This window comes from Camellia sinensis, chromosome 9, assembly GCF_055761805.1.
Source record: "Camellia sinensis isolate YWXY chromosome 9, ASM5576180v1, whole genome shotgun sequence".
Taxonomy (NCBI): Eukaryota; Viridiplantae; Streptophyta; class Magnoliopsida; order Ericales; family Theaceae; genus Camellia; species Camellia sinensis.
The window spans coordinates 32,011,050-32,155,228 of NC_138969.1; the positions used below are offsets into that span (position 1 = coordinate 32,011,050).

The following is a 144,179-nucleotide window of genomic DNA, read 5'->3' on the forward strand; positions in this document are numbered from 1 at the left end:
CATATCCCAGTGTTTCAAAACGAAAGAGAAACATAGGGACGTATCCCAGTGTTTCGAAACGAAGGAGCAACATAGGGACGTATCCCAGTGTTTCAGTGTGGTTCAAGCACCGGAACGTATTCCAAATGCTCTTAACCAAAGAGGGAGAAACATAGGGACGTATCCCGGTGTTTCGAAAAGAGAGAGAAACATAGGGACGTATCCCAGTATTTCAGAATGGTTTAAGCATTGGAACGTATTCCGAATGCTCTTAACCAAGGAGAGAGAAACATAGGGACGTATCCCAGTGTTTTGGAATGAGAAGAGGAAACATAGGGACGTATCCCGGTGTTTCAGAAAGAAGGAAAAACATAGGGACGTATCCCGGTGTTTCGGAAAGAATGAGAAACATAGGGACGTGTCCCGGTGTTTCGGAAAGGAATAAGCATTGGAACGTATTCCAAATGCTCTTAACCAAAGGGGGAGAAACATAGGGACATATCCCAGTGTTTTGGAATGAGAAGAGGAAACATAGGGACGTATCCCGGTATTTTGAAAAGGTGTAAAAGGGTGTGCATAACAATGCGATTGAAACGTGCATAACAATGTAAGTGGAAAGTGCGTGACTACGCAAGTGAAGAGGTGCATGACAATGCAAACAGGTGCACAAGGCAGTGCGATGTAAATTAAAGGCACAAAACAGTGCGATGCAATGCACTAACAAGTACAGGTAAGGTGCGCAAGAAAGCGCAAACAATACAATGCACTAACAAGTGCAGGTAAGGTGCGCAAGAGAAATGCGATAAAATGCATTTTCTATGCAAGTATGGGGGCATTAATCATGTACTTTGGTGCCTCCGATTTACCTCTCAGAGGACTTGGCAACATGCTTAGCTCAAAAGGGGACACCCTGTCTATATTGGCAAGAGATAACATCTGCAGTTGCTTTAATTGTGATTCTGACTTGAAACAGGCTTAAGCTTGGGGTTGAGATACACTCATACTCCAGAGAAATGGTGAGACCTAAGAAGGTGCACCTGGAATGCAGTCTCGGATTTTCGCTGAAGTTGAAACGCACTAAGATGCTCCAAATTTTCCTTATTTTCTTTTGCTTTGCAGTCTGGAACCCACATAGCTTCAGATAGGTCCTTGTTTTACTGTTCACACTTATTGGGGGTGGACCCTGCAGTTTTATGAAAGAACAAATACTGTTTTGCACAAATGTGGAGAATGGCACAGCATTCTGAGCGCAAGATGATTTTTGGAATTGAGAAATGAGTTCTTAACCGGGTATTGAGCCGACGACTGGCCACAGCCAAAACGGCTCAACAAAGGAAAAATAAAGGTAAACAACCTAAACACATCGAGTAACACTTGAAACGACGCCAAACAAGATTTGAGACAAACAAAACAAAAGACACGACATACAGACGTGCACAGGGAGCCTGTTTCTTTGGGTATTGTTTCCCATCCTTTCTAATTTGTGATTCTCACATCAATCGGCCCTCAAGCTCTGTTTTTCTGAAAAAGCCATTTTCCTCACTTTTTCTCTCAGTGCACATCTCTCTATTCTTTAATCTCTTATTTTTCATCCCTCCCCAAGGTGGTTGATGAATAAACAGGAAGTTGCGGGTTCTTGCCCCTAGCATTCTGCTAGATTCTCTTCTTCTGCTCACAACAGTGAACTTTCTCCTACAGAGGGGTTGCGCTACAACTGGACGTGTAGCAAATCTACAGCTGGCATTGGTTGACGATGCTCTGTTGGGGAGTTTGGACGTGATCAGATCTGTCCAGATTAGGGAATGGAATATCTTGATCCGCTCCAATTCGTGCTTCGCACTTAGCTTGATATCTCACTGATTGGAGGATGAGAGAGCCTTCAGCCCTTTGTTGTTAGCTTCAGTTGTGCCCTTTCTGGCGAATACGGTGCCCTTTCCGGCAAGTAGAGTGCCCTTTCTGGCAAGTGCATTGACAACGAGGAAAAGACAGGAAGCCTGACTCAACTGTGCCCCTAGTTCATCATTTTTACCATTTTTGTTTTTGCTTTCTACTAAAACAATTTTGACCAATATGAGAGTTAGATTAACATACTTGTTCGATTTTTTATTTGAAAATCATGCAAGTTAGGTTATGAGCACTGAAAATTTTCCCTTTTTGGGTCCAAGAAATGGTCCAGTTTTGGAAAAGATAGAATAATTTTTTAGAGATCAGTCAACCTCAGTAAAAATTCTCAAAAATTATTTTTGCAAACAGCCACTGCTCAACGAGCACGGAACTTACTCTTGAGATGCACAACCTCAGATCCCAAGAAAAATTGCCCTTTGTTTGAGGAGAGCTGGATGGCAACGGAAAGTTGCCCCTTGTTTGAATAGCACCGCAGCGCATTGTAATCAGTCTTCACAGTGAAGGTCACAACCAAACTCTCGGATACAGATAAGGCAAAGATTATCAAAACCATTACATGGACACAATTGATTTGGAAGTGTTTGTTGCTGGACTTCAGAACGAAGTTGTCTATGTATCCCAAAGATGGGAATCAAGCCTTACGTAGTTCGGGGTTAAGGTACACTCGGGTATTTAACCTCTCCTTTTGCGCTCTAACTTTTGCCAAGGCCGCCCTTCTGGGTTTTCAACCTTGCGAGCTCTGTTTTTCTTTTCTTTTCAATTCTTTTCATTTTTTTTCATCTTTTCTTTTCTTTTTTCCTTTTCTTTTTTCATTTTTTCTTCATTCTTTTCATTTTTTCTCTTTTTCTCTTTTTTTTCTCTTCTCCTTTTTTTTTCTTGCTCTAACTTTTGCCTGGGTCGCCCTTCCGGGTTTTCGGCCTAGCGAGCCTTTCAAGGGTAAAAGTGTAGCTTTGTCCATGTCAAATGATTTTGAGATCCCGAAGTCATCTGAATCCAGGAGAATGGCTGTTGTTCGCTAACGATGCAGGAGTCCATCCAATGGGGGGTTGAATTTGCCCCTAGTGTTGTGGATCTAAACTCAATTTTTCTTCAGCAATACTTTCTTCTTTCCTCCCTCTGGGATTTGGCATTCTTGCCGACCTTCTTTGATTTGTGGAATGGTCCATCTTCGGCTCTTCGAGCACATTTGAAATTCTTTGCCCCTAGTTCCAGGGGTGCTTCTGATCTAGCTTTGCAAGCTTCTTTTGATGACATCTGGTCTTCTTGATCTGACTTTCTTGCCTCTTGTTCGAGGGCTGCTTTGAATCTGGCCACACAGGCCTCACGTTGTAGTTGACCATTGAACATTCTGAATTTAAGTCCAAGGTTTACCAATGAGGGGTTGAGTCTTGAGACTGAGAGCGATCCTAGGCTACACAATCTCAAGAGCGATTCCACACAGGTCTTCGCAGGATCGGGCAAAACATTTTTTTTGAAATCTTTTAAGAAAGCGACAAATCGCTCGTGCTGAAGATAGTGCGGAACCAATCTGGATCAAGCCAGGATCCTTCTCAGTACTCACGTTAACAAGCATGATTTCAATCATTAAGGGCTTAGCATGCCTCTCTTTCTCTCAAATGATCAAATTTTTGCAAATCCCGAGAAATTCCTTCCTTTTCGTTTTCATCGCAGTGTTAGAAAAAGTTTTAAAAAACTTAGGTCAATGCAATGATTTCAAGGCACAGAAAAGTAGGAGAAAAGCACTGCCATTTCATTTGAAACTTCTGGCACAACTGGCACAAGGTAGAAGCGAACACAAGAATGTGGAAAACCACTACTGTTCATTCAAATCTGTTGGCACAACTAGCTCCCTGGCAGAAACAGACTCAAAAGAAAACAAAAAGACAAACACAAAACAAAATAGTGATGCTCGAGGTAACACCCCCGGAATCACCTGACTCTAACAAAACAGAACTGACTCGATACAGTAAGACAGACCCTAACTGACTCAGTAAGAAAAGACTGACTCTGTACAAAACAACAAGACTGACCCAATACCCAAATCAGAAAGCACAAAAACTAGCATTCGTAAAATTCTCAAAACAGTGCATGCCATACGCCACATCCGGAGTAAACTGAGCGCCGCCCGCAGGTGGTTCATCCCTCGATCACATCACATTATCCCCCACAAGTTCACTGATCAAGTGCCGATAGACTTTGCAGGACCTGGTGCGGGGATGACCCTGTTGTCAATCAAATTTTGTATCTCGTGGCGGAGACGGACGCAACTGTCGGTGTCATGACCGGTTTGTTGATGAAAAGCACAGTACTTAGTCGGGTCATGCTTTGGAGAGAGAGGATCGGGTAGAGGTCGTTGTTCCAAGGTTTCAGATGTCCTTTCCTGAGTAGGACCCCTAGGGCTTTAGACAAAGGCATATAGAGTGGGGTGAAAACCCTCTTGCCTCGGGGTAGATAGTCTGATGTTCAGGGGTTTGAAATGGATGTACCAACAAAGGGGGTGGCTGCTCTTGGTGTGGTGATGGTGACCATGCCCACTTCAGAAGATCTTGCAGTTGCATCACCGCTGGTGGTTGCACTTGAATTGTGGAAAAACGCCCTCCTAGGCTACTCCTTCTCCTGGTCAATAAGGCCCTGCTTCATAGCGTCCTCGATCTGTACTCCCATCTCATGCAAATCTGAAAAGGTAGGGATGGGGAGCACGATCATTTTCTGCATTAGTTTGGGCTGGAGGTTGCCTACAACCATCTGTATTTGATCCTTATCCGTTGGCCTAATGGTCATCATTATGGCCTTGGCCCTCCAGCGGGCCACGAATTCTGAGAAGCTCTTTTTTGGCTCTTGGCGGGTGACTTCAAGATCACGAGTTGTGACCTCAATCTGTGTGTTGTAGGAATATTGATCACTGAAGGCCTTAGCCATCTCTCCCCAATTCTGTTTCACAGAGTTCTCCAATTTTGCATACCAGATTGCAGCTATCCCAGACAGGGTCCGGCCAAACAATGATAGCTTCTGTAATCTGGTGAGGCCCATCGGCCTTAGTATGTCCGAAAACAGCCGCAAATGCACCATGGGATCCCTAGATCCATCAAAGCGGTCGATGTGCGGCATCTTAAATCTGTCCGGCAGCATCACAGCTGAGTCTGTTTACCCATCTTCAATGTCAGGAATGGAGTGGGCCCCTTGAGACTTCTTGAACAATTTCTCAAGCTTGCTCACTTTCAATGTTGTGGGGTCCGTCTCGACATCAAAAGGGGGGTCTGGTAGGTTGGTGGGTGTTTTAGATAACTAGGGTAGAACCGGGGGCAGAGCTGGCCCTGTCGAAATGTTCGTATCTTCCTGGACATTAGCTGTCTCCTCGAGTGTTGGAACTCCTGGTGGAGGAAGAGCCTGGTGTGAAGTAGATACTCCAGTTTGCTGCTCTAACCTGGCAATTGTCTCTGCCTGTTGGGCTATGACCACAGCCTGTTGCTTGGCGAATTCTGCTTGACGGACAGCGTCTTGCTGCATAGCTTTCATACTATCCTGGAGTTGGCGCACCATCTCTTCCATTCCCGCCATACTGCCCTGATCTAACTGATCTATCGATATATCTGTCTCTATGGTAAAAGCAGATATCTCAACCCAACCGCACAAAGGTGAGATGGATAATGACTGTTGATCCGAAGACTGTTGAACTGATTATCTGTGCCTGACTGGCCTTTTTACCCTGCCTCTGGCAAAGGAATACTGATTGCCCTTGAACCGAATCTCTGACCTGACAAAGTCTATCAGCACAAGTTCGATGAACCTCGGGGGATATCGGAGCCTTCTGAAGCTATGGTTCCAGGACTACCTAGCAAAAGGGAAAACAGAGAGCATCTTAGCCTAATTTCACCGTAACCCATATGAGCAAAGTTGAATGACTGTGCCCCCCTACAGAATTTTGCCCAAAATTCTGTCTGTAAACTGATACCCTCAGGTTAAACTGATTCCCCAAGTACTGATAGTGATGCCCACAGGCCTGTTACTCAAACTTGCAAACTGTTATACGCATTCCCTATAGAGATACACTCTAAAAGCACATAGCAAATAAATGAGAGCCAAAACACTCGTATGTTGGGGTAGGGTTTCCCTGTCCTATTTTGTCAAGAGTTAGGGTTTCACTACGGACGCAGCGGTTTCAAACAACCTATGATCGGGTAAGCAACCTGTCCTAGCTTGGAATGGTCACTATGGATTTCGATATGCACTAGGTCGAATGGTCAAAAGGGGTGCCCCAGTAAAACTGGGGTTTGTGTTCTCATACTGTCAGAGCCCATAACCGGTCAGCCTTATAGTCAAGCCTTGACAAGACAAGCCTCCGGTAAACCATTCAGGAATGGCAGATGGCAAACACGGTGTCCTAGGCGCACCAATGCACATGCAATGCAAAGAAACACATAAGTGAATCAAAACAGGATATCACGAGTTCGAGTCAAGCTCTCTAAGTCTCCAGCAAAGTCGCCAGAAACTGTAGACGTCCTCGAACGCCCCGGGAGGATGAGTCCCGTTCTGTTCGTTTGTGGGTCACTACAGTTTGGACTCAAATTGTCACTATTCTAAATCTGAACTAAAGAGTCCAAATCTGACAAATCGTTTTGGAAAACAAATTTTTGTAAAGAAGTGCCAAACGTGGACTGCTTTGCCAGATACAGAGTCGCCACCTAAATACTTTTATAGGGGGATTTAGGAAACCCTGACTCGTTTGCCTAAGGCCACGTGTCTGTCATCACCAAAGTTGCCTTGACTCGGGAACTTGAGGACGATTGGGGAAGGTCAGCTATGAGCACCCCCGCTAGCCCGATCAAAGATCGGCCTCTACTGACCATGATATCTAGTTTTGAAAACATTATGCGTTCTTATTCCGGTTATTAGCCTAGATTTACTACGTGATGCGCACATCAAACAAGTATAGACTAAGTCACCTAAATTGGAACAAAACATATCATGTTTGTTTACTTGAAAATGGTTTGATGGTGCTAACCGCAAGTAGGCTAAGACATGAATTTTGCCACCCTCAAGTGGGCTTAGAAAATATAATTTTGCCACTCTCAAGTGGGCTTAAAACTCATATTCAATGCGTTGTTCCAATTTAAGTAACTCAACTTTCACCCACAGGCATTCAGGCAGTTATATCACGTAAGCACATAGCCACATGGCAAGCATGTTGTCATGTTAATATTCACATACATGCAAGATGCTAAAACATAAACACTCACAGTGTACTCCAAGCCAAAATGATCCTAGTTCATGCTAAAATGGCTAATGCATCACATACAGAATGTCACTAGAATAGGCTCGGCTAATCTATGGATGGCATGTAAAATGCACAAATAACATGTATTCAAGTTAGATTTGAGATACTATGCAATTGGTATGATGCGCCGAGCCCAGTGCATGCAATACAAATGAATGGATGCACGCATACATAGCATAAGGATGCTAATTGAAATATGTCCTAACACTAACCATTAAAAGTAGGTAAGTAAAAGGGAGAAAGAAGTGGGGATTAGAAGACATGAAGTGGGGATTGGAAGACATGCATCACACACACGCACGCTTATTACAAATTCGCCATCGCTCGGAGGGACCGAAAAAATAATACAATTTAATTAACCTACAAGCTAATTAAATAATTTACAGACCACCTAATTAATTAACAAATCAATTAAGCTAAGGAAAGCAGTAAAAGGCCTCAAGAAGAGGGATGCACGCATGCTCGGATTGACTTCGCCCGGAAATCTAATGCCATGCCATTGTTGCCTCTGTTTACACTGTTTTGCACTTCTGAAAACTGCACAAGTCTCCAGGATGCTTCTGAACCACCTTTTGAGCATTGTGGAAGGTCACCGGCCAAGGGTAAAGGCCATCGGCCATCCATCGACCATGGATATTGATATCGGCCACAAATTTTTGGTCGATCGGCACTGTAGATGGCCGACCGGCCATATCTTCCTGCAGAAACCTGTTTTGACAGCAGCAGAGGATAGACAAGGCATGGCAAAGTATTTCAAAGCAAATGTTTGCACAACCACACTCCATATCATGTTTAAGACTCAAGGGAGTATGGTGCTCGACCCTCGGACCACCAATCGCGCATTTCCATGCATGATGGCCCAAGAGGCCAAGTTGTGCATTTTGATTTCAAATGACATGCATACCAAATAAACACATAAAGCCCAACCTCTATCATACTCAATTCAAGAGGCAAAGCATACATGCTCTATGCAATGCAACCTAGGCATGGAGGCTAAGTATGCAACATGAACATGAGGGCAAGTATGCAAGTTAGCAAACATGCAAAGTGTACTCTTAACCATGCACACATGCAAGGCATATAACATGTTAGGCAACTTAGCAAGAAATGCATGCCAAATGTAACACCATTTAAACATGCAACAAACTGTCATGAGCCAAGTACCTAAGCATACAAACATGCATGCAAACATGGTTGAATACCTAAGCATATAGAAGCAACTTTCAAGCACACTTAAAAGGGGCAAGCATTGGCACATAGCATACATGATAAGCTTTGAAAAACATGTAGAAGATGATGCCAAATCAACCTACCAATGCAAGCAAAGCATGCATCCAGGCCCAAGTACTTAAACTATGATCATATGACACATGAAGCAAATGATCAACGTGAATCAAAATAGTCCCAAATAATGCCAAATTAAGCCCCAAAAACCACTTAGATGGCATCTAAATGATCTAATCCTAGAGGCATACACAATAGCACAAACATGGAGCATGAAACACCAACCTTATAAAGCATTAAAGGGGCATCAAATGCAAGCATACAAGCATACCACAAGGACTGAAATGACATGACAAGTGGTTCTCAACCACTGAAATGATGCAAGGATAGCATGCTAGAGGGTCCGATACTTAAGGCCTACAATGGGATTACATGGTAGCTATACAAAGAAAAGCATAGATGACCCAAATGACCAAAAATAGTCCTCAAGCACATCAAAACAAGCATAAAAGTTTCACAAAGCTAAGCCAAAAACATGCTAGAAACAAGGCTCAAAGCATAAAGCATGTTAAGGTAAATCATGGCATTACAAGACAAGTATGCAAAGCAAGCATGGTGTGTCTCAACCAAGTAAAAAACAGTGCTATATTGTGGCAAAATAAGCACAAATAACACTTAAGACATGGCCAACATGAACTCAAGAATGGTGCTCACACATAAGGCTAAAATGGCACATTTTGAAGACAACAAGAAGAGGTGATGGCCCTCTCCTTCTTAGGACCTTAAGACACCATCCTCACCACTGAAATCCCTCAAGATTTCAGTGGTGAGGAGGCCCAAACAAGGTGGTCCCGAAGCTCACCAAAAATAGCACAAAATGGGGCCAAACAAGGCCTAAGAGGGGGTAAACGATCCCAAACACCAAAGTGATCTGAAACAAACTTCAAAAGTAGCTTAAAATAAGACTTTTTTCAGTTTGTGACAAAGCCCAAATATACATGCAAGTAAGGCTAAAAGTGTGCGCAAAAACGGGGAATAAAGAAGGTAAGAAGTGTTACCCTTGAAGACCAGCAAGAACCAGCAGCCTTTAGACCCCAAAATGCAACCCTCAACCTCTGAAAACAAGCTCCAAAAACCTCCAAGTGATGATGGAAGTGTGTGGCTATGAAGTGGTGTGCAATAGGCCAAGAACAAGACCCTTTTGAACCCTCTAACACACCCAAATGTAGAGAGAGAGGGAGATATAGAGAGAGAGTGATATATATATCTTATATATCAGATTTTTTTCCAACCCTTGAAATGGGAGGAGAGGCCCTCTATTTATAGAGCAAGGCAAAAGGCCTAAGCTTCTTAGAGAAGCTAAGGCAAAAGGGTTAAAGGGGGCAAGCTTCTAGGAGAAGCTAGACAAAAGGGCCAAGCTTCTTGGAGAAGCTAGGCAAAAGGGCCAAGCTTCTTGGAGAAGCTAGACCAAGGGTTCAAGAGGTTCAAGCTTCCTCAAGAAGCTAAAACCAAGGGTTCAAATGGTTCAAGCTTCCTCAAGAAGCTAGAACCAAGGGTTCAAAAGGTTCAAGTTTCCTCAAGAAAAGGTCTCGGCCAGAAAAAGTGGCCGATTAACCAAGATCAGTGGCCGACAGACCCAACATAATGTCGATCGACCATCAATTGTGCCGACCGGCCATCACCAATGGCCGGTGGCAAGGAAACAAGGCCGGTGGCCTCAAGCCATGACCGGTGAGGTGTGGGGATGGCCTACAAGCTATTTCTCACTCTCAGAAGCAAAATAACAAGTGTTTGATGTAAAACCAAACACAAAACAAACAAGTTGAGAGGTCTTGAGGTAAGGCGCGTAGCCGAAACCTCCGAGAACTCAAGACGAACACAAACAAGGGTAATCATCGAGTGTTAAAATGATGACGTCCAAGTCTTAAGGACGGTCAAAAATGGGGTGTCTACATGATCCACTCCAAACATCTCGTAATCACTCTAACCTTAGTTTGTTGAAAAGTTATTGGATTGTTGATATCCTCTTCAAATTGAACTACCTCCCCCCAATAACTACCTATGCTGCAAACTGTCGTGATGCTCCATAAATTAATGGGAATGCCAAAATAGTTCAACCAGACGTACCTCTCTTGCTCTAAAAATTGGCCTCTTTCCCATTCATTGATGGATTCACACCACTGCTTTCCCTATCCATGCAACTTTCTCTTCCCTTCCTGCATGTGCTGTGCAGTGGGAAAAGTTAATAGAACTAATTTGCCACCCCCCTCTCTTGCAACTACATCCCTCATGCCTCTACTTCTCAATTCCTCTCTGAAATCGATGAAGGCTAAGAAACTACTCTGCTGAACTACTAAACTTTCACACCTCCACCCATTACCTTCCTCATAAGCTTTTAGCACCACCCTTTCTCTGTCTCTGGCATCATCACTTAGTAATGCCTCTGCATAGGATTTCTGGACTCCCTTACCTTTCCACTTCTTTGAGTGCAACCACCGATTCTCTACTCGACCTCCATCTCCTCTGCTCAGCGTCTTGGGCTTCTGCTACCCCACTATCTGAGGCTTTTGATACCCTGCACACTTAACCCTCAGTGCCTTGTTCCCACACCACAAGCTATCTGCCTTCTGTATCGTCACCCGTGCAGCCACCTCACAGTCGTATCTTACAAACCCAAATCTGGATTTTGAAGCTTTTCTCCTCTTACCAGGGATAAACACATCTTTGACTAGACCAAACTTTCGAAAAAGATTAAACAAGCCTTTAGAATCCATTGAGTCAGGGATGTTATCCACGAAAATGGTGATCAAGACTCCCTCCTTGGAATCTCCATGTTGGCTTCCCACTTTTCTCCTGCGTATCACTGGGTTCCAGCCCCCCCGATCCATTTGCACTTAGTCTTAATTGATAAAGATGAATTGAAGAATTCAAGTTTCAATAAATTCAAACCAAATCAAACCCTCAGAATTATGGCTATAGACAAGCCTAAAATCTCTCTCTCTCTCTCTCTCTCTCTCTCTCTCTCTCTCTCTCTCTCTCTCTCTTCATATAATGAAATTTAAGCACTCGTTGTTTCATATAATGAAATTTAAGCAAAAACTTCACATCACACAGTAGTACTAAACAATCACTCAGGGAAAAGCTTTAATTTATTTGAATACAAGGTTTTCACAATCCATATAGGTGGCTTAGGTAGTTGATAGTTGTGAATTGGTTTGGACATCATCTTCTTCATTTTGAATCCTCATGATATCAATACAAGACTTTCCCTAGAGTTCACGAGCAAGGAAAGCTTTGAAGTAATCGGTAACATTGGCTCGCCGGAATATTGCCGGAGTTTGAGAAGTGATGAGGCTAGGAGCCGAACCCATATCTAGTTCCAGATTTGCACCGAGAAATGTGGCAATGGACAGTCTCTCTTTCTCTAAGTTAATTGTTTCTCTATGCTCTATGCTCTATGCTCTATGCCCTTTTATATTCCATTTGTCACCATCTGCCAAAAACCATGTAAGTCAAAATGGCAATCAGCTTGTTTGGTTCCATTTTTCCAAAAACAGTTTTCAGAAAATTCTACTTTATTATTTTTCATGTTTTTTTTTGTTTTTACTGAATTTTTTTAATATTTTATGCATTTTTTTTACTTTTTAGACACACCTAACATAAATACACCTAAAAAGTAAAAAAAAAAAATTGTAAAAAAAAATCTTTTAAAAATTCACTAAATACCAAAAATACAAAAAAAAAATACAAGAACTTAGTACATTTTTTGTATTTTTATGTATTTATTAATTTTTTTAAATATTTTTTCACAAATTTTTTACTTTTTGAATACATCTAAGTAAGGTGCATCTAAAAAAGTAAAAAAATGTTTAAAATTTTAAAAATAATCACTAAAAACAAAAAAAATACGAAAATCAAAAAATTCAATTTTCAAAAAACTTAATCCAAAAAACTCAAACCAAACGCACTGAATAGATTTCCTACTGCCTAGTTGTGGCCATGATAAACTGGCCAATAATCTTCTATCTGATATTTCAAAACACTCACTACAACTACTGAATCATTAGAAATTTAGAGATATGATAATTTAATGAATGTGGATGGTTTGGAACAATAGAACAAAAAGATTTGAAAAAAAAATTAATGGTAAAAAATGTTAGATAAGAATATTTATGCAATATAAAAAGCTAATTGAAGAATTTTAAAAAATAAAATAAAAGTTATTCTATATATAACATAAAATTATGCATAATATATGAGATTTTAATTAATAATTTCAAAAAGTTTAGGGGCATGGCCACCCTAACCTCCTCCCTCGTGGGGATGAGGGAGGGGTAACGTAGAAGATGGATGGTTGATTATATGATTTATACGAATGGTACTATGGTGTATATCCCTTAAAATGTTTCTTAAGTATTTATATATATATATATATATATATATATTACATATATATATATATATATATATATATTTAAAGTTACGATAATTTGTAATTCAGAAATAAAATTAGGCATTTTTTTGTTAGAAAATATTTAGATAAAAAAATGTGTAATATTATTATAAAAGTACATAACATTATCTTAAAATGCACAACTACAATTATGAACTATAACCTAGCATAACTCTATCAAAAAAGTTCTTTATAATTACCACAAGAATACGTAATATATATTACAAAAATATATAACATGTACATATGGTATATATATTTTGAGAGTGTGTAACATAAAGTTTCTCAATTTATGTTGTCTAAATTACAGAAATTATCTTTTTACCTGAATAGACATGTCCAATTAGACTAGGGGGTGTTTGGAAAGTAGGTTAGAGGCTAAAATAGTCAATAAAAACAAAATAAGTTAAAATAATCAATAAGAAAAACGTCACATTTAAACCATAATTATTTTATTTTTTTCTCCCATAATCATCAAATCAACTACAAAAACAAGACAACTAACTTTCCAAACACACATTTTTTAGCTAGACTAAAATAGTAAAAAAAACCAACTAAAATAGCCAACTTTCCAAACGAGGCCTATATGAACTGAAATCCGAAACTCTAGAAACTAAAAGGATGAAATAGATGATTTAAAGATAAAAGTGAGATTAAGCGTTTTTATGAAGCATAGTTGGAAAACAATATTACCTCTAGCATGTCTCCAATGTTAACAAAGAAAGCATTTGGAAGAGGTTTAATAGGAATCCACATTCCATCTTTCTTTTTTTGATCGGCAAAAAAAAGGGACTTTATTGATGGAATAAACAAGTACAAAGTACAAAGCGAATTACATCAATAAAGAAAAAGGAGGTGCAAAAGCATCATAATGGGCTAAATCATCCTAACGAGGTTGGCACCATCTAGCTCATCTTATCATTTGCTAGCACCCCCAGAGTTAGTGAGAGACCAACGAGAAGAGACCACCTATCACGACAACAACAGCACAAACCAATGCAAACATTCATCAAAGACAGACAAACAGCACAAACATCCATTCATCAAAACAGACCAACCAACACAAAATCCCCAAAACAGCAACCAGAGGCAGAACATTAGCATATACTGAAGCAATTGTTGATGTTATGAATGCTGAATCAACTAACTCCACTACTAAGACTACTATTGATAAAGCAGATGTTGCTACAGAGGTTGCAATGACCATAACTAATAATTAATACCCTTAGCATCCTCTGCTGTTTTGTGATGGTCTCTTCTGTTATGGCCTTTAGTCATACATAGGTGAGGGTAACACCAGGGCCCATTAGCAGAAAACCTCCAGACAACTCCACACTAGCTTAGCCACCATTTCTAAGGCAAAATAAGACCTTGCCATGCATTTGTTTAGTAATTGTATGAATATGAGAAGAGATATCACGCTGCAGTTCCCAAAACACTTCAATTGATTTGTCATGTATTTGATCAATCCTAGCATTTTCACCAACTAAATTAACTCTCATCTGCAGCAGCATACACACACTAGCTTGTCTTCACCAGCATTGCAAATTGACACTGAGAAACAAAACAGAACAGACCAGTAGCATTGCAAAAAAGAATTTAACACATAGCAGTCCACAGCTGAGTAGAGCATACTAACAAAAATAAAGCCTAAAACAGACCAAAGCAAAAGACTGAAGCAACCTGACAGACTAAAACAGAATAATAGAGCCTGAGCCAAAGAAGCAGAATCTAAAGCAACACTGAAATTATTAGTCTTATGAATTCCACTTACAAAATTCTATCCAAGGTGCTTGCTAATAGGTTAAAAAAAGTGCTTCCTGTTGTTATAGATGCTGCTCAATCTGCATTTCTAGGGGGTAGGAACATCCTAGATGGTGTACTAATAGCTAATGAGATGGTGGATTAGTAGGAAAAATCAAAAAGAAAGGGCCTGATTTTAAAGTCGAATTTCCAAAAAGCATATGACACAGTCAATTGGAACTATCTCCTCCAAATGCTATCAAATTTTGGGTTTGTTGATAAGTGGGTGAAGTGGATTCACACCTATATTTCCTCAGCAAGAATCTCTATGTTGGTTAATGGTTCACCCACACCTGAATTCTGCCCCCAAAAAGGGCCTAGGCAAGGTGATCCATTATCACCTTTTCTTTTTAATGTGGTGGCTGAGGGTTTGAACCTACTTCTTGCAAGAGCAAAAGAGCTGGGCTTGATCAAAGGAGTAATCATTGGGTCAAATTCCATCAACATCTCCCATCTCTAATTCACGGATGACACAATTATTTTCTGTGAAGTTGAGTTGTTTGAAGTGCTAACTGTCAAGAGAATACTTAGATGCTTTGAGATCATTTCTGGGCTGAAGATCAACTTTCATAAGAGTGGGGTTTGTGGAGTAGGGTTGTCAGAGGAGTGTGTGAAAAATTTTGCCTCAAGGTTGAACTGTTCATATCAGAAGCTTCCATTGAAGTACCTTGGTTTGCCATTAGGGGCAAACCCATCTAGGAGGGCCACATGGAAGCCTGTGGTGGACAATTTCAAGAAGAAACTGTCAGGGTGGAAGAGGAGGATGCTGTCTTTTGCTGGCAAAGTAACACCAATCAAATATGTCCTTTCCTTCTTACCTGTATACTACATGTCTCTCTTTAGGCTACCTAGAGGTGTGGCAAAAGAACTAGACAAGATTCAAGCAACCTTTCTGTAGGGTGATTCAGATGTAAGAAGGAAAGTTCATTTAGTAAAATGGAAGGATTTAACCATGGATAAGAAGCAATGTGGGCTGGGAATAAGACACCTAAGTTTATTGAGTAATTGCCTTCTTGCTAAGTGGTGGTGGAGGTTTCGGAAGAAAGACAGTTCATTATGGAAGCAAGTCATATGCAACAAGTATAAGCCAGAAGGGGGTAGATGGTTTCCATCCCATGTGGAGGCGACAAATATTTCAAGAGTATGGAGTGACATTATATTTGTTGGTGATTCTAATAGCAGCTTGTTCAATTATTATTTGGGAAATGTTGAAATCAAGATTGGTAATGGGGGAAATAATTAGTTTCTGGGCTGATATTTGGATGGGAACCATGTGCTTGAAGTCCCAATTCCCTAGACTTTACTTTTTATCAGAGGATAGAGGTATCACTTTGAAATTGCAGTGGACTACGATTAGACAGCACAATAATTGGGATCTCAACTTCAAACGACCTTTATTACCATGGGAGGAAGATGAACTACAGTGATTAAGGGACATTCCATCTTTCTTGATCTGCAACCCTTCCATTTCATTGATCTGAAGGAGGATGGCGAGTCTGACCGCGTCCGAATAAGGGGTCAGTCCGATGACAAGCTCCAATTGAAGGCATGGAGGATAATAGTTCATCCTCATGGATTGCATCCCTTCCTCAAATAACTCCCTCATTTCTTCACCTTTCATATTTGGTGCTTTTGCCATAAACTCAAGTAATTTCATGGCAAGGTTTTTAAGTTCTGCTGAATATGCTTCTATGCAATCTCTGCATGGTATGAGACAAGTGTTTACTAATGATCTTTTATAATCCATAGAAGATAATTTATCAAAAAAAAAAAAAAAAAAGGAGAAAAACGGTTTTTTTGGGCTTATTTAGCTTGATTTATTTTCATCTTTAGTAATTTCTTTTCAAAACTATGTCAAATATTTTTTATTTTTGATTCGTCTTCAGTAGATAACACTACAATAAATTAAGATTTTAGAGATAAAATTTTAGGGACAAAACAATTTTTAGGGACGAAATAATTTTGTTGCCAAAAGTGTTATTATTATAATTTTAGCGACAAAATATGATATTTAGTAGTTAGTTATTATCTTTTTGGGATCAAATTTTTTGTTTCAAAAAATAATATTTTTGGGAGCAAATTATTTTGTCGTACATGTATTAGTGATCTTTTTTAAATTCTATTGCTAAAAGTCTTTTTTTTTTTTTAAAGACTTTTCAAGATTATGTTTTAGTGATTATACTCATGACGACAGAAAGTATTTTTACAACAAAATTTCACTTTTAGAGATAAAAAGTTTAGTTTCTGAAACTCTTATACGTTATTTTTCTTGATGAAATTTTGATTACTTTTCCAAATAAAGTGTTTTTAGTTAGAGAGATTCATTTGAGAGCAAAAATTATTATATGAGTCAGGAAAACAACGTAGTTGTGTCCCCAGTCATTGGTATTTTCTTATATCATTTTCTTGTTTGTAGGGTCATATACTTCATAAGGTTCTTGCTATTGGTTGAGCACTCTGTCAATATAAAATTTTCAGAACACATGATAATTACTCGAGTGAGTGAGAGAGAATGAGAGAGAGACCTTAAGGGAAGAGGGAGTTTGGTAAATAAATGAGGTTATCTCAAGTGAGTTGGAAGGGTGACCATGTTAAAGAGGTCAGCCCAATCAAGCTTCTGTTCCTCGAACCTAACAAAGGCTTGTCCAAATCCTTCTATATCCTCTGGTTGTTGCCAAAGCTTGTCCTTCTCTTCTATTGGCAGATTGAAGAAATCTCGAATCTCCAATTTCACCTTCTCTACCAATGAAGAGCTCACTCCATGATCCATCAGCTGCAATTTTATTATACAGTAAATAACAAATATACCTCTTGAGATTTACTTAAAATACGAATTGTCCCTTGTGATTTGGAAAATTACAAATACTTTCCTTTCAGAATTTTTTATTTAACAGAATTAATTGAAAAAGTGAAATTTCTAACTCTTCATCTATACAATAATAAAATTATCTGAATTATTAATTAAAATAAAATTTTAACATTATTAAAAACTGTTAATTAACTTGATGATTTATTAATAAAAGGACTTATTTGTTATGAAATTAGAAACCTTAGGGGGCATAATGTATTTTTCAAAATCATTGGGGGGTAATTTGTAATTTAAGTAAACCGCAAGGAGTATGTTTGTAATTTACCCTTTATTATAGTACCAGATTAACAACAAATATGTGAAGAATTTATATTAAATTGGATAATTGTAATCCGATACAAATATAAGAAGAATTTAATTGTTTAAAAAACAAAAAAGTTTTATTATTAAAATCATGCTTGTTGTTTTTGATAGAAAACTTTGCGGAACATAAACTAAAAACCATTAAGGATTCAATTCCATACATGAAAGCTATATGAATTTCTAATATACAAAATAAGTGAATACATACCTTAATCCATGATAGTATGAAATCCTCTTTTAAGAAAGAGAAATCTTGAATGGAAGATCTTGATCTTTAAGTTCTTGACTTGTCTAAGATCTTCAAACCACTTCTCTCTCTCTAGGCGATGGGAGCCTTCATGTGGTGACAACTTAAGTTTTTGATGGAGAGTATGGTTTGGGACCTTACACTATTTATACTAATATTCTTCCCATCAAAGAACCATTCATTCAATGAATTTCATTAAATAGATTAATATATCTTATACATTCATGATACATAATGCATCTTTTATATTTAATGAATTCATTAGATAAGACTAATGTATCTTACATATTCATAATAGATACAATGTGCATCTCTAAGATTCATTCATAATGAATCCATCACATTCAATGTGCATCTCTAAGATTCATTCATAGTGAATTCATCACATTCAATGTGCATTAGCATTAGTCTTCTATACATTGTATATATATAGGTGCATTTATCAATAATTAGTCACCATCTAATTGATGTACATGTATCTTACTTAATGAGATGAATCTTGTATAATTATGCATAAGTCACATTAAGCCATATTTAGGAAAAATTCTTACAATCTCCCACTTGGCTTGCATGATTATATTACGTCACTAGATTATCATAATATGGCCAACGTTCTCTCACTAGAAGATTGCACCACCACCATTAGATTCTGTTCAATGAAATTATTAGCACTAAATCATTGTAGTCAGTGATTTACACATTGATCAAGACTGTACAATGGTTATAGTGTTAATATTTTCCATCAACATGAATAAGTGAATCTTAAAACACAGAGATGACATTAGCAACATAATGGTGATTAATGCTAATTCATCTATAACAGTCCCGTTGTTTACATCTTCTTCTAAATTGTGCACAAGTATGAAGAATGAAAACAACAAACATAATCATTATTAACAGAAGATGATTATAACATAACATTTATCACGAACATAATACACTCATTGCAAATCTAAACATGATAAACTTTCTACTAAACCCATGCGCGCAACATGTTCTTGAAAGAGCTTAGGCGTGAGACCTTTAGTTAAAAGATCTGCTAACATGAGTGTAGTACCAATATGAGATATGAAAACAGTCTGATTCAGAACCCTTTCTTTAACAACTAGATACTTGATATGAATATGCTTTGATCCTCCTGAAGTTTTGTTATTATTGGAGAACCGCACAGCAGCATCATTATCACAGTAAATCTGTAAGGGCTTCGAAATTGAATCGACAAGTTTTAATCCAGATATGAAATTCTTTAGCCATACTACATGACATGTGGCTTCATAACATGCTATGAATTCTGCCTCCATAGTAGAAGAAGCTGTCAGAGTCTGCTTATGACTCTTCCATGAAATGGGTCCATTAGCAAGCATAAAAATGTACCCAGAAGTGGACTTTCGAGTGTCTTTACATCCAGCAAAATCAGCATCTGAATAACCAACCACTTCAAGGCTGTCTGTTCTTTGATAAGTGAGCATGTAATCCTTAGTGCCTTGTAAATATCGCAACACTTTCTTAACTGCTTTCCAATGATCAAGTTCGGGATTACTTTGGTATCGACCCAGCATACCAACTACAAATGCTATGTCAGGACGTGTACAAACTTGAGCATACATAATGCTCCCAACTGCAGAGGCATAAGGAATTTCTTTCATTTGTTCCCTTTCTAAATTATTTTTGGGACACTGAAATTCACTAAATTTATCACCCTTAACTATAGGGGCAACACTACTTGAACAGTTCTGCATGTTGTACCTTTTAAGAACCTTTTCGATATAGGCTCTTTGGGACAATCCTAAAATACCACGAGACCTATCTCGGTGAATTTCTATCCCAATGACAAAAGAGGCTTCACCAAGATCTTTCATTTCAAAATTTCTCGTAAGGAATTTCTTTGTCTCATGTATCATTCCCAAATTATTGCTAGCAAGAAATATATCATCAACATACAAAACTATAATGCAGATATTGCTCCCACTGATTTTAAGGTAGACACATTGATCAACCACATTATCCTTAAAATCAAATTTGGTGAGAACTTCATGAAATTTAAGATACCATTGTCGAGATGCCTGCTTTAGACCATATATGGACTTCTTAAGCCTACAAACCATATTTTCCTTGCTTTCATCCTGAAAACCTTCAGGTTGGTCCATGTAGACCACTTCATGCAAGTCACCATTCAAAAAGGTTGTTTTAACGTCCATTTGATGTAACTCTAAATCATAATGAGCTACTAAGGCCATGACTATTCTCAAGGAATCTTTATTTGAAACAGGAGAATAAGTTTCCTTATAGTCTATCCCTTCTTTTTGAGTGTGTCCTTTAGCAACTAATCTGGCCTTGTATCGTTCGACATTGCCTTTAGGATCACGCTTGGTTTTAAAAACCCATTTGCATCCAACAGTTTTGGCTCCCTTAGGCAATTTTACAAGATCCCAGACATTGTTGTCTTTCATGGATTTTAACTCATCTTTCATGGCATTTAACCATTGAGTTGCATTTCCATTTTTCATGGCTTGGGCATAAGAAACAGGATCGTTCTCCAAGCCTATATCACACTCATTTAGGTAAACCTCATAGTCATCTGATATGGCAGGTTTCTTTTCTCTTTGTGATTTGCGTAAAGGTTGTTCTGCAACTGGGACAACTTCTTTTTCAATGTGAGAAATCTCTTGTGTACCAATAGGTTCAGGTACAACATTTTCTTGGATAATCGTGGAAGGTGTAAAATCACAATTTTCCTCCGAAGAAATATTTTTGAGATTCATACTCCCACTAATGTTTTCATCCTCTAAGAACATGGCATTTCTAGTTTCAACAATTCTAGTGCTATGAGTGGGACAATAGAATCTAAAACCCTTTGATCTCTCAGGATATCCAATGAAAAAACAACTTATAGTCCTAGGGTCTAATTTCTTTATTTGGGGTTGAAAATTTTTGCTTCAGCAGGACAACCCCATACATGTAAATAATTCAAATTAGGTTTCCTACCAACCCACAACTCATAAGGAGTTACAGGAACAGCCTTACTAGGAACCCTATTAAGAACATGTACAGCAGTTTTTAAAGCTTCACCCCACAAGTAATCTGGCAAAGAAGAGTTACTCATCATGCTTCTCATCATGTCCAAAAGAGTACGGTTTCGTCGCTCAGCTACACCATTTTGCTCAGGTGTACCAGGCATTGTGTAGTTAGCAACAATACCATTCTCAGCCAAAAATAAAGCAAAAGCACTTGGATTTTGACCCGACTCAGTGAATCTACCATAATATTCACCACCTCTATCAGATCTTACACTTTTAATTCGTCTGCCAAGTTGATTTTCAACTTCAGCTTTATAGAGTTTGAACATATCCAGTGCTTCTGATTTTTCACGAATAAGATACACATAAGTATACCTAGAAAAGTCATCAATAAAAGTAATAAAATATTTATGTCCAGAAATAGTTGGAACAGTAAAAGGACTACATATATCAGTATGAATTGTGTCTAATAATTCAGTAGTCCTAGTAGCACCCTTTTTCTTTGTCTTTGTGTATTTTCCTTTAATGCAATTCACACAAGTACTAAAATCAGAAAAATCAAGTGAACTTAAAATTCCATCTTTAATAAGACGTTCCATCCTTTCTCTTGATATGTGGCCCAAGCACTTATGCCACAACATGGATGAATTTTCATTCACTCACTTTCTCTTTTTATTTACCAAGTCATTTACATTAAAGGATAAAAGAGATTATGCATAAGTGGAATCTAAATTCAATGAATAAAGATTACCATATAAAGTACCAGAACCAATCATATGAGAATTGTGAAATAAAGAGACTCTATTATTTCCAAACTTAAATTCATAACCATAGGAATCAAGTTGTGAAACAGAAATTAGGTTTCTAGTAAAAACAAGAACATAAACTATGTTTACTAAATCTAAAATGAAACCAGAGTCTAAAATTAAACGGAGGGTGCCAATAGCCTCAGCATCCACTTCTATTCCATTCCCAACCGTAATGGTTCGTTCTCCTTTATTTAATTTCCGACTTGTAAGGTATCCCTGCAAGGAATTTGTTATGTGAATACTTGCACCAGTGTCAATCCACCAAGAATTTGGTGGAACATCTACCAAAAGGGATTCATAAGACACAAAACATTGAGTGTTACCTTTCTTGTCCAACCAACTTTTAAAACATGGACAATCCTTTCTTATGTGACCTTTCTTTCGACAGAAATGGCATCGAATCTTATTTTCTTCATTAGCCTTGTGAGTTTCATCATTTGCATTCTTCTTCTTAATTTTGCCTTTCTTGAAAATCTTTTTGGTTGGACCCAAAGTGGTAAGGTGAGCCATATCAGGCTTTTCAGCTTTAAGCCTCTCTTCTTCTTGAACACACATGGCAATTAACTCGCTCATCTTCCACTTATCTTTCTGCGTATTATAATTGATCTTAAAAGGACCAAATTGCGCAGGAAGAGAAGTCATAATGAAATGAACAAGAAAACCTTCAGAAATTTCCATGTCCATTCCCTTTAATTGAGAGGCCATGTCATTCATCTTTAAGATATGTTCACGAACACCACTCAAACCATCATATTTCATTGTCATCATTTTAATCATGAGAGTACTAGCAAGGGATTTGGAAGTTCCAATGAATTGTTCTTCAATAGATTTCATATAGCTCACTGCACTTTCAGAAACAGGAATTGCTCCTTGAATTGCAGGCGTAATTGAGCCTTTCATTATCATTAGACTTAAGCGATTAGAGCGTTCCCATTTTTTATATAAAGCCATGTGTTCCTTAGAACTTGTATCATTAGGCTTTGTAGGAGCTGGCTCTCTTAATGCATAGTCTAAATCCATAATTCCCAAAACAATTCCAATTTGTTCCTTCTATTTCTTAAAATTAGTTCCACTCAAAGCTTCAATACCAGACAAGTAACTATTAATGGAAGTAGGATTCAATGCTGCAAACACATAATATCCATTACATAATATAATCAAGAAAACTACTTTTCACATCTCATAAAAATAACACCACAAGTTAAATATATCTAACTATAAAACATAATTAGTTAGATACGAAATCAAGTTATCCTTCCGTTGGGCCGAATAACAATATATTTTAACAATTCATAAAAGTAAATGAGATGACTAATAAAAATAAACAACATAAAATAAAATAAAACAATCATTAAGACCATAACGAGTTTATCACCGTTGGGCAGAAAAACTCAATATCTCTTATTTTATTTTATTAACTAAAGCACGAGAGAAGTTTATCACCATTGGGCAGAAAAACTTATTGCTATATTTATTATATTAGTCATCTCGGTTGTTCAAACATACATAGTGTTGAACCTCCGTTGGGCTGATCAACAATGTTTCAACTTATAAGGTGTGTAACAAAACATTATAAGTGCATAAAACATTATCTTAATTACCACATGTTCAATAATTTTCAATTTTTATTTTAATATCAATAGAATAAAAGATTGGCCAAAAATAAAATAAAATTGGACAAGTGTAAATCAAGGTTTTGCACTTGTTACACCAAACATCATTATAAAATGAAATTCATACTTATGCGTTTCATGCATCAGAATTGAGAACCTGGCTCTGATACCAATTGATAGAAAACTTTGCGGAACATAAACTAAAAACCATTAAGGATTCAATTCCATACATGAAAGCTATATGAATTCCTAATATACAAAATAAGTGAATACATACCTTAATCCATGATAGTATGAAATCCTCTTTTAAGAAAGAGAAATCTTGAATGGAAGATCTTGATCTTTAAGTTCTTGACTTGTCTAAGATCTTCAAACCACTTCTCTCTCTCTAAGCGATGGGAGCCTTCATGTGGTGACAACTTAAGTTTTTGATGGAGAGTATGGTTTGGGACCTTACACTATTTATACTAATATTCTTCCCATCAAAGAACCATTCATTCAATGAATTTCATTAAATAGATTAATGTATCTTATACATTCATGATACATAATGCATCTTTTATATTTAATGAATTCATTAGATAAGACTAATGTATCTTACATATTCATAATAGATACAATGTGCATCTCTAAAATTCATTCATAATGAATCCATCACATTCAATGTGCATCTCTAAGATTCATTCATAGTAAATTCATCACATTCAATGTGCATTAGCATTAGTCTTCTATATATTGTATATATATAGGTGCATTCATCAATAATTAGTCACCATCTAATTGATGTATATGTATCTTACTTAATGAGATGAATCTAGTATAATTATGCATAAGTCACATTAAGCCATATTTAGGAAAAATTCTTACAGTTTTTTTTTATTTTTAAATAAATGTAATCTTATCGATGTTTGATTGATTTGATTTTTTTATAGATGATCTTTTCGACTTGACTATAAAATAAATAATTTAAATTATGAAAATAGACTCAAAATTGGCCCATTTGATGACCCATCACAATAGTCTGAATCTTGCCTAGGGAAATTGAAAATCAGTGAGATAATGAAAAAATATTTGCATTTTTTATGGTGATGCAAATTTCCTTCCTTCGTGTGTTTGGTGTAAATCCTTTATGTGTGTTAGAATTGCCCTAGAAAAAATTTCATCTATAATGCACTAACTTTTTCAGTGTCCCAGTTCTTCAATTTTTCCATCTTGTCCTTTTGTGTGATGGGTTGACTTCATAAAAGAGCAATGTTGGGATCCAAAAAAAATTATTAAAAATTTTACATAATACTCACATAAGTGTGACACACTCATGTGACTATTATATAGATTTTTTGATAATTTTTTTAAAATTTCTAATATTTTTGTTTATGAAATGTTTGTTCAATATTCTTCTCGAATTCCAAAAGCTATTCTCTTTTCATTCATTCATTTCATTAATTAATAAATAAATAAATAAGTTTACAAGTTATAAATTAGAATTCATTCATAATAACATGACCAAAAAAAATTAAATTTCACATAATTAAATTTGTGATAAATTAAAATTTAATATATTAAATGTTGATAGATATACAACTGAGCACGTAGCCTAGAAGAGCCTTCAAGCTCAACTCAGTTTTGTACATATGGCCCACTATGTGCGATCCACTATTGCTGACTAGCCCATATTAGAGTTTCTTTTCTCTACTCATATATTCTGTTCTATAGGTATGTTGATTGGAGGTGTTTGCTGGGTGGAGTACATGGTTTGTTCCTGGAGGTGAGGATGGGATATCTTCAGCTGGTTGCTGTTGCTGCTGTTTTCTCTTTTCTTTTTTTTTTTGGTTGCTGCTGTTTCTCTGTCTCTCTTCTGCGTTGGTATACAAACCTGCCTGAGTGAGCTAGCTTTTGTTTGTGTATCTTACTTGGTGCCAATCTAGTTGGGATTAGGTGCTCAATTTGCTTTTGCTCTTGGCTCTTCCTTTATTGATGTATGGCCATATGTATTCATGTTGATTATCATCAATAAAGTTCTTTTTTTTTTTTTTTTTTTTTTTGCTGACCAAAAAAAAATTCTGTTCTATAAAAAAGAGTACTGTTTGAATCTTCAAAGGACCTTTAGATGACACCACACCAGTGTCGCTAAAGACTCACCTATTCTTCTGCAGAATCAGCAGATCAGCTCAGGACGTTATAGATTTAACCTTCATCAAATGTCATGATATTGACATCAGATCTGTATAAGTTTGTCGTGGCCACTGCTGGAGTCTCTCTGAGCATAACAAGGCTGATATGGCTCAAGTATATCCCTCCTAAGGTCCAGGCCTTTGGTTGGTTTGCATGGAAAAAGAGATTGAAGACCAAGGAGTTCTTACTGAAGCTGGGTGTGATTAACCAAGGTGTATCTACAGCTTGTGTATTCTGTGGTAGTGAGGGTGAATCAGTGAATCATGTACTACTTTGGTGTCCCTTTGTGTGGAAGATTTGGGCTGAAATGCTAAATTGGTGGGATGTTCAAGCTGTTATTCCAGGCTCTGTGGAGAGCCTCCTCCTGTGGTGGGCTGGAGGGAAGTGGAGGAAGATAGAAAAGAAGATTTGGAGAGCAATACCATTGGTGGTGATGTGGTCAATCTGGAAGTGCAGAAACGAGTGTCTGTTTAGAGCAACCATCCCAAATCTGAAGGACATCTGTGATTTAATAAAGCACAGGATTGCTTTTTGGGTAAAACCACATCTTTCAGATTTACATTATTCAGTGCATGATTTTGTCTTCAATTTGAGGCAGGTTAGAGAGTGTGTGGGGGGTCCAAAGTAGTTCTGTGAAAGCATTACAGCTCTAGTGCTGGGTCTGCTAGGTGATTACTGAATTCTATCTGTGGTTCTGGCCTGTGGTTCTGCCCTGCTGGTCTGCAGCAGTAGTGCCTCAATGCAACAGCTGCTTCTTTATGCTGCTCAGGTCTGCTTCGCTGGGTTGCCTGATGCTGGAAAGGCTCTTGCTGGTTTGCTTGATTGCTGCGGGTGGTTTTGCCCTTGAATAGGCTCTATCTGGTGTGTTGCTGGTCTGCACTAGGACTTATCTGTTGCTGGTTTGCTTGATGCACTAGGCTCTATCTGTGGTGCTGCAGTGCATCTCTGTGGGTGCTGGGTCTGCTAGATGATTGCTGTGCAAAGGTTGAGTCTGGGATGGTTTGCTTTTGGTTTTGTTCAGTATAGTGCAGTGTTAGCCTTGTTGTTTGCAATGCTTTGTGCTGCCTTGTTTCTGCTGCAGTTTTGCCCCTTGCTTTGTTGTTTGTTTTCCTTTTTCTCTCTTGTTGGTCTCTCACCAACTGGAGGATTGAGCTTCATTTAGCTCTTAGCTCCTCTTTATTGATGTTTCCCATTGTACCATGTACGTGCTTCATCAATAAAGTTTTCTTTGCCGATCAAAAAAATATATATATATATATTGCAAGTAAATTAAAAAAAAAAAATTAAAATATTTTCATCCATATAGATAAAGAAGGTACCAGAAAGAAACCCCAATCCTTGCATGAATGGTGAAGTTTCTCAAGCTCTGACGAGTTCGCCAAATTATCTCCACAAAGAAGCCTCTGCATGCTGATTACCGGGACTTCCGGTAAACAAGTAGTATTATCAACTGATATTGTTACGGACAAGTGGGCTCGATCACTCTGGGGACGCACGTACCGAGGTGGCACTGTGGTGTGTGGTTCCTTGGCCAATTCTTGAACAGAAGGCACCTTTAGTGAACCCCCTAGTGTTTTCAACTTTGGAGTTGGATCCATGGCTATCTGAAAAGAAATGAATATAGTATAGAACACTTGTGCACACCTTTATATCACATATGCTGAGATATTTATGAGAAATGTTAGAGATCATGAAAATTTTGTCATGAAAATGATCATGAAAATTTTGTGACCCTTAGATTACCTTGATTAGTGTGTGGTGCTTTATTGTAAGTGTAATCCAAAGGTCACAAATCTTTCATGACTATTTTCATGAAAGACTTTTCATGATACCTAACATTGCTGGATATTTATATACAAGAAGAGTAACCATGCATATCATATCCCTATAATACAATCAAGCTTTACCATTACAGCAAGTAACCATATTGTCTTTGTGCACTAAATCAAAGCCACAAATCATGTAAGGTTGACTTGATTACAATTGATATATCATTATAAAAATAAATAAATTGAGAGATAATTAGGGGAAAAAAATTCAGTTAAAAAGAAATTGATAGAGGCAATCACGAAAACGGTATTAGTTTTAGTTTGCAAAAAAACAACTCTAGGATTAAATAAAGAAAGAGTTTGAGGGGAATTAGTGGGTGTTTGGAAAGTGAGTTTTTATACAGATTTTTTTAGTTATAGGATATTATTGGAGAAATTTTTTTTTGTGTTTAGGAAGATAGTTGAGTTTTTTTGTGATTGGATGTGATATTTGTGAGAGAAAAAGTGAAATAATTATAAGGTTGGATGTGATATTTTGTTTAGATTTTTTTTTTATTTTATTTTACAAAAAATTTGTCTTTTTGTGAAAAAAAAAAAAAAAAAAAAAAAAAAAAAAAAAAAAAAACCTAGTTCAAGACTTCCCAAACACTTTAGATCATCCATAATAAAAAAATAAAAAGATAAATTGAGAGAGAGAATTGGGTGAAAAGAAATTTTTACTTATAATTTACTGGCAGTTAACCCATGCCTTGGACGGGATATCAAAATTTTAATAACATATTTTTTATAAAAACAATATAGATGGTGTAGGGACATAATTTTTGAACGACGACACGTAACTGAGGTGTTACTGAAATGCTGGCCGGGGTGCCACGTGCCCTGGTCATAATGCCGAGATGATCTCGGCTAGGCCGAGGTTATCTGCGAGAATATCGGAATTCGGAATAAGCGGATAAAGGACAAAAGTCTTAGAATGAGAGAGGATTTCAGTTTGGATAAAGATAAGACTCTTAGAGAGTTTATCCAAATCCTACTGGAAGTCCAAAATTAGCAGTAATCCTAAGTCTATTGAAGCTAGGCTTCTATTGGGACTAGGTTTGTATTGACTATAAAAGAGAAGCACCCTCATGGGTCTAAGGTATGCTTTTTATGCTCTGAATAGTGAGTTAAGCACTTTTGCTATCTTTGAGAGATAACTGACTTGATCGTCGGAGTGTCCCGGTGGACGAGTCACTGCCGGAATCTCTTTTTTCTATGACAGGTTGTTCGGGTTTAATCTATTATGTCGGTATTCTCCAGCTGAGTGATTGATTAGCAGTGTGGTCGGAAATTGACACACACAGATAGTTAGACTTTTACATGCAAATTATGAAAGTAAAAATGATTGAGACCAACAATGTAAGTCTCACAAATTTACTACAATAATATGCAGATGATGTATCAAATTTTAATTTACCACAAACTCAACCATTTAACGTTCAACTCCCTTGCTAGAGTTGAAAATTTAGGCAAACTCAACCCATACAACTCAAGCAAAGCTTAAAATTTTTTAAGGATTGGGTATCATATATTTTTAATTTTGTGAAGGCCTGGAAATTTGAATTAAATTTGGATGAACATTGGCAGATATATCAAACAATCAAAGCAAATCCAGAACTAAAATTATATATATTAGAGTTGGGAAAGCATCCATTTGACCCACTAAAATCGAATGGCCCTAGCCAATTTACCATAGAAGGAACAATTTCAATGGTATGAGTGGTTGAATGCCGATATATTTTTCTTAATCTGCCTAAGTTCAGATGAATGGCAGATGAGAGGCCACACGACCCAACCCAATCCATTCCGTCAACACCTGTAAGAAAATGATGTTATACTTTTATGTTTTGAGTGTTAAAAAATATATTTTATTTAGTAATTATATTTGCTATTTATGAAAGTCAGGCTTTTAATTTTATTATAAAAAAGAAGAATAAAAAACTTTGGGAGGCTCAAAATAGTAAAGAATTACTAAAAAATAGTTCGAAAAAAATGCCCAAAATAGTAAATTCTAAACCGCCAAACCAATTATCATTCATCGGCCAACCTGCTCAATCCGCATTAGCTACTAAGCAGACGGATGCAAGTTGATTTTTCTTAATCCATCTAAGTTTGGATAGATGGCATATGAGAGGTCACATGATCCAAACCTATCCATAGACAGCCCTTGTATATATCAATCTATATAATTAATGGGGTATTTATTTAAGGTCCTTAATATTAAAATTTTATATGATAAATGACATGCAGCATTTTCATAGTAGTTGGAGTCCTCCAACATTTTCATAGAAAATTTCATAACAAAGAAATTTCAGCTCGTCACAGAGTTGAGGGACCTTAATTAATAAGAAAAAAAAAACATATTGGACCTCTCTTACTACCAAATATTGGAGATGAATATTTCACTAATTTTTCCTTTAATTTTCTAATTATCTTTTAAAAATATAAAAAAAAATTAATTAAAAATTCAATATTATTGAGCAAAATGCTATTGGTGAAGTTTATCCATTATGATTTTTTTTTTTAAATGTTTAAAAAATGCACTTTTAGAAAGGAATAATCGAATAAGTAAATATTAGAAAATTTTAATTTTATAATGACTTAAAATAATTTAAATATAATTTTTAGAAATTATTTTTAATTTAAAAATTGCAATAAAATATTTAAATAGAATAAAAATAAAATTCTCACAAAAGAAAAGAATCTTAATGAGAAAAAAATGTAAAAAGAAAGTTCATAATAGTATTCTTATTCGATTTGAAAATAATTCTAGATAAATAATAAATTATCACATGTAGCATAAAAATGTTATGGATCATAACAATTTACTCCAAAAATGAGTGTATGTAGTTTAAAATTAGTGAGATATGGGCTATATTGTAGACTATTTATTTTTTTTGATAAATTTTATGAATTTTTTGTATCTCTAGTATTAATGTTGGAAAAATAAAATTAGGCAAGTTGATAAGAGTCGCTGTAGTTTTCGTTTTGGAAAAAGAGAAATGTCTCAGACTTCTAATTCAAGAGCACTAATAGCTCTAATGTTGGAATGGGTCTCACATGATGGGATGTTGTGTTCTCGTGTTCTTTTCTTTTTTTTCTTTTTTTCTTTTTTTTGATTTTCTAGCTCATTCGGTTTAGTGGTGCAAATTTAGAGGTCCCAATCACTGCTGTTGGAAAAATAAAACCGGACAAGTTGCTAGAGTGTTGGTAAGAGTCTTTGCCCTCATTTGGCATATTGGTTGGGTTGGCTTTCGATGGTGCTACATATACCAATTAGTATGTTAATTAATGTATCAACACTAGTTATGATATTATTATTGACCCCACTCATTATATAAATTATAAATATTAAAAATATCTTAAATTATGTCACATTATCAACTGGTACACTTGTTAGAGCATCCACAATTGACGTGTTAGTGATTGTGCTAGTGTCAGTGGCCAAATTTTAGCTAGCTACAGTAACGTTTGGATCTCACAATGAAGTGTAAGTAGTGTGTTAGTGAATTTTGTTAATGTCAGTTGTTAACTTCTTTGTTAACTGTGGCTAGCTTTTAGCCACAGAGAGAGAAAGGGAGAAGGAGACGTGGAAAAGTGCCTTGGGGTCATCCGACCGGTTATCCGGCCAGTCATTCCCCCGGATATCCTGACCCTTCACAAAAAAAAAATAAATAAAAATAAAAAAAAATTTGCCTTTCACCGGTCAACTGGCCGGTTGACCCACAGGACGACTTGCCCATTCTGCTGTCTTCATCCTACACCTTAACACATATTATTTATACTATTTTGTTTATTATATATATATATACACTTCACACATATCTTAACACACACCTTAACACATCCATTGCATCACCACTCACTTTCTAAAATTAACAAACTCTTAACATATCTTAACACATATTTTTGGGTACTGCTTTTATCACTTTTTGTTATATAACACACATTTTAATAAACAATTTTAACTATCACATTGTGGATGTCCTTAATACACTAATTGGTACATATAGTATTATTCTTGGCTTTTTGACTAAAATAATCATAAAAAGATAAAATAGACTAAAAAGTCAATAAAATAAAATATCACATCTAAACTATAATCATTTCATTTTTTTTTTTTATAAAAGTTAAAATAGACAAAAAAATCCAACTCAAATGAGACTTTTTAATCTTAGAAAATAGCTAAAAAGTTTTTAAAAAAAAACTAAAAAAATCAAAAAGTTAACATATTTCTCAAAGGAATCCCTTGTAGTTTTCATTTTGGAAAAATAAAACCAGACAAATTGATAAGAATGTTTTTTTTTTTTTTTTTTTTTTGTTATAAGAAAATCCTCCCTACCCTCCCACAAGTTCAAGGCAGCGCCCCTTACAGAGATCACCAGAGTGTCCTGTTAGTCATTCCGAGTGAGGAGACTATAACCTGAGAACTTGCCCCGACCTCCTAAGACAAACTCTGCTTAAGTCAGGACTCGCACAGCAGGAGAGCAATGAACTCACACTAAGTACTGATTAGATAATTTGAAATCTAAGCTCTAACTAACTGTACTTCGATCAAGAAATTAACTCAATGAATAAAAATTAAACTTAATAACTTTGAAACTTAAACCTTAAAATTTAACTACAATGCCACCCACCCTTAAGTTGATAAGAATGTTTTTTTTTTTTTTTTGTTACAGGGAAATCCTCTCACTCTCCCGCAGGTCCAAGGCAGCGCCCTGAGGAGATCACCAGGGTGTCCTGTTGTCCGTTCCGAGTAAGAGACTATAATCTGGAAGCTTGTCCCGACCTCCTAAGGCAAGCTCCGCTTAAGTCAAGACTCGCACAGCGGGGGAGAATTAAACCCACACCAAGTAGCTGATAAGGCATCCTTGAGGTCAACCTTAACCAACTGTGCTACGCCCAGGAGATTGGCCCAAAGGGGAGTTGAACCCAGGACCTAGGGGCTTAAACCCCAAGCCCTTACCAAGTTGCCACTCACCCCAGGGTTAGTTGATAAGAATGTTGTTAAAAAGTCCTAGTAGTTTTCGTTTTGGAAAAGTAAATCCAGACAAATTGGTAAGAGTGTTGATAAGAGTCTTTGGTCCCATTTGTTTTGGGTGAAAGAGAGGATATTGGGATTGCTAATACCAAGGTATTAGTAATAGCCTTGTTTGTTTTGGGAGAAGGCCTTGGGACTATTAGTCTTTTGGTATTACTAATACTTTTGGAGAGGGGATTGGTAAGGAGGAGGTAGAGATGGTATTAGAAAAATAGTGAGGGGATTAGAAATTTTTTTATTTTTTTTATTTTTTATATATGAGAATTTTTTTTTTAAATATAATTTTTAATTTTTTATATTTTTTTATTTGTTTTATTATTTTATATAAAAATAATTTAATAATTCCTCACTACTAATCCCCTCACTATTAATCCCCTCCATTCTATCTCTGGAAACAAACGGGCCTTTGTGACAAATTAGCTTTCTTTGTAGTTTTCGTCTCGGAAATATAAATCTAGACAAGTTGATTGGAGTCTTTGTAGTTTTCGTCGACTTGTCAAAGTCAATCTTTTCAATTCTAAAGTGTGTATATATAGAAAAAGAAAAACATAAATCTCAAATAATTTATCAAAAACTTTTATTTTATTTTATTTTTTTGATAAAAGCCCCTACCACATTTGACGTGGCATGACACGTATGTAATTTCTAAGACCATCTCTAACGGTGTATTAAATTATGTATTAAATTTGAAATTTGATGAAAAAGTGAATTTTTCAAGCTCCAATAGTTTTACTAATTTGATATCAAAATGAGAATAGAACAAACATTTCATTAAACTGAGGACAAGTTCTGTATATCAGTATTTCACTGTGCTTGACCGTTGGGGTGAGCCAACCGGTCAGCCAATTGGATGTCCAGCTGGTTGACCCACCGGTCGACTGGTTCCCTTTTAAATAGGTAGGTTCAAACCGGTCAAAAGGATTCAAACAGGTAAAAATAAAAATAAAAATTTAGCCTTACCGATCGACCCTTCCCTTTTGATACACGGTTGGAGCAAGCTATATCAGATTGAGAAAATTGACTTTATTTTTACTCAAATTTAATAAAAAATTTGATTCACCGTTAGAGATGCTCTAACCCACCATTTCAAAATTTCTCAAGTACTATTGAAACTCATGTCAGGCGTAGACGGTCAATTCTACCAATTAGAATTGGTGTAGATTCTCATTTCAATGCCAATTAAGGGTTAGTTTGACATGTTTAAAAAAAGTCAAAAAGTCACTATTCTATTTAAGTTATATTATCTTATTTAAGTCATATCACCTCTTTAATACATCACTTCAAACCTAACCCAAACCTAACCCATATTTTATAGAAAATCAAAAAGTATACTTATTTAGATCATCCCAAACAACCCCTTAGGCTGGTTTGCGATACCTAAAAAAATTCAAAAAGCCAAAAAGTTACTAAAAAAGTTATCATTATTTACCAAAAATATACAATAAAAAAAATAATTTTACACACAAATTATTACAACTCAATCTGAACCGTCCCACAGACTGTTGCTGAGTTGCTAAAATGATTTGGAAAAATTGCATAGGCAGGGTGCATAAACAACACAGCGTTGTTCGGCTCGTGGGGGCCCATCATAGTCCCATTTTGATAATTTGAACCGTTCAATATGTAGAACTCGTCGAATACTATATGTCTGTAAAAAATCACATTGATCAAATATCGTTAACTACATAATTAAATCAGTTTTGTATAAAAAAAATGGATGGTGTAATAGTTAATAGTTGAAAAAAATAATCCGATCAGATATCTATCAATATCTAATCAACGTGATTTTTTACAGGCATATAGTACTCGACGAGTTTTACACATTGAACGGTTTAGGTTATCAAAAAGGGAACCATGATGGCCCCATGGACCAAACAGTACCGTCTAATGCAATGCCTAAAAAGTAGGCAATTATTTCTTATCATCAATTCGATCCCCACGGTATGGCCTACTGCCTACTGTCCTTATCTTCTCCTATGCACCAATTTATATAATTTTTTAATACACATTTTTCGTAAAAAATCAAAAAATTAATCCAAACAACTATCTTTTTTCCTCAACTTTTTAGTCTAAAAAGTCAAAAAGTACACTTATTTAGGACATCTCAAATAACCCCTAAGTAGACTATTTGATTACATAAATTTATATCACTATATTTTTTTATTTATTTTAAAAAAATATTAAAATATTGCATCAAATTAAAGTTTTAAAATAAAATTTTACAAATAAAATTATTTTTTACGGATAAAATTTTTTGTTTAAAAAAATATCATTATTGTATTTTTAGTAACAAAATTAGATATTTGGTAATGATTTATTATTCTTTTTTAGACTAAATTATCGTTTAGCAAAAACTTTTTTAGTTAACTTTTTTAAATTACTTGTTTTAGCTTAGGACTAAAAAGTTCGTTTAAGTTGGCTTTTTTAATTTTTTTTACTTTTGTAAAAGAAAAAATAAAATGATGATGGTTTAAATGTGACATTTTATCTTGACTTATTTAACTTATTTTGTCTTTTGTTTTTTTTTAATCCCAACTAGATAGCCAACCAAAACCTAAATTTGTCTCAAAAAATAAACTTTTAAAGACCAAATTATTTTGTTGCTAAAAGTTTTTTTTTTTTTGAAAGAAACTTTTCAGAATAATCGTTTAGCGGCCATCCATGACGATAAGAATTGGTATCCAAATATTTTTTTACTTCTGGAGCAAAAGAATATGATTCTTAAAACTCTTATTTGTTGTATATGATTATCAATATCTTCTTAATAAAAGAGGTAGAATTAAATTTTTGAACAAATTATAAATAGACCCTATGAGATTTACTTAAAACATTGCCTCACGTAATTCTAAAAATTTCATCCCACACCTTCAAATTTCTAATTGTATAACAAATGAACAATTTTATTAATAAATCATCAACTCAATTAATAATTTTTAATAATGTCAGAAATATATTTCAATTAATAGTTTAAATAATTCTGTTATTGTATAGAATAGTTGTTATGAATTTTATTTTTTCTGTTAATTTTGTTAAATAAGAAATTCTGATAAGGAAGTATTTGTAATTTTCAGCACCATAACAAGCATTCTATATTTTAAGCAAACCTCATAAAATGTATATGTAATTTACACTACATGTTTTTAGAGACTGAAATAGCTTAAGGGTGCGTTTGGCAATAAACTATTATAGTCAAATAGTTTTTAAAAAATAAAAAAAGTCTATTAAAAAGTTAAAAAGTCATATGAAATGTCAAAAAAAATTCAATCTTCCAAAATTTGAGTATTGTAAGAAAAATAAATTCTAAATTTTTAATTTTATCGATTTAAAACTTAATCTTTTAACTTGTTTTCAAATTAAACCATTCATTTGCTTTCGTTAAATAAAATTAATAAAAAAAAATTTAGTCATTAAATTCAATAAAAAAACAAATATTAAATATTTTTCGTACAACTACATTGAATATAATGACTAAAATATTATGTTTTCTTCAATTTTATTTAACAAAAATAAATAAATAATGTAAATTAAAAATAAATTAAAAAATTATGATTTAAATTAATAAAATTAAAATTTTAAGATTTATTTTATTATAACACTCAAATCTTATATTTTTTCTTATAATTTTCTTAATAACACTCAAATCTTATATTTTTTCTTATAATTTTCTTAATTAAATTATTTTTTAAATATTTTTAGAAAACAAATACAACTACCAAAAAGAGAATCTGAACTTGTGCGCAGGTTCCAATGATAACAACTTGCTAAAGATAATCACGTGAGAGCATTTGCATCAGACTTATTAAATTTGAGTCAAATTATAATTAAAATTTTACTTTTCTATTTTAATTAGTATTTTTTTTATATACACACTCTATCCGCCTCTTTATTTTAAAATTTAATTTTATAAAATATTTATTTTTATTAGGTGATCAACCAAGTGACCACTTGGAGAAAATTGCCTATTTTTGAGATATATTGGGTGGTCGATCGGGTGGATGAGCCGGTGGTCAATCACTTAGGCCTCATTTGTTTCACTGGATATAAAATGGAGGATATAATATGATATAGGATTTAGTCAGGATATATAATAAATAGGATATAGGTATTAGATAGTATATCTTCCAAGTCATGTTTGTTGACTTGATATATAAGATTGGATATATGTTATGCATGTTTGTTTTACAAAATATATTGTGGGACATAACAAGTAATTTTCAAGATTGCCCTCATAATATTATATTATATTAAATTAAATTAAATAATATTATATTATATTAAATTCAAAATTTATATTAAATTATATTATATTAAATTCAATTCAATAATATTATATTAAATTAAATTAAATTAAATAATATTATATTATATTAAATTAAATTCAATAATATTTATATTAAATTAAATTCAATAATTATATTTTATTAAATTCAAAATTTATATTAAATTCAAAATTTGTGTTAAATTATATTATATTAAATTAAATTAAATATTAAATAATATTATATTATATTATATTCAATAATATTTATATTATATTAAATTCAATAATATTAAATTCAATTCAATAATTATATTATATTAAATTCAAAAAAATATATTAAATTATATTATGTTAGATAGACAAAAGGGTAAATTGGACTTTTTACATTATATCTCAACCAAGGGGATATGATATAATGGGGGGGGTGGTATTGTATATCCTCCACTTTTGGGGGATATACAATCCCACTGGATATTATATCCCCTTCAAAAAAAAATTACAAACATGTGATATATGAACCCCACCGGATATAATATCCAATCCCAATCTTTATATCCCTCAATCAAACAGGACCTTAGTGAAAATTGTCCAGTTTCTTCATTTATTGGATGGTCGACCATTTAGTGAAATTTTTTATAGAATAAATAATAAAATAATATATAACTTATGAACAGTACATCACTACATCAAGTGATGTACTATAGCAATGTCAAAATTTATTTTTGTTATGGCTAGCCTAACGCAAGGGTTCTTTTGGATCTTGACTAGCTAATATAGGCCCTGTTTGGTGTAGCTGTTAAAACAACTTATAGATTATGGCTTAACAGATTATAGATTATGACTTTAATCAGAAGTTGTTAATCTGTTTGGTGTAGCTGTTGGATTATAAATTTAAGTTGCTGAGTAGTGTTTGTTAAATAAGTTGTGAAATAGCTTTTTCAATTAATTTTTATTTTTTGTTTGTCTACATTTCTCATAAAAAATAATAATAATAATCTATAGTCCATTTGAGTCTTTTTCTAATTTTAAAAAAATAAAAAATAAAAAAATTTAAGAGTATAACTATAAATTAACATGTCCACCGCAGAAGCTGATAATCAGAAGTAAGGGGTGAGCAGCTTTTCAGAATCAGCTTTTTTGAGTTAAAATAAGCTGTTAGAATCAAAAGCTGTTTGAAATAAGTTTAACCAAACAGTCCAAAATAACTTTTTCAAAATTAAAAGCCATAAATTAGCTCTGAAAAGCTGAAACAAACACCCCCATAGTCCCAAAACTAATATAGCAAGTCTGATGTGGATACTCAGAGTAGAGCACAAAGGTGGGCCCTTTGTTGAGTTGGCATCCAATTGTGTTTTTCTGTTGTTCTATCGATCATTTTGTTAGGTCTATAGCATAACTGATATATATATATATATATATATACACAGTTGCAGGTGGCGATACATGTACAATTCAAATAAATAAAAATAAAAACCAAATTCTCACAAAATAAAAGTATCTTTTTTTTTTTGGATAAGTAAGTCATATTATAACCAAAAAAGAAAAATATACAATGAAGTTCAACACACAGCTTTTGATGGGAGCACAAAAATAAACAAAATAACTACTCCATCAAAAAACAAACTGAGCTTATAGAAAACAAGCACAACATTTCCAACAAAACAAGGATTCAGAATTTCCTTCTGGCATTCTTCAAGTCATGAAGTTTCGCTTTAAGTTTTCTTCTGTTATCTTCTTTTGAAGTCTCCCCATAACTAGGATCACTTGGAGATGGACTCCCTCTATTTCTCAACTCTTGACTTGAATCTCCATTTCCTAACTCGCCCATATCACCAAGGACATCAAAGGCATTAGATGTTGAGGGGATAGAAGACTGCGTCTCTCTCTCTTTGTTGATCAATAGCGTTGAACCTTGCCCACCATCTCTCCCCTTTTTCTTCACCACTTCCCATTTAGTCGGAATTTGTGTTTTAGTGTCCTTGACTCTCCACTCATGTTTGAAGGAGGGAGGGTTCAAAGACTTTGGCTTTTGAGGGCACAAATTAGTGGTATGGCCAAAAGTCTTACAACCATCACACCTTTGGGGCTTCCATGGAACCTCAACTTGAATCTCATATGGGTCACCATAACCAAGATTTATTTTGAAAGACTTAGGGATCTCTTTATTTGCTGGCACTTCAATACAAATTCTCGCAAATGTAAGTCTGCTTCTCTTGAAAGTTGGCTCATCCAAATAAAGAGGAGTTCCCAAGATGCTAGCTATGTAACCCAAACCCTCTTCACTCCAAAGTTCCAAAGGAACATTGTACAACTTCACCCACAATGGCACACTTGAAAATTCACACTTTGTTAGTTTTAGTCCAGGTTGCCATTTTTTAATAACAATCAATCTAGCCCCAACATAATAGGGGCCATCTTCCAAGATTGTGTCCATAGCCTCTTCACTTTTTACTTTAAAAATAAAAAAACCATTGTCAATGGAGACAACGTCCTCAAGCAAATTTCCCCAAAGTTTCTCCGCCCAAGTTTTCACATAATGGAAAGAGAATCTTTTATCAATGAAGTATCCAACCAAAGCATTTTCCCAATGAGAAAAGCCTTTTTTTGAGATCTCAATAGGGACATTGTAAATGCCATCTACTTGGTTCTCAATCTTATGGGCACCTATTTTATACTTCAATTTTGACACCTTGTTAATCTCTTCTTTAATTAAAGAGCTCCCAACTTGTAGAGGTTTACCTGATATAGCAAGTGTATCCAGACCTTCACTACCATCTTCCATATGTAGATCAACCGAATCCTCATTTCGACAAGCTCGCACGGGCTTATCACTCTCTCGTTGCTTGGAACCCATTACTTCTTTCCTTTGATCAGCACTAAGTGAATTTGACAACATCATTTCGTTTGCCACCAATGGGGACACAGTGGTCAATTTTGGCCACTGCTCAACATCAGTTAGCACTCTAGTTGGTGTGTTCCATGCATTAGGTGTTTGATGCTGCCTTGGTGATTGCTCAGGTGAGGCTTGCATTTCCACAGTCCAGCGAAACTGTGTTGTACCAAGATCACAATCACACTCAATTGAGCTATCCTCCGAATCTACGTCCCTCAATCCCCTCTTGTTTACATTTGAGGGCCCTTGCCACGGTCCCACAAAATCTCCAAGTGAAAGAGATTTGGGGGGGCCTCGAATGCGTGTAGACCGGCGGGGAAGTACATTAGGCATATCATCAGTAGATAGTTGATCCACCTGATTTACAAACTCCTTCAAAGATACCTTAGTCGAAGATTTGCTTTTTGATTTACTCTTGGCTAGTTTGCTCTTGGCTAGTTTGCCCTTCTTCAATGATAGCTTACTACCCTCTCTGTCCCTCTCATTGTCCTTCTCTTTCTCTTTCTCTTTCTCCTTAATCATCTTATGACAGCACAGTGACAAGGTTTCACTGGGGCATTTTGTCGAACAGGTAAAGGGCACTTCTGTGTTGTTCTTCTCTCTGTGATGCCAACAGTGGTATTTAACCCAGCCACCGAGCAAAATCCAGATACAGGTTCACACACAAGCTCTCTAATCGCCTCTAATCTCAATAAATGTTGCCTTATTCCTGAAGCTTCGGTTTCTCAATTTCCTGGACGGACCGCAATGAATAGCTGCAATGCCGTCATGAACTGGAAGCAGAGTCACTTCAACTTTTTACCGTTGTGGGAAATAAAAGTATCTTAATGGAAAAAAAAATTTAAAAAGAAAGTTTAGAATAGTATTCTTTTTCGATTTAAAAATAATTCTACATAAATAATAAATTATCACATATATCATAAAAATGTTATAGATCATAAAAATTTACTCCAAAAATGAATGTATATGATGTAGGTTTAAAGTTAGTGAGACTTAGGCTATATTATAGATTGTTAATTTTTTTAAATAATATTTTTGATAAATTTTATGAATATTTTGTACCTCGAATATTGCTCTTGAAAAAATAAAACGAGACAAGTTGATAAGAGTTTTGTAGTTTTCGTTTTGGTAAAATAAAACCAGACAAGTTGGTAAGAGACTTAAACCCTGTAAATTCGTTGGCTGTTCTTTTCAAATTTAATTAGGTCTATCTTTGTGGGATCCAATCGACGTGTAAATGGATAGAAAGCCACTATTATCATATAGCGTGTATATGTATAGAAAGTAACTAATATGTATACGACGATTAGTCAAAATCTTACCTTTTAAAACCAAACCTTGTTTACTCACAGGTTTTTTAGTACATATATTTGTTCAAAGGGTCAATCAAATTTGTAGACCATGTGTTACACGTTAAATTTATTCGGGCATTTATCCTAATGATTTTGTAACACCTGTTGATGTGAGGTCTCGAATTTAATTTTTATAGAGAGAAGTTCTTTATTTGTTAAAGTGGTGTTTATTTTTTCCCCATCTTAGGGGTTGTATGTAGGTAATAGTATAGTGATTGTGAGGCTCTGGCATGGACTTAGATAGATTTTATTGACTTTCTAACTATAATGGAGTAGTAGTCTATTTGATAATGTAATATTTCTCATATTTGTAATTACTCTCTTATCAATTGATAAAAAAAAAAAAACAAACCTATACTTTAAAAATAAAATTTGTTTGTAGATAGCTGATTTAATCATTGCTTCTTTACCCAATTTGTTTGCTTATGGTTTTCATACTAAAGATTTAAAAAATTAAACATTTTCGTCTCTAAAAGGAATATTACAAAAATTATTAAGAGATCAATTTCTTTCGTCATATGAGTCGCTACTAAAAGATCGTGCCGAAAAATAAAATAAATAAATAAAAATTTTAATGAATTTTTTAAAAAAATTTCACTAATAAATTCACTTTTAAAAACAAAATAACTTGATGCCAACAGGCCTTACTTTTTTTAGACAAATTTTAATTCCAAAATAATAGTAATATCCTCGTGGTCTTCCAAATCGTTTGGTATTGCTAATGTTTATGTTTATGCTACACAAACTCATGATAGAAAAACTAATTTCTCTTATATAAATCACAACAAGGCAAGCCATGTGAACCACTTTCTTCGATGCTCTCTCAATCCAACTGAAAACATGTCGTGTGTCACACACATTAGATTGACATTGTAACTTGACAGGGTTAATTGTAATTAATATCTTGTACTTTCATAACAATCACACTTCAATCTTTTTATTTTTAATTATGACGATCAACTCTCAACAAATCAAATTACAACACTACCATTTTGATCAACTATTGTTGACAAGGTTGACGAAACTTGTCATGCGAGTTAAACGTGATTTTTTTTTCATCTCGTTAACGCATTTATATTTTCATCAAAATCATATGTTATCCTTACATTTTCATTAAAATCTTACTTTGACCCCCTTCACTTTTAATTTTTAGTGAGTAAAAAGTTCACCTATATAAATGGCAAGCCATGTGTACTTTCTTCAAAGTTCTCTCTACCACCATTAAGGCCCATTTGGGGAGTATAGTTTTTAGCCAATTCCCAAACGGGGCTTAATTATCTATCCAACAGCTTTACAAGCTTTTATATAGACAATTAATTAATTAAGCAGCTATAAACTGATGGAATTGAAGAAGGAAGAAGCTTAAGCCCCGTTTGTTTTTAGAGGTGAAATGAAAGGGATTCATAGTGATGGGATTGTTCGTGAGGGGATTAAGTAAAATTATGTTTATTTTGATGATAGTTGTTAGCGTAGGAATTATTAAATTATTTTTATATAAAATAATAAAACAAATAAAAAAATACAAAAAAATTAAACATTAATGTTCAAAACAAATATTCAACATATAAAAAATTATAAAAAAATAAAAAATTTCTAGTCTGACGGACTATTTTTCTAATATCACCTCAACCTCCTCCATCCCAATCCCCCTTCCAACCTCTATCTTAATCCCCTCCTCCATCTCAATCCTTACTCCAACTCTACAAATAAATACAACACTAAATGAGTCACATCTCTATCCTAATTCCACCCCACCCTCTACACCCCAAAACAATCGGGCCTAAAAGACTAGACAAGCCATGATTCTAGGTATTGGCATTGCAAATCCACCAAACTGCTTCTATCAAACAGACTATCCAGATTATTATTTCCAAGTCACCAAAAGCCACCACATGTCGGACTTAAAAGCTAAGTTCAAGACCCTGTGTAAGTGTACATATAAATGTCAACAAGACTTGGCATAATGAAATTTATTAAATGTAGGTTTTCCTTGTCTTGTCAATACAAAAATTATTACGTTACATATATCACCATTACATTTCTATTAGAATTTCACTAAGCACCTCTAGTTTAATTGTGATAATTAACTCTTTACAACATGGCGATTTTGGTTTTTAAGTGAGAAATCAATGGTCACAAAACGTTACATGCACTATAGAAAATTGTACTTTTGCCGACCAAAAATTTAGTCGACAAAAGTACATTTTTAGTCGGTAAAAGTTTTCCACGACTGAATTTTTTGGTCACCATTTGATCGCCAATGAAGGGTTGGGAAAAGTATTTAGCGACTGAAAATTTTTTTAGTCGGGAAAAAGGTTCTATTTGCCGACTAAATTTTTGGTCGCTAAATATATATTTACCGCGACTAAACCATTTTGTAACTAAAACAATTTAGTCGCCCCAAAAGTAACATTTTCCTGACTAAATATGATAGTCGCCAATTGTCACATTCCACAATGAAGCATGTTAGTCGCCAATTGTTACATTCCACAACGAAACATGTTAGTTGCCAAAAGTCACATGCCATGACCAAATATGTTAGTCACCAAAAGTAATGTTTGTGCAACCATTACTTTAGCCGGCAATAGACTTATTAGCGACCAAACCCTTTGGTTGCCAAAATTAATAATTTTACCGACAAATTATTTAGTCGCCAAATGTACCCGCTCGCCTACCAACATTTTGGTTGCCAAATGGGAGTGGCGATACACCAGCTACCTTATTTAGTCGGCAAATTGTTTACTAATGTTTCCCGACTAATTACTTGGTCGCCAAAAGAGGAAAAACAAAACCAAAACCAAAACCAAAACCAAAATTTGGTCGCTAACATCTGATAACATTAACCTGTAATTTATAATAATCCATCCAATTCATTCAATATAATCTGTAATTTGCAATAATCATTCAAATTAACAAAATCAACTAAATCATGAGCATTCAATAAAATACATAAATCATCCAATCCTGAACCTCTTTAATTAAAATCATCAACTTTGATAAGTTTTCATTGACAAGTAATTTCAAACTACATATTTCTCCAATTAAAAATTCACTTGTAATCTATATAATCATTCAAGTCACATCCATCTAGCATAAAAATTTAAAACATAACAAGTACTTTTTATTATGTTTTAATTTTTTATCCATGCGCATTTATCAAAAAATATAACTAGTAGTCTACCCAAATATTTTCCATACACATCCATCCAAAAATATAACTACTAGTCTACCCAAATATTTTCCATACACATCTATCCAAAAATGTATGATCCTTCAAAAAATATAACAAGTGCCAACTAGTCTTGGACAATTCAGCTTCGTGCACGAGTTCATCCATCTGTACCAAAGAAAAAGAGAAATAATGTCAAGTAATTTTTTTATGAAAATATTTGCACGTCAAATTTTTTTTATCTAAATTTCTAACAAGATTTCAATTTTGGGCCTATTACCAAAAAGAAAAAAGAAAAAAACTATAATTCCTCTAACATCTAGAATCAGATCTTTCCCTCAGTAAAATTATCCTTTTCACCTACACATAAATAAATAGCAGTTGCAAATTATAATCCTTTTGAAGAAAATCTACAACAAAGTAATAAATACCATCAAAAGCATAAAGAGATAAAAACTAATACATAAATCACTATTATAATAAAAACATGTATATCCCTGTCTAATAAGATCTTTAAGGTGAGTTTCATCAATCAACATTTAGATAATCAAACACCAAAAAATCACCATGAACTTTCTTTATTACCCACACTTCTTTCTAACTAATATATACTCAAAAAACATAATCATCATACAACAAATTCCATTATGAACTTTCTTTATTACCCATATTTCTTTCCACTTATTTTTCAATTCCCAAATTTCATTATATATAGTCAATCCTTACTTGTTCCAGATTTAATATAATCAATTATGAAAAGTATATTATGTAAATTCAACAATTCAAAAAAAAAAAAAACGAAACGAAACGAAACAAAAAAAACAAAGGAACACTTCAACTTTTAAAGTGCATATACCAAAGCTATTGGACTGTAGAGGTCCATTCACACTAGCAGATATCAAAGAAACAGGGAGGAACAAGATGGGTTCTCTCTGACTTGAATGTGTGTTTCTTATGCTTGTAGTCTAATTTTTTCGGTGAAATTAATTAACAAGCATAGAAATGGTAATTCAAGTGTAAAACTCGTTAAGTTCTAAAAAAATTTATTACCTGAACTAGCTGATGTCAAAAATCCATATCGAACAAGACTTCCTTTTTGTTCAACTCTTTCTATTTCTAGTTTTGTCTTTCTACCTTCCTGAATTAAAAAAATTTCAGCCATAATCTCACCTAGTTAACTACATAAACAATTTAATAAAATTGAATAGACAGGAAAAAAAAGAAGAAATTCTCTCTCACACTCCTCATTATTCCAACAAAGTATTAATTAGTTGTAAGGAAGCAATTCGTCAGTGATATTCAAATGGGCAAAATGACCTGCAGGAAGTGATGGCAACTCATCCATCACAAGTAGAAGTTTTCAATGTCATAAACTAAAAGCAGGAAGGTCATAACAAAGAATACAAGGCAAGTGAAGTGCTACATACAAGGTACAAAAAGAAAAGGTATTTGTCGAAAATTCCTTTGTAACTAATGAAAAAATAAAGAGAAAAAACATATAAAAGTTAAGGATGAAACAAGGAAAACACAGCACAAAAGCAGGAAGGTTATTAGGATTTGTATTGGCCCCTCGTATTAACCTTTCTAGGTGTGAGCCATTCGACACGTACCCAAGAAGTTATAATTTTTAGCTCGGGTAATTGGAAGTGGCCTAGAGGTATAAGAGAGGTTATTACTGATATTGAAACTAATACCCCTACCAGCTTCCTACCAAATCCTAATAAGCCTAACTCCGTGGATTGGCTACCCTCTAGTAATGGTGAATATACTGTGGCCACAGCTTGGCAATCAATTCAAACTGTGTTCCTTATTGCCCTTTAGCACAAAGTGGTGTGGTTCTTTCAGAATGTTCCTAAGTGGAGCTTTGTGCAATAGGCTATTGTTTAGAGGAGATTAGCTACAATGGATAGGCTACTCAAGTAGGGAACCATTTCAGAAAACACATGTGTTTTGTGCAATGAGCTTAACTCACGATCATTTATTTTTCTGTTATGATTTTTCAGCATATATTTAGACTATTATTTGGAGAATAATTTTTCCTAGAATAAGCATGCAGAATATTGATGAAGAGCTAGCTTGGGTTGTTAGAAATTGCGAAGACAAGGCTATTACAATTTATGTATGCACATTGGCCCTTGCTGCTGCTATGTATCATGTTTAGAAGGAAAGGATTAGTAAAATATTCAGGAAGCCTGTTCATGTGTTTTTAGATGGGCTAGTGACATTACAGGTAAGCATAGCTCATTAAGGAATGTGAAATTATGTACTAGTGCTAGATGAGTGTGATAATTGGGACATCTCTTCTAAGAATTTCAGTCATCAAGTGTGTTGTGTATATTGTTGTTGTTTGATTAGTGTTTTTGTTGTTGTTCCCACAAGTATATGACTATGTGCAAATACTAGATTTGCTCACATACTTTTGATGCAGATTTTCTCAAAAACCAATAATAACTAACACTGTAAAAGTATTTCTCCACCAAAAATAAAAATGAATGAATTGTTGAACATTAGAGTTTGTTTTTTTTTTTTTGGTGAATGTTAAACATTAGAGTTGTTAACAATGTTGAATGAAGTTCAGCACTGTTACTTTTTTTTTTTTTCAGCACTGTTGGGGGTGGTGAAAGGGGAGGTGTTGGCTATGTTTGAGCAGTTTCATCCTGGGCAATTTGAGAGGAGTCTAAATGTAACATTTCTAGCTTTGATCCCTAACAAAGAAGAGTGAAGGATATACGAGATTTTCAGCCTATCAGTCTTCTAGGTAGTGCTTACAAATTATTGGCCAAGGTTTTGTCTAGTAGCCTTCGGGGCGTGCTAGAGGGAGTAGTGTCAGAATCTCAAAATGCTTTCGTGAGATATCGATATATTTTGGATGATGTTCTGGTGGCTAACGAGTGTGTGGATTCACGGCTTCGGCAGGGAACAATGGGGATAGTCTGTAAGTTAGATATTGATAAGGCTTATGACAATGTAAACTAAATGTTTTTGTTGTACATGTTGGAGTGGTTAGGTTTTGGGGAACGATGGAGGAGGTGGATACAATTATGTATTTCTACTATTTGAATGTCTGTTCTGGTTAATGGGACGCCGACAGTTTTCTTCCCTACTCGGAGAGGATTACGACAGGGAGACCCTTTGTCCCCTTTATTGTTTATTTTGGTTATGGAGGTGTTAAGTCGGTTGATTTCTAAGGCGGTCAGGAGGTTTTTTTTATCGGGCTTTGAAGTAGGGGTTGGGTCTGCCTTTCTGGTGGTTTCTCACCTTTTCTACAATGATGATACATTAATTTTTTGTGATATGAATGCTACTCAGGTTGGCAATTTGAGGTGTGTTTTGTTATGTTTTGAGGCAGTATCTGGGTTTGTGGGTTAATTTGGCAAAATCAGAATTGATCTCAGTGGGTGAGGTGGTTCGATTGCCTATATTGGCAGCCGTGTTAGGTTGTAAGGTGGCAAGGTTGCTAGTTTCTTATTTGGGACTTTCTTTGGGGGCTTCCTTTAAGGAGACGCGAGTGTGGGATGGGGTGGTGGACAGAGTTCAGCAGAGGTTGACAGGATGGAAGCGACAATATTTATCGAAAGGGGGCGGATTACTTTGATCAAGAGCGTTCTCTCCAGTATTCTAACATACTTTAGACATGTGATGCCTGTGGGGGTGGCAAAGATCTTAGAGAGATTGCAATAGGATTTTTCATGAAGTGAGGGTGGGGAGGGTTTTCATTATCATTTGGTGGATTGGGAGAGTGTATGTACTTTGAAGGAAAAAGGGGGTTTAGATGTGCGAAAATTGGTGGTGTTTAATCGAGCTCTATTGGGAAAGTGGTTGTGGCGTTTCGTGAGGGAACGAGAGCTGCTATAAAGGAGGCTGGTGGTGGCAAAGTACGACGATGAGAGGGGGTGGTGCTCGAAGCCAGTGGCTCAATCTCATGGTCGTGGGTTGTGGAAGGAGATTTGGTTGGAAAAAAAGGTTTTTTGGGAGAGGGTTTAGTTTAAAGTGGGGGTAGGCGACAGGGTTCATTTTTGGCAAGATCGATGGTGTGGTGGGTTATCTTTGGCAGCCATGTTTCCTTTGATTTATGCTATTGCCGCTGATGGAGAAAAGTTGGTTACTTCACTTAGGGTGAAACAAGGGCAATTAGTTGTTTGGAATGTTCGTCTTCGGAGTGATGTACAGGATTGGAAAATAGACCAATTACTGAATCTTCTGGGCTTTTTGTATGGGTTACAGAATGGGAGGGATGGGGTGGATTCTTTGGTATGGGATGTTTGGAGTTCTAAATGAGTTTTCTCTGTGTCTTCATTTTATGGGGTGCTTGCAGGGGGTGCTGGTGGTGTGTTTCCTTGGAAGTGTATTTGGGCAGTGGGATCTCCTTACATGGTAGCTTTTTTCATCTAGACTGCTACTTTGGGTCATATTCTTACTATTGATCATTTGATTCAGTGGCGACATGTGTTGGTCAATTGATGTTGTTTGTGCTGTGGAGATGCAGAAACGGTGGATTGTTTACTTGTGTAGAGTCTGGTGGTGTCTCAACTTTGGTGTATGGTAGTTGTTCTTTTTGGTTTGGTTTGGGTGTAGCCGAGTACAGTGTTGGATGTGTTGCTTAGTTGGGGTGGGGCAAGAGTGGGTAAGAGATGGTGGAAGGCTTGGTTACTTGCTTCCCATTGCTTGTTGTGGTTGGTTTGGTTGGAGCACAACCGACGTGTTTTTTAGAACACATTTCATTCGTATCTTTGGTTAGAAAGTAGGTTTCTTATGGTGTTGCATAGTTGGATGATGGGTTCGGTTGATCCTGATGTGTTAACTTTTGTACATTTTGTAGAGGATTTGCTTAGACAGTGAGCTTTGCGACCGTTATGGGTTGCTATTTTCCTTGTATTCTTTGCATCATCTTGATGTTTTTCTAATAAATTTGTTTATTTATCCAAAAAAAAAAAAAAAGCAATGTTGAATGTAGTTAATTATTCAAATAATCATAAAGGATATTATTAACAACAATACTACAAACCCAGACTTATGAACCATAATTTACCCAAAAAAAGTAATCAATGGCTAAATTCATTTTACTCATGGACCCCATACTTCATCAATTTAATCTTCACCACACAAACACATTCGGGATAAATTATGGGTTGGTAAGGGTGGGTTCATAGCATTTTTGTATTAACAATATGAAACTATCAGCCTGCATTGCTCAAATTTAGGAGTTCTTGAATAACAAAATCAGCAGCCAAACCAAAAGAACAAAAGATTTCCAAAAAAAAAAAAATTTAAAAAAGTAAAAAACCATAAAAAATTCATGAGTGAAAGACAAAGTTAACAAACAACAGCTTAAAAGTAGTAATTTAGGAAATGAGAAACCTCAGTGCCATTAAACAGGACTCTGGCCAACACATGTATCTCGTATTGGTAAGCCCTATCTCACTCAAGATTTGTAGTTATATCCCTTATCTGACAAATAACAAACACCAAATCAAAGCAATTGAGATAGAGAGTGTGTGTGTGTGAGGCAATATAGCTAGTCTAATAAAAGGACAAAAAGGGTTGGGATGAATTTGTGGTGGTCTAGAAAGGAATAAGAAAGGGTTAGGATGAATTTGTGAAAAACATTCATTTTGTAGTGAGAAATGGGAATAGGGTTTAGTTGCGGTTCGATGTTTAATGTGATGATATGCCTTTCAATAGGGCTTTCCCTTTGGTGTTTGGTATAGCGATGCATAAGGCTACATTGGAAGAGTGTGTTAGGTGTGATAGAGAAGTGGTGGTTTGGGATGCGGTTCTCCAAAGATCTTTGCATGATTGGGAGGTTGGGAGATGATAGAGTTCTTAGAAACCTTGTACAAGGTGCATAATGAGAGGATGAGATTAAAGGAAAAGAAAGGATAAGTATTTCAAAAGGGAATTACTTATCTAGAAAATCTAAGATTTTAAAACGCTTTAACTAATGACTCTAGGGAAGCCCATACTAACCCACAACGAAAAGCTTCCCAAACTTAAAGTTCACGGGGTAATCAATTATAAAAATTAAAAATGAAGAAGAAACACTAACTAGAAGTGGCCAACTGGCCCAACAAATCCAAACCCAAACAACCTTGTGGTAGCTACTCGTCTACAATTGAGTTTTAATTCTTCGTCTTTATCCTACCATATCAATGATAGATAATCATTCTACAAATCAAAGGAACTAATCTACAGTCAAGTAAGTAGCTGTCCAACTTGGTAATACGAACAAGAAAACATTTCTCATCATATGATAAGAAAATAAAAATAAATAAAAATTCCATGAATGTCATATTTTATTTTATTTTTTATAAATGAATGTCATTTTTTTTTTTTTTTGTAATTATATGTAAGATTTAAATAATCCAGCGGCTAAAAGGATTCAAACCATAACTTATGTGATAGAATCAGAAATGAAGAACCTTGTGGATAAATCATGTGCTTCACTACTACGAACTAACAACACTCAACAATGGAGTGATACCACATTATGAGTATCACCCACTCTAGTCACAGTGCAAGGGCTCGATTATTATTCTAATGAGAGAGAGAGTATAGGAAAAATTAATTCGTTATTTAATCCATCCTACATCTCATATATCGTATCTGATATATAGGCTAACCATCTATCCATATCTCTTGATACGATATGATAGATATAGCTAGTGATAGTGGGTTATCCAAATAGAATAGTCATGAAAATTCAAATTCAAATTACATGGGTAAGTTGAATGGGTCATAGGTCATGCCACATGGGTGCCCAAATCTAGGTCCAATACCCGGCCCAATTTCCAACATCTCTCACTCAGTTGACATGATATTGCCACATCTCTATCTCAATCTCCCCAAATATTGAACAATCTCATACTAGCCAATGAACCGTGCGACCGCTGAGAACACCTGCATGTGGAAACTCTATACTAGAAACTCAAAATGAGCCAGCATAGGGACATCAATCCAAGAAGAATAGAAATAGTGTCTCATGTACCCAGACCCATCTAGTTACATCGATCCAAAACATCTCTAATCCCTCAAAGAACATGTTTGGCCCTCCTAGGTCTCGCATTATATTCACACTCAATAAGTATCCCATACAGAGAGATGTGAGTTGTTGACAGTGAATATAGAGCAGAGATTAGAACTAGATGATCTTCCCTTCACCGTTATATCATTTAACTCGAAATTGACCGCTTTTCTAGTAATGTCCCTTAAAGCCGAATCATACATGACCGCAAGCAACATACCAAAGTAGTCGAACATCAACTCCTCATCTTATGACATAGTTAAAGGTCATAAAAAGCACAAAGTGAAGTCATTGGAAAAAAATGACTTTTTGGACTCACACGGTGAGAAAGCAGGGATACATTCTCTCACCTCGCTAACTGGTCGATAAGCACATGCAATACGAATGCATGCTATAGTGGAGTAACTCTTCCAAAGAGTGATATTAAACTCACACACAATACAGATCTTAGTCTAGTCGCTCTTAAGCGCACAAGTCGCTTCCTAGCGTCTAACTCGAATTCTTTATTTGCTTGCCTCTCAGACATCAAACGAGATCTCGCATCTAGTTATCCATAACAGGCACATCATGGAAAAGTGGGTACTCTCATATTCATGGTCAGTCTTTAACAGGACCTCATCTTGGCTCCAACCAAGGCGACATAGCCAGTGGATAATTTTAGCCTCTCTCTTGGCTCCAAATACAATAAGCCACTAGTCTCAACCTTGCTCGCTATCTAGCGCTAAGGGCGATTGCTCGTATGAATGAGCCAATCTTTCCTGCTAACATTAAATTTATTTATTCTGTGTGTGCTAATTCACAAACCATGGAAAAAAATAGTAAACATAAATGTGTAATCAAAACAAATGTGAATACTTATGGCATAAAAAAAATAAGAGTTCAACTAAATACACATATATCACTACCTACGTCATCCTAAAGCCCTAACATGAGTAAGACAAACATCTCTGGCAATGGGCTTAGTCAAGGGGTCCGCAATCGTACGACTCGTAGAGATGTGCTCCAGGATCACTTCCTTTTGCACCACAATGTCTCTGATAAAGTTAAACCTCACATCAATGTGTTTGGTTCTCCCGTGGTACTTAGGATCCTTAGCGTAAGCGAGTGCAGCCATGCTGTCACAATGGATAGTCACAGGGTCTGAAGTATGTGTGACAATATCCAATTGCTGAAGGAATTTCCTCAACCAAACGGCTTTCTGAACGGCAGATGAACAAGCCACAAACTCAGCCTCCATAGTCGATAAGGTGATATAGGATTGCTTCTTACTGCTCTAAGAAATAGCACCATCACTAAGCAGGAAAACATATCCTAAAGTGGACTTATGCTCATCTAAGTCTCCTCCACAGTTAGTATCATAATAGCCAACTAGACGTAGATCTGAACTTTGGTAGCAAAGTGTGTATCTGCAGTCCCTCTAAGATATCATAATATCCTCTTAACTGTTTTCCAATGAGCTAGTCCTGGGTTAGATTGGTAATGACTCACTAATCCGACTGCATAACAAATATTAGAGCGTGTACACATCATGCATACATCAAGCTTCCAATAGCATTCGCGTAGGATACACGACCCATTTTTTCATTCTCTTCTGGAGTCTTAGGACCCATATCAAGGCTTAGGCTCTCACCTCTCGCAACAAAGTGTCTATGGGTTTGCAGCTTTGCATCTGGAATCACTCTAGGATAGTCATAATGTAAGTCTCTTGAGAAAAACCAAGAAGTCTCCTAGAGCGATCCCTAAGGATCTTAACACCGAGCACGTAGCTTGCTTCACCCATGTCTTTCATCTCAAATATAGAGAACAATCACTTTTTAGTGGTGACAATCATCTCCTTATAATTTCCAGCCAATAATATGTCATCCACCTATAATGACCATATCAAAAAAATGTCCTTAGACCGCTTAATGTATACACAGTGATCTTCATCAATCATTGTAAACCCATTTGAAATCTTAAATTCCCTGTATGGATGATTGCTTTAAGCCATAAATACATCGTTGAAGCTTGCAAACTTTGTGCTCCTAACCTACTGCCACAAAGCCTTCTAGTTGGTCTATATAGATCTCTTCATCCAAATCTCCATTGAGAAATGCGGTATTAACATCCATCTGATATAGCTCTAAGTCCAACTGAGCTATTATGGCAAGAATTAGCCGAAATGAGGCAAACCTCACAACTGGTGAAAAGGTTTCCTTATAGTCCACACCCTCTAATTGGGTGCAGCCTTTTGCTACTAGGCGAGCCTTATACCTTTCTATGGAACCATCCGCCTTGCGCTTGATTTTAGGAACCCATTTGTTCCTAATAGTCTTGCGTCCTGGCGACAAATCAACCAAGTCCCAGACATGATTTTTCTTCATAGACACTATTTCTTCATCTATTACAGCACTCCATTCTTTACTAGCAAGGGATGAGAGAGCCTCTTTGAGATTCTTAGGCTCCATCTCATCACTCGAAGTAATCATGAATGCATCCCCTTCAATCTCAAAACGACGACGGGGTATAGCTCCACATTTGCTTCTACGTAGTTGAGAGTCCTAAGAATCCTCATCCATTGGATTTAATCCATGGGCAGGTAAATTGCTCTCATTGTCCCTAGGAGCTTAAGGGATTATTTCCTCATTCTCTATTAGGCTACTAGGCGCGCCTTCAAGTAGATCCTCCATCTCATAGAGCTCTACGTCTCTAGTTACCTCACCTTCGCTAGAGAAATCCTCCTCTAAGAAATCCAAGTCACGTGACTCAATTTCAATCACACTTCCATCTGGATGCTCCCAAATAAACACATAGCCCTTAGAATGCTTACTATAGAGAATGAAGATACACTTCTTTCCTCTAGGGCCTAACTTCCCAAACTTATGAGAAACGTTGTGTATGTAAGCTACCGAACCCTAAGGCCGCAAATTGCCTATATTAGGCTTTTCGCCAGTCCACATCTCATATGGCGTGGAAGGAACTTATTGGGAGGGCACACGGTTAAGGATGTAGGTAGCAGTCAACAAAGCATCTCCCCAATACGAATGGGAAGATTAGCTTGCGCCATCATAGATCTAACCATGTCAAGCAATGTGCGATTCATTTTCTCCGCTACACCATTTTGCTATGGAGTCCCATGAATTATCAATTGCCTGATAATTCCTTTTTCCTCATAGAGCACTTTAAATTGCTCAGATAGATACTTGCGTCCCCGGTCAGTCCTTAGAGCCTTAATGCCCTTGTCTGATTGATTCTCATCCTCATTAACATACCGTCTAAAGTAATCCAATGCTTCTAACTTGTGAGAAATCAAATAGACATGGCCAAAATGCGTGCAATCATCTATAAATACGATATAACAAGGGGCTCCATGCCTTGTCCTCACATTCATTGGTCCACATATATCAGAATAAATAAGTTGTAATGGGATAGATACCCTTTTGGCTTTCTCAAACGGTTTCCTTGTTGCCTTTCTAGCAAGATAGTTTTCACAAGTAGGCAAAATGACTCTAGCGAGTGGGCCTAAAAGGTCTTCTCTAGCCAATCTAGTCATCCTGTCTTGCCCTACGTGGCCTAATCTAGCATGCTATCTCATAGAATCATTATCACAAATAGATGCAATATAAGAAACAAAGCCATTGGCATTTTTATTAAAACTAGAATCATCCATATCTAAAACTAAGAAACCATCTAAAATATAACCAAAACCATAAAAAATTGTTCCTAAATAAATGCTTACACCATTATTCTCAAAACAAAAACTAAAACCAAGGCTCATCATGCTAATAACTGAAACTAAGTTTTGCCAAATATCTGGAGCTTAAAAAACATCATGAAGATACAAGGTGCACCCTCGTCGCATTCCCAGCTTGTATATGCCAATGCCAAGCACCTCCACACTGAACTCGTTCCCCATATAAACTTTTCTGCTCCCAGCAGGTACTTGGCGATACTCAACGAACCCTACTCTGTTCCTCGCGATGTGACCTGTTGCTCCTGAGTCTACAACCCAAAAATGAGAAGAATGAGCAATTAATGCTTGACTAGAAACAAAGCATTGATTGTGAGAAATTAAGTAAGGGAGTACCTTCTTCCGCTCAGGGAAATCCCAAGCGAAGTGTCCTTCTTTGTTACAGTTAAAGCATGTCAGTTTAGCTTTTACCTTCTTGTCACCTCTCTTGCCCCTACGCTTCAAATTTCTAATGCCATTGGGCTTTAGCGAAGTTGTTGCTGGCTTCTTAGGAGCACCTTTTGCTTTTTCACGCTTGAACTGAGAAGTCCTACGTGAGCTTGACTTAACCACCATAGCAGAACTATCAAACTTAGCCACCTCTAGGCGCTCAACCTCTAGCTCCAAATGACGTGATATGTCATCAAATGTTTTCACACTCTCATTATGCATCATGTTCTGCTTTATCTGCTCCCAAGAATTTGACAGAGAGCGAATCACAGCTTGTACTTGTTGCTCTTGAGTCAAATTGTGCCCAGCTACCACAAGCTCACGTATCATGGCTGACATGACCCTCAAATGCTAGTTCATAGAGTGATGCGCATTTTCCTAATAAGAGTCAAACTTCATAGTTAGCCCACGTAGCTTTGCCAAAGAGGTGACACCAAACATTTGCTTGAGAGCTTCCCACATCTCAAATACAATCGAGCAATGCTCAAACTCACTAATCAAGTCATTGTGCATGTTGCTCAACATGGTAAAGTGCGCATACCAATCTTTGTTACTCCAAGTCTGATAGACTTCAAGATCACGATGATGTTAAGCTGTATTGCCCTGCTTAGGCTTAACCATCACTTGTTCAAGTGTGTTCAAAACTTATTGCTCATTGAGGAGGTATTGGATCTTACGGCGCTATATATCATAGTTATCGCTATCTAATTTCTCTCCCTTAGTTAAGTTTGCCACCACTGTCTTAGCTGCCATTTCTACATACAGAGTAAAGGAAAAACAAATGCGCAGGGGATATTAATGATACCAACACAAAATTATTTTACAGCAAAAAAATATAAATTAAATAATGATAATATTACACACATCTCAAGATCGAAAATTTGTTATGTTCGTAATCATCTCTTGCGTCTCTAATGACAATTATCAAAACTTAATTTAATTCCATGCACAAAAAACAGCCTCCCACTACTTATGGCATGTACAAAGCATGATAACTAGTTTAATTCCATACAATAGCATCTTAATGTAAATTTATAATCAACTCATGTTATATTTCATTTAATAATGGAATTTAAATAAATAAAAAAGAACTAATCATGCTTCTTTAATCACAATATATTACAAACTCTAGGCAAAAACAACAATATGCTGTATTTAATATTCAGATTATGCCATAAAAGAAAGTACATTACTTTTGAATTTTTTTTGAAATTTTATGGTATTTTTTGGAATTTTAAATAATTAATAAACTCACATAGAATCAGAAATAAATATTCCAGAATCTGGGAAAATGCAACAATCATACCAGTAAATAGTAAACCATTACAGTAGTCTACAATAAAATTTCAGCCCCAGAAACTTAGTCATGCAACATTAGAAGCATTTTAAAGCAGAAATGATGACTTATTATCTCAAAAAAAATATTTTTTATTTTCATAAAATTTTGAAAATTTTACAATAGATGAAAATTTTAATTCTAAGTCCAACAGTACCAACCACGCCTAAAACAAAGCTATAACAAATTACTTATGACCATTTAAAGTAATTCTGGATTAAAAAAAAAAAAAAACAAAGCCTTAGCATTCAACAGCCAAGCCGGCGCGAAAAACGACGCAATGCATGGCGCGCGCATGGCAGCGCACGTGGCCTGCACATGAAGAGCGCAGACGAGACACTCGTGGGAAGCGCACCTAGCACGTGCAGGCTACTGATGACGCCTGGTCGGCATTGACGGCGTCATCTGGCCCGTGCAGCTCACGCGTCACCTTCCGGGGTAATTTCTGGTCCAATTTTGGTACTGTCAGACTCTATTTTCTAAAATAAAAATAATCATGGTCTCAAAAATGACATTTAAAAAACACAAATGATGAGGTGTATTACACACACTCTCTCTCTAATAAGAGTAGAAATGCAGAAACTCTACACTTCATCTTCTTCCTTAAGCCACCAAAAACTCAAAACAAACCCAATTTCGGGTTTGATGTTTCTCATCAACTGTAAGTCCAATCTAACAAATAATATATGGTTTTGAAGGTTTCGAAACAAGGATTCTAAATATGTAAGATTTGTAAACTGAAATTAAAGCATGTAAAACCATCATGCAAATAATGTTTCGAGAATGCAAAATGGGTCTTCATTTTTCTTAAAATCTAACCGTTGGATTTTCATGAAACTTTACAAATATGTTCTACATGAAATGTACTATAACATATGTGAATTTTAGGTTGATCGGAAAAATTTTGAAAAAATATTAATTTTCATGCATATATCATGTATACATATATCAATAATTATATACATATTTTAATGCATAAAAATAAGCACGAAAATACCCTATAAGTAGCTCTGATACCAATTTAAGATTCAGATAACGCAGCGACTAAAAGGATTCAAACCATACCTTATGTAATAGAATCCAAAACGAAGAACCTTGTAGGTAAATCACGTGCTTCACAACCACGAACTAAGAACACCCAGCAATGGAGTGATACCACAGTATAAGTATCACCCACTCTAGTCACAGTACAAAGGCTCGATCGTTATTCTAATGGGAGAGAGTTAAAGAGAGAGTATGGGAAAAATTCATTCGTTATTTAGTTCATCCCACATTCCATCTATCGTATCTGATATATAGGCTGATCATCTAACCATCTATCCATATTTCTTGATAAGATAGGATAGATATAGATAGTGATAGTGAGTTATCCAAATAGAATAGTCGTGAAAATTCAAATTCAAATTACATGGGTAATTTGAATGGGTCATGGGTCATGCCACATGGGCGCTCAAATCCGGGTCCAATACCCGGTCCAAATTCCAACAATATGTAACTGACATAACAAGAACAAACAAAAAAATATTGAGAAAATATATTAACATAGAAATAGGAATACTGTTACATAAAAGAAATTCAAGAATTTAAGAGACCAATCCCAACTCAAACATTCATCCGCAATCCCAAGTCTGTTGATCTGGATTGTGTAGAAGCATAAAGGTCTTTCCACTGTTCCCAAAACATTAAAAAGAATTCTTGTCAAACACCATGACTCAGTTTTCTTATACTGCTAAAGTTGTAAGTCTAACTGAGACTATATGAGCACCTTGACAGTTGTTTCGGCACCAAATCACTCAAAAATAATAATAACAAAGAAGAAAAAAAGAAAAAGAAATACTTCTTTAGCATCGTGTTGGCTGCATCCATGTTTTACGAAAGAGTAGTACAATTAAAAATCCCTAATAGGATTGTATGTAAGTATGGAAACCAGTAACCACCCAATGAAAGTTGTCAAAGAGTAACAAATTGCATATTAGTGACTCATCTTCTAAATATACCAGGAGCAAAGGGAGTTAAAGGTAAATCTATTGGATATCCTGAAAACTCTATAATCTTTCATTCAAATAGATTACCTTGTAACTCCAATACATTTCAATGGTTTGAAATCTTCTAGTCTATAAGAGGGGTTAACTTGAACCCATTAAATTAATTGGGCCTAATCGAATTCCAATCGAAAGCCCAAAAAATTGGTGAGCTTAGAGAGATTATTTCCAAATGGGCCCAAGTGAATTCTATTAAACGAGCCCATAAAAAAGCCAGCAAATTGGGTCGAGGAAGACCCATCAAGCAAATATCTTAAAGAGCGTCCAACAAGCCCATCCGAGGAGGCCTAGATCATACGGGTGTCCGAGGAGGTTAACCGTTGCTTTCAGAAAATATGAAACCCTCAGAGGAGATCCATTCTCTGAGGTATTAGCTTAGTCTTGAAAGGGTTTCCAACCACAAACCTAGAGACCTATTTGAGCTTGGACTCAAAAAGGTTTGGATCCACGAACCTAGCAATCCAAAGCACTTGACTTTGAACGGATTCGAACGCAATCTAGAAGCCGCTCCATTAATGAGTTCCAGAACACTTGGAAGCTCAAAGCTTTCCGAGATCTACGCACAAGAACCATGGGCATAACGGAGTCCAAACCAAGGACTCGATCTCGAGGACGGTGAGTGGAGATAAATCCACTCTTCAGTTAAACTAGCTTATACTTGGGTTGAGTTTGCACGATATAGGGGTCCCCTGACACTCGACAATATTTGCAGCAGTTCTCTTGAACTACTCCTAACCCTTCTACGGCAGGGTGTCCTCTAGGACTACCCCTGACCCCTTGGGATGATTAGGGATCATTGGTTAGGTGTGGCTAACAAGAAGGGTTCGCCGAGAGATTGATCTCCTCTTTGGATTCTCCTCATCCTCGGAGAGGTCATCTCTTCGGACAAGGTAGTTAAAGGGAATATTCCCCATGTGCCTTGCACATGGGTTCCATCCTACATCATGAGATGCCTATAAATAGCACCTACGCATAGCTTTACAAGGAATGGATTTTGGAAAGATATTTTTTGGGAGAGAACTAATTTCCCTTCTCCATTATCTACTTTGAGAGTGAAAGTAGGAGATCCATGGGAGAGCCTTGCCATTATTCTCTCTCTAACTACTTTGTTTTCTTCTTCACTCAATCCCTTATCTCCATCATCTCTTTGATATTGTGTTCCTAGTTGTGGCTGTTAAAGAATCTAAGCCTCTCATCATTTCTAGAAAATTCGAGTTTTCTTCAAGATCTTCGAACTTTCCGACAACATTCTTGAACCCTTTCATACATTTGGTGACTCTGCTAGGAAGGCAGATTGGTTAATGGTCTCAACAAGATCCAGAATCCACATAACTCCGGTAAGGATGGCGAAAGAAGATGGAGTTCAACAACAAGGATCCTCTAATGGTAGTTATGATAGAACCATGGCTCCAGATCAACCACTTTTGCTCGAAGCCATTCAAAGACTTCAAAATACTCAATAAAAGATTCTTACCACTCTTCAGAATCTCACTCACACCATGTTGGTGATAAGTTCTAGTTTTGCACTGGTGCCGAATGGAAATCAAACTAGAGGTGGAGTTGTCCTCGCCAACGTGCAAAATCAAACCCAAGAAGAAGTAGGCCACAGTCAGCCTATGGCTCATGGCAACACAACAGCAGTAACACATGCTCCACAATAGGCGGCAGTAGTTTGCGCACGCCCGGGCTCCATAATGCGCCAAGCCAAGATCCAATGGTTACTAGGGGAGGTTCTGGCATAAAGAATGGCGCACTGGGGACTGTTGGTGTCCAGACAAATATAACGGGCATGATGGCGCAAAAGGGAGCTCTGCCCGTACCTAATCTCGTTCCACCACCAGCAAATGCTACTCACATACTAAGCAAGCCTCCTTTGGCACGGACAACAAATTTGCAAACCCAACCCAGTATAGCTATGACGTGCAATGGACTTTATAGAACCTAATTCAATGTCCCATCACCAAATGGCTTGTCCATAGGTGTCGATGGCTAGTATCATGACGTGTCTTCGCCAATGGTGAATTCTCAACACCAGAATAGCCAAGTCGCTCCAAGCTCGGTCTCCAGGTCTACAAGCCAAGTTTTGGGAATACCACCATTAAGTTCTCTTCCTCAACAATTTCTCACTCGCGCCGATGTGCAAGCCATGTTTGATCTCGAACGGAGCAAGAGAACTTTACCCTCTTTGCCCGATCCGGATATCAAGCCACCATACCCTGTTGAAATGTTGAGTTATACATACCCAGAGGGATACACGGTACCGAAGTTCATCAAGTTCGATGGCAAACAAGGAAATGCTCAAGAATATGTTGTTCGATTCATCGAGACTTTAGGAATTCATAGTTCAAATCATGTCCTTTAACTAAGAGAATTCTTCAAGTCCCTCATTGACTGAGCATATAATTAGTACATTAACTTGGCCCCAAACTCTATCCGAAGTTGGCAAGAGATGGTCAACAAATTCCATGCCAAATTCTTTTAGGTGGCTAAAAAGGTGACCACACTTACCCTATGTAAGGAAAATCAACGAAAGGGTGAAGACATTCTTGAATATGTGAAGAAGTTCCAAGACAAAGTCGTGGACAGTTATGAGGCTGTGGAGGAAAACTACTTGGTCCAAATCTATGTTGAAGGGGCATTGAACAGATACAAAATGCTTCTCGTTAATCATAAGTTACTCACTTTCTCGGCACTAATTGAGGTATCTCGAAATATCAACATACCTCAGTCTCAGGAGATCGGGTTCGAGACTAGTTATAAAACCAACTTCAAGACATCCCAAGGACCTTCTCTCACTGCGGCTTCTGCGTCTTCTACCCGAAAGTCGCAAGGGAGAATTCAGAGGTCAGAAGAGGAAAAACTGTGAAGATGACACTCATTTTCCATGTAGTGTTGAGGAGATGAAGGCCTTAGTTAAAGAATGGGTGGCAGACGGGGAACTGAAGTCGCCTTATATCGAAGAGCTTTTGCTGAAGAAGGACCTCGATGGCCCTGATTATTGTGTTTTCCACCGATCATTAGGACATCCTACAGAAAAGTGCCGAACGCTTAAGAAGATCTTTAGAAAGAAAGTCGAAGCAGATGAGCTAGAGTTCAAAGAACATGGGCCTCAGAAAATCTTAGAAGACGTGGCTATGATGACGTATGACGGCCACAACCCGAGCAGGTGGTGAAAGTTTTCCGAATGACCTCACAACTCTGGGGACTAGAAGCAAGGGTCAACATTCCGTAGAAGTCTATCTATGACATTTACAATTTGTATTTACTGCATTGTCCAAGAATTTTTATCTTTCTTTCTTATGTTATGAAGAAATTTATTTCCTTCATATTGTGTATCTCCATTAGAAGTTTATTTTTTCTATATTGTGTATCTTCATTGTGTTATGTTGGTTGAGACAGTTTTCAATTCTTTTGTCTCCCCTTGAAGAAGAAGAAGGAGTAGTAGACTCGGTTGCCAGCCAGAAGGGATCTTTCTTGCCAAAGAAAGGAGTGTGCTTCCACCCAGACTTCTGAGGATCAGCCCTTGCTTCCATATGAACTTCCGAGGGACAACCCTTGTTCCCATTAGTACGAGCTTTGAGGATCTTCCTTATTGAAGTAGAGTGTGTGCTTCCACTCAAACTTTTGAAGAACAGACCTTGCTTCCATCAGTGCGAGCTTCGAGGATCTTTCTTATTGAAGTAGAATGTGTGCTCCTACTTGAACTTTCGAAGAACAACCCTCGAGACTCGGTTGCTTTTCAAAATAGATCTTTCTTGCCGAAGTAGGGTGTATGCTACTATTCGGACTCCTGAGGGATAACCTTGCTTCCGTTCAGACTTTTGAGAGACAACCATTGCTTTCATTAGTGCAGGTTTGAAGAACAGACTTCACTTCCATCAGTACAAGCTTCGAGGATCTTTCTTGCCGAAGTAGGGTGTGTGCTACTATTTGGACTCCTGAGGGACAACCTTGCTTCCGTTTGAACTTCCGAGAGACAACCCTTGTTTTCATTAGTGCGAGTTTTGAGGACCCCGGGGTCGTGGAGTTCTTAAAAGAATTCCTTCACCTTAAATAGCAAAACCGAAAAACAAGACGAGCAATATCAATTTTAGATCATGATTCAAGCATTATCAATTATGCTACAACAATTTTATGCCTCCGAGCAAGTTCATGAAAATGCAACAATTAAGGTTTTGTTTATTCAGGACGATTCTTATCGAGCCGACGTAAAACAACAATGTTCAGACATAATTTCAGCATCAATTATTTATTTCTTCAATTATCCACTGGATTAACAAACAACGATGTACAGCTCTATTTTTTTTTTTTACAATGACATTTTTATTCTCTTAAGCAAATGTTCATAAAGTTCAAGAATCTGAAGTTCATTTGCCGAGTATAAAAGATCCAACAAATTCATCCCCTCAAACATGAACAATAACAAATTGCAACAACTTTGTGGTCTTCAATACGCATAGGATTAAGATTCATTGCAACAAGTCTATCAAGATTCAACAGAGCACTAGTTCAAGATTCACTACAACAAAAAGCATTTTTGGCGACGTTTTTTAGCAACCAAATTGAATTTAGTTGCCAATTGTATGTTTTTGGCGACAATATACGTGTTCGTTGCCAAAAACTACACCATTAGCAACAAATATCTAAATTCGTCGCCAAAAATGGTTGGCGCGAAATTAATTTTTTGGGCGGGAGCGCTAAAAAAGTTTTGGCGACGAAATTAACATTTGGCGACAAAAATGTTTGTCGCCAATTTGGACGTTTTGGCGACGGCAATAAAATAGTCGCTGAAAGGTGAATGATATTTATGGCAACATAATAATTTTCGTCGCCAATAAATTTCTTGTCAAAACGACATCGTTTTGAATTTGTTTTTTTTTTTTTTTTTAATGACCGAATAAACAAGAGTGACCTAAGATGAATCTTCTTCGTCTTCTCATTCCACAACCTGAAGCGGCACAACAGAAGACAAAAGGTATGTCTTCTCTCCCTCTTCTTCGTCTCTCTTTCCCTCTCCTTCTCCTTCTCCCTCTCACTCTCTCACACTGTCTCATCTTCCTCTCATTCTTCTTTATCATCAATTTCATTCGGCATTGCAGAACACAACACATTCGACACTGTCTCACCTTATAGATTTTCATTCGACACTGTCTCACCTTATAGATTTTGATTCTTGTGAAATCTGGTTTGAGTTTGGTAGTTTGATCATTTGTTGAACCAATGTTTTGTGCTAGGCATTAAGCTTTGACTTTTGTGAATATTTTGAAGATTTCAGAGACGTCACAGTAATTATAGGTGATCTTGAGTAATTGTTTTTTGGTGTGCATTTTGTAAGTGGTTTTTTCACACCCACCATGTGTTTGCGTGTTGGTTTGAAAGAGACAAAAAGTTGTTGTGGACTAGAATTTGTATGAGCAATTTCTTTGACTATGTGACTAATTAGAGTCATTTTCATTGTTTTCTGTTTTTATATTTTCTGGGTTGTGGATGTGGACTAGAATTTGAATTTTTGTACTGGATTCTCGATTTTTTGATCACTCCCTAATAATATATATATACTAATAAACACATAACAAACAAGCCAAAAATTTACCGAGAGAGAGAGAGAGAGAGAGCTCTTACTTGTAACCATTGTACTACTTTTGTAGATAAGTCAACATCCTGATCCATCCCTCCGGGCCCATGAGAAGTTGGGGGACCGGTCTTAGAATTTTAACCCAGATTTATTTGTTACATAAATTTTGGAGAAATCAACAGCAGCACCCATAAGAGAAGAAGACTAACCATGGGATAAGAGCATAGTTGCATTTGAAGCGGGAGTACTGGTCCTTAAAAGATTCACGTCTTTGTTTCAAGAAACAGTTTAGTGAAAGAGGGTGAGGGTGAGGGTGAGGGTGAGGGTGAGGGTGGTGGAGAAACACAAAGGGGCTATGGAGAACTCTATAGTTTAGGAAAGATTAACCTTTCAGGGCCATTAAGAGCCAGTCTGACTTTTATTTTATTTTATTCCAGTTCATCTGTTCATATATACAGATACAATGGGCTGACATTAGTAAGGTGGCAAATGGGTTTGGGCTCTTTGGCTTTATTATTAATTAATATGCAAATGTGTGCTTTTGGCCATTGGCTGCTAATTAATTTGACAAAGATTAAATAAATCAAAATATTTAAATAATGAACAATATTCAAACAAAGCAGATACAAATTTTGATTCCTAGGAATGCAGGAGGGGTAGGTACATATATATCATCAGAGGAAGACTACTTGAAGTTGCCTCTTTTGACTGCAATATATTAGAATGAGCACTGCAGAGTTATATACACAAAGTTATGGAATAAACTTTTAAAATTAGATTAATGAAAACTAAATAAATACAAGATCATCACAAACGTAAGCCTCCTGTTTTGATTAGAATTGCTAATAAAGATTTACCGAATGGAACATTAGCTTGAATTAATCTATACTTTATTACAATATCAGCTTGCCTGTTTGTTTACTCTGATTGTTTTGCTGGTAACTTATTTTGCTGGGTTTAAAACTAATAGGCTAGGCAGATTTGCTGGACTGAAGTTGGACTTTGCTGTATAGTGGTTGAATCTGCTGTCAAATTACTTTGTTTTTGGTTCCTATGGGTAGAAGTTTGATGCTAGTGATGGGTGGTTGAATCTGCTGTCAAATTACTTTGTTTCTGGTTCAAATTACTCTGTTATGGCTGATGTTTTTGGTTCTATGGTTCCTATGGGAAGTAGTTTGGTGCTAGTGTTGGATGGAAGCGGAGAACAAGACTTGTCAGGATATAGGCAAGCTGATATCACAGGCATCTCAGAGTTAGCCTGCTGTTGGATTGTAGCAGAGTGGTGAGTACCAGATTGGCTTGTAGCAGTATGGTCTGAAGCCTTTACTCTGGCACCAGTGTAGCTGGGTTGATCTGTCTGTGAAGGCAGTGCAGAGGCTTGCTGAGTGTAGGAGCTGGTGTCATATGCCTTAAACCTGGTAGCTGCGGCAAGAATAATGGTGTTTTGGGCTTATGGTTTGAATTGTTGTGTTGATCTATACGTGCCTGAGTGATGGTCTTAGCCTTCTTATATTTCTTTTAGCATCCTCCTTAGCCTTCTTATATTTTTTTTAGCATCTTCATTGTGAACCAAATTACTCCTCCTTACAAGCACTTTGTTCTTCATCGTAGATGGCCATTCTGAATGAATTCACCTCTTATTCTGGCTTTCTTTATAACAGGAATCACCCATCTTAACATTCTTGCTTCAATCACACCCTTTTTTTTTAATATATTGTTTCTTAACAGCCCAATGTTCTATAACATGCATTATAGCAGTCTAGCAGACATCATAATAGTCAAATTAAACTTAACCCTTCAATGTTATAGGTAGCTTATGATCTCGCGACCCTTTGAAGCACTCTTCCATTTCATCCATCCTCCTTAATGTACCATTCTTTATAAATAATAGATTCAAGATATTAAAAATTATCTTTTTTAGATACCTTCTGGCCATGAAGTTTTACTTTATTTTCTTTGCTATTTTTAATTTTGCTAAAATTGCACCCTATATCTTCTTTTTTTCTTCTTGTTCTTAAATTGTCCACAATTCTACCTTTGAGTTCACTCATTTAGTTCCGCAATTCTACCTTTGAGTGCACCCTATATCCATTAGTGTTCTTACTTAAAAAAAAAAAAAAAAAATTCAATTTGTGATTGTCCATTAGTGTTATCTGATCTGATCTTTATGCCTTACCTGTGAAGGTCTTCTCCTCATGGTGGATCAGTTATTTGTTGCTTTACATTTGTATTCATAGGGCATCTGTAGAAGTTGGTTTGTTTTAAGTAGAATAGACCAAATAAATTTTTAATATTGAGGTTTAGGGTCTTCTATATTTTTCTGCTGCTTTGAACAAGGTTAGGTTGGCACTGGGAATTGACCAGCGTGATAGCAAATAAGTTGGACTTCCTTTCATTTATGCTACATTTTATTCTCTCTTGTTTGTGTGATATTTTTCCCACCAAATGATATTTTTTAATGATCTTCATGCTTTTATGCTTTTCTGATATGTCATTTTTGCTCATTCGATTCTATAAGCTGATGCGAAGTCTCATCATCAAGCTCTACAAAAGATTGCTGATATAGTTAAGCACGTTAAGTTTCTGATCATGTTGTAATTTAGTGGCCTTTATAGCTGAATGAAGTGGAGTTTTTTTTTTTTGTTATTTTCCCCAGCTGGTGCATAAGCATACACATACATATGCATTATATACACTGCGATTTGACCACTCTGTCATTGGCTTTCAACTGTGCAATTGTATTACAATAATTATAAAAACTTCAACTTTCATTAAACAAATAATTAAAATACATATACATACTCATCATAGAGAAGTACACATAAGAACAGCTAGTTTGGTCAAGTTTATTTTTCCCTCCACAAACCCGTACACAAATCCAATAGCCAAACACAGCCTGAGAGAATTAGCATTCTAAGTTTAAGGCTAGCAACAGCTAGTTTGGTCAAGTTTACCTATAATGTAATGCACTTCCCTACATTTGTACATTCTCTTAGGTATAAGATGAAAATTCCTCATAGACTAATAACCCACCCACTTGACCTATACGGTAACTAATCCATTGACATTTTTAAGTATACATGAATCGTCGCAGCACCTATGGTTAGCATAATGAATTATAGAAAATTAGTTTCCACATAAGATTTTCTTAGAATACAACCAAATTTATTTTTTTGCTGTGTAGTCTGAAATTATGTGGCAAAATCTTGATAGATATTTTGTGTATTGGTGACCCTTTTAATAATTTCATCATATAACATTCATTTCATGTCCACTCTCCATTGATTTCATGTATAGTGCGATTTTAATTTAAACTTTGATTTATAATTCAAATGTTATAGGTTATTGGCTAATGCAAAGAGATAAAGAAGCTGCAATCATTCGTTGGGGGCAATTACTACATCAAGTAAGCTTTGACTATATTTTAGGGCATTTTTAATTTATTTATCAAGTTAGTCATTTTAGTTTCTACACCTATGATCTTGAAACTATATAACCTTATTAAATTTAATAAGTCTAGTTGTCAAAAAAATGGGACTAGATACGTCATTTAGACAAGTCAGGGGTCAGACTCGAGGGAAGAGCATAGCACGTCTCATAGCTAACAATGGTGGTAACAAACTTCATCAGAAGAATCTTATTGACAAACACTTTTGTAAGTATATTTTTCATAATTTACTTTTCAAATCACTACAAGCATTTCATTTAATATGTCTGGTTGTGTTGAACAAACGGGACCTCGATTGGATCAACGGTTAGAAAATTAGAAGGAAAATTGTAAAACACAAGACTTAAAAGGCCCGTTAGGGGGCCGAAATTGCGAAATGACCACCGAAACCACTGAAACTTGGCACGGACAGCTTGTTTAAGCCTAAATAGACTTGTAGGAAAAAACGGGACCTCTATTGGATCTCCGGTTAGAAAATTAGAAGGAAAATTGTAAAACATAAAACTTAAAAGGCCCGTTTAGGGGCTGAAATTGTGAAATGACCACCGAAACCACCGAAACTTGGCACAGACAGCTTGTTCAAGCCTAAATAGACTTGTAGGAACAAACGGGACCTCGCTTGGATCTCCGGTTAGAAAATTACAAGGAAAATTGTGAAATACAAGACTTAAAAGGCCGGTTTGGGGGCTGAAATTTCGAAATGACCACTGAAACCACCGAAACTTGGCACGGACAGCTTGTTCAAGCCTAAATAGGTTTGTAGGATCAAACGGGACCTCGATTGGATCTCCGGTTAGAAAATTAGAAGGAAAATTGTAAAACACAAGACTTAAAAGGCCCGTTCGGGGGCCGAAATTGCAAAATGACCACCGAAACCACCAAAACTTGGCATGGACGAATTTTTCAAGCCTAAATAGACTTGTAGGAACAAACGGGACCTCGATTGGATTTTTCGTTAAAAAATTAGAAGGAAAAATGTAAAACACAAGACTTAAAAGGCCCGTTCGTGGGCCGAAATTTCGAAATGACTACCGAAACCACCGAAACATGGCACGGACAGCTTGTTCAAGCCTATGTAGACTTGTAGGTGCAAACAGGACCTCAATTGGATCTCCAGTTAGAAAATTAGAAGGAAAATTGTAAAACACAAGACTTAAAAGGCCCGTTCGGGGGCTGAAATTGCGAAATGACCACCGAAACCACCGAAACTTGGCACGGACAGCTTGTTCAAGCCTAAATAAACTTGTAGGAACAAACGGGACCTCGATTGGATTTTCAGTTAAAAAATTAGAAGAAAAAATGTAAAACACAAGACTTAAAAGGCCCGTTCGACGGCCAAAATTTCAAAATGACTACCGAAACCACCCAAACTTGGCACAGACAGCCTTTTCAAGCCTAAATAGACTTGTAGGAACAAACGGGACCTCTATTGGATCTTCGGTTAGAAAATTAGAAGGAAGATTGTAATACACAAGACTTAAAAGGCTCGTTCAGGAGCCGAAATTGCGAAATGACAACCGAAACCACCAAAACTTGGCATAGACAGCTTGTTCAAATCTAAATAGACTTGTAGGAACAAACGGGACCTCGATTGGATTTCCGGTTAGAAAATTAGAAGAAAAAATGTAAAACACAAGACTTAAAAGGCCCGTTCGGGGCCCAAAATTCCAAAATGACCATTGAAACCACCTAAACTTGGCACGGGTAGCTTGTTCAAGCCTAAATAGAGTTGTATGAGCAAACAGCACCCGATTGGACTTCCCGTTACAAAATTAAAATCAAAATTGTGATGTTAATATCGAGGTTTTTTTTTTTTTTTGTCAATCTAATATTATTTTTTCTTTTTTCATGTGACAGATTGGCAATGGTGGAAAATAGTTTGGGCTGCATCAACAGATTTGATTTTGTGTTTTTGAAAATATTTTGACATAGGATTTTGGTAAATGATTTATGGATCAAATGTTTAGCATCAAAATATTTGGTTTTGTGTTTTTGCAAATATTTTGACATAGGATTTTAGTAAATGACTTGTTGGTTAGATGTTTAACATCAAAATATTTGGTTGTAATTTTGAAAATATTTTGACATAGGATTTGGTAATGTATTTATGGGTTTGATGTTAGTAGTTTGTAAGTACTTTGGTATGCATGCTTTAGATTGTCAGAGAATTGTAATTATGTTTATTGGGATTTTTCATAGCTATTAATTTTGAATTAGTATGAATGTCTTGCACAGGTGTATTATTATTTACATTACATTTGGTATATATTGTGCACAGGAAAACAGGTGTTTTGGATTATTTTGAACAGGAAAATTATTAAAATCAAAATTTATGTACTGAATTTTTAGTGACAAGTGGTATTTTGGTCGCTGTTAATATATTTGGCGACAACATATTGTTTTTGTCGCTAAAAGTTAGTGGTTATTCCAAGAACTTTTAGCAACCAAAACTTATTCGTCGCTAAAAATGTGATTTTTAGCGACCAAATTAATTTTGTCGTTAAATAGTACTTTTGGCGCCGTATTTATTTGTCGCTGAAACTACATAGCCTATCAAAATTTTAACCTTTTAGCAACAAATTGTAATTTAATAGCGACAAAATATATGATTTTTGGCAACCAATTTTGCTTGTCGCTAAATGTTTACCTACGGTGACAATTTCTGATTTCGTTGCCAATACTTTTAGTGACAGGCCTTTGGTGACAAGTTGTATATTTGTCATCGATTCTTTTGGCGACGGAATTTGTACTTTTGGCGACAAATTTTTGGGTCGCCAAATGTGTTTTTTGTTGTAGTGATTGTTTGTAAGCCTCAAGGCTGAAGTCAAAATTTTCACGAGAGTTCACAAATTCAGAGTGTATCAGAGCATGGATTTGGTAAGATCAAGAATTATTTCTGAGTAAAGATGTAGAGTTCAAAAAAGAGGGTTTCAAATACTTGTTCACAGATCTAGAGCAATGATGAGGAAGAGAGCCGAGCAAGAGAAAACCAAGAGAGCCGAAGCTAAGACCCACAACAAAGCTAGGGGCGTCGCAACACAGCAGCAAGACACCGCAGGTAACAACCAGCGTTGACAACGAGCTAGATAGTGACGAGTTAGGCTAGTGATAGCCCAAGCTGGTGGTATTTTGGGTCACAACATTAGTGATGTCCGGAGCCGCAGTGTAAGCAGTAGGCACAAAAAGGGAAGACAACGTCACATTGAGTGGACGATATTCATGGTCGACGCTAGCCAGTCCAGGCCGAAAGTAATGGTGATACTGTAGGGGTCAGACGCGAAGTGTGCAGGACGCACAAGTTGGGGTGTTCGTGCATAGGACAGTGTCGTGAGTGACTCTCTCATAGACCGACGGCAATGCCTGCGCTAGGACGACAGGTGGCATACAAGTAGTGGTGATTTTCAGTGGCTGTGAGAGCAAAAATCGAGCTCCAGTGTGCTTGTATCTCTAAGGAGTTGATTCACTAAGCTAAGATAAAGCACTAACAATGAGATAGAGCTGGCGACAATCTGAACTAGCAGCAGCACCGGCGGAGTGCTTTGCGACGTTGGTGAAGCTTGTGATGTAACGGAGTTGCGGCAAGGAGTAGTGATCGTCTCGGCACCTGGAGTTGTAGCGAATGGATTGGCAAAAATGACGTCAGTGGAAACCTAGTGTGTAGTTTCTAGAAAGAGAGTGGGCTGAGAATAGGATTTGGCAAAGAGAGATAAGGATTAGGGTTTTTGTTCTTAACCTTGGAGCAAGAATGTGATTCTATATGTATATATATATATATATATATATATATATATATAATAGGCCTTAGGATATTCTGGAGAATCTGCGGATTTGAAATTTTGTAAGTTATTGAAGGAAAAACAAAGTCAGGTTTGACTTTAAAAAAAAAAACCCAAAGTGCACAAAAGTGTGTTTGTCAAACATGGCATAAGGATAAAAGATTCCTTCTTATCAATATCTGTAGACACCCCATTTTTGACTGTCCTCAAGACTTGGACGTCACCGTTTGAACACTCGGTGATCATCCATGTTTGTGTTCGTTTGGAGTTCCCGGAGGTCTCGGCTACGCGCCTTGCCTCAGGATCTCCGAACTCGACCGTTTAGTGTCTGGTTTTACACCAAACACTTGCATCTTGCCTTTGAGAGGCAGGGTAAGGCTTGTGGACCATCCCCACCCACCACCGGCAGTGGCTAGAGGCCACCGGCTGGTTTTTGCTGCCACCGGCAATGTATATTGCCGGTCGGCACTGTTTAGTGCTGGTCGGCACTATTTAGTACTGGTCGGCACTCTTTTTGGCCAAAATGGCATTTTTGGCCGGCCGACTACTGTGCATCTGCTTTTGCAGATATTTTAAGACAGCTGTCTTGCTTTTGCTCCCCTCCATACACGTGTATGGAGGGATCTCCTTCTTATGAAGCTTGTCTTGTAAGCTTTACAAGACAAGAAGTTTCTATAAAGAGAGGGGCTCTCTCTTGTTGCTAGGTTTAGAGAGTTTAGACATTTTAGAGAGAGGAAAACATAGACCAAGCTCTGGTTTTAGGGTTTGAGTTACATACACATCCTATCTCTATATTACTCTTGTGTGTGTTTTAGTCCATACTATTGCACACAAGCACCTAGTGTTTCACCTTCCTCTTGAAACTAAGGTTCTAAGGGCTTGTTCTTGAGGTTCTTGACTGGTTTGGAGCCTAAGGAAGGCCATTGGAGCATCATTGTCGAAGAGGACTTCAAGGGTAAGAATCTTACCCCTTTTTCCCCCATTCTTGCATTGTATTTTTACCTGTCTTAAAATCATTTTTGAGCTTGGTGTATAATACAAAAAAGTTCTTTTTTTAGGCCCTCTAAATTGTTTGTTTAGAGTGTTTTGTGGTTTGGAGGTGTTTGACCCCTCCTAGGCCTTGAAAGGCCTCATTTTGTGCTATTTTGTGCAAGTTTCGAGACTTTGGTGTTTGGGCCTCTTCACCACTGAAATCTTGAGGGATTTCAGTGGTGAAGATGGTGCCTTGAAGTCTCCGAAAGGAGAGGGCCACCCCCTCCCTTTGTTGTCCTTGAAATGGACCATTTTTGGCCTCTTGAGGGAGCCTATGTTTGAGTGTGTGTCGAGCATGTATAGACTGTTTTTCATGCTTATATTTCCATAATATAACATGATTTTAAATTGGTTTTGGTACACCATGCATGTTTAGCATACCTACCTTGTAATGCCATGTTTATGCCTTAATGTGCCTTAGGTTGTTAGCCTTTGTTCAAGCATGTTTTAGGCTTAGTCTTGTGAAGGTTTTGTGCATATTTTGCCATGTTTTAGGTCTGTCCATGGTTGTTTGGGTCGGATTTGGCATGCTTAGTATAGCCCATTTGCATTCCGGCTTGTTGGCCTTAAGTATATGCATGTATAGCATGACATTCTTGTCTTGATTTAGTGGTTTAGAGTCATCCACCATGTCATTTCAGACCTTATAGTATGCTTGTATGCTTGCTTTAGTTACCCCTTTGATGCTTTGAAAGCATGTGTTGCATGCTCCGTGTTTTGACCATTGTGCATGCCTCTAGATTGGAGCCACTTAGATGCCATCTAAGTAGTCCTTTAGCCTTGTTTTAACATGCTAAAAATCTGTTTTTAGTTGTTTAATGCATGCCGTGATTGTTATGCTAAATGTGTTTCAAAGCTTCATGACTTGCCTCAAGTATTTGGACCATGCTTGCATGCATTTGCCTATCTTGTTTAACATGATTTGGGTATCATTTTATAGCATGATTTTAGGGCTTATAATGCATGCTAATTTGTCCATGAATACCTTCTTTCAAATGTGTTTGAGAGTTGTTCAATTTGTGCCTAAGTGTTGGCCTTTCAACATATGTATGTGTGCATGTGTATTTGGTCCCTCATTATAGCACTTTGGCCCTTGTTTTAGGCCTTATTAGAGCTACCTTAAACCATGCCTAAGTCCACCTTGACATTGATTGGCATTGCCTCATGTTTACTTGTATGCTTGCATAAGTTTGTTGCCATGCCATGTTGCATCCTTAGCTTGTATGCCTAGGTTGCATTGCATCTTGCATGCATGCCTTATTCCTTGACTTGGTGATAGGAATTGGGCCTTGTTTGTTTGATTGGTTTGCATTTCATTTGACATGAAAAATGGCATACTTGATTCCTTGGGCCATCATGCATGGAAATGCGTGATTGGTGGTCCGAGAATCGAGGCACATGTCCTTTTGAGTCACAAACATGATAAGGGGCATGAGTGGTGCATACATGCTTTGAATTGTGCTGCCATGCTTTGCCTTGCCCTCTGTTGCTGTGAGTTGCAGGTTCTGCAGGCTTTCTTTGCTGACTGGCAGTGTCAAGTGTCGACCGGCAATCTTTTATCCGCCGATAGCTTCACTTTGTGCCGGTGGCTAAACCATACTGCCGGTGGAAATTCCATTCAGCCGGTGATGTCTCCCAGCATCCAAGGAAGTAGTCCTGAAGTTTTGGCAGCCTCCAGAGGAGTAAAAGAAGGAAAACAGAGGCAGCCTATGCATGGCGGCGTATTTCCGAGCGGGACCGGGCATGCATTGCATCGAGCCCTCCTCCCGAGGCGGTTTATTGTTTTTCTAGCTTTAGTTAATTGCTTAGTTGATTAGGAAATTTGTAATATTTAATTAGCTTGCGTAGTTAATTATTTGTAATATTTATTTGGTCCCTCCGAGTGAGGGCAAATCTGTAATAAGTGTGCGTGAGTGGTGTGTATGTCTTCCAACCTCACGTCTTTCTTCCCTTTTATTTACCTGTTTATGATGGTAGATTAGGGCACGTTTAATTTAGCATACCTTATGCTATGCATGTGTGCATTCATGCATTTGTACTGCATGCATTAGGCTCGGTACATCACGCTAACTGCATTTGTATTTCAATTCCAAATTGAATACGTGCATCAATTGATCGCATTTCATATGCCATGCTTAGGTTAGCCGAGCCTACTTCGATTGCATCCTGTATGCGTTGCATTAGGCAATTTAACATGAACTAGGACATGCATGTTTGCTAACTAGTTTATTGTTTTGGCACGGAGTACAATGTAAGTATTTCCGCTTTAGCATATCGCATAAGTGTGAATGTTGCCATGATAGCATGCTTAACATGTGGCTAGATGCTTATGTGTTATAAACTATTTGGATGCCTACGGGTGAAGGTTGGATTGTTTGAGTTGGAAAAACCCATTGAAATCTGTGTTTTAGCCTACTTGCGAGTAGCAAATTCCAAAGCGCTTTTCAAAACAAACGGATATGCAATGCTTATTTCCAAATTAGACAATCTAGTCTATACTTGTTTGCTGCGCGCATAACATAGTAATTCTAGGCTAACAATTGGTATAAGAACACATAACGTTTTCAAAAACGGATATCACGGTTAGTAGAGGCCGGTCTTCGGACCGGGCGAAAGGGGGTGCTCATAGCTGACCTTCCCTGATCGTACCCAAGCTCCCGAGCCGAGACAACTCCGGTGATGACGGACATGTGGCCTTCGGCACCGAGTCAGGGTTTCCTAAATTCTCCCATTTTAAAATATTTAGGTGGCGACTCTGTATCTGGCAAAGCAGTCGATGTTTGGCACTACTTTTTCAAAAATCTGTTTCTCAAAACGATTTGCCAGATTTGGACTCTTTGGTTCAGATTTAGAACCGTGACACAAATCGAGTCCGAACTGTAGTGACCCCAAATGAACAGAACGGGACCTCACCCTTCCGGGGCGTTCGGGGGACATCTACAGTTTCTGGCGACTCTGCTGGGAGCTTGACTCGAACTCATGATATCCTGTTTTGATTTTGCTCATGTGTTTCTTCGCATTGCATGTGCATTGGTGCGCCTAGGAACACAATGTTTGCCATCTGCCATTCCTGAACGGTTTGCCGGAGGCTTGTCTTGTCAAGGCATGACCATAAGGCTGATCGGCTATGGGCTCTGACAGTATGGGAACACAAACCCCGGTTTTACCGGGGCACCCTTTTCGACCATTCGACCTAGTACATATTCGGATCCATAGTGACCATTCCAAGTTAGGACAGGCTGCTTACCCGATGTTAGGTTGTTTGAAAATCGCTGTGTGCGTAGTAAAACCCTAGCTCCTGACAAAATAGGACAGGGAAACCCTACCCCAACATAGGGGTGTTTTGGTTCTCTTTACTTGCTATGTGCTTTTAGAGTGTATCTCTACAGGAACGCACATATCAGTCTGCAAGGTTGAGTATTAGACCCGAGGGCACCAATATTAGTGTTGTTGAGAATCAGTTATCTGTGGGTATCCGGATTCAGTTTTGGGGACAGTAATTCTGGGGAATAGTGATCGGTAGTAAAGTACAGTTGTTCGGCTACACTCGTGTTTGATCAATTTGTGCTGAAATGCTGTCTGTTTCTCCTTTCAGTTCAGAGAGTCGGAGAGTTGATACAGAATAGCCAGTGTTCCCCCTTGCTGAGGCAGGACCTATGACGACGCAGAATTCAGAAGAGTTCGTAGTTATGACGACTGCATTGGATCAGGGGATCACTCTGCAAAGTGAGACCAACATGGGTATGCCACATTCACCCAGGACGCCTGTTGTGCACCCGGTCTGGGCCCCCTAGTTGTATCAGGCTCGTGAGCCCACCACCTTTGAACTAATGGGGATGATAGGTGATCTCCAGAGATCTGTGGCGGATCTCGCCTACGGAATGTCAGCTTCACCTCCAGCTGCACCATATGCCGGGAGTTTTGTACCCCAGGAGCCCCCGCTGTTGGGGCGAATTGTGATCGAACTCAGTCAACCGGAGATGGCCTCCAACTACGGCAATGACATGCCAGCATCAACCCAAACCCTCGATCAGGCTGAGGCCGGAGGAAAAGGCAAAGCGAAGGTAGACGCCGATCCCATTGAACAACTGCTGTGGGCAGTCGAGGCTTTGAAAGCCGGGGGAATGAACAAGCAACAGATATCCGCAGTTGTGGCAAAAACTGTGGAGGATGCTTTCCCCACTCCGCCGGAGAGTAGTTCAAGTCAGTCAGAAAATCGGGTTGGGCCCCGTCATGCCAGAACAGTTCCTCCTATTCCCGCCCCTGCACCCGGGAAAGATCAGAAAGCTAAGGTGGCGCCTGCCGACCCTTTTGCCTGTGCGGCTAGTAAAAGTGCTCAGACTCCGAAGTACCTGCCCCGAGGGCACAGGGCCTTTCATGCTCTCTACATGCCTCTGTCCAAGGCACTCCAAATCCTCGCCGAGAAGGGGCACCTTAAACCCTCGGAGCCCCGGCCACTCCCGAAGAATCTCCCAGCCACGCATGATGCTACTCAGTACTGCGCGTACCATCAACAGACAGGCCATCCAACCGACAATTGATTCCGCCTCTGTCATGAGGTGCAAGATTTGATTGATAACAAGGTTATCCTCCCACCCACCTCAGCCAAGTCCGTCACCACCCAGTTGTTGGATTTTGAGGGCTCAGATACTGCGAGTATGTAGTCAGAGAGTGAACCACCTGCGGGCGGCATTCAGCATGTTTTGGATAGGGCGTCCGGCACGCATTTTTGAGCATCGGTGAGACCAAGTTTTGTAAATCCTGGCTTGGGTATCGAGTCAGTCTTTTGTTTTGAGTCTGTCTCTTTGTTTTGAGTCAGTCTTTTTGCTTAAGGGTCTGTCTTGTTGTATCGAGTCAGTCCCCTTTGTATAGAATACCAGGTGATTCTGGGGTTGTCGTCCCGAACACCGTTTTGTCTTGTAATTATCTGTTTTTGTTTTTTTTAGTCTGTTTCTGCCAAGGGGCCAGTTATACCAGCAAATCTGAATGAAACAGCTGTTGTTATCTCACTTTCGTGCTTACTTTCAGTACAAGTGCCGGAGGATTCGAATGGGTTGACGGTACATCTCGCCTGCTCTCCTGTGCGCCAAACTCATTGCATTAACCTAAGTTTTTCAAAAAAAAAAAAAAAAAAACCCTTTTAACGCTGCGGTGATAAAAACGAAGGGGAAGGAATTCCTTGGGTTTTGCAAAATTTTGATCATTTTGAGAGGAAGAGAGGCATGCTAAGCCCTTAATGAATGAAATCATGCTTGTCGGCATGAGTACTGGGAAGAACCCTGGCTTGATCCAGATTGGTTCCACACTATCTTTGGCACGAGCGATTCGTCGTTTTCTTAAAAAATTTTCAAAAACAAATGTTTTACACGGCCCTATGAAGACCTGTGTGGAACCGCTCTTGAGATTGTGCGGCCTAGGATCGCTCTCAGTCTCAAGATTCAACCCGTCTGTTTCGAACCTTGAACCCGTTCGGCAAGTTCAACGGTCAAACGTCATGAAAGGTCTGTGTGGCCAGTTCTGAAGCAGCCCTCGAACAAGAGGCACCAAAGCCGAATCAGAAGGAGTAGATCTCGCCGGAAGAAGCTCGTGGAGCAACCGGGATGGATTCTTCTGCAAATCATTGCAATAGCCGTTCTCCTAGATACAGAGAGGCTTCAACTTTATAAAACATTTGGCATGGACTTGCTACACTTTTACCCTTTGAGAGGCTCGCTGGGCCAAAAACCCGGAAGGGCGACCCAAGCAAAAGTTAGAGCAAGAGAAAAATACAAAAAAAAAAGAAGAAAAAAAAGAAAAGAAAAGAAAATATAAAAAAGAGAAGAAAAAAAGAAAAAAAATGCAAAAAAGAAAAGAAAAGAAAAAGAAATGAACAAAAGAAAATGAAAAGAAGCTCGCAAGGTCGAAAACCCGCATCGGGCACCTTGGCAAAAGTTAGAGCCTGAAAAGTGAAGGTTAAAATACCCGAGTGTACCTTAACCGGAACTACGTAAGGCTTGATTCCCATGTTTGGGATACGTAGGCAACTTCATCCTGAAGTCCAGCCCCCAACGCTTTCATAGCGTCCCAGTCCGTGCAATGGTTTCGACTTCATCCCAAAGTCTAGTCGCCAACGCCTTCCAAGGTGATTGTGTCCATATATTTGTTGTGACTGTCTTCGTCATCTCTATGTCCAAAGAGTTCGGCCACCACCAATGAAGACTGTCTGCGGATTGCTGCGGCACCATCCAAACAAGGGGCAACTTTCCGTTGCCACCAGTCGTCGCAAGCCGCCATTCAAACCAGGGGCAACTTTCCGTTGCCATGCGGCGTTCTCCAAACTAGGGGCAATTTTCCATTGCCTCCGATCCGAGGTCGCGCATCTCAAAGAGTAAGTTCCATGCTCGTTGAGCATCAACCGTTTGCAAAAATAGTTTTTGAAAATTTTTACTAAGGTTGACTATTTTCTCGAAAACTATTTCGTTTTCCAAAACTGGACCATTTTCTTGGACCCAAAAAGGAAAATTTTCAGTGCTTACAGCCTGACTTGCATGGTTTTCAAACCAAAAATCGGATGAGTACGTTAATCCGACTCTCATCTTGATCAAAACTGTTTTAGTGGAAAGCAAAAACAAAAAAAAAAATGGTCAAAATGATGAACTAGGGGCACAGTTGAGTCAGGTGTTCTGTCTTTCCCCCGTCGTCGACGTACTTGCCAGGAGGGCACTCCACTCACCAGAAGAAATAGCTGTGAGCTAACGGCATCGGGCATGGACCCGCGACTTCCTATTCATCCATTAATCACCTCGGGGAGGGACGAAAAATGAGAGAATAAAGAATAGAGAGGTGTAAGTTGAGAGAAAAAGCGAGCCAGAGGGTTTTGAGAAAAAAAATCGAGCCTGAGGGCCGAATGATGTGAGAATCACAAATGAGAAAAGGGTGGGGAACAATACCCGGAGAAACTGGCTCCTCGTGATCTGAGGTCCCCCGTCGTCGTTAATGCGTCTGTGTGTCGTGTCTTTTGTTTTGTTTACTTCAACCTTTGTTATAGGTCTCTTCCGAGCGTGTCTCGTTGTGTTTAGGTCGTGTACCCCTTTGTTTGGGCCCTCTCCGCTGTGTTCAGTTGTAGGCTCGATACCCCGGTTTGGAAAACCCTTATTTAATTTAATTTCAAAAATCGTTTATGCTCAGAATGTTGTGTCATTCTCTATATTCGATTGTGTTTCAACCCTAGTCGGTTTCACCTTTGAAGGCCATCTTGTCAGATTGGGCTGTTTTGTTTGAAGTTTGCCGTGTGCAGAATAAAGCGAATGCTGTGTTACGGGCTGTATGCAGATTAATCCCCAACAGAGTAAGGGCTGTGTGTCCAGAATCAGGCAGTGGGTTGCTTGGGTTATTTTGCTGTTGGCTGTTCAGTTATCTGATAATTACAATGCAAGTGTTCAATCTTTAGACAACCAATCAATTTCATTTACATTGAGGTGTAATATGGTGCGGTGCGATGCAAAGTGTGAAATGAAAAAGATATATGAATGTAATACTTTTTTTAAGGCAAAAAGTTTGTTCATTTCATAATCTTTTCAAATATACAAGTTTTGGAAACAAAAATCTGCCTGCGGCAGTACAAGGTAATCTAACTACCAACAAAAAGGAAAAGTACAAGAAAAAGAAAGATAACAGAAATCTGCATCCATGTCGAGCACTCCGGGAGGCCGTCAGTCCATCCTAGTCCTCTTCCTGGACGAGGGTCCAGGAGCATCATCAGCATCATCATCAGAGCCCGAGCTAGTACCGCCTCCGATCTCCTCCTCTGATGACTCTGACTCCGCCTCTGCCTCCGCCTCTGAATCCTCGTCATCATCATCATCCGGGACTGGAGCTCGCGAGCTACTCCCGACATGAGTGCGCCCCGCCTTCGTGCAGGGGAATGCTCTGCCCTCCTCATCTCTCCCTCGAGCCGGGACGGAAGGTCCAGCTGGGGCACCTCCTGCCATGGGAATCTGGAAAGGAGGCTGAAAAAGTACATAAAAGGGAAATACATCAATATACTGTGGACAGTTTATCAGTGCAGAATGCAGTGTATGAGTACAGTATGAGAATGCCGTGAGCAGTTTATCAGTGCAGAATGCAGTGTATGAGTACAGTATGAGAATGCCGTGAGCAGTTTATCAGTGCAGAATGCAGTGTGTGAGTACAGTGTGTAAATGCCGTGAGCAGTTTATCAATATAGAGTACAGTGCAGAATGCAGTATATGCAGTGTATTAGATACTGTGAGACCAGTGTATCAGGTGTTGTGCCATGCATCAGATCATGTGAAGCAGTGTTTGAGTGGTTTGAGGCCAGTGTCAGAAGGACATACCGGGATGCTGTAGAGGGCCAGGAGATCAAAAGTCCGCTGAAGCATCCCCATCATCGAGGCATTCATCGCCAGCGACTGACGGGTGTACTCAGAAGAAGCCTGCAAAAGTGTTAGATGCATTAATATTCTGTGGAATATCAAATAAACTGAAATGAAATGACTGTGCAAAATGCAGTAGTACATACCGGAGGTAAGTCGGGGACATCGATGAACTCATGATCAGCTGGCGGAGGGGCGAAGAGGATCTGATAGGTCGCCCCACCCTGCCCCCGGAAAGTCAGTGCAGCAGGCAGGGCGGGCCAGCCAGCTCCCCGTCCTCCCTGAACTCCGCCCCTGCCCCGGACTCGGGCCCTCTTCGAAGCCCCCGCTCCAGCTCCTGCTCCTGTCCCAGCCGCCGATGCCACAGGCCTGGCTCCCTCCGCTCGACGGCCGCCGCTCAGAGGTCGCATCAGGTATGTCTGCACATACTCTCGGTAGTCGCTGATACCTCTGAAGCCGGCCTCCTCCCAGCCAACGGTGTAATCGTCCATCTGCTCGGCGATGAGCCTCTCGGTCTCCCTCATGTCCGCAGGAGGGTGAACCGGGACTATCTGCTCAGGTAACCCTAGGGTCTGGCGTAGAAAACACTCCCCCAGGTACCAAGCCCGACAGACCGGGCCCTCCAGCAAGATCCGGAAATGCGAGGTCTCCTCCGCACCGGCAAATCGATCCCGCATCGCCGCCGGTAATGGAGCCCACGGCCGCCATGTGATCTGAAAGTAACAGATAGTTTGTTATCTACGATTTTTTCGAAATATGTAGTGGAAAAGCGAAGCTTAAATGAACTACAAGTAAAACATACCTCAGCAGGGGTAATGGTGTCGAAGTATCGGCGGAAGAAGCCGAATGTCTCTCGTGGCCGCCGAGTGCATCTCCCGTCAAATCGCCGTGAGAAGGAGACGACCAGAGGAGTCTCTGTGACCGGCACGGGAGCGAGCCTAGGAAAGTAGGCGTAAACCCACAACTGCAAGATAAATACCAGTGCATTTATCAGATAAATCAGAATACAGAATAAAGCAGAAATGGCAGAGCCGTGTGTTGTGCAGTGTATTGTGTACAGTGTACAGTATGAGCAGTGTACAGTCAGTGTAAAGCAGAATGTATGTATGTGCCGTGTGTACAGTATACAGCAAGTATGGAGAAGACTACAGTGTGTGCAGTGTACAGAGTACAGAAAATATAGGGCAGAAATGAAAAGTGGAGAAGAAATGTACCTCCCAAGCCCGCCAATAGCCTCCGAGCAGCTGGCCGCTGCCGCGGGAAGCCGAGCTCATGTATCCATAGAGGGTGGCCAGAGCGACGCCACCCCAGTCATAGTACAGGATGTCCCGGACGTCCACCAGTGCGCTGAGAAGGCAGAGAGGCACGGTGTTCGCCCGGTCGGCGAAGATGGTCATCCCGAACAGGAACATGAGGAAGCCGCGAGCATACCTCCCCACGTCCTCCTGAGTCATCTGCGCCTCCTCCTCCAACGCGGGCTGGACTCTAAACTGGACCTCGAACCAGGAGTACCGCACAAAACTTGGACGAGCTAGAGGTGGCGCCTCGCCCAGCAGATGGACCTGAGCGGCGGTCCACTCATCCATGTCAATGTCAAAGGGGATCGGATCACCCCCTACCCCGATGCCTGTGAGCATCGAGAAATCGTAAGGGGTCATCGTCATGTCCCCTGCTGTGGAGAAGTGAAATGAATCGGTGGTGTCCCACCACCTCTCCGCCAGTGCGGCAAGGAGAGGTCTGCAGGTGGAAAGCCGGGAGAGTCCTCGACAGAAGGCGCCGAAGCCCGCTCGATCCACTATGCGCCGGACTGCATTAGGGAGCTCGTCATACCACTCCCGAGCGCCAGTGTTCCCATACCAGCGGATGGTATGGGAATCCTCCTGTAAATAGAAAATAACAGTTGCAAGACAACATTCAAAATGCAGTTTTGAGAAGCATGCAGATATAGCATGCGTGCAAGTTTAACAGATTTAAGCAAATACCGGGTGCCGGTGTGCTTACAGTGAACTACAGCGTGTGATGTGTCAGCGTGTTTGGGTGGTTCAGAGCAGATATAGCATGCGTGCAAGTTTAACAGGTTTAAACAAATACCGGGTGCCGGTGTGCTTACAGTGAACTACAGCGTGTTTGGATGGTTCAGAGCAGATATAGCATGCGTGCAAGTTTAACAGGTTTAAACAAATACCGGGTGCCGGTGTGCTTACGGTGAACTACAGCGTGTGATGTGTCAGCGTGTTTGGGTAGTTCAGAGCAGTATAGCATGTGTGCATAGTTTGACAGATTCAAACAAATGCTGGGTACCAGTGTGTATGCAGTGAAATACAGTGAGTGTAGTGTGTTTGGGTGATTCGGGGCTAGTGCAGTGTGTGTGCATGTGTCAGTCTCAAACAGATATCAGTTGTATGTATGTTTACAATCAATTACGGTGTATAGCATATCAGATTCAAGCAGTTAAAGAGCATAAATAAGCTACGACAGTTTTTGTGCCCTACATTGCAGAAAGTAAAGCAGAAGAAAGAGAGTTACCTCGAAAACGCTAAAGGACAGGTGAGAGGTAGGCTCGTGCAACAATAACTCGGGTGGCACGTGCCTCTCGAAGCTCCGGAACTGGCGCAGGCCGTCGGGTGGTAGAACATGGATCGCCGGTCGGTAGGTCGCCGGGTCGAACGGGCGCTCGCTCAAAGGTAGGAGCTCGACCCCGGGATCCATCTCGTGGTCCAGGGGAGTCCCGCCACGTGGAATGTCGTCCGCCATATCGAAAATGATGTGAAAATGGCCGGAGGAAGGAAAACCGGGCCGGAATACGAAGAGTCAACCGGAAAGTCAACTCCCGAGAGGGTCGGAAATAGCCGGGAAGGCCGGAATGTAAAAAGGCACAAAAATGAAGAGGAAAGCAAGGGGAACAAACCCCGAAAAGGCGGGAACGCCAAACGAGGCACCGAAACAAAGTTTTGTTCGGTTGAAAATGTCCGAAACGCGAAGAAAATCGCGAATCCGACGACAAAACGGGCTTAGAACGCGAAGAAACGGAGAAACGGGGAGAGAAAAATGCTCTAGAGAGAGAGGGTGAGAGTTTTCGGCAGTGGGGAAGTGAAGAATTAGGGTTTGAAACCCTATTTTAAAACACCCGAAGTGAAAAGTCGAAACTGCCCCGAATCAGCAACTTTTTGCCAGTCGGCAATATTTTGTGCCGGCCGGCAGTTTTTTGTGCCGATGGAGTTATTTTGAAGCCGGTGGACAGCTGGTGGCCTCCCCTTCCGGCCGGTGGTGTTCCCACAACCTTGTTTAGGCCATATGATGAGTTTTTGGCCTTCATAGCCCAAGAAAGTGCAAGAAAGTGTATCTCCGATGCTCAACCGGCCTCTGTTTTGACTTCGGACCGTGTCTGCCGTGTGTGGCACTCCAACTCGTGCAAGGTTGTATCCTTTGGTATCCTTTTTGCCTCTCACAAGATCCAAAATTTGCCCCGTGTGCGTTGCACGTGTTCATCGCACTATTTCGGTGCATTACATCGCGCTATCATGCGCCTCACAGTTGCATTGTCTTGCATACTACATGCGTTGTAACACGCACCCCTTGCATCATCATGCACATCTCTCATGCATTGTCATTGCATTTATATTACGAGCATTGTTATGCATTTAGACACACGTGCGTTGTTACGCATTTAAGTCCATTCACATTCCGTGTGGCATGCGTGTCACACTTTGCATCATTTCACATTCTGTGTGGGATGCGTGTCACACTTAGCATCGCTTTACATTCCATGTGGCATGCGTGTCACACTCTGCCCCGTTTTGCATCGGCACGTGTGCCTTCTTTTGCATCGGCACGTGTGCCTCTTTTGCATCGGCACGCGTGCCTCGTTTTGCGTCGGCACGCGTGCCCCGTCTTGCATTGGCACGTGTGCCCTATTTTCATCGGCACGTGTGCCTCATTCGCATCGGCATGTGTGCCTCTTTTGCATCGGCACGCGTGCCTCATTTGCATTGTCTTACATTCCTCACGATCTGCATTGTTTTGCATCTTGCTTGCGTAGACCGCATGTTAATTACATTACCTGCGTAGACCGCATGTTTGTAATCATTTCATTACTTGCGTAGACCGCATTATTGTTCAATTTCTTTACCTGCGTAGACCGCATATATTACTTGCGTAGACCACATAATTGTTCAATTGTATTACCTGCATAGACCGCATGTTTTAATTGCGTAGACCGCATTATTGTTCAATTTCTTTACCTGCGTAGACCGCATGTATTGCTTACGTAGACCGCATAATTGTTCAATTTTATTACTTGCGTAGACCGCATAATTGTTCAATTTTATTACTTGGGTAGACCGCATTGTTGTTCAATTTCTTTACCTGCGTAGACCGCATGTATTGCTTGCGTAGACCGCATAATTGTTCAATTTTATTACTTGCGTAGACCGCATTATTGTTCAATTTCTTTACCTGCGTAGACCGCATGTATTGCTTGCGTAGACCGCATAATTGTTCAATTGTATTACCTGCGTAGACCGCATGTTTTAATTGCGTAGACCGCATTATTGTTCAATTTCTTTACCTGCGTAGACCGCATGTATTGCTTGCGTAGACCGCATAATTGTTCAATTTTATTACTTGCGTAGACCGCATTATTGTTCAATTTTTTTACCTGCGTAGACCGCATGTATTGCTTGCGTAGACTGCATAATTGTTCAATTTTATTACTTGCGTAGACCGCATAATTGTTCAATTTTATTACTTGCGTAGACCGCATTGTTGTTCAATTTCTTTACCTGCGTAGACCGCATATATTGCTTGCGTAGACCGCATAATTGTTTAATTTTATTACTTGCGTAGACCGCATTATTGTTCAATTTCTTTACCTGCGTAGACCGCATGTATTGCTTGCGTAGACCGCATAATTGTTCAATTTCATTGCTTGCGTAGACCGCATGCTAATTACATTACCTGCGTAGACCGCATGTTTGTAATTAATTTTATTACTTGCGTAGACCGCATGCTAACTTCATTACCTGCGTAGACCGCATGTTTTGATTGCGTAGACCGCATTATTCTTAATTCATTACCTGCGTAGACCGCATGTTTATAATTAATTTTATTACTTGCGTAGACCGCATGCTAATTTCATTACCTGCGTAGACCGCATGTTTTGATTGCGTAGACCGCATATTCGTTAATCTCGTTACTTGCGTAGACCGCGTGCTTATGATCAATTTCGTTGCCTGCGTAGACCGCATGCTCCACTTACATGTTTGTATTTTCACAGCATTGTTATGCTCCCCACTTGCTTTGCGCTGTCACGCATTTCGAGTACACTACTATGCATATTGCTAACAATATTGTACCTGTATAGTTTGTTTTCTTTGCAGGCACGATATTGTATGTACGGTTCATTTAAGGCTGGTGCAACCAGACGAACCACGCAGGTATCAGCCGGTCTAGGAGACCTTAAATCCTTGGAAGGTGCAAGACCTTTAGTGCATTGATGTGCACAGTCCATTTACATTGTCGTGTATCTTAAGCCGCGTGTTGTCGCGCACTTCAAAATTATGCATTTGCATCTCAAAAACAAAAACAAAAAAATATTGTTGTCATGCATCACCGCAAATAGTTGCATTGTCATGCATCATTATAGTATAGTGTATATTGCATTGTAATTTGCATGCATTCACTGCATCACTTCCATCTATGGCTCGTGCCTTTCCATGATTGAGCTTGGTCTGGTATGTGCCCATACTTCTCGTGTCAAAGCATAGTTCAGTGGACCGTTCTATGTTAAACATGGCTCGTATGCGTACATGCCTTTCCTAGGCAAGATTTGGTTTGGCCCGCGTGCCATTTCCATTGCATTGTAGTTTGCATGCATTCATTGCATCACCTTCCATCCATGGCTTGCGCCTTTCCAGGTTGAGCTTGGTCTAGTATGTGCCCCTACTTTTCACGTTAAAGCACAGTTCTGCAAGTGTACGCGCCTATTCCACGCTGGTATGTTGGTTTGAGGGTTGCGGCACCTTTTCTGTGTCAGACATGGCTTGTATGCGTACATGCCTTTCCTAGGCAAGATTTGGTTTGGCCCGCGTGCCATTTCCATTGCATTGTAATTTGCATGCATTCACTGCATCACTTCCATCTATGGCTCGTGCCTTTCCATGATTGAGCTTGGTCTAGTATGTGCCCATACTTCTCGTGTCAAAGCATAGTTCAGTGGACCGTTCTATGTTAAACATGGCTCGTATGCGTACATGCCTTTCCTAGGCAAGATTTGGTTTGGCCCGCGTGCCATTTCCATTGCATTGTAGTTTGCATGCATTCATTGCATCACCTTCCATCCATGGCTTGCGCCTTTCCAGGTTGAGCTTGGTCTGGTATGTGCCCCTACTTTTCACGTTAAAGCACAGTTCTGCAAGTGTACGCGCCTATTCCACGCTGGTATGTTGGTTTGAGGTTTGCGGCACCTTTTCTGTGTCAGACATGGCTTGTATGCGTACATGCCTTTCCTAGGCAAGATTTGGTTTGGCCTGCGTGCCATTTCCATTGCATTATAGATTGCATGCATTCATTGCATCACCTCCATCTATGGCTTGCGCCTTTCCATGATTGAGCTTGGTCTGGTATGTGTCCATACTTCTCGTGTCGAAGCATAGTTCAGTAGACCGTTCTATGTTAAACATGGCCTGTATGCGTACATGTCTTTCCTAGGCAAGATTTGGTTTGGCCCGCGTGCCATATCCATTGCCATTTCCCCAGCATATCTATATTACATTGTAGTATAATTTTTGCATCCAGCATTAGGATCGTAGTCCTTTCCCCAGCGGGTCGTTTCCCCACTTGTGTCAATTCCACCCAATACTTGTTCTTGTGTCTGTCTACAATGCTCATAGTTCAGTTGACCATTCTATGGTAGACAGACTTGTTACCTCCATCAATCTATTTGACATAGGTGTGGTTTCGAACCACTCGTGATTGGGTCATGATTCAATTGCTTTGCATATAGTTTGCATTGTTTCAATTACATTGCATCTTCATTTGCATTGTTTATACATTGTTTTGTACATATTGCATATCGTTTTGCATCCATTTTGCATTGTCATGCATGTTGCTAACAATATTGTACCTGTTAAGTTTGTTTTCTTTGCAGGCATGATATTGTATGAACGGTTCATTTGAGGTTGGTGTAACCCGACGAGCCGCACAGGTATTGTATCCTCCGAGTGAGAAGTATCGAGAATTGCATAATTCTCTTACATCCTTTCTGCATCATAGTGTAGTTTGGTGTATGCTAGCTTAAAACTGTCGCACGTTTGCTTCATTACAGCTTTCTTTGCATGATCATAAGTTATGCTCGGCTTCATGCGTTGTCTTGCATTTTTCCCCTGCCTTCGGGCGCATACCTTGTTTGTCTTGCATGTTTGTCTAAGTCTTCGGCCTTGTCAAAAATGGGTCGTCTCTGGGCTTTGACATTCACTCCCGTCATTGTTATAACTTTTGAGTTCTGTCAAAGAGGGGCAACTGTAGACACCCCATTTTTGACCGTCCTCAAGACTTGGACGTCATCGTTTGGACACTCGGTGATCATCCATGTTTGTGTTCGTTTGGAGTTTCCGGAGGTCTCGGCTACGCGCCTTGCCTCAGGATCTCCGAACGCGACCGTTTAGTGTCTGGTTTTACACCAAACACTTGCATCTTGCCTTTGAGAGTCAAGGTAAGGCTTGTGGACCATCCCCACTCACCACTGGCAGTGGCTAGAGGCCACCGGCTGGTTTTTGCTGCCACCAGCAATGTATATTGCCGGTCGGCACTGTTTAGTGCTGGTCGGCACTATTTAGTGCCGGTCGGCACTCTTTTTGGCCAAAATGGCATTTTTGGCCGGCCGACTACTGTGCATCTGCTTTTGCAGATATTTTAAGACAGCTGTCTTGCTTTTGCTCCCCTCCATACACGTGTATGGAGGGATCTCCCTCTTATGAAGCTTATCTTGTAAGCTTTACAAGACAAGAAGCTTCTATAAAGAGAGGGGCTCTCTCTTGTTGCTAGGGTTAGAGAGTTTAGACATTTTAGAGAGAGGAAAACACAGACCAAGCTCTGGTTTTAGGGTTTGAGTTACATACACATCCTATCTCTATATTACTCTTGTGTGTGTTTTAGTCCATACTATTGCACACAAGCACCTAGTGTTTCACCTTCCTCTTGAAACTAAGGTTCTAAGGGCTTGTTCTTGAGGTTCTTGACTGGTTTGGAGCCTAAGGAAGGCCATTGGAGCATCATTGTCGAAGAGGACTTCAAGGGTAAGAATCTTACCCCTTTTTCCCCCATTCTTGCATTGTATTTTTACCTGTCTTAAAATCATTTTTGAGCTTGGTGTATAATACAAAAAAGTTTTGTTTTTAGGCCCTCTAAATTGTTTGTTTAGAGTGTTTTGTGGTTTGGAGGTGTTTGACCCCTCCTAGGCCTTGAAAGGCCTCATTTTGTGCTATTTTGTGCAAGTTTCGAGATTTTGGTGTTTGGGCCTCTTCACCACTGAAATCTTGAGGGATTTCAATGGTGAAGATGGTGCCTTGAAGTCTCCGAAAGGAGAGGGCCACCCCCTCCCTTTGTTGTCCTTGAAATGGACCATTTTTGGCCTCTTGAGGGAGCCTATGTTTGAGTGTGTGTCGAGCATGTATAGACTATTTTTCATGCTTATATTTCCATAATATAACATGATTTTAAATTGGTTTTGGTACACCATGCATGTTTAGCATACCTACCTTGTAATGCCATGTTTATGCCTTAATGTGCCTTAGGTTGTTAGCCTTTGTTCAAGCATGTTTTAGGCTTAGTCTTGTGAAGGTTTTGTGCATATTTTGCCATGTTTTAGGTCTGTCCATGGTTGTTTGGGTCGGATTTGGCATGCTTAGTATAGCCCCTTTGCATTCCGACTTGTTGGCCTTAAGTATATGCATGTATAGCTTGACATTCTTGTCTTGATTTAGTGGTTTAGAGTCATCCACCATGTCATTTCAGACCTTATAGTATGCTTGTATGCTTGCTTTAGTTACCCCTTTGATGCTTTGAAAGCATGTGTTGCATGCTCCGTGTTTTGACCATTGTGCATGCCTCTAAATTGGAGCCACTTAGATGCCATCTAAGTAGTCCTTTAGCCTTGTTTTAACATGCTAAAAATCTGTTTTTAGTTGTTTAATGCATGCCGTGATTGTTATGCTAAATGTGTTTCAAAGCTTCATGACTTGCCTCAAGTATTTGGACCATGCTTGCATGCATTTGCCTATCTTGTTTAACATGATTTGGGTATCATTTTATAGCATGATTTTAGGGCTTATAATGCATGCTAATTTGTCCATGAATACCTTCTTTCAAATGTGTTTGAGAGTTGTTCAATTTGTGCCTAAGTGTTGGCCTTTCAACATATGTATGTGTGCATGTGTATTTGGTCCCTCATTATAGCACTTTGGCCCTTGTTTTAGGCCTTATTAGAGCTACCTAAACCATGCCTAAGTCCACCTTGACATTGATTGGCATTGCCTCATGTTTACTTGTATGCTTGCATAAGTTTGTTGCCATGCCATGTTGCATCCTTAGCTTGTATGCCTAGGTTGCATTGCATCTTGCATGCATGCCTTATTCCTTGACTTGGTGATAGGAATTGGGCCTTGTTTGTTTGATTGGTTTGCATTTCATTTGACATGAAAATTGCATACTTGATTCCTTGGGCCATCATGCATGGAAATACGTGATTGGTGGTCCGAGAATCGAGGCACATGTCCTTTTGAGTCACAAACATGATAAGGGGCATGAGCGGTGCATACATGCTTTGAATTGTGCTGCCATGCTTTGCCTTGCCCTCTGTTGCTGTGAGTTGCAGGTTCTGCAGGCTTTCTTTGCCGACCGGCAGTGTCAAGTGCCGACCGACAATCTTTTATCTGCCGATAGCTTCACTTTGTGCCGGTGGCTAAACCATACTGCCGGTGGAAATTCCATTCAGTCGGTGATGTCTCCCAGCATCCAAGGAAGTAGTCCTGAAGTTTTGGCAGCCTCCAGAGGAGTAAAAGAAGGAAAACAGAGGCAGCCTATGCATGGCGGCGCATTTCCGAGCGGGACCGGGCATGCATTGCATCGAGCCCTCCTCCCGAGGCGGTTTACTGTTTTTCTAGCTTTAGTTAATTGCTTAGTTGATTAGGCAATTTGTAATATTTAATTAGCTTGCGTAGTTAATTATTTGTAATATTTATTTGGTCCCTCCGAGTGAGGGCAAATCTGTAATAAGTGTGCGTGAGTGGTGTGTATGTCTTCTAACCTCACGTCTTTCTTCCCTTTTATTTACCTGTTTATGATGGTAGATTAGGGCACGTTTAATTTAGCATACCTTATGCTATGCATGTGTGCATTCATGCATTTGTACTGCATGCATTAGGCTCGGTATATCACGCTAACTGCATTTGTATATCAATTCCAAATTGAATACGTGCATCAATTGATCGCATTTCATATGCCATGCTTAGGTTAGCCGAGCCTACTTCGATTGCATCCTGTATGCGTTGCATTAGGCAATTTAACATGAACTAGGACATGCATGTTTGCTAACTAGTTTATTGTTTTGGCACGGAGTACGATGTAAGTATTTCCGCTTTAGTATATCGCATAAGTGTGAATGTTTCCATGATAGCATGCTTAACATGTGGCTAGATGCTTATGTGTTATAAACTGTTTGGATGCCTGCGGGTGAAGGTTGGATTGTTTGAGTTGGAAAAACCCATCGAAATCCGTGTTTTAGCCTACTTGCGAGTAGCAAATTCCAAAGCGCTTTTCAAAACAAACGGATATGCAATGCTTATTTCCAAATTAGACAATCTAGTCTATACTTGTTTGCTGCGCGCATAACATAGTAATTCTAGGCTAACAATTGGTATAAGAACACATAACGTTTTCAAAAATGGATATCACAGTTAGTAGAGGCCGGTCTTCGGACCGGGCGAAAGGGGGTGCTCACAGCTGACCTTCCCCGATCGTACCCAAGCTCCCGAGCCGAGACAACTCCGGTGATGACGGACATGTGGCCTTCAACACCGAGTCAGGGTTTCCTAAATTCTCCCATTTTAAAATATTTAGGTGGCGACTCTGTATCTAGCAAAGCAGCCCATGTTTGGCACTACTTTTTCAAAAATCTGTTTCTCAAAATGATTTGCCAGATTTGGACTCTTTGGTTCAGATTTAGAACCGTGACACAAATCGAGTCCGAACTGTAGTGACCCCAAATGAAGAGAACGGGACCTCACCCTCCCGGGACGTTCGTGGGACGTCTACAATATCATTTGACAATCTTATCCAATAATTATGGTAAGTCATCAATCTTATCCAAAAGCCACATGAGGACAAAATATTCCCAAGGGCGTGATGCGAAGCATGGCCAAAGAAGTGGAATTATGCCTATTCGACAAATTCAAAATTTCCCATACATGCAAGGAGAAAATGTAAGAGGGGTCAACTTGAACCCATTAAATTAGTTGGGCCTAATCGAATTCCAATCGGAAAGCCCAAAAAATTGGTGAGCTTTGAGAGATTATTGCCAAATAGGCCCAAGTGAATTCTATTAAACGGGCCCATAAGAAAGCCAACAAATTAGGTCGAAAAAGACCCATCAAATAGATATCTCTAAAGAGAGTCCAACAAGCCCATCCGATGAGGCCCAGATCATACAGGCGTCCGAGGAGGCTAACCACTACTTTCAGAAGAGATAAAACACTCGGAGGAGATCCATTCTCCGAGGTATTGGCTTAGTCTTGAAAGGGTTTGGAACCACAAACCTAGAGACCTATTTGAGCTCGGACTCAAAAGGGTTTGGAACCACAAACCTGGAGACTTATTTGAGCTTGAACTCAAAAGGGTTTGGACCCACTAACCTAGAGATCTGAAGCACTTGACTGCAAACGTATTTGAACGCAATCTAGAAGTCGCTCCATTAATGAGTCCCAAAACACTTACGGGCTCGGAGCTTTTCGGGATCTACGACCAGAACCATGGGCGTAACGAAGTCCAAACCAAGGACCCGATCTCGAGGACGGTGAATGGAGATAAATCCACTCTTCAGTTAAACTAGCTTATACCCGGGTCGAGTTGGCACAATCTAGGGGGTCCGTAAGACTGAGCAATATTTGTGGCAAGGCATTCTCTTGAACTACCCTTGACCTTTCTGCAGCAGGGCGTCCTTGGGGACTACCTCTGACCCCTTGGGATGATTGGGGATCATTGGTTAGGTGTGGCTAAGAAGAAGGGTTCGCCGAGAGGTTAATCTCCTCTTCGGAGTTTTCCTTATCCTCGGAGAGGTCACCTCCTCGAACAAGGTAGTTAAAGGGAATATTCCCCATGTGCCTTGCACATGGGCTTCATCCTACATCATGAGGTGCCTATAAATAGCACCCACCCATAGCTTTACAAGGAATGGATTTTGGAGAGATATTTTTTAGAAGAGAACTAATTTCCCTTCTCCATTATGTACCTTGAGAGTGAAAGTGGGAGATCTATGGGAGCGCCTTGCCATTATTCTCTCTCTAACTACTTTGCCTTCTTCTTCACCCAATCCCTTATCTCCATCATCTCTTTGTTATTGTATTCCTAGTTGTGACTGTTAAACAATCTAAGCCTCTCATCATTTCTAGAGAATTCAAGTTTTCTTTAAAGATCTTCGAAGGTCTTCGAATTTTTTGACAACATTCTTGAACCCTTTCATACATGGTCAAATTCATTATTTAAAAAATATATATATCTCTTAAAGGGCCATGTAAGATGTTAAGATTAAGTCTCCCACCACAACACCCAGCAGTGTTGACTCATCAGTTTGGCATTCTATAATAAGTGGTCAAAAAGGATTGAAAATACCAAACGTAACAAGTGGACTGAGGACATAATGTCTAGAATGTAAAGAACAAGTAAAATCATAGAATTAGTCAAAATGGCAATAAGCAAAGCAATGTAACCCATCATTGAGTACGAGTAGCATTAATTATAGCTGCAAATTGTTTTGTAATTATGATAAGAACCAATCCATCACTTCACATCATGGGACTATTTCACTTCGGAATGAAAACAAATTTCTAATATTTCTACTTAGCTGCTTACATGATTTTTTTGAAAAACAAGTATATAAAGCATAGTAAGATAAAATATGTTTTTTTTTTCCCATTTAAAAGGCAAGAGCTGCCACACACATCCCCTCCCCCCCCCCCCTCCCCCCACAAACACCCAACAAAAGAGAGGGGTTGGGGGTTATCAAAATTAACATCATATACTAGGGATTTCTTGTTAAGAAGAAGGTTATGACCAATCCAAATGCAATCTCTATAACCTAATCTCCCTCCAAGGATTGGGCCTTCCAGTCATTCATCACCATTGTTACCTATGCTATAGCAATTCGAGTTTTGACCTGTTATCTATTGTATTCCAGAATCAGGTTTGATGCTTTCATATTGTTTTTTGTCTCTTGTTCCTCTTGTATCCCTTTAGAATTGGCTTTCGGGTTGTGGTTGTGCATTTGGGATAGGTTGATTGCTTGTTTTTCAAAACCTTTATCGTCCAGATTTTGGCTCTTCCGCTCGAGGCGCATTCTTGCGCTCGCGCGGGCTTCACAGATTTTGCCTCTCCGCTCGAGCGTCTATTCTTACACTCGAGTGAGATTCGACAACTCTCAGCATTTTTTTGCAGGTCTACAGATGCTGGGAGAATGCATTGGACACTCGAGCGGACTGCGTGTATTTTAGTCTAAGAAGATGACATTTTGAATCACTTTTTCATATCTCCCTCTCTCTAAAACTTTCCAAAAAGCTTGTTCTTGAGCTTCTCTCTCAACAATTCACCTTCTCTCTTGGGTTTCATCTAGATCCATCCATCTTTTCACCCTAGTGCCTTTGAGAAAAAGGTAGAGCTCATCAAGATCTACATTTTGATCCATACAGAAGTGGGTTTTGGTGTCATTGGAGTTTTCCTCTTGTGTGGCTCATCTTCTTCCTTTGAGGTAAGGATTCTTTCTACACTTTCATATGATATTTAGCTTAGATATTGTCTCTTGTGTAATAATGGTGTGATTTGGGGATGTTTTAAACAAACCTAGGGTTTGGGCACAAAAAATGGAAAGAGTGGTTTTAAGTGAAGATGAAATAAATACTTGTGGGGTTTGAAAATGATGTTGTGTTATATCTAATTTGATAATTTTGGCACTTGGTTAATATTTGAGAAAAATGAGGAAATTACCCTAATTGGATCAAACTATTACTTTGTACAAATAATGTAAATTGTTATTGAAATTGTGGAATTGGATGATCTTTGATATAAATGGTGGAATGGAACAAGTATTATTTCACATCTTTGGAAGTTTTAAATAAACTATCTGTTGAGAATAAATATATGTTTAGAGATAAATTATATTGGGCCATTGGTGGAGGATAGCTTTGATTGTTATAGAAATTGCATGTGGATTAGGTGAATTGAAACTAATCTTTTGATGGTTGTCATTGAATATGGCCGTGATTATATACATTGTATATGTATGTTTGTTGAGAATGGAAAGGGGATGTGCTCCATGTTTGATTATATGTTTAAATACATTGCATATATATGGATGATTGTTTGGGAGGAGAAAGGGGATAGACTCTATTATAATTAAGTTGGCCAGAGTGTCTTAGGTGAAAGTTCCGAAATTATACATGGGTGCCTAGCCCGCAGATGAAATATCCGTAAAATGGCAATTGTAATGTGTGTACCGCCTACGTTTACATAGGTCCCGTTTGACGGCTGCCCACGGACGAAATATTTGTGAAATAGAAGTTTGAAGTGTTTTGCGTATGTGTTGTGTGAATTGGAAGTAATTGAGTTGTAGTCCCAGTTCGGTTGTTATGAAACAATGAAATGACTCATGAATTGAGAAAGATAAGTAATCGAAATGTAAATTGAAAGTGAATGGATAAAGACTTGAAATTGATACCTTACGAGTATATAATGTTGAAAATTTTTTTACCACATGCATTGTTTACGCACTTGTACTTATACCTTTGCTAAGTTTCATATATTGTCTTAGATGATTTCTGCTGGGCTGTGGCTCACTCTATTTGGAAATAACATTTTCAAGTAATGATGGCATGCCTCCTCCATGGCAATAGCATGGGAGTGATCTTTGGGAAGCAAGAGCTTCATGTTTTGTTTATTTTTGTATAGCCTAGGGCTAAATATGTATTGAGCGAAGCTCATTTAGTTGTAACCAAGTCAAGGCTTGGAAAAGTGTAAGCCAATAGGACATTTATTTATATTCAACTCTTTTGTATCTTTAACTTCATGCAATGAAAGGACTATTTACTCTGATGTATGCGATTATTAATGTATGTTTTGGGTTGTATCTAGTATGTATTTTGGGAGCGTTACATATGCCAAATGACCAAAAGCAATGAGGTATAATTTTCAATGATAATATAAATCAAGCAATAATGTTAAAAAAATGTATGTGATAGAGATTGACAGAGATGTCATAAGGACTAACCCATGTCTAAATAAAGGAGATGTCATTAGAAATATGTATATATATTATTAATTGGTAAAAAATAATATATCACTTGATTTATTAAGTTAAAACACAGAGCATCAAAAATTCACTCATAATTAATTTACCCTATCTGCATATACTTTAATACATTGAGTAAATAGTAGGAACAAAATGCATATTGGGCTCAACAATAGGCAATAGTGGCAAATTTCATAATCACATCAGTTCTATTTGATTGTAGGAATGTTAGATTCTAATAAGCAACTAAATTAAACCTTATATATTAATATGCAAAATTGATGATTGATAGGGTTTTGAAAAATTAGGGAAAACAAAGAGAAGAAATCATTGATGAACATAAACATCGAGAGAAGGAGGGAGAGAGAGAGAGGATTTCTGAGCAAGAAGAGTATGAGAAAGACGAGTGGCAAGGTGAAGAAAAAGTGTATGAGAGAGAGAGAGAGAGAGAAAAAGAGAGATATAAATCCCTTACCTAGATGACAGTAGCAACGCAAAGACAGACAGTGGCGAGGTGAAGACAGACGGCGGTGCTGACGGTGGAGAATAAAGGATGGCAGGCTGTAGTGCTGATGATGAAAAGGCAAGGTGAGTAGCGTGATTTAGAGGGCACATTCAATTAGGTGCAATATTTGTGAAATATAGATTATGAGGGTTTGAAACAGTTTTATTTTTTTTTCCCTGCAATAGTATTGGTCGGCAAAGTTACACTGCAAATCAAAACAACGTCGTTTTGACATCTGCAACCAAATTCCATTAGTCACTAAAAGATTTGAGTCTCCCGCCCAATTTTTCACCTTCATACATATATTTTTGGCGACTAATATTTCAAATTAGTCGTAGAAAATCACTTTTGTGCAACTAAATCACTTTAGTCAGTAAAAGTCAGAACTTTTAATTACTAATTTCAAATTAGTTGCAGAAACGTGATTTTTTGCGACCAAAATTTTGTTGGTCGGCAAAAGTATAATTTCCTGTAGTGATGCATGTGACTGAGGAAATCTTAAAGCCAAATCCAAACATAGCTGCCCAGATGACACCATCTCTTAACACACGCCTAGATATAAAAATTACAAAAATACCCAAACTCGGTGCAAAAGCTACATTAAAGGCCATCAAAGATTGGGGGCAACACAAATCAAGCATTACACACCTTGTATTTCACTCAACTTTGGGCACAATAATGCCAGGTTTGGACTATCAACTCATCAATTTCCTTGGGCTTGACTCCTCTGTGAAGAGGTTCATGTTGTACCACTTGGGTTTCTATGGCGGTGGAATTGTCCTTCGACTAGCTAATGATCTAGCTGAGAACAACAATGGTGCTCGAGTTCTAGTAGTTTGCTTTGAAGTCATGGTCAATGCTTTTCGCGGTCCTTCGCATGCCCATTTGGATATTCTTGTGGGCTATGCAATCTTTGGCGATGGTGCTGCTGCTGCCATAGTTGGTGCGAATCCCAATATCTTGATCGAATGTTCATTTTTCAAGATTATTTCTGTGAATCAAACAATTTTACCAGAGTCAGATGATGCGGTGGGAGGGCGGTTACGTGAAGTTGGCCTGATTTATTACTTGTCGAAGAAGTTATCTAGTAAAGTCGCGAATAATATTGAGAAGTGTTTGGTTGACGCTTTTAGTCCTCTTGAGATTAGCGATTGGAACTCGTTGTTTTGGGTGGTTCATCCTGGTGGTCGAAAAATTCTAGACGAAATTGAGGCGATACTTGAGCTGAATGAGGAGAAACTGAAAATGAGCAAAAAGGTGTTGAGTAAGTATGGAAACATGTGGAGTTCAGGTATGATATTTGTTTTGGATGAGATGAGAAAAAGCTTAGTTGGTAAAGGAAGCACCACCACTGGTGAAGGATTTGAGTATGGTGTTCTTCTTGGATTTGGACCAGGTGTAACTGTGGAGACTATTGTGTTGTATAGTGTCCCTATAACTTCATTCATTAATCAATCTTTCAGACAACAATTTTTATAATCAAAACTGCTATTCTTACTTCACTTTACTCCAAATACACTTTCTTCTTTATCCTTATTATACACAGAAGTAATTATATATAATAAGAATAAGAAAGGGAGTATATTTAGAGTAAAGTGGAGTGAAAATAATAGCACCCTTTATAATCTCTATCTCCTTGTCTTAATATATTCTTAATCATTAGATTATGTGAGACAATGAAAAAGAAATTTGAATTTAAATCTCTATCTCCACGTCTTAATACATTCTTTAATTTTAAAAAAATTAAAAATAATGTAATTGAGCGAATTTACTGCATACATGAATTATTATGCCAATCTGAACTCAAAGTGGAATAAAATTACATAATTTCTAAGGGATCAAAATGTTAATTTCTCTCATAAATATTTGAAATTGCATCAAACTTATCAAGAATTTGTAAAATTTGAGAGAAACTAGCCCCACCAGCCTCCTTCATCATGATAAGTTCGATTCTAAATTGCGCCAAAGGATGAATAGAATTGTCGAGTACAATTTACTTATTTTAAAAATTGAAGATGAATCATGTATTCAAAAATTCATATAAAATTGGACCAAACCATCTTATAGTTTTTTCAATTTTTTGGCTCAACGTTAAAATTGTCCAACAAAAAATCCAATCAAAGCATACTGTATTCGTATGTTTTATTTGAAAAAAAAAAAAAAAAAAAAAAAGAAAAGAAAAGAAAGAAAGAAAGAAGAAGAAGCTTTTTCCTACCATACTACAAACACAAAATTTGACTAAAACATTAATTTTACTCACATATACCGTATGGTAAGTCCATCATAAAATATATTTATTCAAATTGGACGGCATATTTTATAAAGTTAGATTTTTCTAAGTTTAAATCTAAATTTTAGCTAATTTGAGAGGTCTATGGGTCACACCACAACTCTCATTTCAATTATTTAAATAGTTAATTTTATAAGGTCTTTTATGTATATCATTAATAAATAAAAATTAGAAAAATCTGATAATCATAAATTTTTTTTCCTTTTATTATCTTTGTCTAAATAAAATATATGATCTATTTTTAGAACATATTTGTCATCCATGTTTTGAAAATTAAGAGTATCAGCATCAGCCTCTCTACAATGGCTTTGAAGTTATTATAGAGAGCATCAGCATCAGATATGTGATCCATCAAAATCGATATGCCCTTCATTCGTTTTGCCAACGCTACAGTTCCTCCCCTGATGAAACGAGCCACTGTTCATCACTACAACAAGCAAATTAAGTGTTACCGGATGTCTGTCCGGAAGTCCGATTGGACATCTGGCCGATCAACGGCATTTTTTTTTTTTTTTAAACTTGTTGGGCATTTCCTCCGGTTTTACCTTTATAAAGGAACATAGAAATTGTTTGGTTGGCAGCTCATCAATTTAATAAAAAAAATAAAAAATAACAAATACAATAAGAAAATAATTTTTTAATAGGATTGAGTTAGAATACAAAGTTTGATGCAGTGGGTACTAAAAAGGTGACTAGCTAAAATAGAAAAATAGATTTTTAAGTTATAATTTGACTAAGAATTTGATGAGACTGGTGTGGATGCTCTTACGCAAGTAATGAAAATATTATGATTATTAAATTAATATATATTTTTCATGAATAATTTGATTGAGTTTATTATAAAATGAACAATTTGGAACTCAAATTCTCCCAAATTCAGATTTAAACTTAAAATGGAAGGTCCTGGGCTAACGGGTCCGGCCACTAGGTCAAGCCAGGCTTCAAATAGAAGGTCTTGGGCTGGGCTCAGGCTTGGGCCGGGCCCACCTCAGGCGGGTTTTGGGCACTCGTGGACCTTAGGCCATTTTTACACCCTTACGCCAAAGGATGAATAGAATTGTTGAGTACAATTTACTTATTCTAAAAATTGAAGATGAATCATGTATTCAAAAATTTATATAAAATTGGACCAAACCATCATATAGGTTTTTTTTCAATTTTTTGGCTCAACGCTAATATTGTCCAACAAAAAATCCGATCAAAGCATACTGTATTCATATGTTTTATTTGAAGGAAAAAAAAAAATAGAATCTTTTTCCTACCATACTACAAACACAAAATTTGACTAAAAATTAATTTTACTCACATATACAGCATGGTAAGTCTATCATAAAATATATTTATTCAAATTGGACGGCATATTTTCTAAAGTTGGATTCTTCCAAGAAATCTGAAATTTAGCGAATTTGAGAGGTCTATGGGTAGGGGTGTAAATCTGGCCTGGCCTGGCCCGGCTTGGCCAAGCCCATGTCGGGTCTCACGGGCTCCCCACCAAAATTCATGTCGGACCGGGCTAGCCCATGGGCCAAAAAATTAGGCCTAGGCCCAGGGGTTTTCGGACCGGCATGGTAGACTTCGGTCGAACTTGAGCGGGCCTAACCATTTTTTTTAATTTTTTAAAAAATTTTCTTTCAAATTTTTATTATTTTTCACTAAAAAAAACACTAGGCCTCAGGCGACCCGGGCTTTGAGTGGGCCTTAAGCAAGCTAATGGGCTGAGCCACGAGCTGGGCCGGCTTCAAAATGATGGCCCTGGCCCAGGCCCAGGGACTCGGGCTAGGCTAGAGTCCGGGCCCAAACGGGCCGGGCCCACCCCGAGCGACGGGTCATTTTTACACTCCTATCTGTGGATCACACCACAACTCTGATTTCGATTATTTAAATAGTTTATTTTGTAAAATCTTATGTGTATATCATTAATTAAAAAAATTAAAAATATATGATAATCATAATTTTTTTTCCCTTTTATTGTGTTTGTCTAAGTAATATATATATATATGGTAGTTCAAAATTTTGTGACTCAAATCACTTAAAACGACGTCGTTTTACACTCATTTACACTCAAAACAACGTCGTTTTAAATGATTTGAGTAATTTGAATCATAAAATTTTGAGATACCTAATATTGTTATTTTTAGAACATATTTGTCATCCATGTTTTAATAAAAATATTGTAATTATTAAATTAATATATTCTTTTTATGAATAATTTACACCGAGTTTATTATAAAATGAACAGTTTGGAGGTCAAATTTTCTAAGGGTTGGTTTGGCATAAACTAAATAATACAAAAAGTCAAAAAGTCACTATCCTATTTAAGTCACATCATCTTATTTAAATCACATCACCTCTCTAACACATCACATCAAACTCAACCCTAACCCAACCCATATAAGCCAATAAGTCAAAAAGTATACTTTTTTAGAACATCCCAAACTAACCCTAAAATTCAAATTTGAATCTAAAAAATTCTATTTTGTATGATTGATTCCGTAACCAATTCTGATTGAATACTCTTAAACAGTGTCTGAATGATTAATTTAGATGGCGAGTTAAAAATAAATAAATAAATAAAATAAAAATATAAAATACCTATAGGCCTTGTTTGGAAAAGTGTGAAAAAAAAAAAAACCTTACTCGCATCTCCAAACACCACCTCACTCACCAGATCCGTTTACATAGGTGTACGTATACTCTCGTCTCCATTTGATAAAAATTGTGAAGAAAAAAAGCTTGGAGAGAGAAAATGGTGGAGGAAGTAGAGAAATCTTCGTCAGTCACCGAAGAACCAATCATGACCAACAACCCACAAGCCGACGACGACGACGACGGCGAAGCGCCGGAGGAAGGAGAGATCGTCAGCGATGACGACACGTCATCGTCCGCCAAGCCTACGGCGCCTCTAGCCGTTGAATCACACCCTCTGGAGCACTCTTGGACCTTCTGGTTCGACAACCCTTCAGCCAAGTCCAAGCAAGCCGCTTGGGGTAGCTCTATTCGCCCCATCTACACTTTCTCTACCGTTGAAGGCTTTTGGAGGTATATATATTTTATATATTTCTGTGGATTGATCTGTATTTTGTATCTATTTTGGTCTTTGTTCGGATTCAAAGGGAAAATTCGAGAAATTGAGAGAAAATATGATTGGGTCTTTTAGGAAATTGAAGTTCTTACTAAATTAAGGCAATTGATTGTATGTGGCTTTGTTGATTCTTGAATAATTTGTAAGGGTTCATTACTGAAATTAGGGTTTGTATAATCAGATGATCAATTTTGGGTTTTGCTTTTCCTGATATTAGGGTTTATGTGGTTTAATGGGTTTGTCAGTAGAAATGTTAATTTCTGAAATTAGGGTTTGTACACTTTTTAAGGCCTTGTTTGGTAGGTGATGATTTTAGCCAAAAAGTCAAAAAAATCACCAAAAAAAATTTAAAAAAAAAAAAACCAACAAGCTATACCAAAAAGTCAAAAGTCAAAATTCTCTTTTCATAAAAAAAAAAACTAAAAAGTCATCCAAACATACTAAGATAGTTAAAAAATTAAAAAATTAAAAAATTAAAAAAATTAAAAATTAAAAAATAAAATAGCATATTGGAAATAAAAAAATAAAAAAAAATTACACTAAGATTATAATGACTGTGATTGGGCTAATTTGATTGATTTTATTGATAATATGGGGATCGTACATTCACACTTATATTGGAGATAGTTTTGTCTTTCTCATGTACCCTTCTAATCACAGAATTAGTCATAGGCTGATATGCTTTGGTTATTTCTATATTTTTCTTATGGTGATGTAATTTATTGGATGCCATGAGTTGACAACTATGTGTTATGGTTGTAGAATAGAATACTAGCCTATTGTGTTCTATTTCCATGCCTGTATAAAAAACGTTGGTGTGCATGTGTGATGAGGGCATTCCCAGCTTGTTGGTTTGACTATTGATAGTATTGGGTCAAAGAATCAGTTTGTGTTCTTATGATTTTGGTCTTCAGGGGCTGGCTAGATTGTTGGGTTGTATTAGTGTCTCTGCAATCATATGCGATTTAGGAGCGTTCCCAATTAATGATCAGTCTAGCATTTGATAATGGTTATGTAAGAATAGATTGGATGATGGACATTACTTTAGCTATAGTGTTTTAGCTGCTAGCACAATCGATAGACGTGGATGTGGCTGCAAGTAGTTGCATGTTGACTAGAGCTTACAACTCAAGCAATATTGTTTATGTAATTTGGAAGAAGATGCTGTATATGGTAATGGCATTGATTAGTGTAAAGGCATAATTGGTTTGTTACATGTGATGTGTACTCTTCTCTACTGTTACAATTTACAGAAAGGGGCCATTGGTTCACTGGTTAAAATTTGGCCTATTAACTTTGAGGTTGGTTTGAATCCAAGGACAACCATTTTGTTTAAATATTGCCAAAGGTTAGGTCTATATCCAATCTAACCCCTCCTGGACCGCCACCTAATGGGGACTTTATAATGTGTACTCTCCTGCTGGTGTTGGACTAGATGGCATTTGACTGTTGACAAGCATAGACGAAATGGGAAACCTATTGAGAGCGGAGCAACTATAATTAAGGGACACAATAACACAGCTTAACTGCTTTAGTTAACTTTGGCGCTGTTTGGGATTCCGAAAATTAGGCTATTATAGCCTCATTTGATTTTTTAGCCCAAAAGCAACACTGTGCATGGATTTTCAAAAAAAAAAAGAAAAAAAAGAAAAAGAAAATAGGCTGCTGCCGGACAGTGTAGGCTGTCACAGCCGGACAGTGTTGCAGCAAGGGCGAAATGACCATTTTGCCCCTTTATATCAATTTTAAAAAATAAAAAGTTAGGGATAAATCTGTCATTTTAAATTTAAACACCATTTCAACACACTTTTCAATACAATAACTCAACTAAAAAATCATCTCATCTTCCCAAACACAAAAACTAAAATAGCCACAAAAATAGCCAAAAAGCCAAATAGCCTACTAAAATAGCCACTTCCCAAACGAGGCCTTTATTAGGCTCTGCATTTTTCTTAAGCTTAGTAGCTTCTCATCAAGTACGTATATTATTCCTCTTCACTATTACTGATACTAATGACTGAATGATTGGTATTTGTAGACTCCAATTAGGCAAACTAAAGTCAGTTGATAGAGCTTGAGTTGTCTTTATTAGGCTCTGTATTTGTAGATCCCAATGGAAATTTGATGTCATTGCATTCTTAAACGCATATTACACATGAAAGGATCTGAGCAAAGCTCGTTCAGAAGTCCACTGAGCATGCCAGCCAAGCTCAAGCTGCTGTGTCATGGCTTTGATTTGATCTGAACTGAGCTCAAAACTTCCGTCGTATTGTGAGCAGACTAATATTTGGGTTGGCTCGGTCCTAATCTTTTGCATGACAAGAGCCACTTTCCTGGACTGTTGCTTCAATGCAAATCTGATGGTGTAACAATTTTGCTCTTTCAAATTGCGTGATGATATGTAACTTCTTGTTATATAGTCAAAATCTTTTGGTTGTATTGCAGCCCGTCACCATTTGGTTTGGTGTTACGTCTTTTTGAATTTCAGTCCATAGTTCTTTTGTTTGTCCTACATGATTGCTGCTAAGCTGTGCTTTTTCTGCAGCCTCTACAATAATATACACCTTCCAAGCAAATTGGCAGTCGGAGCAGACTTACATTGTTTTAAAAATAAAATTGAGCCAAAATGGGAGGACCCTGTTTGTGCTAATGGTGGGAGGTGGACTGTGGCCTTTGCCAAGAGCAAATCTGACACTTCTTGGCTGTATACGGTATGTACAAACCATAGTTAATCTGTCTGAATTCTAAATTCTAATGTGTCCAGTAATTTTCTGTATGAATTTTTCTATAGTTGCTGGCAATGATCGGAGAACAATTTGATAATGGAGATGAAATCTGTGGGGCAGTTGTCAATGTCAGATCTAGGCAGGAAAGAATAGGTCTGTGGACCAAGAATGCTGCAAATGAAATGGCTCAGGTAGTTGATTTTAAACAAATAAATCTACCTGTTTTCATAAGATTGTTCTGCTAGTTTTGTTAAATTACTTTGCATTATTTATCAAGGCAATGCTCAATGTGATCAGTGATAGAACTGTTTAAATTCATGGCCTGCATAATTGTCAACAAGGACGATAAAATAAAAGAACTATAGACTTGTTAAACTATCTGAGATTGGGCTGGTCATTGTTAGATTTGAAATGTCCTTTGTTTTTGTTCTTCATGCTAACCAAGTGGGCTGACCTCACAGAGGATTAATGCAATTTTATTTTTTTTTTACTTTCATTTGGCAGTGGACACAAGTTGGTGAACTGTTGTTTTTCCATAGTAAAAAAGTTCTATTGCCATTGTCGTCTTATTTATATCTGAATTGCATATGGCATTTGTGCCATTTACAATGACGATGAAAATGGTGTATTTTTGCATAAAATATTTATATTCGGTTCGCTCCTGTCAACTTATTGTTATGAAATTTCTTCAATTTGTAGTAGGTGTGTTATTAAAAACTTCTCTTTTCAATGACTAAGCATATTTGTGTATTAATGTTGTGCATTTTAGATAACTTAGTGGATGTTAGAGGATTAATTATTCTGTAGTCTTGGAGTACCATATATGCTTTGAATATGATGGTTGAACTTTGCTGCATTTCTTATGTAAGGTTTCTTGTTTCAGGTAAGCATTGGGAGACAATGGAAGGAGTTCCTTGATTACAATGAAGGCATAGGGTTCATATTTCATGTAAGGAAATTTGTTTCATGTGTGTGATACAAGCATATATTTTGTATTTTATTTCTACTTATTCTTGTTTAACACATCCATAGTCGTAAGTGTGCTAACTACTTAATGTTTCTCTTTTGTTTCAGGATGATGCAAAGCTCGACAGAAATCCCAAGAACCGCTACACGGTATAATAATAAGTTGCACTTTGTTTCCTGGACACCAAGTAGAAGATGCAGTGCTTATGTTTCCTGAACAACTTATGTCTATTTTCTTTGTCACACCTTGCTTTGCGAGATTTTACATGGATTGCTAACTTTTACGGTTGAAAATTGAATATCTGCTTATATGTTAGGGGTGTTTGGTGGGGGCTTTTTTGAGCTAATTTATGATTTCTGGCTTTTAAAAAGTTATTTTGGACTGTTTGGCTAAAACTATTTCAAATAGCTTCTGATTCTAACAACTTATTTTAAGTCAAAAAAGCTGATTCTGAAAAGTTGTTCATTCCTTCCTTCTGATTATCAGTTTCTACTGTAGATATATTAATTTACGGTTATATTTTTAGATTTTTTTTTTTTTTAAAATAGAAAAGACACAAATGGATTATAAAATATTATTATTATTTTTTATGAGAAATGTAAGGAAATAGTGAATAATAAAAAATAAAAGTTAATTGAAAAAGTTATTTCACGGCTTATTTAATAAACATTATTCAGTAATTTAAATCTATAATCCAATAGTTATACCAAACAGATTAATAGTTTTTTATTAAAGTCATAATCTATAATCTGTTAAGTTATAATTTATAATTTATTTTAACATTTACACCAAACAGGACCGTTATATGATGCTAGTACATTTTTAGAGGGCCAGTTTCTTCTAATTTGCAGTTTGAAATTTAATCGTGCTATGTTTCACTGCTCCTGCTGTATAGCTTAATTTTGTATTTGGATTAGGTTAGTAATTAGATTAACGGGGGTGTGTCCAGTCCGTAATCGGACGACGGACTGAATCGTACTATTAGGTCCCGTGGATCCATCATGGAGTTTGTATCGATGATCCGAATCATTCAATGTATAGGGCTCGCTGAGTATTTTATTCCTATAAAAAATCATGTTAAATATCGATAGTCACTTGATTAGATTATATTTTTTTCAATGATTTTTTTAAAAAAAAAATTATTAATAGAAATGTAATTTAATCAAGTGGCAATTAATATTCAATTAATTTGATTTTCTGCACTGATGAAATGCTCTACAAATCTTATATATTGAATAGCTCGAATCATTGATATAGATTTCGTAATAAGTCCACAGAAGTTTAACAGTACTGAACCAGACTGGAGACAGTCTCGCTCAATTAATAAGCCTTGTTTCGGTCACAGTGAATTTGGATTTTCGAATGTTGTATGTCCACTTGGATTTAAATAGTTCAAAAGATTATTTTTATTGATACAAAAAATCTATAAACCAAATTTAAATAATTCAAAAGATTACCTTGATTGATATGAACAATTTCATAAATCAATAAAATACAATGAGAGAAACAAGTAGAAGTAGCCCATTTGTGTTTTTCGGCCTTTTTTTTTTTTTTTTTTTTTGGGAAAATGTGTTTGTAAAATATTTGGATAAGTGTGTGTTCACTTCACTGGAATAAAATAAAAATAAAATAACATTTTTATCAAAATAATTAATATTTGAATCATCAAAAAATTAAAATAGAGAAGCCAAGGATAATCATTTGTTTCTACTATGTTAAGAATGATTTTTATTACAATTCAAATTTTTTAGTAAACCCCAAGTGTCCTTTTTCGGATTATATTTTATGAAAAATTAAAAAATGACAACTTTTCAATGTTTTTGTTTCCTAGAAGACTAAAAAAAACAAAAACACAACTAAAATAGGAAGCTCCCTCCACCTTGTATTAATATATTCCAATATTAACCAAATACAAAATTGCACAATTACATCCCCTCAAAAAAATTACTAATAATAATAAACAGAGATGTAAGAAAAGTTGTAAGCTCCCTCTCTTAATATATATTCTAATGATGAACCAATACATAATTGTACAATTACATCTACCCTACAAAAAAAATTTAAAAATAATAATATAATCATTTTACACCCAGCAACTTCTCCCCACAAATTTATACACGAGCAGAGATCTGCAGAAACAAAGAACAAGACAGGTTACCCGATTCATGAAAAGATCTCCCCCTCCTCTCCGTCTCCATTCAAGATCGCCACCTCATCCTCCTCATCTCCCATAAAATCATCTTTCATAACCAAACCTAACTCTTCCAATAGGTTACCAATGCGAAAACCGTGGAGATTGTCAGATAGCGAGCACCTACTAAGCATCTCCAGATCTTTCAAGCTCTCCAAATTGTTGTCAATCTCAACAGTTTTCTCCATCTACATTGTGAGGTAATGTAAGATAAGGTAAATCCCTTTTCCCTATGTAGACTGTTGAAAATATATAAAACACCTCGCACATTAAACAAATTTAAAGAAAATGAAATCGGAAATAAACCTTCTGCAGTGCAAGTCGGGCAGCTTCCCTTTCTCTCTCCCGCTGTGTTTTCATTTCAGCTTCTGCCCTAATTCGCGAGGCAGCTTCAGCTGCTTGGATTTGAGCTTCTATTCTGGCCCTCTCTGTAATAAAAAAATTCAACCAGGGCAAAAGTTAAATTTCTTCAAAATTCAAGGTCAGCTCAGCAACACAAATTTATGAAAGGGTATTCTGTGTACATAAACAAGAAATCACCTTTTCGCTGCTGAATTTCAAGTCTCTCCTTTTCCTGCTGCATTTTCACAACATCAGCTTTATCAACCTGAACAATGAGAACATTCATTAGTAAACCCTTCTCACTCGCGCCTTGAAATTAATCATTCATTTCAGAAAATCAAAAGGCTTTACATGATCTAGAAGTGTCTTCCGTTTTGCTTTCAAGATAGTGTCTGCAAAGCGGCTCTTTAGCATTGCAGCTCGAAGAGCCTTCTTCGGGGATAGTTGTATGTCAATAAGTGGACTCAAACCTAAAATAATCAAAACACCAAAGGTGGAAAGCTTTAAAAATGAGAACATGAATTCCTGAACTGACAACAATAATTCAGATATTGCTGATAGACAAACTAACCTTCCTCAGAAGTGGCAGTGGTAGCTACAGTTGAGAGTTGTGGACTTGAACAAAATTGTTCTTCGTCCAAAGCGCTTAAAGCACCTTCAGATCATTTCCAAGAGCATGTTCATAAATGACCAATGAACAACTGACAAGATATTACACAATACAAAGAGAAACACACCCTCACCATCAGAGTCGGGATCTGATTTGCTCATCTGGGATGCCGACAAGCTTTTTGCCTCACAGACCTAAATTTATAAACAAAGCTCTTAACTTTATTTTGCATAGCATGCAAATGATAACAATAAAATTCATTACATAAACAAGAACCTTAATGTGTACCTTTCTGGAAGCATTGAAATGATCTTGTCCCAGTGATCTTTCTGAAGACAAATCTAAACCAAAGCAAAATGTGATTCAGTTAGTTGACGACTAGAAATTTGAGTAGAGAATCAGCAAGAGGAAATATAACTAACCACTTGAGGATGCGTGGGAAAAATCACGCTGAAGGCTGCATTGGCATCTTATACCGCCACATGAACCACCACATTTGGGGGTGACCAAGTTCAATGGCGGATTGAGGTTAGCAGAGCCACATCTATTACCACTATCAGTGCCTATAAGACACATTGCCAATTAGCTCCCATAAAAAGCCATAAAGCATAAACTTTAATCTGCCACTTCATACCTTTGTGGATGATCTTCCCTAATGATTGTTGCCCAGTAGTTTCTGTCTTCATTGCAGATTCAGCCTGTTCACAAAGTATACACACCTCAAACATATAGCATAGATGAACACAAGCTCCAGCTAAATTAAGATTAATAATGAAGGAAACAAAATCTAAAAGGCGAAAAGTGTATATGAATATGAAATAGTGTTTATCAGACAAGCTGGTAAGCATGCCAAGCTTGCTAGCAGCTGAAGACTAGACTAAAAATCCAAACATAAGCTCTGTGAGCATGATAAGGACATCTTGTCTCTATTCCCATGGAAATTACTTACTTTTACGGCTGTTGCACCCAAATGCAATCCAATATTTCTTTTCAGCTCCCATAAGGTTTCATCATCAAAGGCATCTATATCCATGTCAATCCTTCCATCTCTTTGCTTGAAACCAATCTTTTTAAGGAAACCTTGCAAGTGTGGTGACATCTTTTCCCTTGATACTTCCAACAGCTGTTTTTTCAACTTTTGCTTCACCTCAGCTGGCATTAACCTTTTGGGCAACAAGCTAACATGCACGGAAGACGTTCTATGGTCAGTCTGCTCTGGACTATTGGTATTCTTTGCTCTTTCACTTGATGAATGCCTCTGCTCCACATCTGTGTGCTCACGAGTCCATTTTGCCTCAAAACATTTCCATCTTGTATTAAAGATTTTATTTAGTTCCTTAGCCATGCCATGAACATTGTTAGAAGGAGGATTATACACCATGGCATTGGAAAAGGTCAGCCTGACATCAGCTGCAAACTCTTCAACACTGGAGTATGAGTTGTTCTCCAATTTGGTTTTTATAGTTCCCAAATCCATGGGATCAGAGATAACAGAGAAATAATCAGGAATGTTCAGCTTCACAGGATCAACTGGATGATTGAAAACCCACCCATATCGATGAGTCATCAATTGTTTCAAAATTCCAAAACACTGATGCGTCACACTACGATCGATCTTTCGTCTCTTCTCCTTTTGACCATCCCCCACCTCTGGGAGCCCACGTTTATGAAAGCCCAATACAGAGGGTTTCGACTTTGAGTCATTTGTGTGACTGGAAGAAGTAATCACTAACTTGTGTGATTTATTCATCTCAGAATTCTTATTTTCACTCACACGAATACCGTGACCACATTCATCATTCTGGAACACCCGCTGGCCAAGTTCACAAGATTCTCTCCCGGGTTCAGCTTCAATTCGCCTAGAGACAATTTTGATCTTCAATTTTTTCTTTACAATATTTTCAGTAGCCATCATAGTTGGGAACTGCAAAGACTGAAGAGGGACACCATTCAGATTTCCAGATTGATTCTCAGACACCATAACCATTGTTCTCCTTAAATGAACAACACTGGTAAAAAACAGTGATCGCTTTGGGTTTCGCTCAGAAATAAACCAGCATGATTTGGTGAAAGAAGGCAATGCAACAATCACTGCAAGAAATATCACAAACAATTAGCACCAAAATAACCATTATTATTGCAGTATCAAACACACTGTCATTTATCATGTTTTCATAACTAGTTTCTTTCATACAACAGCATCCTAATGCAACAATCACTGCAAGAAATATCACAAACAATTAGCACCAAAATAACCATTATTATTGCAGGATCAAACACACTGTCATTTATCATGTTTTCATAACTAGTTTCTTTCATACAACAGCATCCTAAAGAAAATTAAAAAAAAAGAAAAAAAGAAATCAATTTAATAAATGCTCTGCTTACAGTAATGAGCCATATCTAGGATCTAAATTCTAATAAATGCACTTTGAGTGGATAGTGAATAGTTACTTAACCACAAAGAAAAACTTCTAAGTAAAAAGCAGCAGCAAAATCATCAGTAATTCTTTTAACAAACCAACATATAAAATTGATTTTGATAATATAATAAAATAAATTTTGCCGTTAACTAAAACACTAACCAAATCATCAAGCCCAAAAGACAAACCCTAAAACGAATATAATCAAAACCTTAAAGCACAAACATTAATAGCAAATTGAAAAATTAATCAAACCAAATCAGTAAGTTCAATAGAAACAACAATCAAAGCCGTATTCGATCAATCAACAATTCAATCAATTGGGTGTCAACAAAAGCATCTTCAATCAATATCAAACCAAATCAGTAAGTTCAATAGAAACAATAATCAAAGCCGGATTCAATCAATCAATCAACAATTCAATCAATTGGGTGTCAACAAAGGCATCAATCAATCCGACCCAGAACAAAATAAACATGTTACACAAAAATGATCGCTACGAACATGAAAGCTGAATTGTTTTTTTTGCATAAAAAGACTTAGAACTCAAAACTAATAGAAAATACAGAACTTAATTTAGAAAAGATTGGGAGATAGGGTTTAGAGTTCGAAAGACTTACCTAAACCCAATTACAACAGCGAAAAGCTCAAATTCATCGATTGAAGAGAAAACGCCAGTTATAAAGATGATGAGAGAGAGAGAGAGAGAGAGAGAGAGAGAGAGAGGGGTTTTTTTGAAAGTGAAGTAAGAAAGAGAAGAGAATTAGGGTTTTTCTCGATCTCTATAACGCGGTTTGTTACTGAAATGACTTATTTGCCCCGGGGATAGCGTTGGCGCCAATGTTGTGCACTTACTATTTTACCCTTCCATCGTTTTAAAATAACCTCTTCTGTAGTACTTAGAGCATCTCCAATGGTTTGCCATTGGAGCTGCCATTGCTATATATAGTAGCTGCCATTGAATTTTGATACTCCAATGGCAAAACATAGCAGCTGCTAAATTTAAGAAATGTCAAAACTTGTGTCAAATTTGACACAAGTTTTGGCAGCTGCCATTCATGCCAACTCAGCCAAAACCAACGGTTTCCCTCCCTCCCTCCCTCCCTCCCTCCCTCCCTCCCTTCCTGCCAACTCAGCCAATTCATCAAACAGATTCACAGAAAAAAATTATTTTATCTGTTTATCAATTTGATTCATCAAACAGATTCAATTTGATTCATCAATATGACGAAATTTTTTCTTTAAAAACCCAAATCAAACACAAGAGATGTGATCAGAACAAGCCAATTACAACCGAGATTGATTAAAAATAGAAGAGAAAGTCTAAGAAATTAAACACAGTAATCAAGAAACTTTACTTGAATGGCCCAAGAAAATCACTAAATAAAAAGACTAAAAAAATTGAAAATTTTCCATTACATTTATTTTTGCAGAAAAGTCAAATATGATGAAAAACAGTGAAGATCTATTATTCAATATGATGAAAAATTATTAAAAATAGAAAACTCAAACAGTAAAGATCTATTATCCCTCAACCGAGATTTATTTTTGCAGAAAACTCAAATATGATGAAAAACAGTGAAAATCTATTATTCAAACAGTAAATAAAAACACAGTAAATATGATGAAAAATTTTCATTGAAAACTCAAATAAAAAACACATGAGAAAGGTTGATTAAAAATAGAAGAAGAAATCTAAGAAAATAAAGTGATCAAGAAACTTACTTGAATGACTAGTCATGGAAGATCAGTGAAGATCTATTATTCAATTGGAAGATCAGTGAAGATCTGTGAGGCTCTGTTTCACTACTCTGGAAATTCAGTGAAGATTTGTGAGGCTCTGTTTCACTACTCTGGAAGATCAGTGAAGATCGGGACCAAGATCAGTGAAGATTTGGAAGATTTGAGGAGAGGAGATGAGAAAAGAGGAGAGAAAGATGAAGATTGGTGAGGGCAATGAAGGGAGAGAGAGAGGAGAGAGAGAGAGAGAGCTTGGTTTATAGATAAATAGATATATTCGACTCAAACAGAAGGGCATATAGATAGATAGATAATGCACGGATTGTTCAGATGGATGGCTGAGCCGTTGGATCATATAATCCAACGGTGCTATTTTGTGAAAGGAATGCACATGGGTTTGAGCAACGGCTCTTTTTCATCCTTTTTCAAACAACAGCTCTAAATTAACGGGTATTTTTTTCAAACGGTCATATTCTGTATTTCTATAAATAAAAACTCTTCATCTCAATTTCATTTCACACCAAACATTTTAAATTTTATTTTTCTTTTCTCTTCTCTTTATCTGAATTTTATTTCACACCAAACTTCACAAATTATTTTCTTCTTTGTTTTTTCACACAATCACTATGGAAGGTTCATCAAAAATGAAGAGAGGAAAATCATTTACCACTCAAGAAGATGTGGCAATTTGTAGAGCTTGGTGTCACATTACTGAAGACCCAATTGTTGGGAATTCACAATCTCATGCTCATTTTTGGGGAAGAATTTTTGAAAATTATTGTTCATTGCAGAATGATCGCTCAAGAACACAAGTGTCTATCTCATCTCGATGGGGTGTAATCATGAAATGTTGTAACAAATTCGTGGTCTAGCGCAAGTCGAAAATCTACATCCAAGTGGGGCGTCACAAGTTGATATAGTAAGATTTCATTTCCATTTATTATGTTAGTTTTTTTATTTGTCTTACATAAAAATTAACTGATTAATTAATTTAATATTTTATTGATATAGATGCTTCAAGCAAAACTGTTATACCATCAAGATGAAAACAAGCATTTTCTTTTTGAACATTATTGGCCAATCTTGCAAAACAATATCAGGTGGCAAGATGTAACTCTTACGAACACGGTGAAGTCAAGAATACATACATTGTTTTCCCCTAATTCAACCTCTGATTCCCCTATGGATAACTGCATTTCTCTTGAAGATGACACCAGTCCAAGTGTTGGTAACAATCCAACTGTCGATGAGGGCAGTGTCTCTGCAAGGGGTAAAAGGCCGATGGGTAGGAAATCTGCAAAAGAATTATTTCGGAAAAATCAAGTCGCTCAAGCTGAAGTTCAAAAAATGGGCACACAATTGGACACATTTAACCAATACCTTGCCGAGAAGGAAAAGAAAAAAGATGAAAGAGAACAAAAAAGGATTGAAGCACTGCAGGAGATGAAAGAACTTGAGATGAAAAAACATGAATTTGAGATCAGAAAACAAGAATATGAGATGAAAAAGGAAGAACATATGATAATGACTACGGATATTTCTCATTTGGACCCTCAGATGAAAGCATATTACACAATGCGAAAAAATGAGATTTTTGCCAAGTGGTCCTCAAATGTGAGCAGCCTAAATTTTTATTTCCCCCTACCTCCTGATGAATAATTGTAGGATAAATGTTAGTCTTTATTTTTTGCAATATCATTTATTTTTTAATGTAATTTTTAGTCTTTATTTGCAATGTAATTTTTATTTTGTAATGAAATTTCTTTTTCTTTTTTTTTGAGTATTTTGTACTTCACAATGTAATATTATTTTTTCAATGTATAATGTCCACTAATTTGTAGTATAATTTAATATTTTCAATAAAGTATAATGCAAAAAAATAAATATATTTTTTCAAATGAAGGCAATAAAAAGATAAAATACTTTAGCTGATATTAAATGAAGATAATTTTATTATAATAAAAGACATTATAATATAAATATATAATTTTTTTCAATTTTTTCAATTTTTCATTTTTTTATATTTGTCTAGTTGGGAAAAATATAAATATATAATTTTTTTAACAAACAGGTAAAAAAATGTCACAAAAGATAAAAAATAAACAAAAATAAAATCACAAAAAACCTATATCCAAACAATACCTACAACCTTGGAGGGAAAGTTGGTTGAGATTTGCCAAAAATAGCAAATGATCATTGGAGCACTATTGCTATAATTTGGCAAAATAACACTATTCATTGCCAAATTATAGCAATCAGCAATGCTACAGACCCCCACTGGGGATGACCCCCAGTGACCCCCAGTGCCACGTGTCGGCCTGGGGTTGGCTGAAAACTCAAAAAAAAAAAAAAAAAAAACTGTTTTTTTTTTGGACCAATGGGAGGTGACCCCCAGTACCCCCACTGGGGGTCCAAAGCTTTATTCTTATAGCAATAGCAATAGCAATAGCAAAATAGTAATAACCATTGGAGATGCTCTTAGGTTGCATTTCATTAGAAATAAATAAATTATAGAAATAGATAAATGCTACTCCCTCCGTCCCAAAATATTGGTTCCTTTTGGGGAATCTAACTTTTTTTGGTAGTACACTTATTGCATTTGAAAAAAGTTAATTTTCCAAAATTACCCTTTTGATAGTACATTTTTTGGGAATATCAATGTCATAATTGTACTTTTTAAATTGTTTATTAATTTAAAAGAAGGGCAAAATAGGAAATTTACATTATTTTGTACTTGATTTATAAAGAGGGACTAATATTTTGGGACGATGAAAAATGGAATAAGGAACTAATATTTTGGGACGGAGGGAGTAGAAAATAAGTAAAAGAAAAGAAAAATATAAATGAATTTGATGAATTTGAAAAGAATATATATTTTTTCTTTTATGAATTTGATTAGGATAAATATTTTACAAAAAAAATAAAAATTTCAATTACAAGTAATTATTTTTATAATAAACTTAAACTTTCTTGTGTTTTTTGTAAGAGATTAGAAGGTAAAATTATATTTTTATAACTTCCACTGCTTTCATACTAAACAAACTTAGAAAAATTTTGGTCATATTTGGTAGAATTTTAAAATTATGATTTGATAATAGAGTTGTATTTTGAATTTGTGAATTTTGAAATTATGATTAGAAAATAGAAAATTTGTCTGGTTATGAGTTTTAAATTTTTGATGTAACATATGAAATGAGAAAAGTTATTTGATTATGAGTTTTGAAAAGAGTTTTTAAAACTTCACTCATAACCAAACACACAACTCAAAATTCTATTGAAAATTCTATTCAATATTCATAACCAAATTCTTTTTAAAATTCAATTCAAAAAAATAATGTTATTTTGGTCTAAAAAAATAATGTGTATATTTGAAAAATATCAAAAATAAATATAATTTTTTTTCCCCAAATAACAGATAGCGATTGGCAATTGCAAAAAAATAAAAAAAAAATTGTACTATTCTGGTCAACTGACCGGACGACCGAGTAGATCAAAAATTCAAAAATTGTCTGTTTCACCAAACTTGTTTTCAAAATGTATTTTGAAATTGATTTGAAATCATGATTTCAAAACTCAAAACCAAACATAGCATTCAAATATAAGAGTGAAATTAATTTTCAAAAGCTCTACCAAACACATTTATTTTATTTTGGGATCTTTTGGCAACAAGTTAAAAAAACTAGTTTTTTGACTTTTTAGTTTTTTTATACAAAAAAAATATCAAAAAGTTAAAAAGTCAACTTTTTACCAACTTTTCAAAACATTCCTTTTTTTCCATTTCCTTTACTTTCTACAATAATGATACATCCCTCTAAATCAATGAGGTCTAATGTGCTCTAATGACATGGAAAATCAAAAAAAAAAAAAAAAAAAAAAAACAACACAAGACACAAACATCACTATCACAGTGGAATCCACACTCCATTAAAGCTATTAGAGCTCCAAAACATTTTTGTACTTTCTATCATTTTCACCATAACCAAATTGAACCTTAAGGAGGGAAAAATAGAACATTTTCTCTCCCAGCCATTTAGGCCTCGTTTGGGGAGTGGCTATTTTAGTCAAAAAGTCAAAAAATTACTAAAAGTTGTCACATCACCTCTCTACTTTTCTGCACATCTTTTCGTAAAAAATCAAAAAATTACTAAAATAGTCTGTTCTCAAACGAGACCTTAGAAAGATATGAAAGTGCATTTATCTCTATCAAAATAGTGTTCCGGGATATGAAGTGAGAGAATAGAAATGTCATGATTTGAGTTTTAAATAAGACGATTTTCATTATATTCCATGCATATCCCAATTTCATTTATTTAATAGAGGAATTTTTGGATGCTAATAGGATAGATGTCACGTGGTACTTTTTTTTATTGTGATTGGATTTAACAGTAAAACATATTACATTTATATTGGGTGTTTGAGAAAAATAAAAAATATATATATTTGTGATTAATGAAAGGTACCACTATAACATACAAAAATTTCTCCATTTAATATTCCTTTAGTGTCATCGACATAACATAATCGTTTCTAGTTTATCTCTTTCTACAAAAAAGTTTAAAAGCCATCATATGATAATCCACAAATTACAATAGAAAAGAAAAATGGAGGTTCAAGTTGATTTTCTTGACAGTTAGGACAGTTAACTCAATGATTCGTGAAATTGTTATTTGGAATAGTGAGAATGCCAAATATTTAAAAATATCTCCGTAATTCATAATTTTTAATGCAACAAAAAAAATTATTTATAAACAAATTAACTTTTTTTTCACTTCATAAAAAAAGAAAAGCCAATAAAATTTTCAGTTTCCAAAACGAATAAAGATTGAAAGCTCTAATTTTAGAGTTTTAAAGAGAGCTCTAGTGATGTGGCAAGGAGTGAGGTCCACATGTGATGTGATGTGTGTGCCTATATTTTTGTGTTTTTTTTTTCTTGTCACATTATTAGAACTCTCTTTAAAACTGTAAAATTAGAGTTCTCTGTCATTGTTATTCCAAAACATGGCCTAAGGAGCTTTGTTTTATGCTTAGGCTCCGTTTGTGAAAAATTCGGCTAGAAAATAAATGAAATATATATATATATATATTTTGCTATTATTTTTAGATGAATAAGAAAGCAAAATATGTTATACATTTTTTTTATTTTGTTTTGTATTTTAATGAACAATCTTAAAATTATTTTAAAAAATGTACAAGTAATTAATTTATTTCTCATGAAATCTCACCACTTTATTGTGAGAAATGAAACTTATAAAATGGAAAATTTATGTTTCTCACAATTTTTCATTATTTTTCAACTAATTTATAAATTAAATATGATAAAATAATAAAAAAGTTCTCTTTTACTTTATTTTCCTCTGGATCCCATCATCCAAATGAAGAAGTTACTTTTTACTTTCTTTTATTACAAAAAGTTACAGTAGTTCTCTTTGGTAACATAACAAAAAGTTATAAGCTTTTGTGATTTGTTGGGATATAACTATGAAAGGGTGCACTATGAAAGGTTCATTATAGTGAGTCCGGATCCTCGATCGCACTTCCATGTGGCCCTCCCTGCCGCGCTCGCCAAAACACCGTCGTTTTGTTTAGTTTTTTTTTTCTCTCCTAAAAATTTGATTTTCCCGCTTTTTCTTTTCACTTTCATCTTCGTCTCTGTTTAGCCCTAACAGAGAAAAGAGGCACAATTGGACAAAGAGAGAGAGAGGACAGAGAGACGATTGGTGAAGACAGAGAGATGATTAGCGAAGATGGAGAGACGATCGGCGAAGACGGAGAGACGATCTGTGAAGACAGGGAGACGATCTGCAAAGACAGTGCGCGAAACGAACTAAGAGAGATGGTGGAGGGACACGATGGTGAAGTGATAACAAAGAACATCTATATCATATATCATTGAATAATCATTGAGTACAATATATATATAACCTAAATGAAATAAACCCTAATAATCTAATAGACTAAACTACCCTAAATAACTAATAGAAAATACAATAATCTTCACATCCCCCCTCAAACTGAGGATGCGAGCGCAGAAAGTATCGAAAGTTTGCTAAGAAGAAAACGAAAACGAGCAACAGTATGAGTCTTTGTAAAAAAATCGGCTAACTGAAGAGAGGACGGAACAAAAGGAAGAGAAATAGTGCCAGCCTGAAGGTGCTGTCGGACAAAGTGACAATCGATTTCAACATGCTTGGTCCGCTCATGGAAGACTGAATTATGAGCAATCTGAACAGCACTCTGATTATCACAATACAACGGAGTTGGATCAGAAAGAGAGATGCCCATATCAGAGAGAAGCCAGCGAAGGCAGACTATCTCGGAAGTAGCATGAGCCATGGCGCGATACTCAGCCTCAGCAGTGGAACGAGCGACAACAGACTGTTTCTTACTTTTCCAAGATATGAGAGAATCACTAAGGAAAACACAAAGAGCAGAAGTGGATTTGCGATCAGAGATGTCACCGGCCCAATCAGCGTCAGCATAGGCACGGAGAGTCAAGTCCGAAGAGGCGGATAACAGCAGACATTACAACAAAGTGCCCTGAAAGTAGCGCAGAGTACGGCGTAAGGCAGCCCAGTGTGTGGAGCGAGGAGCAGAAACAAACTGACTGAGAATGTGCACAGCATAGGAGATATCCGGACGAGTAACGGTGAGATAAACAAGGCACCCAACCAACTCACGATACAAAGTGGGATCCTCAAGAGGAACTCCATCAGAAGCAGAAAACTTAGCATGCAACTCAAGAGGAGTGTCGACAATCTTATCATCAGTGAGATTGGCACGAGAAAGAATATCACGGGCATATTTAGTCTGAGAAAGAAGATACCCAGTAGGAGAAGTAGCAACCTCAATACCAAGAAAATATCGAAGAGATCCCAAATCTTTCGTCTCGAACTCCTGAAACAACTGATGCTTAACCTCCTTAATAGAATTACAATCAGAGCCTGTGATGATCATATCATCCACATATAAGAGAAGAAGAACAAGGCCAACAGAAGTACGCCGAACAAATAGAGCACAATCATGATGACTAGGGCAAAACCCAAGCTGAAGTGCAACAGAGTGAAAGCGCTCATACCAAGCACGAGGAGACTGCTTAAGACCATAGAGAGTACGGCGAAGACGACAAACCATACCAGGAGGGTGTGAGAGACCCGGTGGAGGACGCATATATACTTCCTCTGCAAGATGCCCATTCAGAAAGGCATTTTTGACATCAAGTTGAAACAAAGGCCAGTGATGGGCAGCAGCATTAGAGATAAGAGTGCAAACAGTAGTCATCTTGACAACGGGGGCAAAAGTCTCATCGTAATCAATCCCATACTCCTGAGAAAAGCCCTGGGCAACCAAACGAGCCTTGTATCGTTCCAAAGAACCATCAGAAAGGGTTTTGACCTTATAAACCCATTTAGAGCCTACAATATTCTTGCCAATAGGTAATGGAACCAAATCCCAAGTCTGAGTATTAGCTAAAGTAGTTAACTCGTTATTCATGGCAGCAATCCAATTGGGATCATGACAAGCTTCCTTGTAGGACCTAGGCTCAAAATAAGTATGAAGACAAGAAAGAAAAGACTGATATGAAAGGGAAAAACATGTATTACCAAAACCATACCAGTTCGGAGCACGACGATCACGCGTGGAAAAACGACGGGCAGGAGGAGCGGGATCCAAAGAAACAGCTGGAGGGACAGTAGAGCTAGAGACAGGCGAACTCGGAAGTGCTTTGCGACGCTGATAAACAAGAAGAGGAGTAGGGGAAGTGGGAGCTGGAGAGGGAGGAGCTGCTGAGATATTAGAGGTACTAGGAGGAGGCAAGGTAGAGATCTCAAGATCAGAAACAAACTCATCAGAAGAAACATCAGAAGGAAATGGGTCAATGTGAACCAATTCCTCCTTGGTAATAGGGATAGGGGTGGAAGGTATAGTGTAGTAGGGTAGTTTTTCCAAAAAAGTGGCATGCCTAGACACATAAAGCTTTTTGGTGGCAGGATCATAGCACCGATAACCTTTCTGATTAATGCCATACCCTAAAAAGACACATAGGACACAACGAGGACTAAGCTTAGAGCGCGCCCATTTAGGAAGGAGCACAAAGCATATAGAACTGAAAACACGAAGAAGAGAATAATTGGGAGTAACACCAAGAAGACGCTCATACGGAGAGGAGCTGGAGAGAAGAGGAGTAGGCATCCGATTGAGAAGATATGCAGCAGTGAGCACAGCTTCGCCCCAAAAGACAGAAGGGACAAAGGATGAGAGTAGCAAAGAACGAGCTGTATCAAGAAGATGGCGATGTTTGCGCTCAGCGCGACCATTTTGGGCAGGAGTGTCTGAACAAGAAGACTGATGAATAGTACCATGAGTAGCTAAAAACTCCTCAAACTCAGACAAGTAATACTCACCCCCCAAATCAGAACGAAGAACTTTAATGGTGGTGGAAAATTGAGTGCAAATCATGGAGTGAAAATTGGAATATATTTTGTAAAAATCAGATTTTCGTGTCATCAAATAAACCCATGTAAACCGACTGTAATCATCCACAAAAGATACATAATATTGCGAACCGCCCTTAGTAACTATAGGGGAAGGACCCCAAACATCAGTATGAACCAATTGAAAAGGAGAAGATGAAATAGAACTACTTTTGTTAAAGGGAAGAGCAGACATTTTAGCCAGTTTACAACCACGACACTCTGAAATATCAGCAATGGGAAAATGGCCTAAATGTCCAGACTGAACTAACATCCTCAAACGATCACTCGACAAATGACCTAACCTAGAATGCCAAATATAAAATAAAGAGGACTTATTGTTTAAACAAAAAGAAGACAATGCAGTAGAAGACACATCTAAAGGAACATGTAAGCTGTCCAAGATATATAGTTCTCCAACTCTACGCCCGATCCCAATCTGCCTCTTGGAGACTCGATCCTGCACAACACAATAAGAGGAAGAGAAAACAACATCAAAATCGGAATCAGATAATTGACTAATAGAAATAAGACTAAGTGAGAGGTGAGGTACATAAAATACAGGAGAAAGAGACAAATGGGAAGAGAAAATAGAACCAATAGAGGAGACAGGCATAGATGAACCATTAGCAGTAGCAATAGTGATAGGAGAAGGAGGGGAGACACAATTACTAAGGAGAGATGCAACAGGGGTCATATGATGTGAACAACCAGAATCAAAGATCCACGAAGTGTGGATATTACCTGAGGATGATGAACCAGACAAACCTAATTGAGTGGTAGTCATAGCGGAAGCCTGGGACGAAAGAGTTGGATTGGCCACCATGAAAGACTTGAACTGCTCAAACATAGACTGCATATTGGAAGATCCAAGCATGAGCAATCTGAACAGCACTCTGATTATCACAATACAACGGAGTTGGATCAGAAAGAGAGATGCCCATATCAGAGAGAAGCCAGCGAAGGCAGACTATCTCGGAAGTAGCATGAGCCATGGCGCGATACTCAGCCTCAGCAGTGGAACGAGCAACAACAGACTGTTTCTTACTTTTCCAAGATATAAGAGAATCACCAAGGAAAACACAAAGACCAGAAGTGGATTTGCGATCAGAGATGTCATCGGCCCAATCAGCGTCAGCATAGGCACGGAGAGTCAAGTCCGAAGAGGCGGATAACAGCAGACATTGCAACAAAGTGCCCTGAAGGTAGCGCAGAGTACGGAGTAAGGCAGCCCAGTGTGTGGAGGGAGGAGCAGAAACAAACTGACTGAGAATGTGCACAGCATAGGAGATATTCGGACGAGTAACGGTGAAATAAACAAGACACCCAACCAACTCACGATACAAAGTGGGATCCTCAAGAGGAACTCTATCAGAAGCAGAAAACTTAGCATGCAACTCAAGAGGAGTGTCGACAATCTTATCATCAGTGAGATTGGCACGAGAAAGAATATCACGGGCATATTTAGTCTGAGAAAGAAGATACCCAATAGGAGAAGTAGCAACCTCAATACCAAGAAAATATCGAAGAGACCCCAAATTTTGTTTAGTTTTTTTTTTCTCTCCTAAAAATTTGATTTTCCCGCTTTTTCTTTTCACTTTCATCTTCGTCTCTGTTTAGCCCTAACAGAGAAAAGAGGCACAACTGGACAAAGAGAGAGAGAGGACAGAGAGACGATTGGTGAAGACAGAGAGATGATTAGCGAAGATGGAGAGACGATCGGCGAAGACGGAGAGACGATCTGTGAAGACAGGGAGACGATCTGCAAAGACAGTGCGCGAAACAAACTAAGAGAGATGGTGGAGGGACACGATGGTGAAGGACATAGGATGGCAAAGGGACGCGAGCCCGGCAGCGACGTGACAGCGGCAAGGTGACATTGCAACTATGACGAGGTCCATTTCAGTCTCTGTTTCATTTCTTTGCCGTTAGATACATATATACATATATATAATTGTTTTATACAATTCTTCTGTTTCTTTTTGATGAAATCGATATTTTTGAAATGGGTTTGATGATATATATGATTTGTTGCTGATATGCTCAGTGTATGATGAAATGGTTTTGATGATATGTTGAAAACTCATTTAAGGATGTTAATTATATTTAGAAACAGTATTAATTTAAACCACCTACTCAATGCTTATTTGCTTCTGAAGCTAAAGTTCTTTTTTTTTTCCCTATAAAAAACATTTAGTAACGGTATACCAACAAAATTACTTTGCAAACTGATATGGTAATGGGTTGTTCCTATCATTTAAATCTGTCGTTATGATATCACACCTCATTTTGTTTAGTTCAAAGCCTTTGATAAACTGGTAGAAAACATCCAGTATGTTCAAGTCAATTAGATTAATTCATTTCTTTAAACGGTCTATAAAACTAAAATTTTGAAACTCCACCTTATATTGGCCAATGCTACATCTTTCAGCATGTTAAATTTGACCCATAGACTAAGTCAGTGTTGCTGCCTATTCCTAAGCTTGCTGTCAAGGCATGACCATGGCCATCAAAATAAAATCAAGCCAACATTTGGTCACAAAATATTAGGTTTGTTTCAAACCCATGTCCATGCATCATTACAAAGTTGGTATATTTTGATAGATTGCTAATGTAATCAAACTAGAAACACAGAGGTAGAAAATTAAACACTGTTATACCTGTCCAAAAAAATCCAAGTAAAAAATCCAAGTAATATAGATTGTTTTCTATATTGTTATATTTATTTGGTGTATATGAAGTTGTCATAGTGAATTGCTTTCAAGTATATAAATTGTTTCACTGCACCTATAAATTGAATTGCAAGTAATGGAAAAAAATAATGTTATTGATGAGTTAGCCAATTGTGGTTGGAAGTCGAAATTGGACATGTCATTTGACTCTGAATAAGCTGCGTATGACTTTTACAATACCTATGACGGAAATGTGAGCTTTAGTATTATGAAGGCATATGGACACAAGAACAAACAGACTAAAGAAATAACTTCACGGACTTTTGTATGTTATAAAAAAGGAACTCAGGGTATTGACAAGTGAGATCCACCAGTAAAATTTCTGAGACAAGAGGTGAAATGTGGTTGTGGTGCCCGATTTAGTATCAAGTTAGATAGAAATTTAAGAAAATATGTTGCAATTGATTTTGTTGAACATCATAATCATAACCTTGTGCCTGAAGAGTACATTCATGTGTTACCATCCTAAAGAAAAAGGAAAAAGACTAAGACCCCCAGTGGGGGTGACCCCCACCACCCCCACTGTTTTTTTATTGGCCCAAAATTTTTTTTTTTTGGCCTTGGTCTCACAGCCCCCCACATGGAGGTGGGGGTGCTGGGGGTCCCCAACACTGCCGAAAGAAAAATATCTACCACCCAAGCAATTGATGTAGAATTGGCTTCAGAATCTAGAATTCCTCTTAGGTCTGTTTATGAGCTATTTGGTAGGAAATCTTGTGGAAGAGCATCACTTGGCTTCAGGAAATTGGACCAAAAAAATTACTTGAGATCGAAGAGACAAAAAGATTTAGAATATGGAGAAGCGAGTAGTGTGTTGAATTTGTAGGCAAACACTATCCAATAAAACCACCGCAATCATGACAACAATAAAATAATTTGTTTTTGTTTCGCTTCGTCTCGAAAATTCAAATAGTTGCTTTTTTACGACATTTAGGACAATTTTTGTTGCAATATGTCAATTGATCTGAGATACTGCCGTTAACAGTTGAAGTTGGCATCTACAAAAATATAGAGCCAAATTGTAATGAGATATACAATCTACAAGTCTCATCTATCAATTACTTAACCAATTTTCTTACTTCTATGAATTTGCAACAAAATGTAAGTCTTATGAGTTACATCATTTGCCATATTTGAAAGAGCTTGGTATAAGCCAATTCAGATATAACCATTATATATATATATACATATATATATTGCCACAATTTAACCAATAGTCATATATAATCTAGTGTCATTTATTTGCCAACAACTTGCAAAAAAATAATTAGCCAAAAACAAACACATTTGATGTTATATTTGAGCCCCAGACAACAAACACAAAGATATGGGTTATGGATTTATCCTGATGCCATGTTTAGTTAGAGGGGGAAAAAAAAATAATAGTAATAAAATATCAAAGTGGATAAATTCAAGCACATGAGCTAATCCAGACTTTCTCCTTCATACCAAAAAAAAACACATGCCATCCCCAAAACCCTCTCTTCTCTTGTATTCTTTTCTTAGTTCTCATTATTAAAGATTAAAGATTAAACATATAATTTCCAGACTAAAGAGAAGATTAAAGAGAATACAGAAATAAGTAAAATATTAGAGATTAAAGAGAACACAAAGATGAGTAAAGAGAAGATTAAAGATATCTGATCATTGAAGATAATTGAAGATTAAAGATAAATATTACAGAAATGATCTTTAAAGAGAATAAAGATTACAAAAATGAGAAATAATTCTGTTTAATCTCCAATAACTAAACAAGGCATCATTGAAGATATTAAAGATAATTCTCTTTAAAATATTTTATCTTTAATCTTCTAATCATTGAAGTGTGGAAAGATCAGATATCTTTAATATTTTACTCATTTTTGTATTCTCTTTCATCTAGAGTAATAATATTTACATTTTATATCTTTAATCTTCAAAACCCTCTTCTCTTGTATTCTTTTCTCAGTTCTCATTATTTTCAGGGGCTCTTTCATGCATTTTTTCTTTTAGGTATCTGATCTTTCCACACATCAACCTTTGTTTCTATGAGCATAGAATTGGCATTACATTACCATAGAAATGTTGACATTACTGATCTCACTATTTCAATGATTAACAATCAAATAGTATTAATAAACAAGGCAGTAGCTTCTTATCAAAAAATAGCAGTAAAGAGATTTTTTTTAGAGTAATAATATTCACATTTTATATCTTTAATCTTCAAAACAAAAAATAAAAAATAGTGTGTGAAATTCGAAGTATAGTGCGAATGTCATAATTTTTTTTTTAAAATAATCAAAGCAGGGGTAAAGAAATGGGTAGGATCACATTTTATCATTTTTACTCTATAAAACAAACAATAAAATGAAGACCAAATGGAGAGAAATTATAATGAAGACCAAAGGAAGAGAAACGGACCTCATCATCGCCTCGTGTTCGTCGCCCTCTCTGTTCGTCTCTCACCGCCTCTCTCTGTTAGTCTCTCGCCACCTCTCCTTGCCTCGCCTTGCCTTTGTCGCCTCTCCATTCGTCTCCTCCGTCCCCTCGCCTCACCTTGCCTTGCCTCCGTCGCCTCTCTGTTTGTCGCCTCTCTCTTGTCCAAATCGTCGCTTCTATGTTCGTTTATCTCAGAGGCTAGGGTTCAAAAATGAAAAGTGGGAAGCAAAATAAGAAAAGGAAAAAAAATTATCCAAAACGACGTCATTTTGGAGGGCCGCACTTCCCGAGGATCCGGACTCTCATTATAGTCTAGATAACTATTGTGATCTCCAAAATACTAATTTACAATATTGTCTCTTTGTGTTCTCTATCAATAAAAAATTATTTCCAAAAAAGTGGCCTTTTTCCTCATAATTTTCTTGAATTTTCTCTCGCAACTCTTTAGACTGTATTTGGAGCATAGATTTTGGTAGGAATTTAGAAAGAAAAAAAATAAAATAAAAGTATGTGAAATGTAGATACAATGTTAGTTATATTTCATTTATATTTCACATATTTTTTTTCTTTCTCTTTCTAAATTCATGATCAAAACACAATGTCAAACTCCAAAATTAGAGAAGGTCTAACGAGATTTTACACATCATAATAGTCCGAATTGTCCACAAAACTGAAGAAACCGAGACTAGGTACTCTCCAACCATGTCCATAATATTAAAACCCCTACAAAAAGATAGAGGGAGTATTATTAGTCAACAAATTTCACCTTGACTTATCATGAATTTATAAAATAAAATAAAAAATCTAATTTAATATATTGATGCATGTTTATATGGAGTTTCACCACAAATTCTACAATTGTTCTAAAAAACATACAATTTTTTAGAAGTTTTTTTCAATAAATATGTTGAGAAAAAACATGTAATTCACTAGAGTAATTAAAGAAAGTTGTGGAGACATATTTTTTGGGTTGTCCATGTGGCCGAGGTTATTAACCTAGGTGCCACGTGAATGGACCAAGTCACCGAAATATGATGTGATCATATCTGAATCCGAGATATTTGGATAGAGGACAGGAGTCCTAGATGACATCAAACTACTTATTTGGATAGAAATGGGATTCTTGAGAAAGTTTATCTTAATCTGAATAGTGTGAGTTGTAATAAATGTTATCCTTGTAAAGGATAAAGTCCTATGAAGTAAGACTTCTAAAGGAAGTTGGACACTGATCATTATAAAAGTGAGACACTCCCGTGAGTCTAAAGTATGCTTTAACTTGTGCATTGAGTATTTATTTGATATATTTGAGAGATAAATTGACTGACTTGATTGTCGGAGTGCCCCTGGGTAGACGAGCCACCGCGGTATTCTCATCTTCTTGTTGGCAGGTAATTGGCTTAATCTATTCCGTCGCGTGTTCTCCAACTAAGTTCTCTGTTTGGTTGTGTGGTTGGAAATTAACACCCATAATTTGGCGCCGTCTGTAGGAACTTAGTAAGAATATATGGCCAACATTTGTCAAGGAGGACGAGAAGGATCATCTTGATTCTTGATTCTTGGTTTTTGACAAGTGGACCTTTAAGTCCTTGTTTCATGAAGTCGATAAGTCATGATCTCAATCGGCTGAGTATCTCTAGCATGTTGTTTAGCTGACATGTTGGAAGATCAGACGATATAGGTTCCATCACCTTAGGTTGCCGAGGTAATAGAACCTAATGGGCAGTTGTGGGAACATATTTTTTGGATTGTCCACATGGCCGAGATTGTTAGCCTAAGTGCCACGTGGATGGACCAAGTCGTCGAGATATGATGTGATCATATCTGAATCCGAGATATTCAGATAGAGGACAAGAGTCCTAGATGACATCAAGCTACCTATTTGAATAGAGATGAGACTCTTGAGAAAGTTCATCTTAATCTGAATAGTATGTGTTGTGATAGATGTTCTCTTTGTAAAAGATAGAGTCCCATTAAGTAAGACTTCTAAGGGAAGTTAGACAATAATCATTATAAAAGTGAGACACTCTCATGGGTCTACAGTATGCTTTGACTTGTGCATTGACTACTTATTTGATATCTTTGAGAGATAAGTTGACTAATTTAATCGTCGGAGTGCCTCCGGTTGGACGAGCCACTGCGGTATTCTCATCTTCTTGTTGGCAAGTGGTTGGCTTAATCTATTGTACCGCGTGCTTTCCAACTAAGTTCCCCTATTTGATTGTGTGGTCAGAAATCAATATCCACAAAAATATAAATGCTAAAGTGAACTTATCTCAACTTTAACTTGCTATGAACAATTACACGGATAACCCAATTTTCCTCTATAATTTAACCTTCATGATTTAACAAGCTCGTGAAATATTTGAAAATTAAGTTCTCGTAAGAAAAAAAATAAAAATAAAAATAAAAAATGGTTTCACAATATAGCTTTACCAATTGTCAATGCAGATTTTGGAGATAAATATATTGTAAAAGCTAACAAAAATCAATGCAGATTGCAGTGATGTCCTAATAGAGATTTTACCTATTTTGGTGTAAGTTCAATATTTGATTTTTTCTTTTTTTGTAAGTTCATTTTTTATTTCATTTTCAAAAATTATTTTCATGAAATTATACCATCTTAAAGACACTGGGCTAGACTTGTTGGACTCAATTTTTCTGATTTGCCAGAGCAAAACACTGATGGCCCAACTGTATGCAAACATAAGAACCCAATTCCATTTGGATATTTCGTAATCCCAAAACATTGGGCCCAACTGCTCTTACACTGTTTCTAATGACTAGCAAAACCCAATTTCCTAACAAAGGTGCAAGAAAAACAAATATAGCCAAACCGATCATTCAAGACCGAGCAAAATTATTGTAATTTTTTCATAACTTACCCGTCAATTCCAGTTAAACCGACCAAAATATTATTTTTAAATATTTTTTATATTTTAATTATTTAATTATAGAAGATAAGTAGTCAATAATTTATATTTTGTTATAAAAATTAGGGAGATTAACCAATAAGTCTCACGTTTTGGATTTATAATCCATCAAATTTTATATTTTTTCTTGTAATCTATTTAGTCCTTTTGGATGTGTAATAATTCATTTGTCCGCCACATTGTAGTGTCACATTTGAAAAAAGTACATTAAAAAGGTTTTTAGTATCACATCATACCCGCCACGTTATAGTGTCACATCTGGAAAAAGTACGCTAAAGAGTTTTTTAAATTTTTTTATAATGTCACATCATACTCGCTACGTTGGAATGTTACATGTCACGTTTGGAAAAAGTACACTAAGGAGTTTTTTTTATTTTTTTAGAATGTTACATCATGCCCCCCAAGTTGTCACATTTAAAAAAAGCACATTAAGGAGTTTTTATTTTTTTTAAAGTGTCACATCATACCCGCTAAGTTGTCACATTTGGAAAAAGTATACTAAGGAGTTTTTATTTTTTTTGAAGTGTCACATCATACCCACCACGTTGGAGTGTCACATGTCACATTTGGAAAAAGTACTAAGGAGTTTTTAATTTTTTTTTAGAATGTCATATCATACCCGCCACATTATGATGTTTGAAAAAAATACACTAAAGAGTTTTTCATTTTTTTTAGAGTGTCACTTCATACCTGCCATATTGTCACGTTTAAAAAAAGTACATTAAGGAGTTTTTATTTTTTTTGAAGTGTCACATCATACACGTCACGTTGTCACATTTGGAAAAAGTACACTAATGAGTTTTTATTTTTTTTGGAGTAAAAGTTTTGGAGTGTCATATTATACCTGTCATGTTGTCATATTTAGAAAAAGCACACTAAGAAATTTTTAATTTTTTTTGGAGTGTCACATCGTTAAAGTGTCACATTAATACCTACCACATTGGAGTATCACATCATACCTGCCATATTAATAAAAGGGGAACTTACCAATAAGTCTCATACACAAAGTTCAAGACCCATCTAATCTTCAAACAAAACACTTGCACCAATTAGTCCTATACATTTTTAATTGTTACCAAATTTTTTTTTTTTTAATTTATAAACACTGTTACATCTTACTACCGTCAGATTTCCATCAAACGGTCACCGGAGACTCATCGGAATGTTCAACATCATCGGGAAGTTGCTGGAGTATCGCCAAGAAGTTGCTGGAGTATCTCCGGGAAGTTGCCGGAGTATTGCCGGAAGTTCACCGAAATGGTAAGAGCACTAATGAAAGTCGCCGAAATGTTCAGAACGTTCATTGGATGTTAAGAACATCACTGGAGACTCACCGGAATGTTTAGAATATTGTCGGGAAAAAAAAAAGAATAAATGGAGAAATTAGAGCGAAAAAATATATCAAAATGTGCTAAATTTTGATAAACTAAAAGAAAAAAAAAATGAAATGGCAAAAAACAGCAACAATGGAAAAAACATATGCTATTTTTCAATTTTTGTAAGGTTTAAGCAAATAATTTCCAATATTGATCAAACTGAAAAGTAATTTACAGTTTCAAAGCAAAAATCTATTAAGCATTTATCCTTATTAATTAAACTGAAAAAGATGTTATGAAACTGTAAAATTGTACAGTTCTAAAGAATGTTATGAAACTGTAAAATTTTAGAGTTTTATACCATGATTCATTCCAGTACCAAAAAAATTTGAAACTGAAAAATTTTATAATTTTAAACCATGATTCATTCCAGCACAAAAAAAATTGAAACTGTAAAATTTTACAGTTTTCACTACCTGTAACTAAAACTCGAAAACAACTTGTTCAGAACTTGAAAATTTTCTTCATTAGAACAGAAAAAGAGAAGTGTATAACGGAGAAAGTGTAGAAAAAAAATAAGAGATCGAAGGAGAAAGACGGATATAGAGAGAGGATTGTACTCCGGCAACTATTTTTTATTTAGATCTAGCCAAATCTGATGTAGATCTACATCAAATCTAAATAGATCTACTCATCTTCTTCGTCGAAAACATATCTTCTTTATCATCGGTGAGGGTGAAGTAAAGAGTCGACGGTCGGTGGTTGCCAGTGAATCCCAATCGATGGTAGTCATCAGTCGTCGATGACTATATATCGGAAAAAGAAAGAGAAGAAGCAAGATATGGTTACCCATCAACAATCGCCGGAAATCACAAAGAGCAAAAGAGGTAGAGAAGAAGAGATGTAGAGAAGAAGAATAACATTATAGGACTTTTGGGTATCAACAAAAGGTTATGGGATTAAATAGACTACATGTTTTTCGAAAAAGACTTCTTGGTAATTTTTCCTTAATAAAATGGTATATAGCTGTCCACCAAAACACAACCAAAATGAAAAATAGAACCACATAGAAATAAACTCTCCACTAATAGGACTTAATAGATCAATAGAAAAAAATTGAGACTAAAATACTTGTTTATGAGATGAAATTTATTGATAAATATCCCTAAAAATTAAGAATATAGGTATTTATAGAACAACTTTCACCATTTTTATTCATTTATTTCCATTGCCAGATAAGATTTTACAAATTTTTATAAAGCTTTATAAAATCTCATGTGAATTCTTCCTCTACACAAAACCGAACCATATCATGAAGTCTATTTTGATTTCTTACCCCCACAAATTTGAAATTTTGGTTTAGTACTAAATTTTTCTCAACTCTAGTCGAACCGAACTATTTACACTCGTAACCAAAAGTATACCCAAGAAAAAGAGAGTTTTGTTTTATAAAATGAAGTTAGGAACTTAGAGAGTTCACACCAGACTCAACAAATTTTGAGCTAAATTACAACTAAAAAGTTACTCTCTTTTTTCATTCTATTTAGTATATTTTGTATGTACACCTCTATCAGACTTTCTATTTTAAAATTTAATTTTATAAAATATTCATTTTTAATTATGCAAACAACTTTCTAAAAGGTTCTAGGATGGTTCTGTCCATATTCCTCAAAAATAAAAAATAATGGTGCATAGTCGGTCATCCGACAAGATGTCCGATAATAAATGATAAAATATTGTATTTCATATTTCTTAAAAAAAATAGGGTAGCAGATGGTGGTCCGGCCGGATGTTCGGACAGATAACTAATAGGATGTTCAGTCACTCTTAAAAATAAATGATTAAATATTATATGACTTGTGAACAGTGAATCGCTACATGTAGCAATTTGCTATAGTAATGCCAAATTTAATTTTGGCCTAATAAAGCTGAAGAAGAAAAGATTTTGCACCTTACTAAATAAATTTTGTCCTAAAATCATAATAATCAGCTCAATGTGAATGCTCTTAAGAGAGAGAGAGAGAGAGAGAGAGAGAGAGAGAGTACCTTACATCATCGGTATTCACTTTGTCCTTCTAAAATATGCCCATTGAAGATATTTCATTCCTTGAGTCCCAACTAGTATAAGTTAAGAAGTTAAGAACTTCTAAAATATGCCCATTGAAGACATTTCATTCCTTGAGTCCCAACTAGTATAAGTTAAGAAGTTAAGAACTAATATTTGACGCGAAAAAAAAAAACGGGGAATTAAAGAGGCTACAAAAGTTTGCAAAGCGGAAAAAAAGAGGGGGAATTAAAGAGGCTACAAAAGTTTGGCATTTTGCAAGAGTTGAGTGTTAGGGATTGATAACAAATTGCCCAAAGATTCCGCCGTCGTTTTTTTTATTATTTATTTTTTAACGTAAAAAAAGATATTTTGTGGGGATGTTACAACATTTGCGGGTATAGACTCCGGGATAACTAGTTGACGGTCAGATTTAATTCAACTCAAAAGAAAGAACCCATCACCGAGGCACCTAATGGAGCTTAATCATATGCTATAGAAGAGCTAAGTATCGATCGAAGTACAGCGCGGGACCTCCAAAGAGAGTCAGTTGAAAAAAGCCAGCATTTCACGATCCTAGAAGTTGAACCTGACACACTCCTGTAGAAAGGACTGCCTTCTCCACGAGACCACCACCTCTGGTGGTAGATTAGATCGTTGCAACTCAACTATTATTGCAACTTGCACCCGTACAACTAAATTCTCGGTCTTTTGATTTTAATTTTAAAAACAAAGGAAAAAGACAACAAAAGAAAAACAAGCAAAATAATTTAACAGGGCATTGTGAAGAATATATATATCCACATCACACTTTTCTTTTTCTTTTTTTTTATCGGAAAGAAATTTTCATTAAAGAAGTCAAACGGCACATATAGTGAAGAGTCCATCCAACTGATAAATTTACACCAAACCAAAAAAAAAATCAAAACAAGAAATACAAAAGAACAAAATTATAAAAAAAATCCAAACGCAGAGCTTGCACATCAAACCCTCAAATCACATAAAATGTGCATCATTTTGTTTTGAAATGTTCTTCCAAATCCTTCTAGATCAACATTCCATGTGCCCTCTTCTTATCCTCTTATCTTCCCTTACCCATGTTACCCCATACTTCAACCAATTCCAATTTATTTATATATTTATTTATTAACTAATGTAAACATCAATATGTATATATATGTACACCAATGAGAGACTAATTAAATATTCATTGCGTTATGTTTTGATGACTTTGGAATGGATAGATATAAAGTTCGCGAAATCACTACTCTTTGTTGAGCTGTTAGGATTTGATTGTCATCAATTTTTTAATAATAATATAATTCATTTGAAGAGAGAGAATAATTATAAAATTCAAAATTGAGAGAGAAAGTCGATTAAAAATTAATTGGTGTTTGTTTCAACGACTTTGAGCAAATCATCCTACGGCTTTATGAACTTATCCATTTGTTTCCTAACAACCACTCATTTAGCTCTACGGCTTATATATGTATAGAAAAATTTGATTTTTGACACCAAGCCACTTCAATGGTTTAATTTAATGTTGGTTTGGGAACAATTGAAAGTCATCTTAATTTGATTAATCTTGTCAATGTCTTGTCTTATCTCTTATCCGTTATTTATGACTAATGACTAGTTGTAAATATTTACATTTTATCTTATGATAATAAAAATTATCACATAAGTCAGAAACATTACGTGATTGTGTGATTGTTCAATGAAAAATAAAAAAAATGTTTATGAAAGCTAAAAATAAACAGTCTACATTATATTATGAAGAGTGGTGATTCATCCCACTAATTTTTGGACCACTAATAGCTCTAATGAGCTTAAAAAAAAAAAAAAACTCAAGCCAAAACATCACATCACTTTGGTGGGGGCGACTGTGCCACATCATTAGTGATGCTCTAGAACTCCTAATTTAGTGCTCTAAAACATTATTCTATTATGAAAGACAAAATAAAGTTTAATATTTTTATCTTATTTGAAATATTTAATAAAAAATTATTTTTATTTTTTATGAGCTCTTTTTTATTGTTTATTTATTTATTTATTATTTATTATTTATTTATTTTTAGACAAACACTAAAAAAAATCAAATAAAGCATAGAAATTTATTAAAAACGACTTTTTAAGAGTAATACTTCTAACAAAAAATTAATATAGAATAATTTATTTTATTTTTTTTACTTCAAAAAAAAAAAGACTGACTTATATTTTCAAAAAAAAGAAAATGCTAATGACAACCCAATAGATAGTCATTAGTATCAATATCTGCATAAAAAAAATAGAATGAAATATGTCAAAAAGAATTATAACAATCTATAAAAATATGTAAGAATCTATAACATATACAAAAATAAGGTAAGAGTGGTGTAACATATGGTGTGACACTGGTGCTTCTGGTGTAAGTCTATTGCTTCTTTGTTTGCAAAGCATATTTGGACTGGCTACATGGTCTTCAACTTAGCCACATACGCGACAAGAGAAACAAACAAATTCCATCATTCGTTTGTACAAATTCCGACTGCTTCTTGGTCCTCCTAGAAATTATCGAAGTCGGTGCTTCAAAGCAGTAGAGCCCCAGGCCTAACGTCCATGAATGTGCACCATGTGGTGGCAAGAAAGTGGTGCTTTTGTTTGCTTCTTCAACTGGATTTATTAGGGGTAGGCAACGGTTTATCCGATCCGCAAAAACCGCCCAACCCGCCCAATCCGCATACAAATGGGCGGTTTCGCAAATACAATGCGGACGGATGCGGTTTGAAATATGGCATCTTTGCGGGTTGCGGGTTTAACCCGCACCCGCAATAAACCGCCCGCACTTTATTTATTTATCTTAACTATTGATTTCATTTCTATATCCACCTAGACATTTTTGTCCAAAACAAAACACCCTTTATTTTTTGAACTTACTCTAGCATTACATTTGTTAATAGTATTATATCAACTGAAACTGAATAAATACTGATCATATTATTATTGTTACATAACTGAACTTGTCCCGAATGAAGTGTGATTTGGAATTTTATATTCCTTAATGAATATGGAGTTATAGTTTAGGATTTTGAAATATATGCTTGTGTTAGTTTATGATTTGATTTAAGATTTTAAATGATTTGTTTGTGTTACGAATTGATTTTGTTGTATTTTTAATCTTATAAGTTTTAATTCATTAATTATTAATGTTGGAGCATTTTAGAAAATGGGAAGAAAATGACCCAAAATAAATATTTACAAAATGGGAAAAAAAAATAAGGTTTAAAAATGAATTTTTGGATAAAAAAGTCCAATCCGCAAACTGCCTGCAACCGCCCCTACATCCACGAACCCTACCCGCACAAACCGCAAACCACACTGCGGGCGGTTGCGGGTTGTTTTTTCCCCAAACCGCATAGATGCGGACGGGTCCAAATCGATCTGCAAACCGTCCAAATCCGAACCGCGAACACCCCTAGGATTTATCATATTTTGCAAAAAGAGGAAGTCAGTCGGTGCGCAAAAGCATACATACCAATAATCTATAACAGAGGCTTCTGACAAAGTCCATGTGAGGTGACTGAATGAGGACTCAATGTGAGATTTCCATATATGCTGTCCAAAGTGTTCGAGTGACAGTGAACTAATTGTCCAGAGTGCTTCTGTGGCAATGAACTAATTGTATTAAATCATATATACACCTGCACTTTGGAATTCACCATGTTGAGAGATCAACTCCCAAATCGCAGAATCAAGTATACCATTGTCATAAACTTTGTGTTCTTTTTGCAGATGTTTGTATTGATTTTATATGCTTGTGTATTCTCTTAGTGTTTGTTAGCATATAACTTGCACACAATGTGCTTGACAATATGCCCATGAGAGAAAAGTTATTTTGTTAATATTTGTTTTTGCTTACGAGACGCCAATTTCATGTTAACATATGATTTATATATTGTCAAGAAAAGATTGTCGACCCCTTATATTTTGTAATCTCTTTTTACAGAGCTTGGAAAGAAAAAGAGGGACAAATATGAAATTTTTCATGGAAAACAATTTAGATGTTTGATTAACTTGTTTAGAGTCAATTTAAGTCTTATTACACACACACACACACACATATATAGAGTTGGATTGTTGTTGGACTGATTTGTTGATGTTTATTAAGTTTTGGGTTTTCAAACTCATCACCAAAACAGAACCTTTAGTATATTTATGGCCATACATACTAGATTGGTGTATGTTCTATGAGCTGGAACAATTTGCAGAAACTGAGGTGTGTCTTCTTCTTTGTGCCTATTATGAAATTATTTCTAATTTGTCTATGTAGGGCTCTATTCTTGATCCTCACAACTGTTTAATTGTGTGTCCTCCATGTGCTCAATCATATGTCAAAATGAAACACACACACACACACACACACACACACACACACACACACACAGAGCGCTTCATCTCTTTTTTGTTTTGGAAACAGTAGATGCTTTTAAGGCTTTGGAATTTCTTGAAAATACTTATTTAAAAAAAAATCATAGGATGAGTGTTGGTTACCATCTTACCCTATTGGTGGTAAACATTCATGTACCTTGATAATGATACCATGTTTAGTTCTCATGCATTTACAATTGGGTTTCATTAATCTTCAATTTGCCACTTGCATAATTCTTCTACATTCTGAAACTATAAAACCATTACAGTTGGTCATCAATGGGTATAAGATTATATACCATTAAACATTATAAATATAATATATATATATATATATATTTGATAGGACGAGACCAGAGATATTTTTTTATATGCCATTAAGATTATATACCATAATATATATGTTATGTTGAGGGTATTGTGAAATATTGTAACTCTTCCTTTTCCTTTAACTATATATATATATATATATATTCAACTGTGATTGAGATTAAATTGATAATTACTCATGTCTTGTAATCAATAGCATTATCTAGAAAGACATGTTGGTTTCCAAATTGTTGTGGCTTACAATTTTATGTTATCTTTTTGTCTGGCCTAATCCTAAGTGAAAGGGTCAAGAAATATGTCATCAAAACATCGAACTCTCCGGTCCATGCAAGATTTGAATTATAAATCGTTACATCACGAAACAAGCCTACTCATTTGGTTGCCATCTGAGCTCATTGATGAATCCACATAGGCCAACATATTAGACCAATAGAAAACAAAAGAAAAAATAGTTGATATGTGCAAGGTTGACTCCTAATATCAATTTATAGAACTCTAGGGATCAGTGCAGCAACTTAAATAACAATAAGAAAAAGCCTAACTTTAGTAGAATCAAGTTGATATTGATATTATATGATAGAATCAAGGTTCTAACTTTACTAGGGAGCTGAGATTAGACTAATGTAAAATATAGAGGGTTAAGAAGAAGCTTGGGATGGGAAGAGCCGAATTGACACTAAAAGCAGACTGGGTTCTTCTTCTGTTTGTTGGAAAATAATAGGTTTTCAGCAATTTTAATTCGAAATTAAAGTGGGACCCAACTGCCAGTTGAGGTGGGACTGAGTGGTATTGTATTCTCTCAAGTGAGAAGATTACAATATAAAAATAATGAGCCGAAATCATTGAGTTGTGAATAAGAATTATCTCATAAAGTGGGCATCAATAAAGTTGGGCTTAAATTTGGACTTAGTCTTAGTTTGGACCGGGTCTAGGCTTGTGCTTGTACATATGCTGGGATTGGTCTTGGACTTGGACTTAGACTTGGGCTTAATCTTGAGCTTAGGCTAAGCTATAATGTGTTGAGCTTAGCTTGTGCATATGTTTGAGAATTGGGCTTGGATCGGGTTGTAACCCAACATTAGTATCCATTTTGTGACCCATCTAGTTGGTTTATTCAAACATCATTATATACATATTCATTTGTATATATAAGCACATGGGATGTTTAGACCTTTGTAACTCTCATCTTTTGACGATGGAGTTGATAACCATATTAATGGCCATAGGTTTTCAACCTTTGTAACTCTAGCCCTAATGGCTAGAGTTGATTGCCTTGGTTAATGGCATTTGATGGCCCTATTGATGTATAGCCTTCATGACTAGGGATTCCCTTACTTGTATAAATAACGGTATTTCTCCTCTAACTTGGAAAAAGAATTTTAGAAGGATTTGATGGAAAATGGAGATGGCGTTTTGACATAAAAAGTTGGAGATGCTTGTAGACGTCCCCGAACGCCCCGGGAGGGTGAGCTCCCGTTCTGTTCATTTGGGGTCACTACAGCTCGGACCCTTAAATGTCACGGTTCCTAATCTGAACCAAAGAGTCCAAATCCGGCAAATCGTTTTGAGAAACTGATTTTTTTTGAAAAAGTAGTGCCAAATATGGACTGCTTTGCCAGATACAGAGTCGCCACCTAAATATTTTTTTTTGGGAAATTTAGGAAACCCTGACTCGGTGCCAAGAGGCCACGTGTCCGTCATCACCAAAGTTGCCTCGGCTCGGGAACTTGGGTACGATTGGGGAAGGTCACTTCGTGAGCACCCCCGCTCGCCCGGTCATAGACCGGCCTCTACTAACCATGATATCAATTTTTGAAAACATTGTATGTTCTTATTCCGGTTATTAGCCTAGTTTACTATGTGATGCTCACAGCATACAAGTATAGACTGGGTCGCCCAAATTGGAACAAAACATTTCATGCTTGTTTTTTGAAAATGGTTTGCTACCCGCAGGTAGGTTTGAAATATTTGATGATTTTTTCCAATTCAAACAACCCAACCTTCACCCACAGGCATTCAGGCAGTTATATCATATAAGCACATAGCCTCATGGTAAGCATGCTATCATGGTAGTCACTCACACGCATGTAAGGATGCTAAAGCATAAAACTCACCGAGTACTCCAAGCCAAAATAGAAACTACATTAGAAATCATGCATGATCCTAAGTATACAGAAATGCCTAATGCAACACATGCAAAATGCAACTATAGCAGACTCGGCTATTCTAAGATGGCATATGGAATGTTACAACTATCATGTATCCAACTTTGAAATTGAAAATACAATGCAATTAGTATGATGCGCCGAGCCCGGTGCATGCAATACAGATGAATGAATGCAAACATGCTGTCATACTGTATGCTAATTGAAACATGCCATAATCTAACCATCATAAGCGGATAAATAAAAGGGAGAAAGACGTGGGGTTGGAAGACATACAACACACTCACGCACACTTATTACAGTTGTGTCCTCTCGCAGAGGGTCTGAATAAATATACAGTCCAAATATTACAGTCCCGAATAAAAGAATATTACAGTCCAAAATATTACAGAATCCTAATTAATTAATGAATTAACTAAGAAAGCAAATAAAACTGGCGTGCAAGCCAGGGACTGCCTTGCTTCTGACGGATGATGCATGTCCGGATTGTCTTGCGCGGAAATCCACCGGAATGCCCCGATTAGCCTCTGTTTACATCTGTTCTTGAAATGCGTGCCAAGCCCCAAAAAGTTACTGATTCCTGATTTTGCTGCAACAGAGAGCAGGAAAGGGGCATAGCAATGTATTTGCACAGATGTATGCATGTCTCGATCCTCGTGCCATCAATCACGCATACCGAGGCATGATAGCCGAGGAGTCGAAATGCACAATTCAATATAGGATGAATGCACATGAAACTACAGCTAAAACCTAACTCCATCATGGATAATCCGGAGTGTCGGTGACTGGAGAACTGAGACACATTCCGTCACTCGGAGTACGAAATGTACCTCATTTCCCGTGCCCGGGCTAACTCCTATCCCGAACACGATGCGATATGCATGATATGCATGAAATGCAACTAAGATACAATCCTAACATATACAATGCTATGGAAATAAAATGCCTCGAAATGCGTGCACACGGGCACGCAAATCGAGAAAATGACAGAATGCAATCTAAGATACAACCTAGTATGTATTATGCTATGAAAATGAGGTGCCTCGAAATGCATGCACACGGGCACGCAAACCGAGGCATTGACGGAATGCGATGAAGTGAGGTGCCTCGAAATGCGTGCACACGGGCACGCAAACCGATGCAATGGCAGAATGCGATGAAATGAGGTGGGAACATGATATGGGCTTATACCAACATGAGTGAGCCTCAGCCACACTCACATAGGATGCCGGCTGATGAAAATGGGGTGCCTTGAAATGTGTGCACACGGGCAAGCAAACCGAGGCAATGACGGAATGCGATGAAATGACATGGGAACATGATATGGGCTTATACCAACATGAGTGAGCCTCAGCCACACTCACATAGAATGCCGGCTGATGAAAATGGGGTGCCTCGAAATGCGTGCACACGGGCACGCAAACTGAGGCAATGACGGAATGCGATGAAATGACATGGGAACATGATATGGGCTTATACCAACATGAGTGAGCCTCAGCCACACTCACATAGGATGCCGGTGAATGAAAATGGGGTGCCTCGAAATGCGTGCACACGGGCACGCAAATCGAGGCAATGACGGAATGCGATGAAATGACATGGAAATAGCATGCAATCATTCTAATGGAATTTCAGCAGTAAAATATGGGGGAAAACAGTCCCGAAATGAGGCGAAATGACATGAAATGCAAGGAATTGTCCCGAAATGCGAATTTAGGCACCCGAAATGACCTATAGCTATGCCAAACATGCACAATATGGACATGCAATGCAAAGGCAGAAGCTAGACAGTCCCAAAAAATGCACTTTCACAGTTATAAACATGGCCAAACAGCAAGCATAGGTATGGTAAAGATAGCATGCAAGAATAGGGGCCAAAAGAGGGGTAATGAAGCAAGTGATACAAGAAAAACCCAAACTTAAAAATTTCCTTCTACAACATTGAAGAGGGACCAAAAATATGAATATTTACAGTTTATGGCAGCCTCAAAATCAGTATACAAACATGATAGAAATGTGATGCAAAATAAGGCTAAAAAATGGCTATAACATGAGGTATGCAAAATAATCACCAAACAGCCAAAGACCCTTAATAAAACATGTAGAATGGACCAAAATAAGCACTTTTCCAGAACTGTAAAATGGCCAAAAACAAAAGCATGGTAGGCTAACTAAACATGCAAGAATGGAGAATAAAAGAGGGATATAACATGAAGTGACCTATGGAGGCCCCAAACCATGAAAGGACCTAAATGAAACATGAATAATGGACCAAAATAAGCACTTTTTCAGAACTGTAAAATGGCCAAAAACAAAAGTATGATAGGCTGCCATTGCATGCAAGAATGGGGAAGAAAAGAGGAGTATAAAGGTAGGTACAACATGAAAGTCCCAAATGGTGTTGAGCCCTTCTTCAATGTTGAAGAGGGGCTCAAAATAAGCCTAATATCAGTTTACAACATGCTCGAAAACAGATTTCTCATGGGTCAAAAATAGCATGCAAAACTATGACATACAAGAGGATCAATGAAGCAAGTGTGTCATGGAGGGCTCAAACAGGGTTGAGCCCTTAATGAAAAGTGAAGATGAGCTCAAAAGAGGGCCCTTTTCAGTTTGGGCCGGAGCTTGAAACAAAAAGCAAGTGAGGCTTACAAATAAATCAAGAAAGAGGGTCAAAATGAAGAAAATGTTACTCACCCTTGAAGACTCAAACTTTTGTTGCTTCTTGGATGAATTTGCAGCTTCTTTGGTCTTTGAGAAACCTTCCTTGTTGCCGGAAATCAGGTGGTGGTGGTAGAGCTTGGTGGTGTAGAAGGAATGATGGTTAGGGACTTAGAGATCTTTCAAGAAATGAGAGGTATAGAAATGGAGTTATGTATGGAAGCTTGAAGAAGAGTTTTTTTAACCCCAAAATACTACAAGGCTTGCTTGCTATATAGGCCAACAAGGGGGTGTAAAGGTGGGGGAAAAGGAGAGTAATATTCCCCCACGAAATATCCCCCAGATAAAGATCTTTTCTGGGGGATAAAGCCTCACAGCTGTAAAGGGAACAATGCAAGGAATACGGCCGGCCTGGTACTTTTGTTGCAGGTGGCCGGCCGGCCACACCCCCTAGCCGGCCGGCTAGGGGTGAAAAGGTTCAATGAGATTTTCTGGCCGGCCACCAACTGATGGTGTTCTCCTATGTGTGTACAACACAACCATGTGGTTAAAATTCCAAGAAAGTGGGTCCAAGGGGTTCAACATTGGCCCGGAAGGAGGGGGTCAAAAGGGTCAAGTTGAATTAATGGCCGGCCATGAACTTTTAGGGTCCTCTCATGTGTGTACATCACAAATATGTGGTTCAAAGTTCAAGAAAAATGGTCCAAGGGGTTCAACATTAGCCCGGAAGGAGGGGGTCAAAAGGGTCAAGTTGAATTAATGGCCGGCCATGAACTTTTAGGTTCCTCTCATGTGTGTACATCACAAATATGTGGTTCAAAGTTCAAGAAAAAGGGTCCAAGGGGTTCAACATTAGCCCGGAAGTGCGAAAAACGGGCCCCGGAGGGCGTCGGAGGATGTATAACTGGTTGCTGCAACAATTGCTGGCCTCCCACCCTTCAGTGACCTCCCCGGTGATAAAACAGAGGTACCTGCCAAAAATGAACGAAAACCGTTGCAAAATGAATGCTCGGGGACCAAAACACGCAGTTCGGGGTCCCGAAAATGGGCTGTTAAGCACCGAAAGTGGCATTCGGCCACGAAGTGGGTTTCTCAGCCCCCAGTGTCCCTTAAAAGGGAGCAAATAGGAAGTATGCCAAAAATTAGAGCAATAGGAGATGGTTAAGCGGTCCCGAACCAAGGCACACGGCCTGACGGCTCTGAAAACCGGGAACCGGACTCCGAAATGGGCAAAATGGCCTACGGCCACCAAATGTAGCCTACGGCCACTGAGAGATGGTCTACAGGACCTCTCCCTCCCCTCAGGAAAAAAAACAGAGAAA

The 144,179-nt window shown here is 37.2% G+C and overlaps 3 protein-coding genes and 2 pseudogenes across 3 annotated transcripts; 2 read left to right on the top strand and 3 right to left on the bottom strand.

The window, feature by feature from the left end:
• Positions 1-11,571: 11,571 nt before the first annotated feature.
• LOC114265608 (oxoglutarate-dependent flavonoid 7-O-demethylase 1-like) lies at positions 11,572-27,309 on the bottom strand (annotated as a pseudogene).
• A 15,523-nt stretch (positions 27,310-42,832) lies between these two features.
• LOC114265609 (orcinol synthase-like) lies at positions 42,833-98,491 on the top strand. Its single transcript, XM_082888888.1, has 3 exons — positions 42,833-42,950; positions 86,728-86,754; positions 97,488-98,491. The coding sequence occupies exons 1-3, from the start codon at positions 42,917-42,919 to the stop codon at positions 98,489-98,491; spliced, it is 1,065 nt and encodes a 354-aa protein (XP_082745014.1). The 5' UTR covers positions 42,833-42,916.
• Positions 98,492-101,810: 3,319 nt separating this feature from the next.
• Positions 101,811-106,423, top strand: LOC114265520 (eukaryotic translation initiation factor 4E-1). Its single transcript, XM_028206339.2, has 5 exons — positions 101,811-102,341; positions 104,930-105,095; positions 105,176-105,301; positions 105,994-106,059; positions 106,185-106,423. The coding sequence occupies exons 1-5, from the start codon at positions 102,049-102,051 to the stop codon at positions 106,230-106,232; spliced, it is 699 nt and encodes a 232-aa protein (XP_028062140.1). The 5' UTR covers positions 101,811-102,048; the 3' UTR covers positions 106,233-106,423.
• Positions 106,424-107,934: 1,511 nt separating this feature from the next.
• LOC114265521 (transcription factor GTE12) lies at positions 107,935-112,429 on the bottom strand. The gene is made up of 11 exons (XM_028206340.2): positions 112,264-112,429; positions 110,170-111,311; positions 109,855-109,918; positions 109,643-109,783; positions 109,509-109,561; positions 109,354-109,414; positions 109,182-109,265; positions 108,962-109,080; positions 108,809-108,875; positions 108,575-108,696; positions 107,935-108,456 (listed from the first exon to the last, which is right to left on the bottom strand). The coding sequence occupies exons 2-11, from the start codon at positions 111,205-111,207 to the stop codon at positions 108,241-108,243; spliced, it is 1,965 nt and encodes a 654-aa protein (XP_028062141.2). The 5' UTR covers positions 111,208-111,311; positions 112,264-112,429; the 3' UTR covers positions 107,935-108,240.
• Positions 112,430-122,696: 10,267 nt separating this feature from the next.
• On the bottom strand, positions 122,697-123,458 carry LOC145799332 (secreted RxLR effector protein 161 pseudogene; annotated as a pseudogene).
• Between the last annotated feature and the right edge of the window lie 20,721 nt (positions 123,459-144,179).

Coding starts and splice junctions, on each gene's coding strand:
- LOC114265521 (XM_028206340.2), bottom strand. CDS start 111,207: ATGGTTATGGTGTCTGAGAATCAATCTGGAAATCTGAATGGTGTCCCT. Junction 109,415..109,508: donor ATTTCAATGCTTCCAGAAAG/GTACACATTAAG, acceptor TTATAAATTTAG/GTCTGTGAGGCAAAAAGCTT. Junction 109,081..109,181: donor CACTGCCACTTCTGAGGAAG/GTTAGTTTGTCT, acceptor TGATTATTTTAG/GTTTGAGTCCACTTATTGAC.
- LOC114265609 (XM_082888888.1), top strand. CDS start 42,917: ATGTCGGACTTAAAAGCTAAGTTCAAGACCCTGT. Junction 42,951..86,727: donor AGCTAAGTTCAAGACCCTGT/GTAAGTGTACAT, acceptor AGCATAGTTCAG/TGGACCGTTCTATGTTAAAC. Junction 86,755..97,487: donor TTCTATGTTAAACATGGCTC/GTATGCGTACAT, acceptor AATTTCCTGTAG/TGATGCATGTGACTGAGGAA.
- LOC114265520 (XM_028206339.2), top strand. CDS start 102,049: ATGGTGGAGGAAGTAGAGAAATCTTCGTCAGTCACCGAAGAACCAATC. Junction 102,342..104,929: donor ACCGTTGAAGGCTTTTGGAG/GTATATATATTT, acceptor CTTTTTCTGCAG/CCTCTACAATAATATACACC. Junction 105,302..105,993: donor CTGCAAATGAAATGGCTCAG/GTAGTTGATTTT, acceptor TTCTTGTTTCAG/GTAAGCATTGGGAGACAATG.